Source organism: Phyllobates terribilis, unplaced genomic scaffold (assembly GCF_046119375.1).
Source record: "Phyllobates terribilis strain yellow unplaced genomic scaffold, ASM4611937v1 Scaffold_8__6_contigs__length_399053987, whole genome shotgun sequence".
Taxonomy (NCBI): Eukaryota; Metazoa; Chordata; class Amphibia; order Anura; family Dendrobatidae; genus Phyllobates; species Phyllobates terribilis.
In genome coordinates, this window is record NW_027362768.1 from 209,358,337 (window position 1) to 209,502,158 (window position 143,822).

Genomic DNA, 143,822 nt, shown 5'->3' on the forward strand with positions numbered 1-143,822 from the left:
ACCCTAGTTGTCTTGACGCTAACCCTACTTGTCCTGACGCTAACCCTAGTTGTCCTGACGCAAACCCTAGTTGTCCTGACGCTAACCCTAGTTGTCCTGATGCTAACCCTACATGTCCTGATGCTAACCCTAGTTGTCCTGACGCTAACCCTAGTTGTCCTGACGCTAACCCTACTTGTCCTGACGCTAACCCTACTTGTCCTGACGCTAACCCTAGTTGTCCTGACGCTAACCCTACTTGTCCTGACGCTAACCCTAGTTGTAATGACGCTAACCCTACTTGTCCTGACGCTAACCCTAGTTGTCCTGACGCTAACCCTACTTGTCCTGACGCTAACCCTAGTTGTCCTGACGCTAACCCTAGTTGTCCTGACGCTAACCCTAGTTGTCCTGACGCTAACCCTAGTTGTCCTGACGCCAACCCTAGTTGTCCTGACGCTAACCTCACTTGTCCTGACGCTAACCCTAGTTGTCCTGACGCTAACCCTAGATGTCCTGACGCTAACCCTACTTGTCCTGACGCTAACCCTAGTTGTCCTGATGCTAACCCTAGTTGTCCTGACGCTAACCTTACTTGTCCTGACGCTAACCCTACTTGTCCTGACGCTAACCCTACTTGTCCTGACGCTAACCCTAGTTGTCCTGACGCTAACCCTACTTGTCCTGACGCTAACCCTAGTTGTCCTGACGCTAACCCTAGTTGTCCTGACGCTAACCCTACTTGTCCTGACGCTAACCCTAGTTGTCCTGACGCTACCCCTACTTGTCCTGACGCTAACCCTAGTTGTCCTGACGCTAACCCTAGTTGTCCTGATGCTAACCCTACTTGTCCTGACGCTAACCCTACTTGTCCTGACGCTAACCCTAGTTGTCCTGACGCTAACCCTAGTTGTCCTGACGCTAACCCTAGTTGTCCTGATGCTAACCCTAGTTGTCCTGACGCTAACCCTAGATGTCCTGACGCTAACCCTACTTGTCCTGACGCTAACCCTGGTTGTCCTGACGCTAACCCTAGTTGTCCTGACGCTAACCCTAGTTGTCCTGACTTTAACCCTAGTTGTCCTGACGCTAACCCTAGTTGTCCTGACGCTAACCCTAGTTGTCCTGACGCTAACCCTAGTTGTCCTGACGCTAACCCTACTTGTCCTGACGCTAACCCTAGTTGTCCTGACGCTAACCCTACTTGTCCTGACGCTAACCCTAGTTGTCCTGACGCTAACCCTAGTTGTCCTAATGCTAACCCTAGTTGTCCTGACGCTAACCCTAGTTGTCCTGACGCTAACCCTACTTGTCCTGACGCTAACCCTACTTGTCCTGACGCTAACCCTACTTGTCCTGACGCTAACCCTAGTTGTCCTGACGCTAACCCTAGTTGTTCTGACGCTAACCCTAGTCGTCCTGACGCTAACACTAGTCGTCCTGACGCTAACCCTGGTCGTCCTGACGCTAACCCTAGTTGTCCTGACGCTAACCCTAGTTGTCCTGACGCTAACCCTAGTTGTCCTGACGCTAACACTAGTTGTCCTGACGCTAACCCTAGTTGTCCTGACGCTAACCCTAGTTGTTCTGACGCTAACCCTAGTCGTCCTGACGCTAACCCTAGTCGTCCTGATGCTAACCCTGGTCGTCCTGACGCTAACCCTAGTTGTCCTGACGCTAACCCTAGTTGTCCTGACGCTAACCCTAGTTGTCCTGACGCTAACCCTACTTGTCCTGACGCTAACCCTACTTGTCCTGACGCTAACCCTAGTTGTCCTGACGCTAACTCTAGTTGTCCTGACGCTAACCCTAGTCGTCCTGACGCTAACCCTAGTCATCCTGACGCTAACCCTAATTGTCCTGACGCTAACCCTAGTTGTCCTGACGCTAACCCTAGTTGTCTTGACGCTAAGCCTACTTGTCCTGACGCTAACCCTAGTTGTCCTGACGCAAACCCTAGTTGTCCTGACGCTAACCCTAGTTGTCCTGATGCTAACCCTACATGTCCTGATGCTAACCCTAGTTGTCCTGACGCTAACCCTAGTTGTCCTGACGCTAAAACCTACTTGTCCTGACGCTAACCCTAGTTGTCCTGACGCTAACCCTACTTGTCCTGACGCTAACCCTAGTTGTCCTGACGCTAACCCTAGTTGTCCTGACGCTAACCCTACTTGTCCTGACGCTAACCCTAGTTGTCCTGACGCTAACCCTACTTGTCCTGACGCTAACCCTAGTTGTCCTGACACTAACCCTAGTTGTCCTGACGCTAACCCTAGTTGTCCTGACGCTAACCCTACTTGTCCTGACGCTAACCCTAGTTGCCCTGATGCTAACCCTAGTTGTCCTGACGCTAACCCTAGTTGTCCTGACGCTAACCTCACTTGTCCTGACGCTAACCCTAGATGTCCTGACGCTAACCCTAGTTGTCCTGACGCTAACCCTACTTGTCCTGACGCTAACCCTAGTTGTCCTGACGTTAACCCTAGTTGTCCTGACGCTAACCCTAGTTGTCCTGACGCTAACCCTAGTTGTCCTGACGCTAACCCTACTTGTCCTGACGCTAACCCTACTTGTCCTGACGCTAACCCTACTTGTCCTGACGCTAACCCTAGTTGTCCTGACGCTAACCCTAGTTGTCCTGACGCTAACCCTAGTTGTCCTGACGCTAACCCTACTTGTCCTGACGCTAACCCTAGTTGTCCTGACGCTAACCCTAGTTGTCTTGACGCTAACCCTACTTGTCCTGACGCTAACCCTAGTTGTCCTGACGCAAACCCTAGTTGTCCTGACGCTAACCCTAGTTGTCCTGACGATAACCCTACTTGTCCTGACGCTAACCCTAGTTGTCCTGACGTTAACCCTAGTTGTCCTGACGCTAACCCTAGTTGTCCTGACGCTAACCCTAGTTGTCCTGACGCTAACCCTAGTTGTCCTGACGCTAACCCTACTTGTCCAGACGTTAACCCTAGTTGCCCTGACGCTAACCCTAGTTGTCCTGACGCTAACCTCACTTGTCCTGACGCTAACCCTAGTTGTCCTGACGCTAACCCTAGTTGTCCTGACGCTAACCCTACTTGTCCTGACGCTAACCCTAGTTGTCCTGACGCTAACCCTAGTTGTCCTGACGCTAACCCTACTTGTCCTGACGCTAACCCTACTTGTCCTGACGCTAACCCTACTTGTCCTGACGCTAACCCTAGTTGTCCTGACGCTAACCCTACTTGTCCTGACGCTAACCCTAGTTGTCCTGACGCTAACCCTAGTTGTCCTGACGCTAACCCTACTTGTCCTGACGCTAACCCTAGTTGTCCTGACGCTAACCCTACTTGTCCTGACGCTAACCCTAGTTGTCCTGACGCTAACCCTAGTTGTCCTGACGCTAACCCTACTTGTCCTGACGCTAACCCTACTTGTCCTGACGCTAACCCTAGTTGTCCTGACGCTAACCCTAGTTGTCCTGACGCTAACCCTAGTTGTCCTGACGCTAACCCTAGTTGTCCTGATGCTAACCCTAGTTGTCCTGACGCTATCCCTAGATGTCCTGATGCTAACCCTACTTGTCCTGACGCTAACCCTGGTTGTCCTGACGCTAACCCTACTTGTCCTGACGCTAACCCTAGTTGTCCTGACTTTAACCCTAGTTGTCCTGACGCTAACCCTAGTTGTCCTGACGCTAACCCTAGTTGTCCTGACGCTAACCCTAGTTGTCCTGACGCTAACCCTACTTGTCCTGACGCTAACCCTAGTTGTCCTGACGCTAACCCTACTTGTCCTGACGCTAACCCTAGTTGTCCTGACGCTAACCCTAGTTGTCCTGATGCTAACCCTAGTTGTCCTGACGCTAACCCTAGTTGTCCTGACGCTAACCCTACTTGTCCTGACGCTAACCCTACTTGTCCTGACGCTAACCCTACTTGTCCTGACGCTAACCCTAGTTGTCCTAACGCTAACCCTAGTTGTCCTGACGCTAACCCTAGTTGTCCTGATGCTAACCCTAGTTTTCCTGACGCTAACCCTAGTTGTCCTGACGCTAACCCTAGTTGTCCTGACGCTAACCCTAGTTGTCTTGACGCTAACCCTACTTGTCCTGACGCTAACCCTAGTTGTCCTGACGCTAACCCTAGTTGTCCTGATGCTAACCCTACATGTCCTGATGCTAACCCTAGTTGTCCTGACGCTAACCCTAGTTGTCCTGATGCTAACCCTACATGTCCTGATGCTAACCCTAGTTGTCCTGACGCTAACCCTAGTTGTCCTGACGCTAACCCTACTTGTCCTGACGCTAACCCTACTTGTCCTGACGCTAACCCTACTTGTCCTGACGCTAACCCTAGTTGTCCTGACGCTAACCCTACTTGTCCTGACGCTAACCCTAGTTGTCCTGACGCTAACCCTACTTGTCCTGACGCTAACCCTAGTTGTCCTGACGCTAACCCTAGTTGTCCTGACGCTAACCCTAGTTGTCCTGACGCTAACCCTAGTTGTCCTGACGCTAACCCTACTTGTCCTGACGTTAACGCTAGTTGCCCTGACGCCAACCCTAGTTGTCCTGACGCTAACCTCACTTGTCCTGACGCTAACCCTAGTTGTCCTGACGCTAACCCTAGATGTCCTGACGCTAACCCTACTTGTCCTGACGCTAACCCTAGTTGTCCTGACGCTAACCCTAGTTGTCCTGACGCTAACCCTACTTGTCCTGACGCTAACCCTACTTGTCCTGACGCTAACCCTACTTGTCCTGACGCTAACCCTAGTTGTCCTGACGCTAACCCTACTTGTCCTGACGCTAACCCTAGTTGTCCTGACGCTAACCCTAGTTGTCCTGACGCTAACCCTACTTGTCCTGACGCTAACCCTAGTTGTCCTGACGCTAACCCTACTTGTCCTGACGCTAACCCTAGTTGTCCTGACGCTAACCCTAGTTGTCCTGATGCTAACCCTACTTGTCCTGACGCTAACCCTACTTGTCCTGACGCTAACCCTAGTTGTCCTGACGCTAATCCTAGTTGTCCTGACGCTAACCCTAGTTGTCCTGATGCTAACCCTAGTTGTCCTGACGCTAACCCTAGATGTCCTGACGCTAACCCTACTTGTCCTGACGCTAACCCTGGTTGTCCTGACGCTAACCCTAGTTGTCCTGACGCTAACCCTAGTTGTCCTGACTTTAACCCTAGTTGTCCTGACGCTAACCCTAGTTGTCCTGACGCTAACCCTAGTTGTCCTGACGCTAACCCTACTTGTCCTGACGCTAACCCTAGTTGTCCTGACGCTAACCCTACTTGTCCTGACGCTAACCCTAGTTGTCCTGACGCTAACCCTAGTTGTCCTAATGCTAACCCTAGTTGTCCTGACGCTAACCCTAGTTGTCCTGACGCTAACCCTACTTGTCCTGACGCTAACCCTACTTGTCCTGACGCTAACCCTACTTGTCCTGACGCTAACCCTAGTTTTCCTAACGCTAACCCTAGTTGTCCTGACGCTAACCCTAGTTGTCCTGACGCTAACCCTAGTTTTCCTGACGCTAACACTAATTGTCCTGACGCTAACCCTAGTTGTCCTGACGCTAACCCTAGTTGTCCTGATGCTAACCCTACTTGTCCTGAAGCTAACCCTAGTTGTCCTGACGCTAACCCTAGTTGTCCTGACGCTAACCCTAGTTGTCCTGACGCTAACCCTAGTCGTCCTGACGCTAACCCTAGCCGTCCTGACGCTAACCCTAGTCGTCCTGACGCTAACCCTAGTTGTCCTGATGCTAACCCTAGTCGTCCTGACGCTAACCCTAGTCGTCCTGAAGCTAACCCTAGTTGTCCTGACGCTAACCCTACTTGTCCTGACGCTAACCCTACTTGTCCTGACGCTAACCCTACTTGTCCTGACGCTAACCCTACTTGTCCTGACGCTAACCCTAGTTGTCCTGATGCTAACCCTAGTTGTCCTGACGCTAACTCTAGTTGTCCTGACGCTAACCCTAGTTGTCCTGACGCTATCCCTAGTTGTCCTGACGCTAACCCTAGTTGTCCTGACGCTAACCCTAGTTGTCCTGACGCTAACCCTAGTTGAAATGACGCTAACCCTAGTTGTTCTGACGCTAACCCTAGTTGTCCTGACGCTAACCCTAGTTGTCCTGAAGCTAACACTAGTTGTCCTGACGCTAACCCTAGTTGTCCTGCCGCTAACCCTAGTTGTCCTGACGCTAACCCTAGTCGTCCTGACGCTAACCCTAGTCGTTCTGACGCTAACCCTAGTCGTCCTGACGCTAACCCTAGTTGTCCTGACGCTAACCCTAGTTGTCCTGACGCTAACCCTAGTTGTCCTGACGCTAAACCTACTTGTCCTGACGCTAACCCTACTTGTCCTGACACTAACCCTAGTTGTCCTGACGCTAAGCCTAGTTGTCCTGACGCTAACTCTAGTTGTCCTGACGCTAACCCTAGTTGTCCTGACGCTCACCCTAGTTGTCCTGACACTAACCTAGTTGTCCTGACGCTAACTCTAGTTGAAATGATGCTAACCCTAGTTGTACTGACGCTAACCCTAGTTGTCCTGACGCTAACCCTAGTTGTCCTGACGCTAACCATAGTTGTCCTGACGCTAACCCTAGTTGTCCTAACGCTAACCCTAATTGTCCTGATGCTAACCCTAGTTGTCCTGACGCTAACCCTAGTTGTCCTGACGCTAACCCTAGTTGTCATGACGCTAACCCTACTTGTCCTGACGCTAACCCTAGTTGTCCTGACGCTAACCCTAGTTGTCCTGATGCTAACCCTACATGTCCTGACGCTAACCCTAGTTGTCCTGACGCTAACCCTAGTTGTCCTGACGCTAACCCTAGTTGTCCTGACGCTAACCCTAGTTGTCCTGACGCTTACCCTAGTTGTCCTGACGCTAACCCTAGTTGTGCTGACGCTAACCCTAGTTGTCCTGAAGCTAACCCTAGTTGTCCTGACGCTAACCCTACTTGTCCTGACGCTAACCCTAGTTGTCCTGACGCTAACCCTAGTTGTCCTGACGCTAACCATAGTTGTCCTGACGCTAACCCTAGTTGTCCTGACGCTAACCCTACTTGTCCTGACGCTAACCCTAGTTGTCCTGACGCTAACCCTAGTTGTCCTGACGCTAACCCTACTTGTCCTGACGCTAACCCTAGTTGTCCTGACGCTAACCCTAGTTGTCCTGACGCTAACCCTAGTTGTCCTGACGCTAACCCTAGTTGTCCTGACGCTAACCCTACTTGTCCTGACGCTAACCCTACTTGTCCTGACGCTAACCCTACTTGTCCTGACGCTAACCCTAGTTGTCCTGACGCTAACCCTAGTCGTCCTGACGCTAACCCTAGTTGTCCTGACGCTAACCCTAGTTGTCCTGACGCTAACCCTACTTGTCCTGACGCTAACCCTACTTGTCCTGACGCTAACCCTAGTTGTCCTGACGCTAACCCTACTTGTCCTGACGCTAACCCTACTTGTCCTGACGCTAACCCTAGTTGTCCTGACGCTAACCCTACTTGTCCTGACGCTAACCCTAGTTGTCCTGACGCTAACCCTACTTGTCCTGACGCTAACCCTAGGTGTCCTGACGCTAACCCTAGTTGTCCTGATGCTAACCCTACTTGTCCTGACGCTAACCCTACTTGTCCTGACGCTAACCCTAGTTGTCCTGACGCTAATCCTAGTTGTCCTGACGCTAACCCTAGTTGTCCTGATGCTAACCCTAGTTGTCCTGACGCTAACCCTAGATGTCCTGACGCTAACCCTACTTGTCCTGACGCTAACCCTGGTTGTCCTGACGCTAACCCTAGTTGTCCTGACGCTAACCCTAGTTGTCCTGACTTTAACCCTAGTTGTCCTGACGCTAACCTTAGTTGTCCTGACGCTAACCCTAGTTGTCCTGACGCTAACCCTACTTGTCCTGACGCTAACCCTAGTTGTCCTGACGCTAACCCTACTTGTCCTGACGCTAACCCTAGTTGTCCTGACGCTAACCCTAGTTGTCCTAATGCTAACCCTAGTTGTCCTGACGCTAACCCTAGTTGTCCTGACGCTAACCCTACTTGTCCTGACGCTAACCCTACTTGTCCTGACGCTAACCCTACTTGTCCTGACGCTAACCCTAGTTGTCCTAACGCTAACCCTAGTTGTCCTGACGCTAACCCTAGTTGTCCTGACGCTAACCCTAGTTTTCCTGACGCTAACACTAATTGTCCTGACGCTAACCCTAGTTGTCCTGACGCTAACCCTAGTTGTCCTGATGCTAACCCTACTTGTCCTGAAGCTAACCCTAGTTGTCCTGACGCTAACCCTAGTTGTCCTGACGCTAACCCTAGTTGTCCTGACGCTAACCCTAGTTGTCCTGACGCTAACCCTAGTCGTCCTGACGCTAACCCTAGCCGTCCTGACGCTAACCCTAGTCGTCCTGACGCTAACCCTAGTTGTCCTGATGCTAACCCTAGTCGTCCTGACGCTAACCCTAGTCGTCCTGAAGCTAACCCTAGTTGTCCTGACGCTAACCCTACTTGTCCTGACGCTAACCCTACTTGTCCTGACGCTAACCCTACTTGTCCTGACGCTAACCCTAGTTGTCCTGACGCTAACCCTAGTTGTCCTGATGCTAACCCTAGTTGTCCTGACGCTAACTCTAGTTGTCCTGACGCTAACCCTAGTTGTCCTGACGCTATCCCTAGTTGTCCTGACGCTAACCCTAGTTGTCCTGACGCTAACCCTAGTTGTCCTGACGCTAACCCTAGTTGAAATGACGCTAACCCTAGTTGTTCTGACGCTAACCCTAGTTGTCCTGACGCTAACCCTAGTTGTCCTGAAGCTAACACTAGTTGTCCTGACGCTAACCCTAGTTGTCCTGCCGCTAACCCTAGTTGTCCTGACGCTAACCCTAGTCGTCCTGACGCTAACCCTAGTCGTTCTGACGCTAACCCTAGTCGTCCTGACGCTAACCCTAGTTGTCCTGACGCTAACCCTAGTTGTCCTGACGCTAACCCTAGTTGTCCTGACGCTAAACCTACTTGTCCTGACGCTAACCCTACTTGTCCTGACACTAACCCTAGTTGTCCTGACGCTAAGCCTAGTTGTCCTGACGCTAACTCTAGTTGTCCTGACGCTAACCCTAGTTGTCCTGACGCTCACCCTAGTTGTACTGACACTAACCTAGTTGTCCTGACGCTAACTCTAGTTGAAATGATGCTAACCCTAGTTGTACTGACGCTAACCCTAGTTGTCCTGACGCTAACCCTAGTTGTCCTGACGCTAACCATAGTTGTCCTGACGCTAACCCTAGTTGTCCTAACGCTAACCCTAATTGTCCTGATGCTAACCCTAGTTGTCCTGACGCTAACCCTCGTTGTCCTGACGCTAACCCTAGTTGTCATGACGCTAACCCTACTTGTCCTGACGCTAACCCTAGTTGTCCTGACGCTAACCCTAGTTGTCCTGATGCTAACCCTACATGTCCTGACGCTAACCCTAGTTGTCCTGACGCTAACCCTAGTTGTCCTGACGCTAACCCTACTTGTCCTGACGCTAACCCTAGTTGTCCTGATGCTAACCCTACTTGTCCTGACGCTAACCCTAGTTGTCCTGACGCTAACCCTAGTTGTCCTGACGCTTACCCTAGTTGTCCTGACGCTAACCCTAGTTGTGCTGACGCTAACCCTAGTTGTCCTGACGCTAACCCTAGTTGTCCTGACGCTAACCCTACTTGTCCTGACGCTAACCCTAGTTGTCCTGACGCTAACCCTAGTTGTCCTGACGCTAACCCTAGTTGTCCTGACGCTAACCCTAGTTGTCCTGACGCTAACCCTACTTGTCCTGACGCTAACCCTAGTTGTCCTGACGCTAACCCTAGTTGTCCTGACGCTAACCCTACTTGTCCTGACGCTAACCCTAGTTGTCCTGACGCTAACCCTAGTTGTCCTGACGCTAACCCTAGTTGTCCTGACGCTAACCCTAGTTGTCCTGACGCTAACCCTACTTGTCCTGACGCTAACCCTACTTGTCCTGACGCTAACCCTACTTGTCCTGACGCTAACCCTAGTTGTCCTGACGCTAACCCTAGTCGTCCTGACGCTAACCCTAGTCGTCCTGACGCTAACCCTAGTCGTCCTGACGCTATCCCTAGTCGTCCTGACGCTAACCCTAGTCGTCCTGACGCTAACCCTAGTTGTCCTGCCGCTAACCCTACTTGTCCTGACGCTAACCCTACTTGTCCTGACGCTAACCCTACTTGTCCTGACGCTAACCCTAGTTGTCCTGACGCTAACCCTATTTGTCCTGATGCTAACCCTAGTTGTCCTGACGCTAACTCTAGTTGTCCTGACGCTAACCCTAGTTGTCCTGACGCTATCCCTAGTAGTCCTGACGCTAACCCTAGTTGTCCTGACGCTAACCCTAGTTGTCCTGACGCTAACCCTAGTTGAAATGACGCTAACCCTAGTTGTACTGACGCTAACCCTCGTTGTCCTGACGCTAACCCTAGTTGTCCTGAAGCTAACAGTAGTTGTCCTGACGCTAACCCTAGTTGTCCTGACGCTAACCCTAGTTGTCCTGACGCTAACCCTAGTCGTCCTGACGCTAACCCTAGTCGTCCTGACGCTAACCCTAGTCGTCCTGACGCTAACCCTAGTCGTCCTGACGCTAACCCTAGTTGTCCTGACGCTAACCCTAGTTGTCCTGACGCTAAACCTACTTGTCCTGACGCTAACCCTACTTGTCCTGACGCTAACCCTAGTTGTCCTGACGCTAACCCTAGTTGTCCTGACGCTAAGCCTAGTTGTCCTGACGCTAACTCTAGTTGTCCTGACGCTAACCCTAGTTGTCCTGACGCTCACCCTAGTTGTCCTGACGCTAACCCTAGTTGTCCTGACGCTAACCCTAGTTGTACTGACGCTAACCCTAGTTGTCCTGACGCTAACCCTAGTTGTCTTGACGCTAACCCTAGTTGTCCTGACGCTAACCATAGTTGTCCTGACGCTAACCCTAGTTGTCCTAACGCTAACCCTAGTTGTCCTGATGCTAACCCTAGTTGTCCTGACGCTAACTCTAGTTGTCCTGACGCTAACCCTAGTTGTCCTGACGCTATCCCTAGTTGTCCTGACGCTAACCCTAGTTGTCCTGACGCTAACCCTAGTTGTCCTGACGCTAACCCTAGTTGAAATGACGCTAACCCTAGTTGTTCTGACGCTAACCCTAGTTGTCCTGACGCTAACCCTAGTTGTCCTGAAGCTAATACTAGTTGTCCTGACGCTAACCCTAGTTGTCCTGCCGCTAACCCTAGTTGTCCTGACGCTAACCCTAGTCGTCCTGACGCTAACCCTAGTCGTCCTGACGCTAACCCTAGTCGTCCTGACGCTAACCCTAGTTGTCCTGACGCTAACCCTAGTTGTCCTGACGCTAACCCTAGTTGTCCTGACGCTAAACCTACTTGTCCTGATGCTAACCCTACTTGTCCTGACACTAACCCTAGTTGTCCTGACGCTAAGCCTAGTTGTCCTGACGCTAACTCTAGTTGTCCTGACGCTAACCCTAGTTGTCCTGACGCTCACCCTAGTTGTCCTGACACTAACCTAGTTGTCCTGACGCTAACTCTAGTTGAAATGACGCTAACCCTAGTTGTACTGACGCTAACCCTAGTTGTCCTGACGCTAACCCTAGTTGTCCTGATGCTAACCCTAGTTGTCCTGACGCTAACCCTAGTTGTCCTAACGCTAACCCTAATTGTCCTGATGCTAACCCTAGTTGTCCTGACGCTAACCCTAGTTGTCCTGACGCTAACCCTAGTTGTCATGACGTTAACCCTACTTGTCCTGACGCTAACCCTAGTTGTCCTGACGCTAACCCTAGTTGTCCTGATGCTAACCCTACATGTCCTGACGCTAACCCTAGTTGTCCTGACGCTAACCCTAGTTGTCCTGACGCTAACCCTAGTTGTCCTGACGCTAACCCTACTTGTCCTGACGCTAACCCTAGTTGTCCTGATGCTAACCCTACTTGTCCTGACGCTAACCCTAGTTGTCCTGACGCTAACCCTAGTTGTCCTGACGCTAACCCTACTTGTCCTGACGCTAACCCTAGTTGTCCTGACGCTAACCCTAGTTGTCCTCACGCTAACCCTACTTTTCCTGACGCTAACCCTAGTTGTCCTGACGCTAACCCTACTTGTCCTGACGCTAACCCTAGTTGTCCTGGCGCTAACCCTAGTTGTCCTGATGCTAACCCTAGTTGTCCTGACGCTAACCCTAGTTGTGCTGACGCTAACCCTAGTTGTCCTGACGCTAACCCTAGTTGTACTGACGCTTACCCTAGTTGTCCTGACGCTAACCCTAGTTGTGCTGACGCTAACCCTAGTTGTCCTGACGCTAACCCTAGTTGTCCTGACGCTAACCCTACTTGTCCTGACGCTAACCCTAGTTGTCCTGACGCTAACCCTAGTTGTCCTGACGCTAACCCTACTTGTCCTGACGCTAACCCTAGTTGTCCTGACGCTAACCCTACTTGTCCTGACGCTAACCCTAGTTGTCCTGACGCTAACCCTACTTGTCCTGACGCTAACCCTAGTTGTCCTGACGCTAACCCTAGTTGTCCTGACGCTAACCCTAGTTGTCCTGACGCTAACCCTAGTTGTCCTGACGCTAACCCTACTTGTCCTGACGCTAACCCTACTTGTCCTGACGCTAACCCTACTTGTCCTGACGCTAACCCTAGTTGTCCTGACGCTAACCCTAGTCGTCCTGACGCTAACCCTAGTCGTCCTGACGCTAACCCTAGTCGTCCTGACGCTATCCCTAGTCGTCCTGACGCTAACCCTAGTCGTCCTGACGCTAACCCTAGTTGTCCTGCCGCTAACCCTACTTGTCCTGACGCTAACCCTACTTGTCCTGACGCTAACCCTACTTGTCCTGACGCTAACCCTAGTTGTCCTGACGCTAACCCTATTTGTCCTGATGCTAACCCTAGTTGTCCTGACGCTAACTCTAGTTGTCCTGACGCTAACCCTAGTTGTCCTGACGCTATCCCTAGTTGTCCTGACGCTAACCCTAGTTGTCCTGACGCTAACCCTAGTTGTCCTGACGCTAACCCTAGTTGAAATGACGCTAACCCTAGTTGTACTGACGCTAACCCTCGTTGTCCTGACGCTAACCCTAGTTGTCCTGAAGCTAACAGTAGTTGTCCTGACGCTAACCCTAGTTGTCCTGACGCTAACCCTAGTTGTCCTGACGCTAACCCTAGTCGTCCTGACGCTAACCCTAGTCGTCCTGACGCTAACCCTAGTCGTCCTGACGCTAACCCTAGTTGTCCTGACGCTAACCCTAGTTGTCCTGACGCTAACCCTAGTTGTCCTGACGCTAAACCTACTTGTCCTGACGCTAACCCTACTTGTCCTGACGCTAACCCTAGTTGTCCTGACGCTAACCCTAGTTGTCCTGACGCTAAGCCTAGTTGTCCTGACGCTAACTCTAGTTGTCCTGACGCTAACCCTAGTTGTCCTGACGCTCACCCTAGTTGTCCTGACGCTAACCCTAGTTGTCCTGACGCTAACCCTAGTTGTACTGACGCTAACCCTAGTTGTCCTGACGCTAACCCTAGTTGTCTTGACGCTAACCCTAGTTGTCCTGACGCTAACCATAGTTGTCCTGACGCTAACCCTAGTTGTCCTGACGCTATCCCTAGTTGTCCTCACGCTAACCCTAGTTGTCCTGACGCTAACCCTAGTTGTCCTGACGCTAACCCTAGTTGAAATGACGCTAACCCTAGTTGTTCTGACGCTAACCCTAGTTGTCCTGACGCTAACCCTAGTTGTCCTGAAGCAAACACTAGTTGTCCTGACGCTAACCCTAGTTGTCCTGCCGCTAACCCTAGTTGTCCTGACGCTAACCCTAGTCGTCCTGACGCTAACCCTAGTCGTCCTGACGCTAACCCTAGTCGTCCTGACGCTAACCCTAGTTGTCCTGACGCTAACCCTAGTTGTCCTGACGCTAACCCTAGTTGTCCTGACGCTAAACCTACTTGTCCTGACGCTAACCCTACTTGTCCTGACACTAACCCTAGTTGTCCTGACGCTAAGCCTAGTTGTCCTGACGCTAACTCTAGTTTTCCTGACGCTAACCCTAGTTGTCCTGACGCTCACCCTAGTTGTCCTGACACTAACCTAGTTGTCCTGACGCTAACTCTAGTTGAAATGACGCTAACCCTAGTTGTACTGACGCTAACTCTAGTTGTCCTGACGCTAACCCTAGTTGTCCTGACGCTAACCATAGTTGTCCTGACGCTAACCCTAGTTGTCCTAACGCTAACCCTAATTGTCCTGATGCTAACCCTAGTTGTCCTGACGCTAACCCTAGTTGTCCTGACGCTAACCCTACTTGTCCTGACGCTAACCCTACTTGTCCTGACGCTAACCCTACTTGTCCTGACGCTAACCCTAGTTGTCCTGACGCTAACCCTAGTCGTCCTGACGCTAACCCTAGTCGTCCTGACGCTAACCCTAGTCGTCCTGACGCTATCCCTAGTCGTCCTGACGCTAACCCTAGTCGTCCTGACGCTAACCCTAGTTGTCCTGCCGCTAACCCTAGTTGTCCTGCCGCTAACCCTACTTGTCCTGACGCTAACCCTACTTGTCCTGACGCTAACCCTACTTGTCCTGACGCTAACCCTAGTTGTCCTGACGCTAACCCTATTTGTCCTGATGCTAACCCTAGTTGTCCTGACGCTAACTCTAGTTGTCCTGACGCTAACCCTAGTTGTCCTGACGCTATCCCTAGTTGTCCTGACGCTAACCCTAGTTGTCCTGACGCTAACCCTAGTTGTCCTGACGCTAACCCTAGTTGAAATGACGCTAACCCTAGTTGTACTGACGCTAACCCTCGTTGTCCTGACGCTAACCCTAGTTGTCCTGAAGCTAACAGTAGTTGTCCTGACGCTAACCCTAGTTGTCCTGACGCTAACCCTAGTTGTCCTGACGCTAACCCTAGTTGAAATGACGCTAACCCTAGTTGTACTGACGCTAACCCTCGTTGTCCTGACGCTAACCCTAGTTGTCCTGAAGCTAACAGTAGTTGTCCTGACGCTAACCCTAGTTGTCCTGACGCTAACCCTAGTTGTCCTGACGCTAACCCTAGTCGTCCTGACGCTAACCCTAGTCGTCCTGACGCTAACCCTAGTCGTCCTGACGCTAACCCTAGTTGTCCTGACGCTAACCCTAGTTGTCCTGACGCTAACCCTAGTTGTCCTGACGCTAAACCTACTTGTCCTGACGCTAACCCTACTTGTCCTGACGCTAACCCTAGTTGTCCTGACGCTAACCCTAGTTGTCCTGACGCTAAGCCTAGTTGTCCTGACGCTAACTCTAGTTGTCCTGACGCTAACCCTAGTTGTCCTGACGCTCACCCTAGTTGTCCTGACGCTAACCCTAGTTGTCCTGACGCTAACCCTAGTTGTCCTGACGCTAACCCTAGTTGTACTGACGCTAACCCTAGTTGTCCTGACGCTAACCCTAGTTGTCTTGACGCTAACCCTAGTTGTCCTGACGCTAACCATAGTTGTCCTGACGCTAACCCTAGTTGTCCTGACGCTATCCCTAGTTGTCCTGACGCTAACCCTAGTTGTCCTGACGCTAACCCTAGTTGTCCTGACGCTAACCCTAGTTGAAATGACGCTAACCCTAGTTGTTCTGACGCTAACCCTAGTTGTCCTGACGCTAACCCTAGTTGTCCTGAAGCAAACACTAGTTGTCCTGACGCTAACCCTAGTTGTCCTGCCGCTAACCCTAGTTGTCCTGACGCTAACCCTAGTCGTCCTGACGCTAACCCTAGTCGTCCTGACGCTAACCCTAGTTGTCCTGACGCTAACCCTAGTTGTCCTGACGCTAAACCTACTTGTCCTGACGCTAACCCTACTTGTCCTGACACTAACCCTAGTTGTCCTGACGCTAAGCCTAGTTGTCCTGACGCTAACTCTAGTTGTCCTGACGCTAACCCTAGTTGTCCTGACGCTCACCCTAGTTGTCCTGACACTAACCTAGTTGTCCTGACGCCTACTCTAGTTGAAATGACGCTAACCCTAGTTGTACTGACGCTAACCCTAGTTGTCCTGACGCTAACCCTAGTTGTCCTGACGCTAACCATAGTTGTCCTGACGCTAACCCTAGTTGTACTAACGCTAACCCTAATTGTCCTGATGCTAACCCTAGTTGTCCTGACGCTAACCCTAGTTGTCCTGACGCTAACCCTAGTTGTCATGACGCTAACCCTACTTGTCCTGACGCTAACCCTAGTTGTCCTGACGCTAACCCTAGTTGTCCTGATGCTAACCCTACATGTCCTGACGCTAACCCTAGTTGTCCTGACGCTAACCCTAGTTGTCCTGACGCTAACCCTACTTGTCCTGACGCTAACCCTAGTTGTCCTGACGCTAACCCTAGTTGTCCTGACGCTAACCCTAGTTGTCCTGACGCTAACCCTACTTGTCCTGACGCTAACCCTACTTGTCCTGACGCTAACCCTACTTGTCCTGACGCTAACCCTAGTTGTCCTGACGCTAACCCTAGTCGTCCTGACGCTAACCCTAGTCGTCCTGACGCTAACCCTAGTCGTCCTGACGCTATCCCTAGTCGTCCTGACGCTAACCCTAGTCGTCCTGACGCTAACCCTAGTTGTCCTGCCGCTAAGCCTACTTGTCCTGACGCTAACCCTACTTGTCCTGACGCTAACCCTACTTGTCCTGACGCTAACCCTAGTTGTCCTGACGCTAACCCTATTTGTCCTGATGCTAACCCTAGTTGTCCTGACGCTAACTCTAGTTGTCCTGACGCTAACCCTAGTTGTCCTGACGCTATCCCTAGTTGTCCTGACGCTAACCCTAGTTGTCCTGACGCTAACCCTAGTTGTCCTGACGCTAACCCTAGTTGAAATGACGCTAACCCTAGTTGTACTGACGCTAACCCTCGTTGTCCTGACGCTAACCCTAGTTGTCCTGAAGCTAACAGTAGTTGTCCTGACGCTAACCCTAGTTGTCCTGACGCTAACCCTAGTTGTCCTGACGCTAACCCTAGTTGAAATGACGCTAACCCTAGTTGTTCTGACGCTAACCCTAGTTGTCCTGACGCTAACCCTAGTTGTCCTGAAGCTAACACTAGTTGTCCTGACGCTAACCCTAGTTGTCCTGCCGCTAACCCTAGTTGTCCTGACGCTAACCCTAGTCGTCCTGACGCTAACCCTAGTCGTCCTGACGCTAACCCTAGTCGTCCTGACGCTAACCCTAGTTGTCCTGACGCTAACCCTAGTTGTCCTGACGCTAACCCTAGTTGTCCTGACGCTAAACCTACTTGTCCTGACGCTAACCCTACTTGTCCTGACACTAACCCTAGTTGTCCTGACGCTAAGCCTAGTTGTCCTGACGCTAACTCTAGTTGTCCTGACGCTAACCCTAGTTGTCCTGACGCTCACCCTAGTTGTCCTGACACTAACCTAGTTGTCCTGACGCTAACTCTAGTTGAAATGACGCTAACCCTAGTTGTACTGACGCTAACCCTAGTTGTCCTGACGCTAACCCTAGTTGTCCTGACGCTAACCATAGTTGTCCTGACGCTAACCCTAGTTGTCCTAACGCTAACCCTAATTGTCCTGATGCTAACCCTAGTTGTCCTGACGCTAACCCTAGTTGTCCTGACGCTAACCCTAGTTGTCATGACGCTAACCCTACTTGTCCTGACGCTAACCCTAGTTGTCCTGACGCTAACCCTAGTTGTCCTGATGCTAACCCTACATGTCCTGACGCTAACCCTAGTTGTCCTGACGCTAACCCTAGTTGTCCTGACGCTAACCCTAGTTGTCCTGACGCTAACCCTACTTGTCCTGACGCTAACCCTAGTTGTCCTGATGCTAACCCTACTTGTCCTGACGCTAACCCTAGTTGTCCTGACGCTAACCCTAGTTGTCCTGACGCTAACCCTACTTGTCCTGACGCTAACCCTAGTTGTCCTGACGCTAACCCTAGTTGTCCTCACGCTAACCCTACTTTTCCTGACGCTAACCCTAGTTGTCCTGACGCTAACCCTACTTGTCCTGACGCTAACCCTAGTTGTCCTGACGCTAACCCTAGTTGTCCTGATGCTAACCCTAGTTGTCCTGACGCTAACCCTAGTTGTGCTGACGCTAACCCTAGTTGTCCTGATGCTAACCCTAGTTGTCCTGACGCTAACCCTAGTTGTGCTGACGCTAACCCTAGTTGTCCTGACGCTAACCCTAGTTGTGCTGACGCTAACCCTAGTTGTCCTGACGCTAACCCTAGTTGTCCTGACGCTAACCCTACTTGTCCTGACGCTAACCCTAGTTGTACTGACGCTAACCCTAGTTGTCCTGACGCTAACCCTAGTTGTCCTGACGCTAACCCTAGTCGTCCTGACGCTAACCCTAGTTGTCCTGACGCTAACCCTAGTTGTCCTGACGCTAACCCTACTTGTCCTGACGCTAACCCTAGTTGTCCTGACGCTAACCCTAGTTGTCCTCACGCTAACCCTACTTTTCCTGACGCTAACCCTAGTTGTCCTGACGCTAACCCTACTTGTCCTGACGCTAACCCTAGTTGTCCTGACGCTAACCCTAGTTGTCCTGATGCTAACCCTAGTTGTCCTGACGCTAACCCTAGTTGTGCTGACGCTAACCCTAGTTGTCCTGACGCTAACCCTAGTTGTACTGACGCTAACCCTAGTTGTCCTGACGCTAACCCTAGTTGTCCTGACGCTAACCCTAGTTGTCCTGACGCTAACCCTAGTTGTGCTGACGCTAACCCTAGTTGTCCTGACGCTAACCCTAGTTGTCCTGACGCTAACCCTACTTGTCCTGACGCTAACCATAGTTGTCCTGACGCTAACCCTAGTTGTCCTAACGCTAACCCTAATTGTCCTGATGCTAACCCTAGTTGTCCTGACGCTAACCCTAGTTGTCCTGACGCTAACCCTAGTTGTCATGACGCTAACCCTACTTGTCCTGACGCTAACCCTAGTTGTCCTGACGCTAACCCTAGTTGTCCTGATGCTAACCCTACATGTCCTGACGCTAACCCTAGTTGTCCTGACGCTAACCCTAGTTGTCCTGACGCTAACCCTAGTTGTCCTGACGCTAACCCTACTTGTCCTGACGCTAACCCTAGTTGTCCTGATGCTAACCCTACTTGTCCTGACGCTAACCCTAGTTGTCCTGACGCTAACCCTAGTTGTCCTGACGCTAACCCTACTTGTCCTGACGCTAACCCTAGTTGTCCTGACGCTAACCCTAGTTGTCCTCACGCTAACCCTACTTTTCCTGACGCTAACCCTAGTTGTCCTGACGCTAACCCTACTTGTCCTGACGCTAACCCTAGTTGTCCTGACGCTAACCCTAGTTGTCCTGATGCTAACCCTAGTTGTCCTGACGCTAACCCTAGTTGTGCTGACGCTAACCCTAGTTGTCCTGACGCTAACCCTAGTTGTACTGACGCTAACCCTAGTTGTCCTGACGCTAACCCTAGTTGTCCTGACGCTAACCCTAGTTGTCCTGACGCTTACCCTAGTTGTCCTGACGCTAACCCTAGTTGTGCTGACGCTAACCCTAGTTGTCCTGACGCTAACCCTAGTTGTCCTGACGCTAACCCTACTTGTCCTGACGCTAACCCTAGTTGTACTGACGCTAACCCTAGTTGTCCTGACGCTAACCCTAGTTGTCCTGACGCTAACCCTAGTCGTCCTGACGCTAACCCTAGTTGTCCTGACGCTAACCCTAGTTGTCCTGACGCTAACCCTACTTGTCCTGACGCTAACCCTAGTTGTCCTGACGCTAACCCTAGTTGTCCTCACGCTAACCCTACTTTTCCTGACGCTAACCCTAGTTGTCCTGACGCTAACCCTACTTGTCCTGACGCTAACCCTAGTTGTCCTGACGCTAACCCTAGTTGTCCTGATGCTAACCCTAGTTGTCCTGACGCTAACCCTAGTTGTGCTGACGCTAACCCTAGTTGTCCTGACGCTAACCCTAGTTGTACTGACGCTAACCCTAGTTGTCCTGACGCTAACCCTAGTTGTCCTGACGCTAACCCTAGTTGTCCTGACGCTAACCCTAGTTGTGCTGACGCTAACCCTAGTTGTCCTGACGCTAACCCTAGTTGTCCTGACGCTAACCCTACTTGTCCTGACGCTAACCCTAGTTGTCCTGACGCTAACCCTAGTTGTCCTGACGCTAACCCTAGTTGTCCTGACGCTAACCCTAGTTGTCCTGACGCTAACCCTAGTTGTTCTGACGCTAACCCTACTTGTCCTGACGCTAACCCTACTTGTCCTGACGCTAACCCTACTTGTCCTGACGCTAACCCTAGTTGTCCTGACGCTAACCCTAGTCGTCCTGACGCTAACCCTAGTCGTCCTGACGCTATCCCTAGTCGTCCTGACGCTAACCCTAGTCGTCCTGACGCTAACCCTAGTTGTCCTGCCGCTAACCCTACTTGTCCTGACGCTAACCCTACTTGTCCTGACGCTAACCCTACTTGTCCTGACGCTAACCCTAGTTGTCCTGACGCTAACCCTATTTGTCCTGATGCTAACCCTAGTTGTCCTGACGCTAACTCTAGTTGTCCTGACGCTAACCCTAGTTGTCCTGACGCTATCCCTAGTTGTCCTGACGCTAACCCTAGTTGTCCTGACGCTAACCCTAGTTGTCCTGACGCTAACCCTAGTTGAAATGACGCTAACCCTAGTTGTACTGACGCTAACCCTCGTTGTCCTGACGCTAACCCTAGTTGTCCTGAAGCTAACAGTAGTTGTCCTGATGCTAACCCTAGTTGTCCTGACGCTAACCCTAGTTGTCCTGACGCTAACCCTAGTCGTCCTGACGCTAACCCTAGTCGTCCTGACGCTAACCCTAGTCGTCCTGACGCTAACCCTAGTTGTCCTGACGCTAACCCTAGTTGTCCTGACGCTAACCCTAGTTGTCCTGACGCTAAACCTACTTGTCCTGACGCTAACCCTACTTGTCCTGACGCTAACCCTAGTTGTCCTGACGCTAACCCTAGTTGTCCTGACGCTAAGCCTAGTTGTCCTGACGCTAACTCTAGTTGTCCTGACGCTAACCCTAGTTGTCCTGACGCTCACCCTAGTTGTCCTGACGCTAACCCTAGTTGTCCTGACGCTAACCCTAGTTGTCCTGACGCTAACCCTAGTTGTACTGACGCTAACCCTAGTTGTCCTGACGCTAACCCTAGTTGTCTAGACGCTAACCCTAGTTGTCCTGACGCTAACCATAGTTGTCCTGACGCTAACCCTAGTTGTCCTAACGCTAACCCTAGTTGTCCTGATGCTAACCCTAGTTGTCCTGACGCTAACCCTAGTTGTCCTGACGCTAACCCTACTTGTCCTGACGCTAACCCTAGTTGTCCTGACGCTAACCCTAGTTGTCGTGATGCTAACCCTACATGTCCTGACGCTAACCCTAGTTGTCCTGACGCTAACCCTAGTTGTCCTGACGCTAACCCTACTTGTCCTGATGCTAACCCTAGTTGTCCTGACGCTAACCCTAGTTGTCCTGACGCTAACCCTAGTTGTCCTGACGCTAACCCTAGTCGTCCTGACGCTAACCCTAGTCGTCCTGACGCTAACCCTAGTTGTCCTGACGCTAACCCTAGTTGTCCTGACGCTAACCCTAGTCGTCCTGACGCTAACCCTAGTCGTCCTGACGCTAACCCTAGTCGTCCTGAAGATAACCCTAGTTGTCCTGACGCTAACCCTACTTGTCCTGACGCTAACCCTACTTGTCCTGACGCTAACCCTAGTTATCCTGACGCTAACCCTAGTTGTCCTGATGCTAACCCTAGTTGTCCTGACTCTAACTCTAGTTGTCCTGACGCTAACCCTAGTTGTCCTGACGCTATCCCTAGTTGTCCTGACGCTAAGCCTAGTTGTCCTGACGCTAACCCTAGTTGTCCTGACGCTAACCCTAGTTGAAATGACGCTAACCCTAGTTGTACTGACGCTAACCCTAGTTGTCCTGACGCTAACCCTAGTTGTCCTGAAGCTAACACTAGTTGTCCTGACGCTAACCCTAGTTGTCCTGACGCTAACCCTAGTTGTCCTGACGCTAACCCTAGTCGTCCTGACGCTAACCCTAGTCGTCCTGACGCTAACCCTAGTCGTCCTGACGCTAACCCTAGTTGTCCTGACGCTAACCCTAGTTGTCCTGACGCTAACCCTAGTTGTCCTGACGCTAAACCTACTTGTCCTGACGCTAACCCTAGTTGTCCTGACGCTAACCATAATTGTCCTGACGCTAACCCTAGTTGTCCTGACGCTAACCCTAGTTGTCCTGATGCTAACCCTAGTTGTCCTGACGCTAACCCTAGTTGTCCTGACGCTAACCCTAGTTGTCCTGACGCTAACCCTACTTGTCCTGACGCTAACCCTAGTTGTCCTGACGCTAACCCTAGTTGTCCTGACGCTAACCCTACATGTCCTGACGCTAACCCTAGTTGTCCTGACGCTAACCCTAGTTGTCCTGACGCTAACCCTAGTTGTACTGACGCTAACCCTAGTTGTCCTGACGCTAACCCTAGTTGTCCTGACGCTAACCCTAGTTGTCCTGACGCTTACCCTAGTTGTCCTGACGCTAACCCTAGTTGTGCTGACGCTAACCCTAGTTGTCCTGACGCTAACCCTAGTTGTCCTGACGCTAACCCTACTTGTCCTGACGCTAACCCTAGTTGTACTGACGCTAACCCTAGTTGTCCTGACGCTAACCCTAGTTGTCCTGACGCTAACCCTAGTTGTCCTGACGCTAACCCTAGTTGTCCTGACGCTAACCCTAGTTGTCCTGACGCTAACCCTACTTGTCCTGACGCTAACCCTAGTTGTCCTGACGCTAACCCTAGTTGTCCTCACGCTAACCCTACTTTTCCTGACGCTAACCCTAGTTGTCCTGACGCTAACCCTACTTGTCCTGACGCTAACCCTAGTTGTCCTGACGCTAACCCTAGTTGTCCTGATGCTAACCCTAGTTGTCCTGACGCTAACCCTAGTTGTGCTGACGCTAACCCTAGTTGTCCTGACGCTAACCCTAGTTGTACTGACGCTAACCCTAGTTGTCCTGACGCTAACCCTAGTTGTCCTGACGCTAACCCTAGTTGTCCTGACGCTAACCCTAGTTGTGCTGACGCTAACCCTAGTTGTCCTGACGCTAACCCTAGTTGTCCTGACGCTAACCCTACTTGTCCTGACGCTAACCCTAGTTGTCCTGACGCTAACCCTAGTTGTCCTGACGCTAACCCTACTTGTCCTGACGCTAACCCTAGTTGTCCTGACGCTAACCCTACTTGTCCTGACGCTAACCCTAGTTGTCCTGACGCTAACCCTAGTTGTCCTGACGCTAACCCTACTTGTCCTGACGCTAACCCTAGTTGTCCTGACGCTAACCCTAGTTGTCCTGACGCTAACCCTAGTTGTCCTGACGCTAACCCTAGTTGTCCTGACGCTAACCCTAGTTGTTCTGACGCTAACCCTACTTGTCCTGACGCTAACCCTACTTGTCCTGACGCTAACCCTACTTGTCCTGACGCTAACCCTAGTTGTCCTGACGCTAACCCTAGTCGTCCTGACGCTAACCCTAGTCGTCCTGACGCTATCCCTAGTCGTCCTGACGCTAACCCTAGTCGTCCTGACGCTAACCCTAGTTGTCCTGCCGCTAACCCTACTTGTCCTGACGCTAACCCTACTTGTCCTGACGCTAACCCTACTTGTCCTGACGCTAACCCTAGTTGTCCTGACGCTAACCCTATTTGTCCTGATGCTAACCCTAGTTGTCCTGACGCTAACTCTAGTTGTCCTGACGCTAACCCTAGTTGTCCTGACGCTATCCCTAGTTGTCCTGACGCTAACCCTAGTTGTCCTGACGCTAACCCTAGTTGTCCTGACGCTAACCCTAGTTGAAATGACGCTAACCCTAGTTGTACTGACGCTAACCCTCGTTGTCCTGACGCTAACCCTAGTTGTCCTGAAGCTAACAGTAGTTGTCCTGATGCTAACCCTAGTTGTCCTGACGCTAACCCTAGTTGTCCTGACGCTAACCCTAGTCGTCCTGACGCTAACCCTAGTCGTCCTGACGCTAACCCTAGTCGTCCTGACGCTAACCCTAGTTGTCCTGACGCTAACCCTAGTTGTCCTGACGCTAACCCTAGTTGTCCTGACGCTAAACCTACTTGTCCTGACGCTAACCCTACTTGTCCTGACGCTAACCCTAGTTGTCCTGACGCTAACCCTAGTTGTCCTGACGCTAAGCCTAGTTGTCCTGACGCTAACTCTAGTTGTCCTGACGCTAACCCTAGTTGTCCTGACGCTCACCCTAGTTGTCCTGACGCTAACCCTAGTTGTCCTGACGCTAACCCTAGTTGTCCTGACGCTAACCCTAGTTGTACTGACGCTAACCCTAGTTGTCCTGACGCTAACCCTAGTTGTCTAGACGCTAACCCTAGTTGTCCTGACGCTAACCATAGTTGTCCTGACGCTAACCCTAGTTGTCCTAACGCTAACCCTAGTTGTCCTGATGCTAACCCTAGTTGTCCTGACGCTAACCCTAGTTGTCCTGACGCTAACCCTACTTGTCCTGACGCTAACCCTAGTTGTCCTGACGCTAACCCTAGTTGTCGTGATGCTAACCCTACATGTCCTGACGCTAACCCTAGTTGTCCTGACGCTAACCCTAGTTGTCCTGACGCTAACCCTACTTGTCCTGATGCTAACCCTAGTTGTCCTGACGCTAACCCTAGTTGTCCTGACGCTAACCCTAGTTGTCCTGACGCTAACCCTAGTCGTCCTGACGCTAACCCTAGTCGTCCTGACGCTAACCCTAGTTGTCCTGACGCTAACCCTAGTTGTCCTGACGCTAACCCTAGTCGTCCTGACGCTAACCCTAGTCGTCCTGACGCTAACCCTAGTCGTCCTGAAGATAACCCTAGTTGTCCTGACGCTAACCCTACTTGTCCTGACGCTAACCCTACTTGTCCTGACGCTAACCCTAGTTATCCTGACGCTAACCCTAGTTGTCCTGATGCTAACCCTAGTTGTCCTGACTCTAACTCTAGTTGTCCTGACGCTAACCCTAGTTGTCCTGACGCTATCCCTAGTTGTCCTGACGCTAAGCCTAGTTGTCCTGACGCTAACCCTAGTTGTCCTGACGCTAACCCTAGTTGAAATGACGCTAACCCTAGTTGTACTGACGCTAACCCTAGTTGTCCTGACGCTAACCCTAGTTGTCCTGAAGCTAACACTAGTTGTCCTGACGCTAACCCTAGTTGTCCTGACGCTAACCCTAGTTGTCCTGACGCTAACCCTAGTCGTCCTGACGCTAACCCTAGTCGTCCTGACGCTAACCCTAGTCGTCCTGACGCTAACCCTAGTTGTCCTGACGCTAACCCTAGTTGTCCTGACGCTAACCCTAGTTGTCCTGACGCTAAACCTACTTGTCCTGACGCTAACCCTAGTTGTCCTGACGCTAACCATAGTTGTCCTGACGCTAACCCTAGTTGTCCTGACGCTAACCCTAGTTGTCCTGATGCTAACCCTAGTTGTCCTGACGCTAACCCTAGTTGTCCTGACGCTAACCCTAGTTGTCCTGACGCTAACCCTACTTGTCCTGACGCTAACCCTAGTTGTCCTGACGCTAACCCTAGTTGTCCTGACGCTAACCCTACATGTCCTGACGCTAACCCTAGTTGTCCTGACGCTAACCCTAGTTGTCCTGACGCTAACCCTACTTGTCCTGACGCTAACCCTAGTTGTCCTGACGCTAACCCTAGTTGTCCTGACGCTAACCCTACTTGTCCTGACGCTAACCCTAGTTGTCCTCACGCTAACCCTACTTTTCCTGACGCTAACCCTAGTTGTCCTGACGCTAACCCTACTTGTCCTGACGCTAACCCTAGTTGTCCTGACGCTAACCCTAGTTGTCCTGACGATAACCCTAGTTGTCCTGACGCTAACGATAGCTGTCCTGACGCTAACCCTAGTTGTCCTGATGCTAACCCTAGTTGTCCTGACACTAACCCTAGTTGTCCTGACGCTAACCCTAGTTGTCCTGACGCTTACCCTAGTTGTCCTGACGCTAACCCTAGTTGTGCTGACGCTAACCCTAGTTGTCCTGACGCTAACCCTAGTTGTCCTGACGCTAACCCTAGTTGTCCTGAAGCTAACCCTAGTTGTCCTGACGCTAACCCTAGTTGTCCTGACGCTAACCCTAGTTGTCCTGACGCTAACCCTACTTGTCCTGACGTTAACCCTAGTTGTCCAGACGCTAACCCTACTTGTCCTGACGCTAACCCTACTTGTCCTGACGCTAACCCTAGTTGTCCTGACGCTAACCCTACTTGTCCTGATGCTAACCCTAGTTGTCCTGACGCTAACCCGAGTTGTCCTGACGCTAACCCGAGTTGTACTGACGCTAACCCTAGTTGTCCTGACGCTAACCCTAGTTGTCCTGACGATAACCCGAGTTGTCCTGACGCTAACCCTAGTTGTCCTGACGCTAACCCGAGTTGTCCTGACGCTAACCCGAGTTGTCCTGACGCTAACCCGAGTTGTCCTGACGCTAACCCGAGTTGTCCTGATGCTAACCCGAGTTGTCCTGACGCTAACCCGAGTTGTCCTGACGCTAACCCTAATTGTCCTGACGCTAACCCGAGTTGTCCTGACGCTAACCATAGTTGACCTGACGCTAACCCTAGTTGTCCTGACGCTAACCCTAGTTGTCCTGACCCTAACCCTACTTGTCCTGACGCTAACCCTAGTTGTCCTGACGCTAACCCTAGTTGTCCTGACGCTCACCCTAGTTGTCCTGAAGCTAACCCTAGTTGTCCTGACGCTAACCCTACTTGTCCTGACGCTAACCCTAGTTGACCTGACGCTAACCCTAGTTGTCCTGACGCTAACCCTAGTTGTCCTGACGCTAACCCTACATGTCCTGACGCTAACCCTAGTTGTCCTGACGCTAACCCTAGTTGTCCTGACGCTAACCCTAGTTGTCCTGACGCTAACCCTACTTGTCCTGACGCTAACCCTAGTTGTCCTGACGCTAACTCTACTTGTCCTGACGCTAACCCTAGTTGTCCTGACGCTAACCCTAGTTGTCCTGACGCTAACCCTAGTTGTCCTGACGCTAACTCTAGTTGTCCTGACGCTAACCCTAGTTGTCCTGACGCTAACCCTAGTTGTCCTGACGCTAACCCTAGTCGTCCTGACGCTAACCCTACTTGTCCTGACGCTAACCCTAGTTGTCCTGACGCTAACCCTAGTTGTCCTGACGCTAACCCTACTTGTCCTGACGCTAACCCTACTTGTCCTGACGCTAACCCTACTTGTCCTGACGCTAACCCTAGTTGTCCTGACGCTAACCTTAGTTGTCCTGACGCTAACCCTAGTTGTCCTGACGCTAAATCTAGTTGTCCTGACGCTAACCCTAGTTGTCCTGACGCTAACCCTAGTTGTCCTGACGCTAACCCTAGTTGAAATGACGCTAACCCTAGTTGTACTGACGCTAACCCTAGTTGTCTTGACGCTAACCCTAGTCGTCCTGACGCTAACCCTAGTCGTCCTGACGCTAACCCTAGTCGTCCTGACGCTAACCGTAGTTGTCCTGACGCTAACCCTAGTTGTCCTGACGCTAACCCTACTTGTCCTGACGCTAACCCTACTTGTCCTGACGCTAACCCTACTTGTCCTGACGCTAACCCTAGTTGTCCTGATGCTAACTCTAGTTGTCCTGACGCTAACCCTTGTTGTCCTGACGCTAACCCTAGTTGTCCTGACGCTAACCCTAGTTGTCCTGACGCTAACCCTAGTTGAAATGACGCTAACACCAGTTGTCCTGACGCTAACCCTAGTTGTCCTGACGCTAACCCTAGTTGTCCTGACGCTAACCCTAGTTGTCCTGACGCTAACCCTAGTTGTCCTGACGCTAACCCTACTTGTCCTGACGCTAACCCTAGTTGTCCTGACGCTAACCCTAGTTTCCTGATGCTAACCCTACATGTCCTGACGTTAACCCCAGTTGTCCTGATGCTAACCCTAGTTGTCCTGACGCTAACCCTACTTGTCCTGACGCTAACCCTAGTTGAAATGACGCTAACCCTAGTTGTACTGACGCTAACCCTAGTTGTCCTGACACTAACCCTAGTTGTCCTGACGCTAACCCTAGTTGTCCTGACGCTAACCCTAGTTGTCCTAACGCTAACCCTAGTTGTCCTGACGCTAACCCTAGTTGTCCTGACGCTAACCCTAGTTGTCCTGACGCTAACCCTACTTGTCCTGACGCTAACCCTAGTTGTCCTGACGCTAACCCTAGTTGTCCTGATGCTAACTCTACATGTCCTGACGTTAACCCTAGTTGTCCTGACGCTAACCCTAGTTGTCCTGACGCTAACCCTAGTTGTCCTGACGCTAACCCTACTTGTCCTGACGCTAACCATAGTTGTCCTGACGCTAACCCTAGTTGTCCTGACGCTAACCCTACTTGTCCTGACGCTAACCCTAGTTGTCCTGACGCTAACCCTAGTTGTCCTGACGCTAACCCTACTTGTCCTGACGCTAACCCTAGTTGTCCTGACGCTAACCCTACTTGTCCTGACGCTAACCCTAGTTGTCCTGACGCTAACCCTAGTTGTCCTCACGCTAACTCTACTTTTCCTGACGCTAACCCTAGTTGTCCTGACGCTAACCCTACTTGTCCTGACGCTAACCCTAGTTGTCCTGACGCTAACCCTAGTTGTCCTGACGCTAACCCTAGTTGTCCTGACGCTAAACCTAGTTGTCCTGACGCTAACCCTAGCTGTCCTGACGCTAACCCTAGTTGTCCTGATGCTAACCCTAGTTGTCCTGACGCTAACCCTAGTTGTCCTGACGCTAACCCTAGTTGTCCTGATGCTAACCCTAGTTGTCCTGACGCTTACCCTAGTTGTCCTGACGCTAACCCTAGTTGTCCTGACGCTAACCCTAGTTGTCCTGACGCTAACCCTAGTTGTCCTGACGCTAACCCTACTTGTCCTGACGCTAACCCTAGTTGTCCTGACGCTAACCCTAGTTGTCCTGACGCTAACCCTACTTGTCCTGACGCTAACCATAGTTGTCCTGACGCTAACCCTAGTTGTCCTGACGCTAACCCTACTTGTCCTGACGCTAACCCTAGTTGTCCTGACGCTAACCCTAGTTGTCCTGACGCTAACCCTACTTGTTCTGACGCTAACCCTAGTTGTCCTGACGCTAACCCTAGTTGTCCTGACGCTAACCCTACTTGTCCTGACGCTAACCCTAGTTGTCCTGACGCTAACCCTAGTTGTCCTGACGCTAACCCTACTTGTCCTGACGCTAACCCTAGTTGTCCTGACGCTAACCCTAGTTGTCCTCACGCTAACTCTACTTTTCCTGACGCTAACCCTAGTTGTCCTGACGCTAACCCTACTTGTCCTGACGCTAACCCTAGTTGTCCTGACGCTAACCCTAGTTGTCCTGACGCTAACCCTAGTTGTCCTGACGCTAAACCTAGTTGTCCTGACGCTAACCCTAGCTGTCCTGACGCTAACCCTAGTTGTCCTGATGCTAACCCTAGTTGTCCTGACGCTAACCCTAGTTGTCCTGACGCTAACCCTAGTTGTCCTGACGCTAACCCTAGTTGTCCTGACGCTTACCCTAGTTGTCCTGACGCTAACCCTAGTTGTCCTGACGCTAACCCTAGTTGTCCTGACGCTAACCCTAGTTGTCCTGACGCTAACCCTAGTTGTCCTGACGCTAACCCTACTTGTCCTGACGCTAACCCTAGTTGTCCTGACGCTAACCCTAGTTGTCCTGACGCTAACTCTAGTCGTCCTGACGCTAACCCTAGTTGTCCTGACGTTAACCCTAGTTGTCCTGACGCTAACCCTACTTGTCCTGACGCTAACCCTACTTGTCCTGACGCTAACCCTAGTTGAAATGACGCTAACCCTAGTTGTACTGACGCTAACCCTAGTTGTCCTGACACTAACCCTAGTTGTCCTGACGCTAACCCTAGTTGTCCTGACGCTAACCCTAGTTGTCCTAACGCTAACCCTAGTTGTCCTGACGCTAACCCTAGTTGTCCTGACGCTAACCCTAGTTGTCCTGACGCTAACCCTACTTGTCCTGACGCTAACCCTAGTTGTCCTGACGCTAACCCTAGTTGTCCTGATGCTAACCCTACATGTCCTGACGTTAACCCTAGTTGTCCTGACGCTAACCCTAGTTGTCTTGACGCTAACCCTAGTTGTCCTGACGCTAACCCTACTTGTCCTGACGCTAACCATAGTTGTCCTGACGCTAACCCTAGTTGTCCTGACGCTAACCCTACTTGTCCTGACGCTAACCCTAGTTGTCCTGACGCTAACCCTAGTTGTCCTGACGCTAACCCTACTTGTCCTGACGCTAACCCTAGTTGTCCTGACGCTAACCCTACTTGTCCTGACGCTAACCCTAGTTGTCCTGACGCTAACCCTAGTTGTCCTCACGCTAACTCTACTTTTCCTGACGCTAACCCTAGTTGTCCTGACGCTAACCCTACTTGTCCTGACGCTAACCCTAGTTGTCCTGACGCTAACCCTAGTTGTCCTGACGCTAACCCTAGTTGTCCTGACGCTAAACCTAGTTGTCCTGACGCTAACCCTAGCTGTCCTGACGCTAACCCTAGTTGTCCTGATGCTAACCCTAGTTGTCCTGACGCTAACCCTAGTTGTCCTGACGCTAACCCTAGTTGTCCTGACGCTAACCCTAGTTGTCCTGACGCTTACCCTAGTTGTCCTGACGCTAACCCTAGTTGTCCTGACGCTAACCCTAGTTGTCCTGACGCTAACCCTAGTTGTCCTGACGCTAACCCTACTTGTCCTGACGCTAACCCTAGTTGTCCTGACGCTAACCCTAGTTGTCCTGACGCTAACCCTACTTGTCCTGACGCTAACCATAGTTGTCCTGACGCTAACCCTAGTTGTCCTGACGCTAACCCTACTTGTCCTGACGCTAACCCTAGTTGTCCTGACGCTAACCCTAGTTGTCCTGACGCTAACCCTACTTGTCCTGACGCTAACCCTAGTTGTCCTGACGCTAACCCTAGTTGTCCTGACGCTAACCCTACTTGTCCTGACGCTAACCCTAGTTGTCCTGACGCTAACCCTAGTTGTCCTGACGCTAACCCTACTTGTCCTGACGCTAACCCTAGTTGTCCTGACGCTAACCCTAGTTGTCCTCACGCTAACTCTACTTTTCCTGACGCTAACCCTAGTTGTCCTGACGCTAACCCTACTTGTCCTGACGCTAACCCTAGTTGTCCTGACGCTAACCCTAGTTGTCCTGACGCTAACCCTAGTTGTCCTGACGCTAAACCTAGTTGTCCTGACGCTAACCCTAGCTGTCCTGACGCTAACCCTAGTTGTCCTGATGCTAACCCTAGTTGTCCTGACGCTAACCCTAGTTGTCCTGACGCTAACCCTAGTTGTCCTGACGCTAACCCTAGTTGTCCTGACGCTTACCCTAGTTGTCCTGACGCTAACCCTAGTTGTCCTGACGCTAACCCTAGTTGTCCTGACGCTAACCCTAGTTGTCCTGACGCTAACCCTAGTTGTCCTGACGCTAACCCTACTTGTCCTGACGCTAACCCTAGTTGTCCTGACGCTAACCCTAGTTGTCCTGACGCTAACTCTAGTCGTCCTGACGCTAACCCTAGTTGTCCTGTCGTTAACCCTAGTTGTCCTGACGCTAACCCTACTTGTCCTGACGCTAACCCTACTTGTCCTGACGCTAACCCTAGTTGTCCTGACGCTAACCCGAGTTGTCCTGACGCTAACCCGAGTTGTACTGACGCTAACCCTAGTTGTCCTGACGCTAACCCTAGTTGTCCTGACGCTAACCCGAGTTGTCCTGACGCTAACCCTAGTTGTCCTGACGCTAACCCGAGTTGTCCTGACGCTAACCCGAGTTGTCCTGACGCTAACCCGAGTTGTCCTGACGCTAACCCTAGTTGACCTGACGCTAACCCTAGTTGTCCTGACGCTAACCCTAGTTGTCCTGACGCTAACCCTACATGTCCTGACGCTAACCCTAGTTGCCCTGACGCTAACCCTAGTTGTCCTGACGTTAACCCTAGTTGTCCTGACGCTAACCCTAGTTGTCCTGACGATAACCCTACTTGTCCTGACGCTAACCCTAGTTGTCCTGACGCTAACCCTAGTTGTCCTGACGCTAACCCTAGTTGTCCTGACGCTAACTCTAGTCGTCCTGACGCTAACCCTAGTTGTCCTGACGCTAACCCTGGTTGTCCTGACGCTAACCCTAGTCGTCCTGACGCTAAACCTACTTGTCCTGACGCTAAGCCTAGTTGTCCTGACGCTAACCCTACTTGTCCTGACGCTAACCCTACTTGTCCTGACGCTAACCCTACTTGTCCTGACGCTAATCCTACTTGTCCTGACGCTAACCCTAGTTGTCCTAACGCTAACCATAGTTGTCCTGACGCTAACCCTAGTTGTCCTGACGCTAACCCTAGTTGTCCTGACGCTAACCCTACTTGTCCTGACGCTAACCCTACTTGTCCTGATGCTAACCCTAGTTGTCCTGACGCTAACCCTAGTTGTCCTGACGCTAACCCTAGTCGTCCTGACGCTAACCCTAGTCGTCCTGATGCTAACCCTAGTTGTCCTGACGCTAAGCCTAGTCGTCCTGACGCTAACCCTAGTCGTCCTGACGCTAACCCTAGTCATCCTGACGCTAACCCTAGTCGTCCTGAAGCTAACCCTAGTTGTCCTGACGCTAACCCTACTTGTCCTGACGCTAACCCTACTTGTCCTGACGCTAACCCTACTTGTCGTGACGCTAACCCTAGTTGTCCTGACGCTAACCCTAGTTGTCCTGATGCTAACCCTAGTTGTCCTGACGCTAACTCTAGTTGTCCTGACGCTAACCCTAGTTGTCCTGACGCTATCCCTAGTTGTCCTGACGCTAACCCTAGTTGTCCTGACGCTAACCCTAGTTGTCCTGACGCTAACCCTCGTTGAAATGACGCTAACCCTAGTTGTTCTGACGCTAACCCTAGTTGTCCTGACGCTAACCCTAGTTGTCCTGAAGCTAACACTAGTTGTCCTGACGCTAACCCTAGTTGTCCTGACGCTAAACCTAGTTGTCCTGACGCTAACCCTAGTCGTCCTGACGCTAACCCTAGTCGTCCTGACGCTAACCCTAGTTGTCCTGACGCTAACCCTAGTTGTCCTGACGCTAACCCTAGTTGTCCTGACGCTAAACCTACTTGTCCTGACGCTAACCCTACTTGTCCTGACACTAACCCTAGTTGTCCTGACGCTAAGCCTAGTTGTCCTGACGCTAACTCTAGTTGTCCTGACGCTAACCCTAGTTGTCCTGACGCTCACCCTAGTTGTCCTGACACTAACCCTAGTTGTCCTGACGCTAACCCTAGTTGAAATGACGCTAACCCTAGTTGTACTGACGCTAACCCTAGTTGTCCTGACGCTAACCATAGTTGTCCTGACGCTAACCCTAGTTGTCCTAACGCTAACCCTAGTTGTCCTGATGCTAACCCTAGTTGTCCTAATGCTAACCCTAGTTGTCCTGACGCTAACCCTAGTTGTCATGACGCTAACCCTACTTGTCCTGACGCTAACCCTAGTTGTCCTGACGCTAACCCTAGTTGTCCTGATGCTAACCCTACATGTCCTGACGCTAACCCTAGTTGTCCTGACGCTAACCCTAGTTGTCCTGACGCTAACCCTAGTTGTCCTGACGCTAACCCTACTTGTCCTGACGCTAACCCTAGTTGTCCTGACGCTAACCCTACTTGTCCTGACGCTAACCCTAGTTGTCCTGACGCTAACCCTACTTGTCCTGACGCTAACCCTAGTTGTCCTGACGCTAACCCTAGTTGTCCTCACGCTAACCCTACTTTTCCTGACGCTAACCCTAGTTGTCCTGACGCTAACCCTACTTGTCCTGACGCTAACCCTAGTTGTCCTGACGCTAACCCTAGTTGTCCTGATGCTAACCCTAGTTGTCCTGACGCTAACCCTAGTTGTGCTGACGCTAACCCTAGTTGTCCTGACGCTTACCCTAGTTGTCCTGACGCTAACCCTAGTTGTCCTGAAGCTAACACTAGTTGTCCTGACGCTAACCCTAGTTGTCCTGACGCTAAACCTAGTTGTCCTGACGCTAACCCTAGTCGTCCTGACGCTAACCCTAGTTGTCCTGACGCTAACCCTAGTTGTCCTGACGCTAACCCTAGTTGTCCTGACGCTAAACCTACTTGTCCTGACGCTAACCCTACTTGTCCTGACACTAACCGTAGTTGTCCTGACGCTAAGCCTAGTTGTCCTGACGCTAACTCTAGTTGTCCTGACGCTAACCCTAGTTGTCCTGACGCTCACCCTAGTTGTCCTGACACTAACCCTAGTTGTCCTGACGCTAACCCTAGTTGAAATGACGCTAACCCTAGTTGTACTGACGCTAACCCTAGTTGTCCTGACGCTAACCATAGTTGTCCTGACGCTAACCCTAGTTGTCCTAACGCTAACCCTAGTTGTCCTGATGCTAACCCTAGTTGTCCTGACGCTAACCCTAGTTGTCCTGACGCTAACCCTAGTTGTCATGACGCTAACCCTACTTGTCCTCACGCTAACCCTAGTTGTCCTGACGCTAACCCTAGTTGTCCTGATGCTAACCCTACATGTCCTGACGCTAACCCTAGTTGTCCTGACGCTAACCCTAGTTGTCCTGACGCTAACCCTACTTGTCCTGACGCTAACCCTAGTTGTCCTGACGCTAACCCTACTTGTCCTGACGCTAACCCTAGTTGTCCTGACGCTAACCCTACTTGTCCTGACGCTAACCCTAGTTGTCCTGACGCTAACCCTAGTTGTCCTCACGCTAACCCTACTTTTCCTGACGCTAACCCTAGTTGTCCTGACGCTAACCCTACTTGTCCTGACGCTAACCCTAGTTGTCCTGACGCTAACCCTAGTTGTCCTGATGCTAACCCTAGTTGTCCTGACGCTAACCCTAGTTGTGCTGACGCTAACCCTAGTTGTCCTGACGCTTACCCTAGTTGTCCTGACGCTAACCCTAGTTGTGCTGACGCTAACCCTAGTTGTCCTGACGCTAACCCTAGTTGTACTGACGCTAACCCTAGTTGTCCTGACGCTAACCCTAGTTGTCCTGACGCTAACCCTAGCTGTCCTGACGCTTACCCTAGTTGTCCTGACGCTAACCCTAGTTGTGCTGACGCTAACCCTAGTTGTCCTGACGCTAACCCTAGTTGTCCTGACGCTAACCCTACTTGTCCTGACGCTAACCCTAGTTGTCCTGACGCTAACCCTACTTGTCCTGACGCTAACCCTACTTGTCCTGACGCTAACCCTAGTTGTCCTGACGCTAACCCTAGTTGTCCTGACGCTAACCCTACTTGTCCTGACGCTAACCCTAATTGTCCTGACGCTAACCCTACTTGTCCTGACGCTAACCCTAGTTGTCCTGACGCTAACCCTAGTTGTCCTGACGCTAACCCTAGTTGTCCTGACGCTAACCCTACTTGTCCTGACGCTAACCCTACTTGTCCTGACGCTAACCCTACTTGTCCTGACGCTAACCCTAGTCGTCCTGACGCTAACCCTAGTCGTCCTGACGCTAACCCTAGTCGTCCTGACGCTATCCCTAGTCGTCCTGACGCTAACCCTAGTCGTCCTGACGCTAACCCTACTTGTCCTGACGCTAACCCTAGTTGTCCTGACGCTAACCCTATTTGTCCTGATGCTAACCCTAGTTGTCCTGACGCTAACTTTAGTTGTCCTGACGCTAACCCTAGTTGTCCTGACGCTATCCCTAGTTGTCCTGACGCTAACCCTAGTTGTCCTGACGCTAACCCTAGTTGTCCTGACGCTAACCCTAGTTGAAATGACGCTAACCCTAGTTGTACTGAAGCTAACAGTAGTTGTCCTGACGCTAACCCTAGTTGTCCTGACGCTAACCCTCGTTGTCCTGACGCTAACCCTAGTTGTCCTGAAGCTAACAGTAGTTGTCCTGACGCTAACCCTAGTTGTCCTGACGCTAACCCTAGTTGTCCTGACGCTAACCCTAGTCGTCCTGACGCTAACCCTAGTCGTCCTGACGCTAACCCTAGTTGTCCTGACGCTAACCCTAGTTGTCCTGACGCTAACCCTAGTTGTCCTGACGCTAAATCTACTTGTCCTGACGCTAACCCTACTTGTCCTGACGCTAACCCTAGTTGTCCTGACGCTAACCCTAGTTGTCCTGATGCTAACCCTACATGTCCTGACGCTAACCCTAGTTGTCCTGACGCTAACCCTAGTTGTCCTGACGCTAACCCTACTTGTCCTGATGCTAACCCTAGTTGTCCTGACGCTATCCCTAGTTGTCCTGACGCTAACCCTAGTTGTCCTGACGCTAACCCTAGTTGTCCTGACGCTAACCCTAGTTGAAATGACGCTAACCCTAGTTGTACTGAAGCTAACAGTAGTTGTCCTGACGCTAACCCTAGTTGTCCTGACGCTAACCCTCGTTGTCCTGACGCTAACCCTAGTTGTCCTGAAGCTAACAGTAGTTGTCCTGACGCTAACCCTAGTTGTTCTGACGCTAACCCTAGTTGTCCTGACGCTAACCCTAGTCGTCCTGACGCTAACCCTAGTCGTCCTGACGCTAACCCTAGTTGTCCTGACGCTAACCCTAGTTGTCCTGACGCTAACCCTAGTTGTCCTGACGCTAAACCTACTTGTCCTGACGCTAACCCTACTTGTCCTGACGCTAACCCTAGTTGTCCTGACGCTAACCCTAGTTGTCCTGATGCTAACCCTACATGTCCTGACGCTAACCCTAGTTGTCCTGACGCTAACCCTAGTTGTCCTGACGCTAACCCTACTTGTCCTGATGCTAACCCTAGTTGTCCTGACGCTAACCCTAGTCGTCCTGACGCTAACCCTAGTCGTCCTGACGCTAACCCTAGTTGTCCTGACGCTAACCCTAGTTGTCCTGACGCTAACCCTAGTCGTCCTGACGCTAACCCTAGTCGTCCTGAAGCTAACCCTAGTTGTCCTGACGCTAACCCTACTTGTCCTGACGCTAACCCTACTTGTCCTGACGCTAACCCTACTTGTCCTGACGCTAACCCTAGTTATCCTGACGCTAACCCTAGTTGTCCTGATGCTAACTCTAGTTGTCCTGACGCTAACCCTAGTTGTCCTGACGCTATCCCTAGTTGTCCTGACGCTAACCCTAGTTTTCCTGACGCTAACCCTAGTTGAAATAACGCTTACCCTAGTTGTACTGACGCTAACCCTAGTTGTCCTGACGCTAACCCTAGTTGTCCTGAAGCTAACACTAGTTGTCCTGACGCTATCCCTAGTTGTCCTGACGCTAACCCTAGTTGTCCTGACGCTAACCCTAGTCGTCCTGACGCTAACCCTAGTCGTCCTGACGCTAACCCTAGTCGTCCTGACGCTAACCCTAGTTGTCCTGACGCTAACCCTAGTTGTCCTGACGCTAACCCTACTTGTCCTGACGCTAACCCTACTTGTCCTGACACTATCCCTAGTTGTCCTGACGCTAACCCTAGTTGTCCTGACGCTAAGCCTAGTTGTCCTGACGCTAACTCTAGTTGTCCTGACGCTAACCCTAGTTGTCCTGACGCTCACCCTAGTTGTCCTGACGCTAACCCTAGTTGTCCTGACGCTAACCCTAGTTGTACTGACGCTAACCCTAGTTGTCCTGACGCTAACCCTAGTTGTCCTGACGCTAACCCTAGTTGTCCTGACGCTAACCATAGTTGTCCTGACGCTAACCCTAGTTGTCCTAACGCTAACCCTAGTTGTCCTGATGCTAACCCTAGTTGTCCTGACGCTAACCCTAGTTGTCCTGACGCTAACCCTAGTTGTCCTGACGCTAACCCTACTTGTCCTGACGCTAACCCTAGTTGTCCTGACGCTAACCCTAGTTGTCCTGATGCTAACCCTACATGTCCTGACGCTAACCCTAGTTGTCCTGACGCTAACCCTAGTTGTCCTGACGCTAACCCTACTTGTCCTGACGCTAACCCTAGTTGTCCTGACGCTAACCCTAGTCGTCCTGACGCTAACCCTAGTCGTCCTGAAGCTAACCCTAGTTGACCTGACGCTAACCCTACTTGTCCTGACGCTAACCCTACTTGTCCTGACGCTAACCCTACTTGTCCTGACGCTAACCCTAGTTATCCTGACGCTAACCCTACTTGTCCTGACGCTAACTCTAGTTGTCCTGACGCTAACCCTAGTTGTCCTGACGCTATCCCTAGTTGTCCTGACGCTAACCCTAGTTGTCCTGACGCTAACCCTAGTTGTCCTGACGCTAACCCTAGTTGAAATAACGCTAACCCTAGTTGTACTGACGCTAACCCTAGTCGTCCTGACGCTAACCCTAGTTGTCCTGAAGCTAACACTAGTTGTCCTGACGCTATCCCTAGTTGTCCTGACGCTAACCCTAGTTGTCCTGACGCTAACCCTAGTCGTCCTGACGCTAACCCTAGTTGTCCTGACGCTTACCCTAGTTGTCCTGACGCTAACCCTAGTTGTCCTGAAGCTAACACTAGTTGTCCTGACGCTAACCCTAGTTGTCCTGACGCTAAACCTAGTTGTCCTGACGCTAACCCTAGTCGTCCTGACGCTAACCCTAGTTGTCCTGATGCTAACCCTAGTTGTCCTGACGCTAACCCTAGTTGTCCTGACGCTAAACCTACTTGTCCTGACGCTAACCCTACTTGTCCTGACACTAACCCTAGTTGTCCTGACGCTAAGCCTAGTTGTCCTGACGCTAACTCTAGTTGTCCTGACGCTAACCCTAGTTGTCCTGACGCTCACCCTAGTTGTCCTGACACTATCCCTACTTGTCCTGACGCTAACCCTAGTTGAAATGACGCTAACCCTAGTTGTACTGACGCTAACCCTAGTTGTCCTGACGCTAACCATAGTTGTCCTGACGCTAACCCTAGTTGTCCTAACGCTAACCCTAGTTGTCCTGATGCTAACCCTAGTTGTCCTGACGCTAACCCTAGTTGTCCTGACGCTAACCCTAGTTGTCATGACGCTAACCCTACCTGTCCTGACGCTAACCCTAGTTGTCCTGACGCTAACCCTAGTTGTCCTGATGCTAACCCTACATGTCCTGACGCTAACCCTAGTTGTCCTGACGCTAACCCTACTTGTCCTGACGCTAACCCTAGTTGTCCTGACGCTAACCCTACTTGTCCTGACGCTAACCCTAGTTGTCCTGACGCTAACCCTAGTTGTCCTCACGCTAACCCTACTTTTCCTGACGCTAACCCTAGTTGTCCTGACGCTAACCCTACTTGTCCTGACGCTAACCCTAGTTGTCCTGACGCTAACCCTAGTTGTCCTGATGCTAACCCTAGTTGTCCTGACGCTAACCCTAGTTGTGCTGACGCTAACCCTAGTTGTCCTGACGCTTACCCTAGTTGTCCTGACGCTAACCCTAGTTGTGCTGACGCTAACCCTAGTTGTCCTGACGCTAACCCTAGTTGTACTGACGCTAACCCTAGTTGTCCTGACGCTAACCCTAGTTGTCCTGACGCTAACCCTAGCTGTCCTGACGCTTACCCTAGTTGTCCTGACGCTAACCCTAGTTGTGCTGACGCTAACCCTAGTTGTCCTGACGCTAACCCTAGTTGTCCTGACGCTAACCCTACTTGTCCTGACGCTAACCCTAGTTGTCCTGACGCTAACCCTAGTTGTCCTGACGCTAACCCTACTTGTCCTGACGCTAACCCTAGTTGTCCTGACGCTAACCCTAGTTGTCCTGACGCTAACCCTAGTTGTCCTGACGCTAACCCTACTTGTCCTGACGCTAACCCTAATTGTCCTGACGCTAACCCTACTTGTCCTGACGCTAACCCTAGTTGTCCTGACGCTAACCCTAGTTGTCCTGACGCTAACCCTAGTTGTCCTGACGCTAACCCTACTTGTCCTGACGCTAACCCTACTTGTCCTGACGCTAACCCTACTTGTCCTGACGCTAACCCTAGTCGTCCTGACGCTAACCCTAGTCGTCCTGACGCTAACCCTAGTCGTCCTGACGCTATCCCTAGTCGTCCTGACGCTAACCCTAGTCGTCCTGACGCTAACCCTACTTGTCCTGATGCTAACCCTAGTTGTCCTGACGCTAACTTTAGTTGTCCTGACGCTAACCCTAGTTGTCCTGACGCTATCCCTAGTTGTCCTGACGCTAACCCTAGTTGTCCTGACGCTAACCCTAGTTGTCCTGACGCTAACCCTAGTTGAAATGACGCTAACCCTAGTTGTACTGACGCTAACCCTCGTTGTCCTGACGCTAACCCTAGTTGTCCTGAAGCTAACAGTAGTTGTCCTGACGCTAACCCTAGTTGTCCTGACGCTAACCCTAGTTGTCCTGACGCTAACCCTAGTTGTCCTGACGCTAACCCTAGTTGTCCTGACGCTAACCCTAGTTGTCCTGACGCTAAACCTACTTGTCCTGACGCTAACCCTACTTGTCCTGACGCTAACCCTACTTGTCCTGACGCTAACCCTAGTTGTCCTGACGCTAAGCCTAGTTGTCCTGACGCTAACTCTAGTTGTCCTGACGCTAACCCTAGTTGTCCTGACGCTCACCCTAGTTGTCCTGACGCTAACCCTAGTTGTCCTGACGCTAACCCTAGTTGTCCTGACGCTAACCCTAGTTGTACTGACGCTAACCCTAGTTGTCCTGACGCTAACCCTAGTTGTCCTGACGCTAACCCTAGTTGTCTTGACGCTAACCCTAGTTGTCCTGACGCTAACCATAGTTGTCCTGACGCTAACCCTAGTTGTCCTAACGCTAACCCTAGTTGACCTGATGCTAACCCTAGTTGTCCTGACGCTAACCCTAGTTGTCCTGACGCTAACCCTACTTGTCCTGACGCTAACCCTAGTTGTCCTGACGCTAACCCTAGTTGTCCTGATGCTAACCCTACATGTCCTGACGCTAACCCTAGTTGTCCTGACGCTAACCCTAGTTGTCCTGACGCTAACCCTACTTGTCCTGATGCTAAACCTAGTTGTCCTGACGCTAACCCTAGTTGTCCTGACGCTAACCCTACTTGTCCTGACGCTAACCCTAGTCGTCCTGACTCTAACCCTAGTTGTCCTGACGCTAACCCTAGTTGTCCTGACGCTAACCCTAGTCGTCCTGACGCTAACCCTAGTCGTCCTGAAGCTAACCCTAGTTGTCCTGACGCTAACCCTACTTGTCCTGACGCTAACCCTACTTGTCCTGACGCTAACCCTACTTGTCCTGACGCTAACCCTACTTGTCCTGACGCTAACCCTAGTTATCCTGACGCTAACCCTAGTTGTCCTGATGCTAACTCTAGTTGTCCTGACGCTAACCCTAGTTGTCCTGACGCTATCCCTAGTTGTCCTGACGCTAACCCTAGTTGTCCTGACGCTAACCCTAGTTGAAATAACGCTTACCCTAGTTGTACTGACGCTAACCCTAGTTGTCCTGACGCTAACCCTAGTTGTCCTGAAGCTAACACTAGTTGTCCTGACGCTATCCCTAGTTGTCCTGACGCTAACCCTAGTTGTCCTGACGCTAACCCTAGTCGTCCTGACGCTAACCCTAGTCGTCCTGACGCTAACCCTAGTCGTCCTGACGCTAACCCTAGTTGTCCTGACGCTAACCCTAGTTGTCCTGACGCTAAACCTACTTGTCCTGACGCTAACCCTACTTGTCCTGACACTATCCCTAGTTGTCCTGACGCTAACCCTAGTTGTCCTGACGCTAAGCCTAGTTGTCCTGACGCTAACTCTAGTTGTCCTGACGCTAACCCTAGTTGTCCTGACGCTCACCCTAGTTGTCCTGACGCTAACCCTAGTTGTCCTGACGCTAACCCTAGTTGTACTGACGCTAACCCTAGTTGTCCTGACGCTAACCCTAGTTGTCCTGACGCTAACCATAGTTGTCCTGACGCTAACCCTAGTTGTCCTAACGCTAACCCTAGTTGTCCTGATGCTAACCCTAGTTGTCCTGACGCTAACCCTAGTTGTCCTGACGCTAACCCTAGTTGTCCTGACGCTAACCCTACTTGTCCTGACGCTAACCCTAGTTGTCCTGACGCTAACCCTAGTTGTCCTGATGCTAACCCTACATGTCCTGACGCTAACCCTAGTTGTCCTGACGCTAACCCTAGTTGTCCTGACGCTAACCCTACTTGTCCTGACGCTAACCCTAGTTGTCCTGACGCTAACCCTAGTCATCCTGACGCTAACCCTAGTCGTCCTGAAGCTAACCCTAGTTGTCCTGACGCTAACCCTACTTGTCCTGACGCTAACCCTACTTGTCCTGACGCTAACCCTACTTGTCCTGACGCTAACCCTAGTTATCCTGACGCTAACCCTAGTTGTCCTGAAGCTAACAGTAGTTGTCCTGACGCTAACCCTAGTTGTCCTGACGCTAACCCTAGTTGTCCTGACGCTAACCCTAGTCGTCCTGACGCTAACCCTAGTCGTCCTGACGCTAACCCTAGTTGTCCTGACGCTAACCCTAGTTGTCCTGACGCTAACCCTAGTTGTCCTGACGCTAAACCTACTTGTCCTGACGCTAACCCTACTTGTCCTGACGCTAACCCTACTTGTCCTGACGCTAACCCTAGTTGTCCTGACGCTAAGCCTAGTTGTCCTGACGCTAACTCTAGTTGTCCTGACGCTAACCCTAGTTGTCCTGACGCTCACCCTAGTTGTCCTGACGCTAACCCTAGTTGTCCTGACGCTAACCCTAGTTGTCCTGACGCTAACCCTAGTTGTACTGACGCTAACCCTAGTTGTCCTGACGCTAACCCTAGTTGTCCTGACGCTAACCCTAGTTGTCTTGACGCTAACCCTAGTTGTCCTGACGCTAACCATAGTTGTCCTGACGCTAACCCTAGTTGTCCTAACGCTAACCCTAGTTGACCTGATGCTAACCCTAGTTGTCCTGACGCTAACCCTAGTTGTCCTGACGCTAACCCTACTTGTCCTGACGCTAACCCTAGTTGTCCTGACGCTAACCCTAGTTGTCCTGATGCTAACCCTACATGTCCTGACGCTAACCCTAGTTGTCCTGACGCTAACCCTAGTTGTCCTGACGCTAACCCTACTTGTCCTGATGCTAACCCTAGTTGTCCTGACGCTAACCCTAGTTGTCCTGACGCTAACCCTACTTGTCCTGACGCTAACCCTAGTCGTCCTGACGCTAACCCTAGTTGTCCTGACGCTAACCCTAGTTGTCCTGACGCTAACCCTAGTCGTCCTGACGCTAACCCTAGTCGTCCTGAAGCTAACCCTAGTTGTCCTGACGCTAACCCTACTTGTCCTGACGCTAACCCTACTTGTCCTGACGCTAACCCTACTTGTCCTGACGCTAACCCTACTTGTCCTGACGCTAACCCTAGTTATCCTGACGCTAACCCTAGTTGTCCTGATGCTAACTCTAGTTGTCCTGACGCTAACCCTAGTTGTCCTGACGCTATCCCTAGTTGTCCTGACGCTAACCCTAGTTGTCCTGACGCTAACCCTAGTTGAAATAACGCTTACCCTAGTTGTACTGACGCTAACCCTAGTTGTCCTGACGCTAACCCTAGTTGTCCTGAAGCTAACACTAGTTGTCCTGACGCTATCCCTAGTTGTCCTGACGCTAACCCTAGTTGTCCTGACGCTAACCCTAGTCGTCCTGACGCTAACCCTAGTCGTCCTGACGCTAACCCTAGTTGTCCTGACGCTAACCCTAGTTGTCCTGACGCTAAACCTACTTGTCCTGACGCTAACCCTACTTGTCCTGACACTATCCCTAGTTGTCCTGACGCTAACCCTAGTTGTCCTGACGCTAAGCCTAGTTGTCCTGACGCTAACTCTAGTTGTCCTGACGCTAACCCTAGTTGTCCTGACGCTCACCCTAGTTGTCCTGACGCTAACCCTAGTTGTCCTGATGCTAACCCTAGTAGTCCTGACGCTAACCCTAGTTGTCCTGACGCTAACCCTAGTTGTCCTGACGCTAACCCTAGTTGTCCTGACGCTAACCATAGTTGTCCTGACGCTAACCCTAGTTGTCCTAACGCTAACCCTAGTTGTCCTGATGCTAACCCTAGTTGTCCTGACGCTAACCCTAGTTGTCCTGACGCTAACCCTAGTTGTCCTGACGCTAACCCTACTTGTCCTGACGCTAACCCTAGTTGTCCTGACGCTAACCCTAGTTGTCCTGATGCTAACCCTACATGTCCTGACGCTAACCCTAGTTGTCCTGACGCTAACCCTAGTTGTCCTGACGCTAACCCTACTTGTCCTGACGCTAACCCTAGTTGTCCTGACGCTAACCCTACTTGTCCTGACGCTAACCCTAGTTATCCTGACGCTAACCCTACTTGTCCTGATGCTAACTCTAGTTGTCCTGACGCTAACCCTAGTTGTCCTGACGCTATCCCTAGTTGTCCTGACGCTAACCCTAGTTGTCCTGACGCTAACCCTAGTTGTCCTGACGCTAACCCTAGTTGAAATAACGCTAACCCTAGTTGTACTGACGCTAACCCTAGTTGTCCTGACGCTAACCCTAGTTGTCCTGAAGCTAACACTAGTTGTCCTGACGCTATCCCTAGTTGTCCTGACGCTAACCCTAGTTGTCCTGACGCTAACCCTAGTCGTCCTGACGCTAACCCTAGTCGTCCTGACGCTAACCCTAGTTGTCCTGACGCTAACCCTAGTTGTCCTGACGCTAACCCTAGTTGTCCTGACGCTAAACCTACTTGTCCTGACGCTAACCCTACTTGTCCTGACACTAACCCTAGTTGTCCTGACGCTAACCCTAGTTTTCCTGACGCTAACCCTAGTTGTCCTGACGCTAACCCTAGTTGTCCTGACGCTAACCCTACTTGTCCTGATGCTAACCCTACATGTCCTGACGCTAACCCTAGTTGTCCTGACGCTAACCCTAGTTGTCCTGACGCTAACCCTACTTGTCCTGACGCTAACCCTAGTTGTCCTGACGCTAACCCTACTTGTCCTGATGCTAACCCTAGTTGTCCTGACGCTAACCCTAGTTGTCCTGACGCTAACCCTACTTGTCCTGACGCTAACCCTAGTTGTCCTCACGCTAACCCTACTTTTCCTGACGCTAACCCTAGTTGTCCTGACGCTAACCCTACTTGTCCTGACGCTAACCCTACTTGTCCTGACGCTAACCCTAGTTGTCCTGACGCTAACCCTAGTTGTCCTGACGCTAACCCTAGTTGTCCTGACGCTAACCCTAGTCGTCCTGACGCTAACCCTAGTCGTCCTGACGCTAACCCTAGTTGTCCTGACGCTAACCCTAGTTGTCCTGACGCTAACCCTAGTCGTCCTCACGCTAACCCTAGTCGTCCTGAAGCTAACCCTAGTTGTCCTGATGCTAACCCTACTTGTCCTGACACTAACCCTACTTGTCCTGACGCTAACCCTACTTGTCCTGACGCTAACCCTACTTGTCCTGACGCTAACCCTAGTTATCCTGACGCTAACCCTAGTTGTCCTGATGCTAACTCTAGTTGTCCTGACGCTAACCCTAGTTGTCCTGACGCTATCCCTAGTTGTCCTGACGCTAACCCTAGTTGTCCTGACGCTAACCCTAGTTGAAATAACGCTTACCCTAGTCGTACTGACGCTAACCCTAGTTGTCCTGACGCTAACCCTAGTTGTCCTGAAGCTAACACTAGTTGTCCTGACGCTATCCCTAGTTGTCCTGACGCTAACCCTAGTTGTCCTGACGCTAACCCCAGTCGTCCTGACGCTAACCCTAGTCGTCCTGACGCTAACCCTAGTCGTCCTGACGCTAACCCTAGTTGTCCTGACGCTAACCCTAGTTGTCCTGACGCTAAACCTACTTGTCCTGACGCTAACCCTACTTGTCCTGACACTATCCCTAGTTGTCCTGACGCTAACCCTAGTTGTCCTGACGCTAAGCCTAGTTGTCCTGACGCTAACTCTAGTTGTCCTGACGCTAACCCTAGTTGTCCTGACGCTATCCCTAGTTGTCCTGACGCTAACCCTAGTTGTCCTGACGCTAACCCTAGTTGAAATAACGCTTACCCTAGTCGTACTGATGCTAACCCTAGTTGTCCTGACGCTAACCCTAGTTGTCCTGAAGCTAACACTAGTTGTCCTGACGCTATCCCTAGTTGTCCTGACGCTAACCCTAGTTGTCCTGACGCTAACCCTAGTCGTCCTGACGCTAACCCTAGTCGTCCTGACGCTAACCCTAGTCGTCCTGACGCTAACCCTAGTTGTCCTGACGCTAACCCTAGTTGTCCTGACGCTAAACCTACTTGTCCTGACGCTAACCCTACTTGTCCTGACACTATCCCTAGTTGTCCTGACGCTAACCCTAGTTGTCCTGACGCTAAGCCTAGTTGTCCTGACGCTAACTCTAGTTGTCCTGACGCTAACCCTAGTTGTCCTGACGCTCACCCTAGTTGTCCTGACGCTAACCCTAGTTGTCCTGACGCTAACCCTAGTTGTACTGACGCTAACCCTAGTTGTCCTGACGCTAACCCTAGTTGTCCTGACGCTAACCCTAGTTGTCCTGACGCTAACCATAGTTGTCCTGACGCTAACCCTAGTTGTCCTAACGCTAACCCTAGTTGTCCTGATGCTAACCCTAGTTGTCCTGACGCTAACCCTAGTTGTCCTGACGCTAACCCTAGTTGTCCTGACGCTAACCCTACTTGTCCTGACGCTAACCCTAGTTGTCCTGACGCTAACCCTAGTTGTCCTGATGCTAACCCTACATGTCCTGACGCTAACCCTAGTTGTCCTGACGCTAACCCTAGTTGTCCTGACGCTAACCCTACTTGTCCTGACGCTAACCCTAGTTGTCCTGACGCTAACCCTAGTCATCCTGACGCTAACCCTAGTCGTCCTGAAGCTAACCCTAGTTGTCCTGACGCTAACCCTACTTGTCCTGACGCTAACCCTACTTGTCCTGACGCTAACCCTACTTGTCCTGACGCTAACCCTAGTTATCCTGACGCTAACCCTACTTGTCCTGATGCTAACTCTAGTTGTCCTGACGCTAACCCTAGTTGTCCTGACGCTATCCCTAGTTGTCCTGACGCTAACCCTAGTTGTCCTGACGCTAACCCTAGTTGTCCTGACGCTAACCCTAGTTGAAATAACGCTAACCCTAGTTGTACTGACGCTAACCCTAGTTGTCCTGACGCTAACCCTAGTTGTCCTGAAGCTAACACTAGTTGTCCTGACGCTATCCCTAGTTGTCCTGACGCTAACCCTAGTTGTCCTGACGCTAACCTTAGTCGTCCTGACGCTAACCCTAGTCGTCCTGACGCTAACCCTAGTTGTCCTGACGCTAACCCTAGTTGTCCTGACGCTAACCCTAGTTGTCCTGACGCTAAACCTACTTGTCCTGATGCTAACCCTACTTGTCCTGACACTAACCCTAGTTGTCCTGACGCTAACCCTAGTTGTCCTGACGCTAACCCTAGTTGTCCTGACGCTAACCCTAGTTGTCCTGACGCTAACCCTACTTGTCCTGATGCTAACCCTACATGTCCTGACGCTAACCCTAGTTGTCCTGACGCTAACCCTAGTTGTCCTGACGCTAACCCTACTTGTCCTGACGCTAACCCTAGTTGTCCTGACGCTAACCCTACTTGTCCTGATGCTAACCCTAGTTGTCCTGACGCTAACCCTAGTTGTCCTGACGCTAACCCTACTTGTCCTGACGCTAACCCTAGTTGTCCTCACGCTAACCCTACTTTTCCTGACGCTAACCCTAGTTGTCCTGACGCTAACCCTACTTGTCCTGACGCTAACCCTACTTGTCCTGACGCTAACCCTAGTTGTCCTGACGCTAACCCTAGTTGTCCTGACGCTAACCCTAGTTGTCCTGACGCTAACCCTAGTCGTCCTGACGCTAACCCTAGTCGTCCTGACGCTAACCCTAGTTGTCCTGACGCTAACCCTAGTTGTCCTGACGCTAACCCTAGTCGTCCTGACGCTAACCCTAGTCGTCCTGAAGCTAACCCTAGTTGTCCTGACGCTAACCCTACTTGTCCTGACGCTAACCCTACTTGTCCTGACGCTAACCCTACTTGTCCTGACGCTAACCCTACTTGTCCTGACGCTAACCCTAGTTATCCTGACGCTAACCCTAGTTGTCCTGATGCTAACTCTAGTTGTCCTGACGCTAACCCTAGTTGTCCTGACGCTATCCCTAGTTGTCCTGACGCTAACCCTAGTTGTCCTGACGCTAACCCTAGTTGAAATAACGCTTACCCTAGTCGTACTGACGCTAACCCTAGTTGTCCTGACGCTAACCCTAGTTGTCCTGAAGCTAACACTAGTTGTCCTGACGCTATCCCTAGTTGTCCTGACGCTAACCCTAGTTGTCCTGACGCTAACCCTAGTCGTCCTGACGCTAACCCTAGTCGTCCTGACGCTAACCCTAGTCGTCCTGACGCTAACCCTAGTTGTCCTGACGCTAACCCTAGTTGTCCTGACGCTAAACCTACTTGTCCTGACGCTAACCCTACTTGTCCTGACACTATCCCTAGTTGTCCTGACGCTAACCCTAGTTGTCCTGACGCTAAGCCTAGTTGTCCTGACGCTAACTCTAGTTGTCCTGACGCTAACCCTAGTTGTCCTGACGCTCACCCTAGTTGTCCTGACGCTAACCCTAGTTGTCCTGACGCTAACCCTAGTTGTACTGACGCTAACCCTAGTTGTCCTGACGCTAACCCTAGTTGTCCTGACGCTAACCCTAGTTGTCCTGACGCTAACCATAGTTGTCCTGACGCTAACCCTAGTTGTCCTAACGCTAACCCTAGTTGTCCTGATGCTAACCCTAGTTGTCCTGACGCTAACCCTAGTTGTCCTGACGCTAACCCTAGTTGTCCTGACGCTAACCCTACTTGTCCTGACGCTAACCCTAGTTGTCCTGACGCTAACCCTAGTTGTCCTGATGCTAACCCTACATGTCCTGACGCTAACCCTAGTTGTCCTGACGCTAACCCTAGTTGTCCTGACGCTAACCCTACTTGTCCTGACGCTAACCCTAGTTGTCCTGACGCTAACCCTAGTCGTCCTGACGCTAACCCTAGTCGTCCTGAAGCTAACCCTAGTTGTCCTGACGCTAACCCTACTTGTCCTGACGCTAACCCTACTTGTCCTGACGCTAACCCTAGTTATCCTGACGCTAACCCTACTTGTCCTGATGCTAACTCTAGTTGTCCTGACGCTAACCCTAGTTGTCCTGACGCTATCCCTAGTTGTCCTGACGCTAACCCTAGTTGTCCTGACGCTAACCCTAGTTGTCCTGACGCTAACCCTAGTTGAAATAACGCTAACCCTAGTTGTACTGACGCTAACCCTAGTTGTCCTGACGCTAACCCTAGTTGTCCTGAAGCTAACACTAGTTGTCCTGACGCTATCCCTAGTTGTCCTGACGCTAACCCTAGTTGTCCTGACGCTAACCCTAGTCGTCCTGACGCTAACCCTAGTCGTCCTGACGCTAACCCTAGTTGTCCTGACGCTAACCCTAGTTGTCCTGACGCTAACCCTAGTTGTCCTGACGCTAAACCTACTTGTCCTGACGCTAACCCTACTTGTCCTGACACTAACCCTAGTTGTCCTGACGCTAACCCTAGTTGTCCTGACGCTAACCCTACTTGTCCTGACGCTAACCCTAGTTGTCCTGACGCTAACCCTAGTCATCCTGACGCTAACCCTAGTCGTCCTGAAGCTAACCCTAGTTGTCCTGACGCTAACCCTACTTGTCCTGACGCTAACCCTACTTGTCCTGACGCTAACCCTACTTGTCCTGACGCTAACCCTAGTTATCCTGACGCTAACCCTACTTGTCCTGATGCTAACTCTAGTTGTCCTGACGCTAACCCTAGTTGTCCTGACGCTATCCCTAGTTGTCCTGACGCTAACCCTAGTTGTCCTGACGCTAACCCTAGTTGTCCTGACGCTAACCCTAGTTGAAATAACGCTAACCCTAGTTGTACTGACGCTAACCCTAGTTGTCCTGACGCTAACCCTAGTTGTCCTGAAGCTAACACTAGTTGTCCTGACGCTATCCCTAGTTGTCCTGACGCTAACCCTAGTTGTCCTGACGCTAACCCTAGTCGTCCTGACGCTAACCCTAGTCGTCCTGACGCTAACCCTAGTTGTCCTGACGCTAACCCTAGTTGTCCTGACGCTAACCCTAGTTGTCCTGACGCTAAACCTACTTGTCCTGATGCTAACCCTACTTGTCCTGACACTAACCCTAGTTGTCCTGACGCTAACCCTAGTTGTCCTGACGCTAACCCTAGTTGTCCTGACGCTAACCCTAGTTGTCCTGACGCTAACCCTACTTGTCCTGATGCTAACCCTACATGTCCTGACGCTAACCCTAGTTGTCCTGACGCTAACCCTAGTTGTCCTGACGCTAACCCTACTTGTCCTGACGCTAACCCTAGTTGTCCTGACGCTAACCCTACTTGTCCTGATGCTAACCCTAGTTGTCCTGACGCTAACCCTAGTTGTCCTGACGCTAACCCTACTTGTCCTGACGCTAACCCTAGTTGTCCTCACGCTAACCCTACTTTTCCTGACGCTAACCCTAGTTGTCCTGACGCTAACCCTACTTGTCCTGACGCTAACCCTACTTGTCCTGACGCTAACCCTAGTTGTCCTGACGCTAACCCTAGTTGTCCTGACGCTAACCCTAGTTGTCCTGACGCTAACCCTAGTCGTCCTGACGCTAACCCTAGTCGTCCTGACGCTAACCCTAGTTGTCCTGACGCTAACCCTAGTTGTCCTGACGCTAACCCTAGTCGTCCTGACGCTAACCCTAGTCGTCCTGAAGCTAACCCTAGTTGTCCTGACGCTAACCCTACTTGTCCTGACGCTAACCCTACTTGTCCTGACGCTAACCCTACTTGTCCTGACGCTAACCCTACTTGTCCTGACGCTAACCCTAGTTATCCTGACGCTAACCCTAGTTGTCCTGATGCTAACTCTAGTTGTCCTGACGCTAACCCTAGTTGTCCTGACGCTATCCCTAGTTGTCCTGACGCTAACCCTAGTTGTCCTGACGCTAACCCTAGTTGAAATAACGCTTACCCTAGTCGTACTGACGCTAACCCTAGTTGTCCTGACGCTAACCCTAGTTGTCCTGAAGCTAACACTAGTTGTCCTGACGCTATCCCTAGTTGTCCTGACGCTAACCCTAGTTGTCCTGACGCTAACCCTAGTCGTCCTGACGCTAACCCTAGTCGTCCTGACGCTAACCCTAGTCGTCCTGACGCTAACCCTAGTTGTCCTGACGCTAACCCTAGTTGTCCTGACGCTAAACCTACTTGTCCTGACGCTAACCCTACTTGTCCTGACACTATCCCTAGTTGTCCTGACGCTAACCCTAGTTGTCCTGACGCTAAGCCTAGTTGTCCTGACGCTAACTCTAGTTGTCCTGACGCTAACCCTAGTTGTCCTGACGCTCACCCTAGTTGTCCTGACGCTAACCCTAGTTGTCCTGACGCTAACCCTAGTTGTACTGACGCTAACCCTAGTTGTCCTGACGCTAACCCTAGTTGTCCTGACGCTAACCCTAGTTGTCCTGACGCTAACCATAGTTGTCCTGACGCTAACCCTAGTTGTCCTAACGCTAACCCTAGTTGTCCTGATGCTAACCCTAGTTGTCCTGACGCTAACCCTAGTTGTCCTGACGCTAACCCTAGTTGTCCTGACGCTAACCCTACTTGTCCTGACGCTAACCCTAGTTGTCCTGACGCTAACCCTAGTTGTCCTGATGCTAACCCTACATGTCCTGACGCTAACCCTAGTTGTCCTGACGCTAACCCTAGTTGTCCTGACGCTAACCCTACTTGTCCTGACGCTAACCCTAGTTGTCCTGACGCTAACCCTAGTCGTCCTGACGCTAACCCTAGTCGTCCTGAAGCTAACCCTAGTTGTCCTGACGCTAACCCTACTTGTCCTGACGCTAACCCTACTTGTCCTGACGCTAACCCTACTTGTCCTGACGCTAACCCTAGTTATCCTGACGCTAACCCTACTTGTCCTGATGCTAACTCTAGTTGTCCTGACGCTAACCCTAGTTGTCCTGACGCTATCCCTAGTTGTCCTGACGCTAACCCTAGTTGTCCTGACGCTAACCCTAGTTGTCCTGACGCTAACCCTAGTTGAAATAACGCTAACCCTAGTTGTACTGACGCTAACCCTAGTTGTCCTGACGCTAACCCTAGTTGTCCTGAAGCTAACACTAGTTGTCCTGACGCTATCCCTAGTTGTCCTGACGCTAACCCTAGTTGTCCTGACGCTAACCCTAGTCGTCCTGACGCTAACCCTAGTCGTCCTGACGCTAACCCTAGTTGTCCTGACGCTAACCCTAGTTGTCCTGACGCTAACCCTAGTTGTCCTGACGCTAAACCTACTTGTCCTGACGCTAACCCTACTTGTCCTGACACTAACCCTAGTTGTCCTGACGCTAACCCTAGTTGTCCGGACGCTAACCCTAGTTGTCCTGACGCTAACCCTAGTTGTCCTGACGCTAACCCTACTTGTCCTGATGCTAACCCTACATGTCCTGACGCTAACCCTAGTTGTCCTGACGCTAACCCTAGTTGTCCTGACGCTAAACCTACTTGTCCTGACGCTAACCCTAGTTGTCCTCACGCTAACCCTACTTTTCCTGACGCTAACCCTAGTTGTCCTGACGCTAACCCTACTTGTCCTGACGCTAACCCTAGTTGTCCTGACGCTAACCCTAGTTGTCCTGACGATAACCCTAGTTGTCCTGACGCTAACGATAGCTGTCCTGACGCTAACCCTAGTTGTCCTGATGCTAACCCTAGTTGTCCTGACACTAACCCTAGTTGTCCTGACGCTAACCCTAGTTGTCCTGACGCTTACCCTAGTTGTCCTGACGCTAACCCTAGTTGTGCTGACGCTAACCCTAGTTGTCCTGACGCTAACCCTAGTTGTCCTGACGCTAACCCTAGTTGTACTGAAGCTAACCCTAGTTGTCCTGACGCTAACCCTAGTTGTCCTGACGCTAACCCTAGTTGTCCTGACGCTAACCCTACTTGTCCTGACACTAACCCTAGTTGTCCTGATGCTAACCCTAGTTGTCCTGACGCTAACCCTAGTTGTCCTGACGTTAACCCTAGTTGTCCTGACGCTAACCCTACTTGTCCTGACGCTAACCCTACTTGTCCTGACGCTAACCCTAGTTGTCCTGACGCTAACCCTACTTGTCCTGATGCTAACCCTAGTTGTCCTGACGCTAACCCGAGTTGTCCTGACGCTAACCCGAGTTGTACTGACGCTAACCCTAGTTGTCCTGACGCTAACCCTAGTTGTCCTGACGATAACCCGAGTTGTCCTGACGCTAACCCTAGTTGTCCTGACGCTAACCCGAGTTGTCCTGACGCTAACCCGAGTTGTCCTGACGCTAACCCGAGTTGTCCTGATGCTAACCCGAGTTGTCCTGACGCTAACCCGAGTTGTCCTGACGCTAACCCTAATTGTCCTGACGCTAACCCGAGTTGTCCTGACGCTAACCCTAGTTGTCCTGACACTAACCCTAGTTGTCCTGACGCTAACCCTACTTGTCCTGACGCTAACCCTAGTTGTCCTGACGCTAACCCTAGTTGTCCTGATGCTAACCCTAGTTGTCCTGACGCTAACTCTAGTTGTCCTGACGCTAACCCTAGTTGTCCTGACGCTAACCCTAGTTGTCCTGACGCTAACCCTAGTCGTCCTGACGCTAACCCTACTTGTCCTGACGCTAACCCTAGTTGTCCTGACGCTAACCCTAGTTGTCCTGACGCTAACCCTACTTGTCCTGACGCTAACCCTACTTGTCCTGACGCTAACCCTACTTGTCCTGACGCTAACCCTAGTTGTCCTGACGCTAACCTTAGTTGTCCTGACGCTAACCCTTGTTGTCCTGACGCTAAATCTAGTTGTCCTGACGCTATCCCTAGTTGTCCTGACGCTAACCCTAGTTGTCCTGACGCTAACCCTAGTTGAAATGACGCTAACCCTAGTTGTACTGACGCTAACCCCAGTTGTCCTGACGCTAAACCTAGTTGTCCTGACGCTAACCCTAGTTGTCCTGAAGCTAACACTAGTTGTCCTGACGCTAACCCTAGTTGTCCTGACGCTAACCCTAGTTGTCCTGACGCTAACCCTAGTCGTCCTGACGCTAACCCTAGTCGTCCTGACGCTAACCCTAGTCGTCCTGACGCTAACCCTAGTTGAAATGACGCTAACACCAGTTGTCCTGACGCTAACCCTAGTTGTCCTGACGCTAACCCTAGTTGTCCTGACGCTAACCCTAGTTGTCCTGACGCTAACCCTACTTGTCCTGACGCTAACCCTAGTTGTCCTGACGCTAACCCTACTTGTCCTGATGCTAACCCTACATGTCCTGACGCTAACCCTAGTTGTCCTGACGCTAACCCTAGTTGTCCTGACGCTAACCCTACTTGTCCTGATGCTAACCCTAGTTGTCCTGACGCTAACCCTAGTTGTCCTGACGCTAACCCTACTTGTCCTGACGCTAACCCTAGTTGTCCTCACGCTAACCCTACTTTTCCTGACGCTAACCCTAGTTGTCCTGACGCTAACCCTACTTGTCCTGACGCTAACCCTAGTTGTCCTGACGCTAACCCTAGTTGTCCTGACGATAACCCTAGTTGTCCTGACGCTAACGATAGCTGTCCTGACGCTAACCCTAGTTGTCCTGATGCTAACCCTAGTTGTCCTGACACTAACCCTAGTTGTCCTGACGCTAACCCTAGTTGTCCTGACGCTTACACTAGTTGTCCTGATGCTAACCCTAGTTGTGCTGACGCTAACCCTAGTTGTCCTGACGCTAACCCTAGTTGTCCTGACGCTAACCCTAGTTGTACTGAAGCTAACCCTAGTTGTCCTGACGCTAACCCTAGTTGTCCTGACGCTAACCCTAGTTGTCCTGACGCTAACCCTAGTTGTCCTGACGTTAACCCTAGTTGTCCTGACGCTAACCCTACTTGTCCTGACGCTAACCCTACTTGTCCTGACGCTAACCCTAGTTGTCCTGACGCTAACCCTACTTGTCCTGATGCTAACCCTAGTTGTCCTGACGCTAACCCGAGTTGTCCTGACGCTAACCCGAGTTGTACTGACGCTAACCCTAGTTGTCCTGACGCTAACCCTAGTTGTCCTGACGATAACCCGAGTTGTCCTGACGCTAACCCTAGTTGTCCTGACGCTAACCCGAGTTGTCCTGACGCTAACCCGAGTTGTCCTGACGCTAACCCGAGTTGTCCTGATGCTAACCCGAGTTGTCCTGACGCTAACCCGAGTTGTCCTGACGCTAACCCTAATTGTCCTGACGCTAACCCGAGTTGTCCTGACGCTAACCCTAGTTGTCCTGACGCTAACCCTAGTTGTCCTGACGCTAACCCTACTTGTCCTGACGCTAACCCTAGTTGTCCTGACGCTAACCCTAGTTGTCCTGATGCTAACCCTAGTTGTCCTGACGCTAACTCTAGTTGTCCTGACGCTAACCCTAGTTGTCCTGACGCTAACCCTAGTTGTCCTGACGCTAACCCTAGTCGTCCTGACGCTAACCCTACTTGTCCTGACGCTAACCCTAGTTGTCCTGACGCTAACCCTAGTTGTCCTGACGCTAACCCTACTTGTCCTGACGCTAACCCTACTTGTCCTGACGCTAACCCTAGTTGTCCTGACGCTAACCTTAGTTGTCCTGACGCTAACCCTTGTTGTCCTGACGCTAAATCTAGTTGTCCTGACGCTATCCCTAGTTGTCCTGACGCTAACCCTAGTTGTCCTGACGCTAACCCTAGTTGAAATGACGCTAACCCTAGTTGTACTGACGCTAACCCCAGTTGTCCTGACGCTAACCCTAGTTGTCCTGACGCTAACCCTAGTTGTCCTGAAGCTAACACTAGTTGTCCTGACGCTAACCCTAGTTGTCCTGACGCTAACCCTAGTTGTCCTGACGCTAACCCTAGTCGTCCTGACGCTAACCCTAGTCGTCCTGACGCTAACCCTAGTCGTCCTGACGCTAACCCTAGTTGAAATGACGCTAACACCAGTTGTCCTGACGCTAACCCTAGTTGTCCTGACGCTAACCCTAGTTGTCCTGACGCTAACCCTAGTTGTCCTGACGCTAACCCTAGTTGTCCTGACGCTAACCCTACTTGTCCTGACGCTAACCCTAGTTGTCCTGACGCTAACCCTAGTTGTCCTGATGCTAACCCTACATGTCCTGACGTTAACCCCAGTTGTCCTGACGCTAACCCTAGTTGTCCTGACGCTAACCCTACTTGTCCTGACGCTAACCCTAGTTGTCCTGACGCTAACCCTAGTTGAAATGACGCTAACCCTAGTTCTACTGACGCTAACCCTAGTTGTCCTGACGCTAACCCTAGTTGTCCTGACGCTAACCCTAGTTGTCCTGACGCTAACCCTACTTGTCCTGACGCTAACCCTAGTTTTCCTGACGCTAACCCTAGTTGTCCTCACGCTAACTCTACTTTTCTTGACGCTAACCCTAGTTGTCCTGACGCTAACCCTACTTGTCCTGACGCTAACCCTAGTTGTCCTGACGCTAACCCTAGTTGTCCTGACGCTAAACCTAGTTGTCCTGACGCTAACCATAGCTGTCCTGACGCTAACCCTAGTTGTCCTGATGCTAACCCTAGTTGTCCTGACGCTAACCCTAGTTGTCCTGACGCTAACCCTAGTTGTCCTGACGCTAACCCTAGTTGTCCTGACGCTTACCCTAGTTGTCCTGACGCTAACCCTAGTTGTCCTGACACTAACCCTAGTTGTCCTGACGCTAACCCTAGTTGTCCTGACGCTAACCCTAGTTGTCCTGACGCTAACCCTACTTGTCCTGACGCTAACCCTAGTTGTCCTGACGCTAACCCTAGTTGTCCTGACGCTAACTCTAGTTGTCCTGACGCTAACTCTAGTTGTCCTGACGCTAACCCTAGTTGTACTGACGTTAACCCTAGTTGTCCTGACGCTAACCCTACTTGTCCTGACGCTAACCCTACTTGTCATGACGCTAACCCTAGTTGTCCTGACGCTAACCCGAGTTGTCCTGACGCTAACCCGAGTTGTACTGACGCTAACCCGAGTTGTCCTGACGCTAACCCGAGTTGTCCTGACGCTAACCCGAGTTGTCCTGACGCTAACCCGAGTTGTCCTGATGCTAACCCGAGTTGTCCTGACGCTAACCCGAGTTGTCCTGACGCTAACCCTAATTGTCCTGACGCTAACCCGAGTTGTCCTGACGCTAACCCTAGTTGTCCTGACGCTAACCCTAGTTGTCCTGACGCTAACCCTACTTGTCCTGACGCTAACCCTAGTTGTCCTGACGCTAACCCTAGTTGTCCTGATGCTAACCCTAGTTGTCCTGACGCTAACTCTAGTTGTCCTGACGCTAACCCTAGTTGTCCTGACGCTAACCCTAGTTGTCCTGACGCTAACCCTAGTCGTCCTGACGCTAACCCTACTTGTCCTGACGCTAACCCTAGTTGTCCTGACGCTAACCCTAGTTGTCCTGACGCTAACCCTACTTGTCCTGACGCTAACCCTACTTGTCCTGACGCTAACCCTAGTTGTCCTGACGCTAACCTTAGTTGTCCTGACGCTAACCCTTGTTGTCCTGACGCTAAATCTAGTTGTCCTGACGCTATCCCTAGTTGTCCTGACGCTAACCCTAGTTGTCCTGACGCTAACCCTAGTTGAAATGACGCTAACCCTAGTTGTACTGACACTAACCCCAGTTGTCCTGACGCTAACCCTAGTTGTCCTGACGCTAACCCTAGTTGTCCTGAAGCTAACACTAGTTGTCCTGACGCTAACCCTAGTTGTCCTGACGCTAACCCTAGTTGTCCTGACGCTAACCCTAGTCGTCCTGACGCTAACCCTAGTCGTCCTGACGCTAACCCTAGTCGTCCTGACGCTAACCCTAGTTGAAATGACGCTAACACCAGTTGTCCTGACGCTAACCCTAGTTGTCCTGACGCTAACCCTAGTTGTCCTGACGCTAACCCTAGTTGTCCTGACGCTAACCCTAGTTGTCCTGACGCTAACCCTACTTGTCCTGACGCTAACCCTAGTTGTCCTGACGCTAACCCTAGTTGTCCTGATGCTAACCCTACATGTCCTGACGTTAACCCCAGTTGTCCTGACGCTAACCCTAGTTGTCCTGACGCTAACCCTACTTGTCCTGACGCTAACCCTAGTTGTCCTGACGCTAACCCTAGTTGAAATGACGCTAACCCTAGTTCTACTGACGCTAACCCTAGTTGTCCTGACGCTAACCCTAGTTGTCCTGACGCTAACCCTACTTGTCCTGACGCTAACCCTAGTTTTCCTGACGCTAACCCTAGTTGTCCTCACGCTAACTCTACTTTTCTTGACGCTAACCCTAGTTGTCCTGACGCTAACCCTACTTGTCCTGACGCTAACCCTAGTTGTCCTGACGCTAACCCTAGTTGTCCTGACGCTAAACCTAGTTGTCCTGACGCTAACCATAGCTGTCCTGACGCTAACCCTAGTTGTCCTGATGCTAACCCTAGTTGTCCTGACGCTAACCCTAGTTGTCCTGACGCTAACCCTAGTTGTCCTGACGCTAACCCTAGTTGTCCTGACGCTTACCCTAGTTGTCCTGACGCTAACCCTAGTTGTCCTGACACTAACCCTAGTTGTCCTGACGCTAACCCTAGTTGTCCTGACGCTAACCCTAGTTGTCCTGACGCTAACCCTACTTGTCCTGACGCTAACCCTAGTTGTCCTGACGCTAACCCTAGTTGTCCTGACGCTAACTCTAGTTGTCCTGACGCTAACTCTAGTTGTCCTGACGCTAACCCTAGTTGTACTGACGTTAACCCTAGTTGTCCTGACGCTAACCCTACTTGTCCTGACGCTAACCCTACTTGTCATGACGCTAACCCTAGTTGTCCTGACGCTAACCCGAGTTGTCCTGACGCTAACCCGAGTTGTACTGACGCTAACCCTAGTTGTCCTGACGCTAACCCTAGTTGTCCTGACGCTAACCCGAGTTGTCCTGACGCTAACCCTAGTTGTCCTGACGCTAACCCGAGTTGTCCTGACGCTAACCCGAGTTGTCCTGACGCTAACCCGACTTGTCCTGACGCTAACCCTAATTGTCCTGACGCTAACTCGAGTTGTCCTGACGCTAACCCTAGTTGTCCTGACGCTAACCCTACTTGTCCTGACGCTAACCCTAGTTGACCTGACGCTAACCCTAGTTGTCCTGACGCTAACCCTAGTTGTCCTGACGCTAACCCTACATGTCCTGACGCTAACCCTAGTTGCCCTGACGCTAACCCTAGTTGTCCTGATGTTAACCCTAGTTGTCCTGACGCAAACCCTACTTGTCCTGACGCTAACCCTAGTTGTCCTGACGCTAACCCTAGTTGTCCTGACGATAACCCTACTTGTCCTGACGCTAACCCTAGTTGTCCTGACGCTAACCCTAGTTGTCCTGACGCTAACCCTAGTTGTCCTGACGCTAACCCTAGTTGTCCTGACGCTAACCCTACTTGTCCTGACGCTAACCCTAGTTGTCCTGACGCTAACCCTAGTTGTCCTGACGCTAACTCTAGTTGTCCTGACGCTAACCCTAGTTGTCCTGACGTTAACCCTAGTTGTCCTGACGCTAACCCTACTTGTCCTGACGCTAACCCTACTTGTCATGACGCTAACCCTAGTTGTCCTGACGCTAACCCTACTTGTCCTGATGCTAACCCTAGTTGTCCTGACGCTAACCCGAGTTGTCCTGACGCTAACCCGAGTTGTCCTGACGCTAACCCGAGTTGTACTGACGCTAACCCTAGTTGTCCTGACGCTAACCCTAGTTGTCCTGACGCTAACCCGAGTTGTCATGACGCTAACCCTAGTTGTCCTGACGCTAACCCGAGTTGTCCTGACGCTAACCCGAGTTGTCCTGACGCTAACCCGAGTTGTCCTGACGCTAACCCTAATTGTCCTGACGCTAACTCGAGTTGTCCTGACGCTAACCCTAGTTGTCCTGACGCTAACCCTACTTGTCCTGACGCTAACCCTAGTTGACCTGACGCTAACCCTAGTTGTCCTGACGCTAACCCTAGTTGTCCTGACGCTAACCCTACATGTCCTGACGCTAACCCTAGTTGCCCTGACGCTAACCCTAGTTGTCCTGACGTTAACCCTAGTTGTCCTGACGCAAACCCTACTTGTCCTGACGCTAACCCTAGTTGTCCTGACGCTAACCCTAGTTGTCCTGACGATAACCCTACTTGTCCTGACGCTAACCCTAGTTGTCCTGACGCTAACCCTAGTTGTCCTGACGCTAACTCTAGTCGTCCTGACGCTAACCCTAGTTGTCCTGACGCTAACCCTAGTTGTCCTGACGCTAACCCTAGTCGTCCTGACGCTAAACCTACTTGTCCTGACGCTAAGCCTAGTTGTCCTGACGCTAACCCTAGTTGTCCTGACGCTAAACCTACTTGTCCTGACGCTAACCCTACTTGTCCTGACGCTAACCCTAGTTGTCCTGACGCTAACCCTAGTTGTCCTGACGCTAACCCTAGTTGTCCTGACGCTAAATCTAGTTGTCCTGACGCTAACCCTAGTTGTCCTGACGCTAACCCTAGTTGTCCTGACGCTAACCCTAGTTGAAATGACGCTAACCCTAGTTTTACTGACGCTAACCCTAGTTGTCCTGACGCTAACCCTAGTTGTCCTGACGCTAACCCTAGTTGTCCTGAAGCTAACACTAGTTGTCCTGACGCTAACCCTAGTTGTCCTGACGCTAACCCTAGTCGTCCTGATGCTAACCCTAGTCGTCCTGACGCTAACCCTAGTTGTCCTGACGCTAACCCTAGTTGTCCTGACGCTAACCCTACTTGTCCTGACGCTAACCCTACTTGTCCTGACGCTAACCCTACTTGTCCTGACGCTAACCCTAGTTGTCCTGACGCTAACCCTAGTTGTCCTGACGCTAACTCTAGTTGTCCTGACGCTAACCCTAGTTGTCCTGACGCTAACCCTAGTTGAAATGACGCTAACCCTAGTTGAATTGATGCTAACCCTAGTTGTCCTGACGCTAACCCTAGTTGTCCTGACGCTAACCCTAGTTGTCCTGACGCTAACCCTAGTTGTCCTGACGCTAACCCTACTTGTCCTGACGCTAACCCTAGTTGTCCTGACGCTAACCCTAGTTGTCCTGATGCTAACCCTACATGTCCTGACGTTAACCCTAGTTGTCCTGACGCTAACCCTACTTGTCCTGACGCTAACCCTAGTTGTCCTGACGCTAACCCTAGTTGTCCTGACGCTAACCCTAGTTGAAATGACGCTAACCCTAGTTGTACTGACGCTAACCCTAGTTGTCCTGACGCTAACCCTAGTTGTCCTGACGCTAACCCTAGTTGTCCTGACGCTAACCCTAGTTGTCCTAACGCTAACCCTAGTTGTCCTGACGCTAACAATAGTTGTCCTGACGCTAACCCTAGTTGTCCTGACGCTAACCCTAGTTGTCCTGACGCTAACCCTAGTTGTCCTGACACTAACCCTACTTGTCCTGACGCTAACCCTAGTTGTCCTGACGCTAACCCTAGTTGTCCTGACGCTAACTCTAGTTGTCCTGACGCTAACCCTAGTTGTCCTGACGTTAACCCTAGTTGTCCTGACGCTAACCCTACTTGTCCTGACGCTAACCCTACTTGTCATGACGCTAACCCTAGTTGTCCTGACGCTAACCCTACTTGTCCTGACGCTAACCCTAGTTGTCCTGACGCTAACCCGAGTTGTCCTGACGATAACCCGAGTTGTACTGACGCTAACCCTAGTTGTCCTGACGCTAACCCTAGTTGTCCTGACGCTAACCCGAGTTGTCCTGACGCTAACCCTAGTTGTCCTGACGCTAACCCGAGTTGTCCTGACGGTAACCCGAGTTGTCCTGACGCTAACCCGAGTTGTCCTGACGCTAACCCTAATTGTCCTGACGCTAACTCGAGTTGTCCTGACGCTAACCCTAGTTGTCCTGACGCTAACCCTACTTGTCCTGACGCTAACCCTAGTTGACCTGACGCTAACCCTAGTTGTCCTGACGCTAACCCTAGTTGTCCTGACGCTAACCCTACATGTCCTGACGCTAACCCTAGTTGCCCTGACGCTAACCCTAGTTGTCCTGACGTTAACCCTAGTTGTCCTGACGCAAACTCTACTTGTCCTGACGCTAACCCTAGTTGTCCTGACGCTAACCCTAGTTGTCCTGACGATAACCTTACTTGTCCTGACGCTAACCCTAGTTGTCCTGACGCTAACCCTAGTTGTCCTGACGCTAACTCTAGTCGTCCTGACGCTAACCCTAGTTGTCCTGACGCTAACCCTAGTTGTCCTGACGCTAACCCTAGTCGTCCTGACGCTAAACCTACTTGTCCTGACGCTAAGCCTAGTTGTCCTGACGCTAACCCTAGTTGTCCTGACGCTAACCCTACTTGTCCTGACGCTAACCCTAGTTGTCCTGACGCTAACCCTAGTTGTCCTGACGCTAACCCTAGTTGTCCTGACGCTAAATCTAGTTGTCCTGACGCTAACCCTAGTTGTCCTGACGCTAACCCTAGTTGTCCTGACGCTAACCCTAGTTGAAATGACGATAACCCTAGTTTTACTGACGCTAACCCTAGTTGTCCTGACGCTAACCCTAGTTGTCCTGACGCTAACCCTAGTTGTCCTGAAGCTAACACTAGTTGTCCTGACGCTAACCCTAGTTGTCCTGACGCTAACCCTAGTCGTCCTGATGCTAACCCTAGTCGTCCTGACGCTAACCCTAGTTGTCCTGACGCTAACCCTAGTTGTCCTGACGCTAACCCTACTTGTCCTGACGCTAACCCTACTTGTCCTGACGCTAACCCTAGTTGTCCTGACGCTAACCCTAGTTGTCCTGACGCTAACTCTAGTTGTCCTGACGCTAACCCTAGTTGTCCTGACGCTAACCCTAGTTGAAATGACGCTAACCCTAGTTGAATTGACGCTAACCCTAGTTGTCCTGACGCTAACCCTAGTTGTCCTGACGCTAACCCTAGTTGTCCTGACGCTAACCCTAGTTGTCCTGACGCTAACCCGAGTTGTCCTGACGCTAACCCGAGTTGTCCTGACGCTAACCCGAGTTGTACTGACGCTAACCCTAGTTGTCCTGACGCTAACCCTAGTTGTCCTGACGCTAACCCGAGTTGTCATGACGCTAACCCTAGTTGTCCTGACGCTAACGCGAGTTGTCCTGACGCTAACCCGAGTTGTCCTGACGCTAACCCGAGTTGTCCTGACGCTAACCCTAATTGTCCTGACGCTAACTCGAGTTGTCCTGACGCTAACCCTAGTTGTCCTGACGCTAACCCTACTTGTCCTGACGCTAACCCTAGTTGACCTGACGCTAACCCTAGTTGTCCTGACGCTAACCCTAGTTGTCCTGACGCTAACCCTACATGTCCTGACGCTAACCCTAGTTGCCCTGACGCTAACCCTAGTTGTCCTGACGTTAACCCTAGTTGTCCTGACGCAAACCCTACTTGTCCTGACGCTAACCCTAGTTGTCCTGACGCTAACCCTAGTTGTCCTGACGATAACCCTACTTGTCCTGACGCTAACCCTAGTTGTCCTGACGCTAACCCTAGTTGTCCTGACGCTAACTCTAGTCGTCCTGACGCTAACCCTAGTTGTCCTGACGCTAACCCTAGTTGTCCTGACGCTAACCCTAGTCGTCCTGACGCTAAACCTACTTGTCCTGACGCTAAGCCTAGTTGTCCTGACGCTAACCCTAGTTGTCCTGACGCTAAACCTACTTGTCCTGACGCTAACCCTACTTGTCCTGACGCTAACCCTAGTTGTCCTGACGCTAACCCTAGTTGTCCTGACGCTAACCCTAGTTGTCCTGACGCTAAATCTAGTTGTCCTGACGCTAACCCTAGTTGTCCTGACGCTAACCCTAGTTGTCCTGACGCTAACCCTAGTTGAAATGACGCTAACCCTAGTTTTACTGACGCTAACCCTAGTTGTCCTGACGCTAACCCTAGTTGTCCTGACGCTAACCCTAGTTGTCCTGAAGCTAACACTAGTTGTCCTGACGCTAACCCTAGTTGTCCTGACGCTAACCCTAGTCGTCCTGATGCTAACCCTAGTCGTCCTGACGCTAACCCTAGTTGTCCTGACGCTAACCCTAGTTGTCCTGACGCTAACCCTACATGTCCTGACGCTAACCCTAGTTGCCCTGACGCTAACCCTAGTTGTCCTGACGTTAACCCTAGTTGTCCTGACGCAAACTCTACTTGTCCTGACGCTAACCCTAGTTGTCCTGACGCTAACCCTAGTTGTCCTGACGATAACCTTACTTGTCCTGACGCTAACCCTAGTTGTCCTGACGCTAACCCTAGTTGTCCTGACGCTAACTCTAGTCGTCCTGACGCTAACCCTAGTTGTCCTGACGCTAACCCTAGTTGTCCTGACGCTAACCCTAGTCGTCCTGACGCTAAACCTACTTGTCCTGACGCTAAGCCTAGTTGTCCTGACGCTAACCCTAGTTGTCCTGACGCTAACCCTACTTGTCCTGACGCTAACCCTAGTTGTCCTGACGCTAACCCTAGTTGTCCTGACGCTAACCCTAGTTGTCCTGACGCTAAATCTAGTTGTCCTGACGCTAACCCTAGTTGTCCTGACGCTAACCCTAGTTGTCCTGACGCTAACCCTAGTTGAAATGACGCTAACCCTAGTTTTACTGACGCTAACCCTAGTTGTCCTGACGCTAACCCTAGTTGTCCTGACGCTAACCCTAGTTGTCCTGAAGCTAACACTAGTTGTCCTGACGCTAACCCTAGTTGTCCTGACGCTAACCCTAGTCGTCCTGATGCTAACCCTAGTCGTCCTGACGCTAACCCTAGTTGTCCTGACGCTAACCCTAGTTGTCCTGACGCTAACCCTACTTGTCCTGACGCTAACCCTACTTGTCCTGACGCTAACCCTAGTTGTCCTGACGCTAACCCTAGTTGTCCTGACGCTAACTCTAGTTGTCCTGACGCTAACCCTAGTTGTCCTGACGCTAACCCTAGTTGAAATGACGCTAACCCTAGTTGAATTGACGCTAACCCTAGTTGTCCTGACGCTAACCCTAGTTGTCCTGACGCTAACCCTAGTTGTCCTGACGCTAACCCTAGTTGTCCTGACGCTAACCCTAGTTGTCCTGACGCTAACCCGAGTTGTCCTGACGCTAACCCGAGTTGTCCTGACGCTAACCCGAGTTGTACTGACGCTAACCCTAGTTGTCCTGACGCTAACCCTAGTTGTCCTGACGCTAACCCGAGTTGTCATGACGCTAACCCTAGTTGTCCTGACGCTAACGCGAGTTGTCCTGACGCTAACCCGAGTTGTCCTGACGCTAACCCGAGTTGTCCTGACGCTAACCCTAATTGTCCTGACGCTAACTCGAGTTGTCCTGACGCTAACCCTAGTTGTCCTGACGCTAACCCTACTTGTCCTGACGCTAACCCTAGTTGACCTGACGCTAACCCTAGTTGTCCTGACGCTAACCCTAGTTGTCCTGACGCTAACCCTACATGTCCTGACGCTAACCCTAGTTGCCCTGACGCTAACCCTAGTTGTCCTGACGTTAACCCTAGTTGTCCTGACGCAAACCCTACTTGTCCTGACGCTAACCCTAGTTGTCCTGACGCTAACCCTAGTTGTCCTGACGATAACCCTACTTGTCCTGACGCTAACCCTAGTTGTCCTGACGCTAACCCTAGTTGTCCTGACGCTAACTCTAGTCGTCCTGACGCTAACCCTAGTTGTCCTGACGCTAACCCTAGTTGTCCTGACGCTAACCCTAGTCGTCCTGACGCTAAACCTACTTGTCCTGACGCTAAGCCTAGTTGTCCTGACGCTAACCCTAGTTGTCCTGACGCTAAACCTACTTGTCCTGACGCTAACCCTACTTGTCCTGACGCTAACCCTAGTTGTCCTGACGCTAACCCTAGTTGTCCTGACGCTAACCCTAGTTGTCCTGACGCTAAATCTAGTTGTCCTGACGCTAACCCTAGTTGTCCTGACGCTAACCCTAGTTGTCCTGACGCTAACCCTAGTTGAAATGACGCTAACCCTAGTTTTACTGACGCTAACCCTAGTTGTCCTGACGCTAACCCTAGTTGTCCTGACGCTAACCCTAGTTGTCCTGAAGCTAACACTAGTTGTCCTGACGCTAACCCTAGTTGTCCTGACGCTAACCCTAGTCGTCCTGATGCTAACCCTAGTCGTCCTGACGCTAACCCTAGTTGTCCTGACGCTAACCCTAGTTGTCCTGACGCTTACCCTACTTGTCCTGACGCTAACCCTACTTGTCCTGACGCTAACCCTACTTGTCCTGACGCTAACCCTAGTTGTCCTGACGCTAACCCTAGTTGTCCTGACGCTAACTCTAGTTGTCCTGACGCTAACCCTAGTTGTCCTGACGCTAACCCTAGTTGAAATGACGCTAACCCTAGTTGAATTGATGCTAACCCTAGTTGTCCTGACGCTAACCCTAGTTGTCCTGACGCTAACCCTAGTTGTCCTGACGCTAACCCTAGTTGTCCTGACGCTAACCCTACTTGTCCTGACGCTAACCCTAGTTGTCCTGACGCTAACCCTAGTTGTCCTGATGCTAACCCTACATGTCCTGACGTTAACCCTAGTTGTCCTGACGCTAACCCTACTTGTCCTGACGCTAACCCTAGTTGTCCTGACGCTAACCCTAGTTGTCCTGACGCTAACCCTAGTTGAAATGACGCTAACCCTAGTTGTACTGACGCTAACCCTAGTTGTCCTGACGCTAACCCTAGTTGTCCTGACGCTAACCCTAGTTGTCCTGACGCTAACCCTAGTTGTCCTAACGCTAACCCTAGTTGTCCTGACGCTAACAATAGTTGTCCTGACGCTAACCCTAGTTGTCCTGACGCTAACCCTAGTTGTCCTGACGCTAACCCTAGTTGTCCTGACACTAACCCTACTTGTCCTGACGCTAACCCTAGTTGTCCTGACGCTAACCCTAGTTGTCCTGACGCTAACTCTAGTTGTCCTGACGCTAACCCTAGTTGTCCTGACGTTAACCCTAGTTGTCCTGACGCTAACCCTACTTGTCCTGACGCTAACCCTACTTGTCATGACGCTAACCCTAGTTGTCCTGACGCTAACCCTACTTGTCCTGACGCTAACCCTAGTTGTCCTGACGCTAACCCGAGTTGTCCTGACGCTAACCCGAGTTGTACTGACGCTAACCCTAGTTGTCCTGACGCTAACCCTAGTTGTCCTGACGCTAACCCGAGTTGTCCTGACGCTAACCCTAGTTGTCCTGACGCTAACCCGAGTTGTCCTGACGGTAACCCGAGTTGTCCTGACGCTAACCCGAGTTGTCCTGACGCTAACCCTAATTGTCCTGACGCTAACTCGAGTTGTCCTGACGCTAACCCTAGTTGTCCTGACGCTAACCCTACTTGTCCTGACGCTAACCCTAGTTGACCTGACGCTAACCCTAGTTGTCCTGACGCTAACCCTAGTTGTCCTGACGCTAACCCTACATGTCCTGACGCTAACCCTAGTTGCCCTGACGCTAACCCTAGTTGTCCTGACGTTAACCCTAGTTGTCCTGACGCAAACTCTACTTGTCCTGACGCTAACCCTAGTTGTCCTGACGCTAACCCTAGTTGTCCTGACGATAACCTTACTTGTCCTGACGCTAACCCTAGTTGTCCTGACGCTAACCCTAGTTGTCCTGACGCTAACTCTAGTCGTCCTGACGCTAACCCTAGTTGTCCTGACGCTAACCCTAGTTGTCCTGACGCTAACCCTAGTCGTCCTGACGCTAAACCTACTTGTCCTGACGCTAAGCCTAGTTGTCCTGACGCTAACCCTAGTTGTCCTGACGCTAACCCTACTTGTCCTGACGCTAACCCTACTTGTCCTGACGCTAACCCTAGTTGTCCTGACGCTAACCCTAGTTGTCCTGACGCTAACCCTAGTTGTCCTGACGCTAAATCTAGTTGTCCTGACGCTAACCCTAGTTGTCCTGACGCTAACCCTAGTTGTCCTGACGCTAACCCTAGTTGAAATGACGCTAACCCTAGTTTTACTGACGCTAACCCTAGTTGTCCTGACGCTAACCCTAGTTGTCCTGACGCTAACCCTAGTTGTCCTGAAGCTAACACTAGTTGTCCTGACGCTAACCCTAGTTGTCCTGACGCTAACCCTAGTCGTCCTGATGCTAACCCTAGTCGTCCTGACGCTAACCCTAGTTGTCCTGACGCTAACCATAGTTGTCCTGACGCTAACCCTACTTGTCCTGACGCTAACCCTACTTGTCCTGACGCTAACCCTAGTTGTCCTGACGCTAACCCTAGTTGTCCTGACGCTAACTCTAGTTGTCCTGACGCTAACCCTAGTTGTCCTGACGCTAACCCTAGTTGAAATGACGCTAACCCTAGTTGAATTGACGCTAACCCTAGTTGTCCTGACGCTAACCCTAGTTGTCCTGACGCTAACCCTAGTTGTCCTGACGCTAACCCTAGTTGTCCTGACGCTAACCCTACTTGTCCTGACGCTAACCCTAGTTGTCCTGACGCTAACCCTAGTTGTCCTGATGCTAACCCTACATGTCCTGACGTTAACCCTAGTTGTCCTGACGCTAACCCTACTTGTCCTGACGCTAACCCTAGTTGTCCTGACGCTAACCCTAGTTGTCCTGACGCTAACCCTAGTCGTCCTGACGCTAAACCTACTTGTCCTGACGCTAAGCCTAGTTGTCCTGACGCTAACCCTAGTTGTCCTGACGCTAACCCTGCTTGTCCTGACGCTAACCCTACTTGTCCTGACGCTAACCCTAGTTGTCCTGACGCTAACCCTAGTTGTCCTGACGCTAACCCTAGTTGTCCTGACGCTAAATCTAGTTGTCCTGACGCTAACCCTAGTTGTCCTGACGCTAACCCTAGTTGTCCTGACGCTAACCCTAGTTGAAATGACGCTAACCCTAGATTTACTGACGCTAACCCTAGTTGTCCTGACGCTAACCCTAGTTGTCCTGACGCTAACCCTAGTTGTCCTGAAGCTAACACTAGTTGTCCTGACGCTAACCCTAGTTGTCCTGACGCTAACCCTAGTCGTCCTGATGCTAACCCTAGTCGTCCTGACGCTAGCCCTAGTTGTCCTGACGCTAACCCTAGTTGTCCTGACGCTAACCCTACTTGTCCTGACGCTAACCCTACTTGTCCTGACGCTAACCCTAGTTGTCCTGACGCTAACCCTAGTTGTCCTGACGCTAACTCTAGTTGTCCTGACGCTAACCCTAGTTGTCCTGACGCTAACCCTAGTTGAAATGACGCTAACCCTAGTTGAATTGACGCTAACCCTAGTTGTCCTGACGCTAACCCTAGTTGTCCTGACGCTAACCCTAGTTGTCCTGACGCTAACCCTAGTTGTCCTGACGCTAACCCTACTTGTCCTGACGCTAACCCTAGTTGTCCTGACGCTAACCCTAGTTGTCCTGATGCTAACCCTACATGTCCTGACGTTAACCCTAGTTGTCCTGACGCTAACCCTACTTGTCCTGACGCTAACCCTAGTTGTCCTGACGCTAACCCTAGTTGTCCTGACGCTAACCCTAGTTGAAATGACGCTAACCCTAGTTGTACTGACGCTAACCCTAGTTGTCCTGACGCTAACCCTAGTTGTCCTGACGCTAACCCTAGTTGTCCTAACGCTAACCCTAGTTGTCCTGACGCTAACAATAGTTGTCCTGACGCTAACCCTAGTTGTCCTGACGCTAACCCTAGTTGTCCTGACGCTAACCCTAGTTGTCCTGACGCTAACCCTACTTGTCCTGACGCTAACCCTAGTTGTCCTGATGCTAACCCTAGTTGTCCTGATGCTAACCCTACATGTCCTGACGTTAACCCTAGTTGTCCTGACGCTAACCCTAGTTGTCCTGACGCTAACCCTAGTTGTCCTGACGCTAACCCTAGTTGTCCTGACGCTAACCCTAGTTGAAATGACGCTAACCCTAGTTGTACTGACGCTAACCCTAGTTGTCCTGACGCTAACCCTAGTTGTCCTGACGCTAACCCTAGTTGTCCTGACGCTAACCCTAGTTGTCCTAACGCTAACCCTAGTTGTCCTGACGCTAACAATAGTTGTCCTGACGCTAACCCTAGTTGTCCTGACGCTAACCCTACTTGTCCTGACGCTAACCCTAGTTGTCCTGATGCTAACCCTAGTTGTCCTGATGCTAACCCTACATGTCCTGACGTTAACCCTAGTTGTCCTGACGCTAACCCTAGTTGTCCTGACGCTAACCCTAGTTGTCCTGACGCTAACCCTAGTTGTCCTAACGCTAACACTAGTTGTCCTGACGCTAACAATAGTTGTCCTGACGCTAACCCTAGTTGTCCTGACGCTAACCCTAGTTGTCCTGACGCTAACCCTACTTGTCCTGACGCTAACCCTAGTTGTCCTGATGCTAACCCTAGTTGTCCTGATGCTAACCCTACATGTCCTCACGCTAAACCTAGTTGTCCTGACGCTAACCCTAGTTGTCCTGATGCTAACCCTAGTTGTCCTGACGCTAACCCTAGTTGTCCTGACGCTAACCCTAGCTGTCCTGACGCTAACCCTAGTTGTCCTGACGCTAACCCTAGTTGTCCTGACGCTAACCCTAGTTGTCCTGACGCTTACCCTAGTTGTCCTGACGCTAACCCTAGTTGTCCTGACGCTAACCCTAGTTGTCCTGACGCTAACCCTACTTGTCCTGATGCTAACCCTAGTTGTCCTGACGCTAACCCTAGTTGTCCTGACGCTAACCCTAGTTGTCCTGACGCTAAACTTACTTGTCCTGACGCTAACCCTAGTTGTCCTGACGCTAACCCTAGTTGTCCTGACGCTCACCCTAGTTGTCCTGACGCTAACCCTAGTTGTCCTGACGCTAACCCTACTTGTCCTGACGCTAACCCTAGTTGACCTGACGCTAACCCTAGTTGTCCTGACGCTAACCCTAGTTGTCCTGACGCTAACCCTACATGTCCTGACCCTAACCCTAGTTGTCCTGACGCTAACCCTAGTTGTCCTGACGCTAACCCTAGTTGTCCTGATGCTAACCCTACTTGTCCTGACGCTAACCCTACATGTCCTGACCCTATCCCTAGTTGTCCTGACGCTAACCCTAGTTGTCCTGACGCTAACCCTAGTTGTCCTGATGCTAACCCTACTTGTCCTGACGCTAACCCTAGTTGTCCTGATGCTAACCCTAGTTGTCCTGACGCTAACCCTACTTGTCCTGACGCTAACCCTAGTTGTCCTGACGCTAACCCTAGTTGTCCTGACGCTAACTCTAGTTGTCCTGACGCTAACCCTACTTGTCCTGACGCTAACCCTACTTGTCCTGACGCTAACCCTAGTTGTCCTGACGCTAACCCTAGTTGTCCTGACGCTAAATCTAGTTGTCCTGACGCTAACCCTAGTTGTCCTGACGCTAACCCTAGTTGTCCTGACGCTAACCCTAGTTGAAATGACGCTAACCCTAGTTGTCCTGACGCTAACCCTAGTTGTCCTGACGCTAACCCTAGTTGTCCTGACGCTAACCCTACTTGTCCTGACGCTAACCCTAGTTGTCCTGATGCTAACCCTAGTTGTCCTGATGCTAACCCTACATGTCCTGACGTTAACCCTAGTTGTCCTGACGCTAACCCTAGTTGTCCTGACGCTAACCCTAGTTGTCCTGACGCTAACCCTACTTGTCCTGACGCTAACCCTAGTTGTCCTGACGCTAACCCTAGTTGAAATGACGCTAACCCTAGTTGAACTGACGCTAACCCTAGTTGTCCTGACGCTAACCCTAGTTGTCCTAACGCTAACCCTAGTTGTCCTGACGCTAACAATAGTTGTCCTGACGCTAACCCTAGTTGTCCTGACGCTAACCCTAGTTGTCCTGACGCTAACCCTACTTGTCCTGACGCTAACCCTAGTTGTCCTGATGCTAACCCTAGTTGTCCTGATGCTAACCCTACATGTCCTGACGTTAACCCTAGTTGTCCTGACTCTAACCCTAGTTCTCCTGACGCTAACCCTAGTTGTCCTGACGCTAACCCTAGTTGTCCTAACGCTAACCCTAGTTGTCCTGACGCTAACAATAGTTGTCCTGACGCTAACCCTAGTTGTCCTGACGCTAACCCTAGTTGTCCTGACGCTAACCCTACTTGTCCTGACGCTAACCCTAGTTGTCCTGATGCTAACCCTAGTTGTCCTGATGCTAACCCTACATGTCCTGACGTTAACCCTAGTTGTCCTGACGCAAACCCTAGTTGTCCTGACGCTAACCCTACTTGTCCTGACGCTAACCCTAGTTGTCCTGACGCTAACCCTAGTTGTCCTGACGCTAACCCTACTTGTCCTGACGCTAACCCTAGTTGTCCTGACGCTAACCCTACTTGTCCTGACGCTAAACCTAGTTGTCCTGACGCTAACCCTAGTTGTCCTGACGCTAACCCTAGTTGTCCTGACGCTAACCCTAGTTGTCCTGACGCTAACCCTAGCTGTCCTGACGCTAACCCTAGTTGTCCTGACGCTAACCCTAGTTGTCCTGACGCTAACCCTAGTTGTCCTGACGCTTACCCTAGTTGTCCTGACGCTAACCCTAGTTGTCCTGACGCTAACCCTAGTTGTCCTGACGCTAACCCTACTTGTCCTGATGCTAACCCTAGTTGTCCTGACGCTAACCCTAGTTGTCCTGACGCTAACCCTAGTTGTCCTGACGCTAAACCTACTTGTCCTGACGCTAACCCTAGTTGTCCTGACGCTAACCCTAGTTGTCCTGACGCTCACCCTAGTTGTCCTGACGCTAACCCTAGTTGTCCTGACGCTAACCCTACTTGTCCTGACGCTAACCCTAGTTGACCTGACGCTAACCCTAGTTGTCCTGACGCTAACCCTAGTTGTCCTGACGCTAACCCTACATGTCCTGACCCTAACCCTAGTTGTCCTGACGCTAACCCTAGTTGTCCTGATGCTAACCCTAGTTGTCCTGATGCTAACCCTACTTGTCCTGACGCTAACCCTAGTTGTCCTGATGCTAACCCTAGTTGTCCTGACGCTAACCCTACTTGTCCTGACGCTAACCCTAGTTGTCCTGACGCTAACCCTAGTTGTCCTGACGCTAACTCTAGTTGTCCTGACGCTAACCCTAGTTGTCCTGACGCTAACCCTAGTTGTCCTGACGCTAACCCTACATGTCCTGACCCTAACCCTAGTTGTCCTGACGCTAACCCTAGTTGTCCTGACGCTAACCCTAGTTGTCCTGATGCTAACCCTACTTGTCCTGACGCTAACCCTAGTTGTCCTGATGCTAACCCTAGTTGTCCTGACGCTAACCCTACTTGTCCTGACGCTAACCCTAGTTGTCCTGACGCTAACCCTAGTTGTCCTGACGCTAACTCTAGTTGTCCTGACGCTAACCCTACTTGTCCTGACGCTAACCCTACTTGTCCTGACGCTAACCCTAGTTGTCCTGACGCTAACCCTAGTTGTCCTGACGCTAAATCTAGTTGTCCTGACGCTAACCCTAGTTGTCCTGACGCTAACCCTAGTTGTCCTGACGCTAACCCTAGTTGAAATGACGCTAACCCTAGTTGTACTGACGCTAACCCTAGTTGTCCTGACGCTAACCCTAGTTGTCCTGACGCTAACCTTAGTTGTCCTGAAGCTAACACTAGTTGTCCTGTCGCTAACCCTAGTTGTCCTGACGCTAACCCTAGTCGTCCTGACGCTAACCCTAGTCGTCCTGACGCTAACCCTAGTTGTCCTGACGCTAACCCGAGTTGTCCTGACGCTAACCCTAGTTGTCCTGACGCTAACTCTAGTTGTCCTGACGCTAACCCTAGTTGTCCTGACGCTAACCCGAGTTGTCCTGACGCTAACCCTAGTTGTCCTGACGCTAACCCTACTTGTCCTGACGCTAACCCTACTTGTCCTGACGCTAACTCTAGTTGTCCTGACGCTAACCCTAGTTGTCCTGACGCTAACCCTAGTTGTCCTGATGCTAACTCTAGTTGTCCTGACGCTAACCCTAGTTGTCCTGACGCTAACCCTAGTTGAAATGACGCTAACCCTAGTTGTACTGACGCTAACCCTAGTTGTCCTGACGCTAACCCTAGTTGTCCTGACGCTAACCCTAGTTGTCCTAACGCTAACCCTAGTTGTCCTGACGCTAACCCTAGTTGTCCTGACGCTAACCCTACTTGTCCTGACGCTAACCTTAGTTGTCCTGACCCTAACCCTAGTTGTCCTGACGCTAACCCTAGTTGTCCTGATGCTAACCCTACATGTCCTGACGTTAACCCTAGTTGTCCTGACGCTAACCCTAGTTGTCCTGACGCTAACCGTAGTTGTCCTGACGCTAACCCTACTTCTCCTGACGCTAACTCTAGTTGTCCTGACGCTAACCCTAGTTGTCCTGACGCTAACCCTACTTGTCCTGACGCTAACCCTAGTTGTCCTGACGCTAACCCTACTTGTCCTGACGCTAACCCTACTTGTCCTGACGCTAAACCTAGTTGTCCTGACGCTAACCCTAGTTGTCCTGACGCTAACCCTAGTTGTCCTGACGCTAACCCTACTTGTCCTGACGCTAACCCTACTTGTCCTGACGCTAACCCTAGTTGTCCTGACGCTAACCCTACTTGTCCTGACGCTAAACCTAGTTGTCCTGACGCTAACCCTACTTGTCCTGACGCTAACCCTAGTTGTCCTGACGCTAACCCTACTTGTCCTGACGCTAAACCTAGTTGTCCTGACGCTAACCCTAGTTGTCCTGACGCTAACCCTAGTTGTCCTGACGCTAACCCTAGCTGTCCTGACGCTAACCCTAGTTGTCCTGATGCTAACCCTAGTTGTCCTGACGCTTACCCTAGTTGTCCTGACGCTAACCCTAGTTGTCCTGAGGCTAACCCTAGTTGTCCTGACGCTAACCCTAGTTGTCCTGACGCTAACCCTACTTGTCCTGACGCTAACCCTAGTTGTCCTGACGCTAACCCTAGTTGTCCTGACGCTAAACCTACTTGTCCTGACGCTAACCCTAGTTGTCCTGATGCTAACCCTAGTTGTCCTGACGCTCACCCTAGTTGTCTTGACGTTAACCCTAGTTGTCCTGACGCTAACCCTACATGTCCTGACCCTAACCCTAGTTGTCCTGACGCTAACCCTAGTTGTCCTGACGCTAACCCTAGTTGTCCTGATGCTAACCCTACTTGTCCTGACGCTAACCCTAGTTGTCCTGACGCTAACCCTAGTTGTCCTGACGCTAACCCTACTTGTCCTGACGCTAACCCTAGTTGTCCTGACGCTAACCCTAGTTGTCCTGACGCTAACTCTAGTTGTCCTGACGCTAACCCTGGTTGTCCTGACGCTAACGCTAGTTGTCCTGATGCTAACCCTAGTTGTCCTGACGCTAACCCCAGTTGTCCTGACGCTAACCCTAGTTGTCCTGACGCTAACCCTACTTGTCCTGACGCTAACCCTAGTTGTCCTGACGCTAACCCTAGTTGTCCTGACACTAACCCTAGTTGTCCTGACGCTAACCCTAGTTGTCCTGACGCTAAACCTACTTGTCCTGACGGTAACCCTAGTTGTCCTGACGCTAACCCTAGTTGTCCTGACGCTCACCCTAGTTGTCCTGACGCTAACCCTAGTTGTCCTTACGCTAACCCTACTTGTCCTGACGCTAACCCTAGTTGACCTGACGCTAACCCTAGTTGTCCTGACGCTAACCCTAGTTGTCCTGACCCTAACCCTAGTTGTCCTGACGCTAACCCTAGTTGTCCTGACGCTAACCCTAGTTGTCCTGATGCTAACCCTACTTGTCCTGATGCTAACCCTAGTTGTCCTGATGCTAACCCTAGTTGTACTGACGCTAACCCTACTTGTCCTGACGCTAACCCTAGTTGTCCTGACGCTAACCCTAGTTGTCCTGACGCTAACTCTAGTTGTCCTGACGCTAACCCTAGTTGTCCTGACGCTAACCCTAGTTGTCCTGACGCTAACCCTAGTCATCCTGACGCTAACCCTACTTGTCCTGACGCTAACCCTAGTTGTCCTGACGCTAACCCTACTTGTCCTGACGCTAACAATAGTTGTCCTGACGCTAACCCTACTTGTCCTGACGCTAACCCTACTTGTCCTGACGCTAACCCTAGTTGTCCTGACGCTAACCCTAGTTGTCCTGACGCTAACCCTAGTTGTCCTGACGCTAAATCTAGTTGTCCTGACGCTAACCCTAGTTGTCCTGACGCTAACCCTAGTTGTCCTGACGCTAACCCTAGTTGTCCTGACGCTAACCCTAGTTGAAATGACGCTAACCCTAGTTGTACTGACGCTAACCCTAGTTGTCCTGACGCTAACCCTAGTTGTCCTGACGCTAACCCTAGTTGTCCTGAAGCTAACACTAGTTGTCCTGTCGCTGACCCTAGTTGTCCTGACGCTAACCCTAGTTGTCCTGATGCTAACCCTAGTCGTCCTGACGCTAACCCTAGTCGTCCTGACGCTAACCCTAGTCGTCCTGACGCTAACCCTAGTTGTCCTGACGCTAACCCGAGTTGTCCTGACGCTAACCCTAGTTGTCCTGACGCTAACCCTACTTGTCCTGACGCTAACCCTACTTGTCCTGACGCTAACTCTAGTTGTCCTGACGCTAACCCTAGTTGTCCTGATGCTAACCCTAGTTGTCCTGACGCTAACTCTAGTTGTCCTGACGCTAACCCTAGTTGTCCTGACGCTAACCCTAGTTGAAATGACGCTAACCCTAGTTGTACTGACGCTAACCCTAGTTGTCCTGACGCTAACCCTAGTTGTCCTGACGCTAACCCTAGTTGTCCTAACGCTAACCCTAGTTGTCCTGACGCTAATCCTAGTTGTCCTGACGCTAACCCTAGTTGTCCTGACGCTAACCCTACTTGTCCTGACGCTAACCTTAGTTGTCCTGACCCTAACCCTAGTTGTCCTGACGCTAACCCTAGTTGTCCTGATGCTAACCCTACATGTCCTGACGTTAACCCTAGTTGTCCTGACGCTAACCCTAGTTGTCCTGACGCTAACCCTAGTTGTCCTGACGCTAACCCTACTTGTCCTGACGCTAACCCTAGTTGTCCTGACGCTAACCCTAGTTGTCCTGACGCTATCCCTACTTGTCCTGACGTTAACCCTAGTTGTCCTGACGCTAACCCTACTTGTCCTGACGCTAACCCTACTTGTCCTGACGCTAAACCTAGTTGTACTGACGCTAACCCTAGTTGTCCTGACGCTAACCCTAGTTGTCCTGACGCTAACCCTAGTTGTCCTGACGCTAAACCTAGTTGTCCTGACGCTAACCCTAGTTGTCCTGACGCTAACCCTAGTTGTCCTGACGCTAACCCTAGTTGTCCTGATGCTAAACCTAGTTGTCCTGACGCTAACCCTAGTTGTCCTGACGCTAACCCTAGTTGTCCTGACGCTTACCCTAGTTGTCCTGACGCTAACCCTAGTTGTCCTGACGCTAACCCTAGTTGTCCTGACGCTAACCCTAGTTGTCCTGACGCTAACCCTAGTTGTCCTGATGCTAACCCTAGTTGTCCTGACGCTAACCCTAGTTGTCCTGACGCTAACCCTAGTTGTCCTGACGCTAACCCTAGTAGTCCTGACGCTAACCCTACTTGTCCTGACGCTAACCCTAGTTGTCCTGATGCTAACCCTAGTTGTCCTGACGCTAACCCTAGTTGTCCTGATGTTAACCCTAGTTGTCCTGACGCTAACCCTACTTGTCCTGACGCTAACCCTAGTTGTCCTGACGCTAACCCTACTTGTCCTGACGCTAACCCTAGTTGTCCTGACGCTAACCCGAGTTGTCCTGACGCTAAACCGAGTTGTACTGACGCTAACCCTAGTTGTCCTGACGCTAACCCTAGTTGTCCTGACGCTAACCCGAGTTGTCCTGATGCTAACCCTAGTTGTCCTGATGCTAACCCGAGTTGTCCTGATGCTAACCCGAGTTGTCCTGACGCTAACCCTAGTTGTCCTGAAGCTAACCCTAGTTGTCCTGACTCTAACCCTAGTTGTCCTGACGCTAACCCTAGTTGTCCTGACGCTAACCCAAGTTGTCCCAACGCTAACCCTAGTTGTCCTGACGCTAACCCTAGTTGTACTGACGCTAACCCTAGTTGTCCTGACGCTAACCCAATTGTCCTGACGCTAACCCGAGTTGTCCTGACGCTAACCCTAGTTGTCCTGACGCTAACCCTAGTTGTCCTGACGCTAACCCTAGTTGTCCTGACGCTAACCCTAGTTGTCCTGACGCTAACCCGAGTTGTCCTGACGCTAACCCGAGTTGTCCTGACGCTAACCCTAGTTGTCCTGACGCTAACCCGAGTTGTCCTGACGCTAACCCGAGTTGTCCTGACGCTAACCCGAGTTGTCATGACGCTAACCCGATTTGTCCTGACGCTAACCCAAGTAGTCCTGACGCTAACCCGAGTTGTCCTGACGCTAACCCGAGTTGTCCTGACGCTAACCCGAGTTGTCCTGACGCTAACCCTAGTTGTCCTGACGCTAACCCGAGTTGTCCTGACGCTAACCCTAGTTGTCCTGATGCTAACCTAGTTGTCCTGACGCTAACCCTACTTGTCCTGACGCTAACCCTACTTGTCCTGACGCTAAACCTAGTTGTCCTGACGCTAACCCTAGTTGTCCTGACGCTAACCCTAGTTGTCCTGACGCTAACCCTACTTGTCCTGACGCTAACCCTACTTGTCCTGACGCTAACCCTAGTTGTCCTGACGCTAACCCTACTTGTCCTGACGCTAACCCTAGTTGTCCTGACGCTAACCCTACTCGTCCTGACGCTAACCCTACTCGTCCTGACGCTAACCCTAGTTGTCCTGACGCTAACCCTACTTGTCCTGACGCTAAACCTAGTTGTCCTGACGCTAACCCTAGTTGTCCTGACGCTAACCCGAGTTGTCCTGACGCTAACCCTAGCTGTCCTGACGCTAACCCTAGTTGTCCTGATGCTAACCCTAGTTGTCCTGACGCTTACCCTAGTTGTCCTGACGCTAACCCTAGTTGTCCTGACGCTAACCCTAGTTGTCCTGACGCTAACCCTACTTGTCCTGACGCTAACCCTACTTGTCCTGACGCTAACCCTAGTTGTCCTGACGCTAACCCTAGTTGTCCTGACGCTAACTCTAGTTGTCCTGACGCTAACCCTAGTTGTCCTGACGCTAACCCTAGTTGTCCTGACGCTAACCCTAGTCATCCTGACGCTAACCCTACTTGTCCTGACGCTAACCCTAGTTGTCCTGACGCTAACCCTACTTGTCCTGACGCTAACAATAGTTGTCCTGACGCTAACCCTACTTGTCCTGACGCTAACCCTACTTGTCCTGACGCTAACCCTAGTTGTCCTGACGCTAACCCTAGTTGTCCTGACGCTAACCCTAGTTGTCCTGACGCTAAATCTAGTTGTCCTGACGCTAACCCTAGTTGTCCTGACGCTAACCCTAGTTGTCCTGACGCTAACCCTAGTTGTCCTGACGCTAACCCTAGTTGAAATGACGCTAACCCTAGTTGTACTGACGCTAACCCTAGTTGTCCTGACGCTAACCCTAGTTGTCCTGACGCTAACCCTAGTTGTCCTGAAGCTAACACTAGTTGTCCTGTCGCTAACCCTAGTTGTCCTGACGCTAACCCTAGTTGTCCTGATGCTAACCCTAGTCGTCCTGACGCTAACCCTAGTCGTCCTGACGCTAACCCTAGTCGTCCTGACGCTAACCCTAGTTGTCCTGACGCTAACCCGAGTTGTCCTGACGCTAACCCTAGTTGTCCTGACGCTAACGCTACTTGTCCTGACGCTAACCCTACTTGTCCTGACGCTAACCCTACTTGTCCTGACGCTAACTCTAGTTGTCCTGACGCTAACCCTAGTTGTCCTGACGCTAACTCTAGTTGTCCTGACGCTAACCCTAGTTGTCCTGACGCTAACCCTAGTTGAAATGACGCTAACCCTAGTTGTACTGACGCTAACCCTAGTTGTCCTGACGCTAACCCTAGTTGTCCTGACGCTAACCCTAGTTGTCCTAACGCTAACCCTAGTTGTCCTGACGCTAATCCTAGTTGTCCTGACGCTAACCCTAGTTGTCCTGACGCTAACCCTACTTGTCCTGACGCTAACCTTAGTTGTCCTGACCCTAACCCTAGTTGTCCTGACGCTAACCCTAGTTGTCCTGATGCTAACCCTACATGTCCTGACGTTAACCCTAGTTGTCCTGACGCTAACCCTAGTTGTCCTGACGCTAACCCTAGTTGTCCTGACGCTAACCCTACTTGTCCTGACGCTAACCCTAGTTGTCCTGACGCTAACCCTAGTTGTCCTGACGCTAACCCTACTTGTCCTGACGCTAACCCTAGTTGTCCTGACGCTAACCCTACTTGTCCTGACGCTAACCCTACTTGTCCTGACGCTAAACCTAGTTGTCCTGACGCTAACCCTAGTTGTCCTGACGCTAACCCTAGTTGTCCTGACGCTAACCCTAGTTGTCCTGACGCTAAACCTAGTTGTCCTGACGCTAACCCTAGTTGTCCTGACGCTAACCCTAGTTGTCCTGACGCTAACCCTAGTTGTCCTGACGCTAAACCTAGTTGTCCTGACGCTAACCCTAGTTGTCCTGACGCTAACCCTAGTTGTCCTGACGCTTACCCTAGTTGTCCTGACGCTAACCCTAGTTGTCCTGACGCTAACCCTAGTTGTCCTGACGCTAACCCTAGTTGTCCTGACGCTAACCCTAGTTGTCCTGATGCTAACCCTAGTTGTCCTGACGCTAACCCTAGTTGTCCTGACGCTAACCCTAGTTGTCCTGACGCTAACCCTAGTAGTCCTGACGCTAACCCTACTTGTCCTGACGCTAACCCTAGTTGTCCTGACGCTAACCCTAGTTGTCCTGACGCTAACCCTAGTTGTCCTGATGTTAACCCTAGTTGTCCTGACGCAAACCCTACTTGTCCTGACGCTAACCCTAGTTGTCCTGACGCTAACCCTACTTGTCCTGACGCTAACCCTAGTTGTCCTGACGCTAACCCGAGTTGTCCTGACGCTAAACCGAGTTGTACTGACGCTAACCCTAGTTGTCCTGACGCTAACCCTAGTTGTCCTGACGCTAACCCGAGTTGTCCTGATGCTAACCCAATTTTCCTGATGCTAACCCGAGTTGTCCTGATGCTAACCCGAGTTGTCCTGACGCTAACCCTAGTTGTCCTGAAGCTAACCCTAGTTGTCCTGACTCTAACCCTAGTTGTCCTGACGCTAACCCTAGTTGTCCTGACGCTAACCCTAGTTGTCCTGACGCTAACCCAAGTTGTCCTGACGCTAACCCTAGTTGTCCTGACGCTAACCCTAGTTGTACTGACGCTAACCCTAGTTGTCCTGACGCTAACCCAATTGTCCTGACGCTAACCCGAGTTGTCCTGACGCTAACCCTAGTTGTCCTGACGCTAACCCTAGTTGTCCTGACGCTAACCCTAGTTGTCCTGACGCTAACCCTAGTTGTCCTGACGCTAACCCGAGTTGTCCTGACGCTAACCCGAGTTGTCCTGACGCTAACCCTAGTTGTCCTGACGCTAACCCGAGTTGTCCTGACGCTAACCCGAGTTGTCCTGACGCTAACCCGAGTTGTCATGACGCTAACCCGATTTGTCCTGACGCTAACCCAAGTAGTCCTGACGCTAACCCGAGTTGTCCTGACGCTAACCCGAGTTGTCCTGACGCTAACCCGAGTTGTCCTGACGCTAACCCTAGTTGTCCTGACGCTAACCCGAGTTGTCCTGACGCTAACCCTAGTTGTCCTGACGCTAACCCTAGTTGTCCTGACGCTAACCCTAGTTGTCCTGACGCTAACCCTAGTTGTCCTGATGTTAACCCTAGTTGTCCTGACGCAAACCCTACTTGTCCTGACGCTAACCCTAGTTGTCCTGACGCTAACCCTACTTGTCCTGACGCTAACCCTAGTTGTCCTGACGCTAACCCGAGTTGTCCTGACGCTAAACCGAGTTGTACTGACGCTAACCCTAGTTGTCCTGACGCTAACCCTAGTTGTCCTGACGCTAACCCGAGTTGTCCTGATGCTAACCCTAGTTGTCCTGATGCTAACCCGAGTTGTCCTGATGCTAACCCGAGTTGTCCTGACGCTAACCCTAGTTGTCCTGAAGCTAACCCTAGTTGTCCTGACTCTAACCCTAGTTGTCCTGACGCTAACCCTAGTTGTCCTGACGCTAACCCTAGTTGTCCTGACGCTAACCCAAGTTGTCCTGACGCTAACCCTAGTTGTCCTGACGCTAACCCTAGTTGTACTGACGCTAACCCTAGTTGTCCTGACGCTAACCCAATTGTCCTGACGCTAACCCGAGTTGTCCTGACGCTAACCCTAGTTGTCCTGACGCTAACCCTAGTTGTCCTGACGCTAACCCTAGTTGTCCTGACGCTAACCCTAGTTGTCCTGACGCTAACCCGAGTTGTCCTGACGCTAACCCGAGTTGTCCTGACGCTAACCCTAGTTGTCCTGACGCTAACCCGAGTTGTCCTGACGCTAACCCGAGTTGTCCTGACGCTAACCCGAGTTGTCATGACGCTAACCCGATTTGTCCTGACGCTAACCCAAGTAGTCCTGACGCTAACCCGAGTTGTCCTGACGCTAACCCGAGTTGTCCTGACGCTAACCCGAGTTGTCCTGACGCTAACCCTAGTTGTCCTGACGCTAACCCGAGTTGTCCTGACGCTAACCCTAGTTGTCCTGATGCTAACCTAGTTGTCCTGACGCTAACCCTACTTGTCCTGACGCTAACCCTACTTGTCCTGACGCTAAACCTAGTTGTCCTGACGCTAACCCTAGTTGTCCTGACGCTAACCCTAGTTGTCCTGACGCTAACCCTACTTGTCCTGACGCTAACCCTACTTGTCCTGACGCTAACCCTAGTTGTCCTGACGCTAACCCTACTTGTCCTGATGCTAACCCTAGTTGTCCTGACGCTAACCCTACTTGTCCTGATGCTAACCCTAGTTGTCCTGACGCTAACCCTACTTGTCCTGACGCTAAACCTAGTTGTCCTGACGCTAACCCTAGTTGTCCTGACGCTAACCCGAGTTGTCCTGACGCTAACCCTAGCTGTCCTGACGCTAACCCTAGTTGTCCTGATGCTAACCCTAGTTGTCCTGACGCTTACCCTAGTTGTCCTGACGCTAACCCTAGTTGTCCTGACGCTAACCCTAGTTGTCCTGACGCTAACCCTAGTTGTCCTGACGCTAACCCTACTTGTCCTGACGCTAACCCTACTTGTCCTGACGCTAACCCTAGTTGTCCTGACGCTAACCCTAGTTGTCCTGACGCTAAACCTACTTGTCCTGACGCTAACCCTAGTTGTCCTGATGCTAACCCTAGTTGTCCTGACGCTCACCCTAGTTGTCTTGACGTTAACCCTAGTTGTCCTGACGCTAACCCTACATGTCCTGACCCTAACCCTAGTTGTCCTGACGCTAACCCTAGTTGTCCTGACGCTAACCCTAGTTGTCCTGATGCTAACCCTACTTGTCCTGACGCTAACCCTAGTTGTCCTGACGCTAACCCTAGTTGTCCTGACGCTAACCCTACTTGTCCTGACGCTAACCCTAGTTGTCCTGACGCTAACCCTAGTTGTCCTGACGCTAACTCTAGTTGTCCTGACGCTAACCCTGGTTGTCCTGACGCTAACGCTAGTTGTCCTGATGCTAACCCTAGTTGTCCTGACGCTAACCCCAGTTGTCCTGACGCTAACCCTAGTTGTCCTGACGCTAACCCTACTTGTCCTGACGCTAACCCTAGTTGTCCTGACGCTAACCCTAGTTGTCATGACGCTAACCCTAGTTGTCCTGACGCTAACCCTAGTTGTCCTGACGCTAAACCTACTTGTCCTAACGGTAACCCTAGTTGTCCTGACGCTAACCCTAGTTGTCCTGACGCTCACCCTAGTTGTCCTGACGCTAACCCTAGTTGTCCTGACGCTAACCCTACTTGTCCTGACGCTAACCCTAGTTGACCTGACGCTAACCCTAGTTGTCCTGACGCTAACCCTAGTTGTCCTGACGCTAACCCTACATGTCCTGACCCTAACCCTAGTTGTCCTGACGCTAACCCTAGTTGTCCTGACGCTAACCCTAGTTGTCCTGATGCTAACCCTACTTGTCCTGACGCTAACCCTAGTTGTCCTGATGCTAACCCTAGTTGTCCTGACGCTAACCCTACTTGTCCTGACGCTAACCCTAGTTGTCCTGACGCTAACCCTAGTTGTCCTGACGCTAACTCTAGTTGTCCTGACGCTAACCCTAGTTGTCCTGACGCTAACCCTAGTTGTCCTGACGCTAACCCTAGTCATCCTGACGCTAACCCTACTTGTCCTGACGCTAACCCTAGTTGTCCTGACGCTAACCCTACTTGTCCTGACGCTAACAATAGTTGTCCTGACGCTAACCCTACTTGTCCTGACGCTAACCCTACTTGTCCTGACGCTAACCCTAGTTGTCCTGACGCTAACCCTAGTTGTCCTGACGCTAACCCTAGTTGTCCTGACGCTAAATCTAGTTGTCCTGACGCTAACCCTAGTTGTCCTGACGCTAACCCTAGTTGTCCTGACGCTAACCCTAGTTGTCCTGACGCTAACCCTAGTTGAAATGACGCTAACCCTAGTTGTACTGACGCTAACCCTAGTTGTCCTGACGCTAACCCTAGTTGTCCTGACGCTAACCCTAGTTGTCCTGAAGCTAACACTAGTTGTCCTGTCGCTAACCCTAGTTGTCCTGACGCTAACCCTAGTTGTCCTGATGCTAACCCTAGTCGTCCTGACGCTAACCCTAGTCGTCCTGACGCTAACCCTAGTCGTCCTGACGCTAACCCGAGTTGTCCTGACGCTAACCCTAGTTGTCCTGACGCTAACCCTACTTGTCCTGACGCTAACCCTACTTGTCCTGACGCTAACCCTACTTGTCCTGACGCTAACTCTAGTTGTCCTGACGCTAACCCTAGTTGTCCTGACGCTAACCCTAGTTGTCCTGACGCTAACTCTAGTTGTCCTGACGCTAACCCTAGTTGTCCTGACGCTAACCCTAGTTGAAATGACGCTAACCCTAGTTGTACTGACGCTAACCCTAGTTGTCCTGACGCTAACCCTAGTTGTCCTGACGCTAACCCTAGTTGTCCTAACGCTAACCCTAGTTGTCCTGACGCTAATCCTAGTTGTCCTGACGCTAACCCTAGTTGTCCTGACGCTAACCCTACTTGTCCTGAAGCTAACCTTAGTTGTCCTGACCCTAACCCTAGTTGTCCTGACGCTAACCCTAGTTGTCCTGATGCTAACCCTACATGTCCTGACGTTAACCCTAGTTGTCCTGACGCTAACCCTAGTTGTCCTGACGCTAACCCTAGTTGTCCTGACGCTAACCCTACTTGTCCTGACGCTAACCCTAGTTGTCCTGACGCTAACCCTAGTTGTCCTGACGCTAACCCTACTTGTCCTGACGCTAACCCTAGTTGTCCTGACGCTAACCCTACTTGTCCTGACGCTAACCCTACTTGTCCTGACGCTAAACCTAGTTGTCCTGACGCTAACCCTAGTTGTCCTGACGCTAACCCTAGTTGTCCTGACGCTAACCCTAGTTGTCCTGACGCTAAACCTAGTTGTCCTGACGCTAACCCTAGTTGTCCTGACGCTAACCCTAGTTGTCCTGACGCTAACCCTAGTTGTCCTGATGCTAAACCTAGTTGTCCTGACGCTAACCCTAGTTGTCCTGACGCTAACCCTAGTTGTCCTGACGCTTACCCTAGTTGTCCTGACGCTAACCCTAGTTGTCCTGACGCTAACCCTAGTTGTCCTGACGCTAACCCTAGTTGTCCTGACGCTAACCCTAGTTGTCCTGATGCTAACCCTAGTTGTCCTGACGCTAACCCTAGTTGTCCTGACGCTAACCCTAGTTGTCCTGACGCTAACCCTAGTAGTCCTGACGCTAACCCTACTTGTCCTGACGCTAACCCTAGTTGTCCTGACGCTAACCCTAGTTGTCCAGACGCTAACCCTAGTTGTCCTGATGTTAACCCTAGTTGTCCTGACGCTAACCCTACTTGTCCTGACGCTAACCCTAGTTGTCCTGACGCTAACCCTACTTGTCCTGACGCTAACCCTAGTTGTCCTGACGCTAACCCGAGTTGTCCTGACGCTAAACCGAGTTGTACTGACGCTAACCCTAGTTGTCCTGACGCTAACCCTAGTTGTCCTGACGCTAACCCGAGTTGTCCTGATGCTAACCCTAGTTGTCCTGATGCTAACCCGAGTTGTCCTGATGCTAACCCGAGTTGTCCTGACGCTAACCCTAGTTGTCCTGAAGCTAACCCTAGTTGTCCTGACTCTAACCCTAGTTGTCCTGACGCTAACCCTAGTTGTCCTGACGCTAACCCTAGTTGTCCTGACGCTAACCCAAGTTGTCCTGACGCTAACCCTAGTTGTCCTGACGCTAACCCTAGTTGTACTGACGCTAACCCTAGTTGTCCTGACGCTAACCCAATTGTCCTGACGCTAACCCGAGTTGTCCTGACGCTAACCCTAGTTGTCCTGACGCTAACCCTAGTTGTCCTGACGCTAACCCTAGTTGTCCTGACGCTAACCCGAGTTGTCCTGACGCTAACCCGAGTTGTCCTGACGCTAACCCTAGTTGTCCTGACGCTAACCCGAGTTGTCCTGACGCTAACCCTAGTTGTCCTGACGCTAACCCGAGTTGTCCTGACGCTAACCCGAGTTGTCCTGACGCTAACCCTAGTTGTCCTGACGCTAACCCGAGTTGTCCTGACGCTAACCCGAGTTGTCCTGACGCTAACCCGAGTTGTCCTGACGCTAACCCGATTTGTCCTGACGCTAACCCAAGTAGTCCTGACGCTAACCCGAGTTGTCCTGACGCTAACCCGAGTTGTCCTGACGCTAACCCAAGTAGTCCTGACGCTAACCCGAGTTGTCCTGACGCTAACCCGAGTTGTCCTGACGCTAACCCTAGTTGTCCTGACGCTAACCCGAGTTGTCCTGACGCTAACCCGAGTTGTCCTGACGCTAACCCGATTTGTCCTGACGCTAACCCAAGTAGTCCTGACGCTAACCCGAGTTGTCCTGACGCTAACCCGAGTTGTCCTGACGCTAACCCGAGTTGTCCTGACGCTAACCCTAGTTGTCCTGACGCTAACCCGAGTTGTCCTGACGCTAACCCTAGTTGTCCTGATGCTAACCTAGTTGTCGTGACGCTAACCCTAGTTGTCCTGACGCTAACCCTAGTTGTCGTGACGCTAACCCTAGTTGTCCTGACGCTAACCCTAGTTGTCGTGACGCTAACCCTAGTTGTCCTGACGCTAACCCTAGTTGTCCTGACGCTAACCCTAGTTGTCGTGACGCTAACCCTAGTCATCCTGACGCTAACCCTACTTGTCCTGACGCTAACCCTAGTTGTCCTGACGCTAACCCTACTTGTCCTGACGCTAACAATAGTTGTCCTGACGCTAACCCTACTTGTCCTGACGCTAACCCTACTTGTCCTGACGCTAACCCTAGTTGTCCTGACACTAACCCTAGCTGTCCTGACGCTAACCCTAGTTGTCCTGACGCTAAATCTAGTTGTCCTGACGCTAACCCTAGTTGTCCTGACGCTAACCCTAGTTGTCCTGACGCTAACCCTAGTTGTCCTGACGCTAACCCTAGTTGAAATGACGCTAACCCTAGTTGTACTGACGCTAACCCTAGTTGTCCTGACGCTAACCCTAGTTGTCCTGACGCTAACCCTAGTTGTCCTGAAGCTAACACTAGTTGTCCTGTCGCTAACCCTAGTTGTCCTGACGCTAACCCTAGTTGTCCTGATGCTAACCCTAGTCGTCCTGACGCTAACCCTAGTCGTCCTGACGCTAACCCTAGTCGTCCTGACGCTAACCCTAGTTGTCCTGACGCTAACCCGAGTTGTCCTGACGCTAACCCTAGTTGTCCTGACGCTAACCCTACTTGTCCTGACGCTAACCCTACTTGTCCTGACTCTAACCCTACTTGTCCTGACGCTAACTCTAGTTGTCCTGACGCTAACCCTAGTTGTCCTGACGCTAACCCTAGTTGTCCTGACGCTAACTCTAGTTGTCCTGACGCTAACCCTAGTTGTCCTGACGCTAACCCTAGTTGAAATGACGCTAACCCTAGTTGTACTGACGCTAACCCTAGTTGTCCTGACGCTAACCCTAGTTGTCCTGACGCTAACCCTAGTTGTCCTAACGCTAACCCTAGTTGTCCTGACGCTAATCCTAGTTGTCCTGACGCTAACCCTAGTTGTCCTGACGCTAACCCTACTTGTCCTGACGCTAACCTTAGTTGTCCTGACCCTAACCCTAGTTGTCCTGACGCTAACCCTAGTTGTCCTGATGCTAACCCTACATGTCCTGACGTTAACCCTAGTTGTCCTGACGCTAACCCTAGTTGTCCTGACGCTAACCCTACTTGTCCTGACGCTAACCCTACTTGTCCTCACGCTAACCCTAGTTGTCCTGACGCTAACCCTAGTTGTCCTGATGCTAACCCTACTTGTCCTGACGCTAACCCTAGTTGTCCTGACGCTAACCCTACTTGTCCTGACGCTAACCCTACTTGTCCTGACGCTAACCTAGTTGTCCTGACGCTAACCCTAGTTGTCCTGACGCTAACCCTAGTTGTCCTGACGCTAACCCTAGTTGTCCTGACGCTAAACCTAGTTGTCCTGACGCTAACCCTAGTTGTCCTGACGCTAACCCTAGTTGTCCTGACGCTAACCCTAGTTGTCCTGATGCTAAACCTAGTTGTCCTGACGCTAACCCTAGTTGTCCTGACGCTAACCCTAGTTGTCCTGACGCTTACCCTAGTTGTCCTGACGCTAACCCTAGTTGTCCTGACGCTAACCCTAGTTGTCCTGACGCTAACCCTAGTTGTCCTGACGCTAACCCTAGTTGTCCTGATGCTAACCCTAGTTGTCCTGACGCTAACCCTAGTTGTCCTGACGCTAACCCTAGTTGTCCTGACGCTAACCCTAGTAGTCCTGACGCTAACCCTACTTGTCCTGACGCTAACCCTAGTTGTCCTGACGCTAACCCTAGTTGTCCTGACGCTAACCCTAGTTGTCCTGATGTTAACCCTAGTTGTCCTGACGCTAACCCTACTTGTCCTGACGCTAACCCTAGTTGTCCTGACGCTAACCCTACTTGTCCTGACGCTAACCCTAGTTGTCCTGACGCTAACCCGAGTTGTCCTGACGCTAAACCGAGTTGTACTGACGCTAACCCTAGTTGTCCTGACGCTAACCCTAGTTGTCCTGACGCTAACCCTAGTTGTCCTGACGCTAACCCTAGTTGTCCTGACGCTAACCCTAGTAGTCCTGACGCTAACCCTACTTGTCCTGACGCTAACCCTAGTTGTCCTGACGCTAACCCTAGTTGTCCAGACGCTAACCCTAGTTGTCCTGATGTTAACCCTAGTTGTCCTGACGCTAACCCTACTTGTCCTGACGTTAACCCTAGTTGTCCTGACGCTAAAGCTACTTGTCCTGACGCTAACCCTAGTTGTCCTGACGCTAACCCGAGTTGTCCTGACGCTAAACCGAGTTGTACTGACGCTAACCCTAGTTGTCCTGACGCTAACCCTAGTTGTCCTGACGCTAACCCGAGTTGTCCTGATGCTAACCCTAGTTGTCCTGATGCTAACCCGAGTTGTCCTGATGCTAACCCGAGTTGTCCTGACGCTAACCCTAGTTGTCCTGAAGCTAACCCTAGTTGTCCTGACTCTAACCCTAGTTGTCCTGACGCTAACCCTAGTTGTCCTGACGCTAACCCTAGTTGTCCTGATGCTAACCCAAGTTGTCCTGACGCTAACCCTAGTTGTCCTGACGCTAACCCTAGTTGTACTGACGCTAACCCTAGTTGTCCTGACGCTAACCCAATTGTCCTGACGCTAACCCGAGTTGTCCTGACGCTAACCCTAGTTGTCCTGACGCTAACCCTAGTTGTCCTGACGCTAACCCTAGTTGTCCTGACGCTAACCCTAGTTGTCCTGACGCTAACCCGAGTTGTCCTGACGCTAACCCGAGTTGTCCTGACGCTAACCCTAGTTGTCCTGACGCTAACCCGAGTTGTCCTGACGCTAACCCGAGTTGTCCTGACGCTAACCCGAGTTGTCCTGACGCTAACCCGATTTGTCCTGACGCTAACCCAAGTAGTCCTGACGCTAACCCGAGTTGTCCTGACGCTAACCCGAGTTGTCCTGACGCTAACCCGAGTTGTCCTGACGCTAACCCTAGTTGTCCTGACGCTAACCCGAGTTGTCCTGACGCTAACCCTAGTTGTCCTGATGCTAACCTAGTTGTCGTGACGCTAACCCTAGTTGTCCTGACGCTAACCCTAGTTGTCGTGACGCTAACCCTAGTTGTCCTGACGCTAACCCTAGTTGTCGTGACGCTAACCCTAGTTGTCCTGACGCTAACCCTAGTTGTCCTGACGCTAACCCTAGTTGTCGTGACGCTAACCCTAGTCATCCTGACGCTAACCCTACTTGTCCTGACGCTAACCCTAGTTGTCCTGACGCTAACCCTACTTGTCCTGACGCTAACAATAGTTGTCCTGACGCTAACCCTACTTGTCCTGACGCTAACCCTACTTGTCCTGACGCTAACCCTAGTTGTCCTGACGCTAACCCTAGTTGTCCTGACGCTAACCCTAGTTGTCCTGACGCTAAATCTAGTTGTCCTGACGCTAACCCTAGTTGTCCTGACGCTAACCCTAGTTGTCCTGACGCTAACCCTAGTTGTCCTGACGCTAACCCTAGTTGAAATGACGCTAACCCTAGTTGTACTGACGCTAACCCTAGTTGTCCTGACGCTAACCCTAGTTGTCCTGACGCTAACCCTAGTTGTCCTGAAGCTAACACTAGTTGTCCTGTCGCTAACCCTAGTTGTCCTGACGCTAACCCTAGTTGTCCTGATGCTAACCCGAGTTTTCCTGATGCTAACCCGAGTTGTCCTGACGCTAACCCTAGTTGTCCTGAAGCTAAACCTAGTTGTCCTGACTCTAACCCTAGTTGTCCTGACGCTAACCCTAGTTGTCCTGACGCTAACCCTAGTTGTCCTGACGCTAACCCAAGTTGTCCTGACGCTAACCCTAGTTGTCCGGACGCTAACCCTAGTTGTACTGACGCTAACCCTAGTTGTCCTGACGCTAACCCAATTGTCCTGACGCTAACCCGAGTTGTCCTGACGCTAACCCTAGTTGTCCTGACGATAACCCTAGTTGTCCTGACGCTAACCCTAGTTGTCCTGACGCTAACCCTAGTTGTCCTGACGCTAACCCGAGTTGTCCTGACGCTAACCCGAGTTGTCCTGACGCTAACCCTAGTTGTCCTGACGCTAACCCGAGTTGTCCTGACGCTAACCCGAGTTGTCCTGACGCTAACCCGAGTTGTCCTGACGCTAACCCGATTTGTCCTGACGCTAACCCAAGTAGTCCTGACGCTAACCCGAGTTGTCCTGACGCTAACCCGAGTTGTCCTGACGCTAACCCGAGTTGTCCTGACGCTAACCGTAGTTGTCCTGACGCTAACCCGAGTTGTCCTGACGCTATCCCTAGTTGTCCTGACGCTAACCCTAGTTGTCCTGACGCTAACCCTAGTTGTCCTGATGCTAACCTAGTTGTCGTGACGCTAACCCTAGTTGTCCTGACGCTAACCCTAGTTGTCGTGACGCTAACCCTAGTTGTCCTGACGCTAACCCTAGTTGTCCTGACGCTAACCCTAGTTGTCGTGACGCTAACCCTAGTTGTCCTGACGCTAACCCTAGTTGTCATGACGCTAACCCTAGTTGTCCTGACGCTAACCCTAGTTGTCCTGAAGCTAACCCTAGTTGTCCTGACGCTAACCCTAGTTGTCCGGACGCTAACCCTAGTTGTCCTGACGCTATCCCTAGTTGTCCTGACGCTAACCCTAGTTGTCCTGACGCTAACCCTAGTTGTCCTGACGCTAACCCTAGTTGTCATGACGCTAACCCTAGTTGTCCTGACGCTAACCCTAGTTGTCCTGAAGCTAACGCTAGTTGTCCTGACGCTAACCCTAGTTGTCCGGACGCTAACCCTAGTTGTCCTGACGCTAACCCGAGTTGTCCTGACGCTAACCCTAGTTGTCCTGACGCTAACCCGAGTTGTCCTGACGCTAACCCGAGTTGTCCTGACGCTAACCCTAGTTGTCCTGACGCTAACCCGAGTTGTCCTGACGCTAACCCGAGTTGTCCTGACGCTAACCCGAGTTGTCCTGACGGTAACCCGAGTTGTCCTGACGCTAACCCGAGTTGTCCTGACGCTAACCCGAGTTGTCCTGACGCTAACCCGAGTTGTCCTGACGCTAGCCCGAGTTGTCCTGACGCTAACCCGAGTTGTCCTGACGCTAACCCAAGTTGTCCTGACGCTAACCCGAGTTGTCCTGACGCTAACCCTAGTTGTCCTGACGCTAACCTGAGTTGTCCTGACGCTAACCCTAGTTGTCCTGACGCTAACCCTAGTTGTCCTGACGCTAACCCTAGTTGTCCTGGTGCTAACCCTAGTTGTCCTGACGCTAACCCTAGTTGTCCTGACGCTAACCCTAGTTGTCCTGACGCTAACCCTAGTTGTCCTGACGCTAACCCTAGTTGTCCTGGTGCTAACCCTAGTTGTCCTGGCGCTAACCCTAGTTGTCCTGGCGCTAACCCTAGTTGTCCTGGCGCTAACCCTAGTTGTCCTGGCGCTAACCCTAGTTGTCCTGGCGCTAACCCTAGTTGTCCTGGCGCTAACTCTAGTTGTCCTGGCGCTAACCCTAGTTGTCCTGACGCTAACCCTAGTTGTCCTGACGCTAACCCTAGTTGTCCTGACGCTAACCCTAGTTGTCCTGACGCTAACACAAGTTGTACTGACGCTAACCCTAGTTGTCATGACGCTAACCCTAGTTGTCCTGACGCTAACCCTAGTTGTCCTGACGCTAACCCTATTGTCCTGACGCTAACCCTAGTTGTCCTGACGCTAACCCTAGTTGTCCTGACGCTAACCCTAGTTGTCCTGAAGCTAACCCTAGTTATCCTGACGCTAACCCTAGGTGTCCTGACGCTAACCCTAGTTGTCCTGACGCTAACCCTAGCTGTCCTGACGCTAACCCTAGCTGTCCTGACGCTAACCCTAGTTGTCCTGGCGCTAACCCTAGTTGTCCTGACGCTAACCCTAGTTGTCCTGGCGCTAACCCTAGTTGTCCTGGCGCTAACCCTAGTTGTCCTGACGCTAACCATAGTTGTCCTGACGATAACCCTAGTTGTCCTGACGCTAGCCCTAGTTGTCCTGACGCTGACCCTAGTAGTCCTGACGCTAACCCTACTTGTCCTGACGCTAACCCTAGTTGTCCTGACGCTAACCCTAGTTGTCCAGACGCTAACCCTAGTTGTCCTGATGTTAACCCTAGTTGTCCTGACGCTAACCCTACTTGTCCTGACGTTAACCCTAGTTGTCCTGACGCTAACCCTACTTGTCCTGACGCTAACCCTAGTTGTCCTGACGCTAACCCGAGTTGTCCTGACGCTAAACCGAGTTGTACTGACGCTAACCCTAGTTGTCCTGACGCTAACCCTAGTTGTCCTGACGCTAACCCGAGTTGTCCTGATGCTAACCCTAGTTGTCCTGATGCTAACCCGAGTTGTCCTGATGCTAACCCGAGTTGTCCTGACGCTAACCCTAGTTGTCCTGAAGCTAACCCTAGTTGTCCTGACTCTAACCCTAGTTGTCCTGACGCTAACCCTAGTTGTCCTGACGCTAACCCTAGTTGTCCTGATGCTAACCCAAGTTGTCCTGACGCTAACCCTAGTTGTCCTGACGCTAACCCTAGTTGTACTGACGCTAACCCTAGTTGTCCTGACGCTAACCCAATTGTCCTGACGCTAACCCGAGTTGTCCTGACGCTAACCCTAGTTGTCCTGACGCTAACCCTAGTTGTCCTGACGCTAACCCTAGTTGTCCTGACGCTAACCCTAGTTGTCCTGACGCTAACCCGAGTTGTCCTGACGCTAACCCGAGTTGTCCTGACGCTAACCCTAGTTGTCCTGACGCTAACCCTAGTTGTCCTGACGCTAACCCGAGTTGTCCTGACGCTAACCCGAGTTGTCCTGACGCTAACCCGAGTTGTCCTGACGCTAACCCGATTTGTCCTGACGCTAACCCAAGTAGTCCTGACGCTAACCCGAGTTGTCCTGACGCTAACCCGAGTTGTCCTGACGCTAACCCGAGTTGTCCTGACGCTAACCCTAGTTGTCCTGACGCTAACCCGAGTTGTCCTGACGCTAACCCTAGTTGTCCTGATGCTAACCTAGTTGTCGTGACGCTAACCCTAGTTGTCCTGACGCTAACCCTAGTTGTCGTGACGCTAACCCTAGTTGTCCTGACGCTAACCCTAGTTGTCGTGACGCTAACCCTAGTTGTCCTGACGCTAACCCTAGTTGTCCTGACGCTAACCCTAGTTGTCGTGACGCTAACCCTAGTCATCCTGACGCTAACCCTACTTGTCCTGACGCTAACCCTAGTTGTCCTGACGCTAACCCTACTTGTCCTGACGCTAACAATAGTTGTCCTGACGCTAACCCTACTTGTCCTGACGCTAACCCTACTTGTCCTGACGCTAACCCTAGTTGTCCTGACGCTAACCCTAGTTGTCCTGACGCTAACCCTAGTTGTCCTGACGCTAAATCTAGTTGTCCTGACGCTAACCCTAGTTGTCCTGACGCTAACCCTAGTTGTCCTGACGCTAACCCTAGTTGTCCTGACGCTAACCCTAGTTGAAATGACGCTAACCCTAGTTGTACTGACGCTAACCCTAGTTGTCCTGACGCTAACCCTAGTTGTCCTGACGCTAACCCTAGTTGTCCTGAAGCTAACACTAGTTGTCCTGTCGCTAACCCTAGTTGTCCTGACGCTAACCCTAGTTGTCCTGATGCTAACCCGAGTTTTCCTGATGCTAACCCGAGTTGTCCTGACGCTAACCCTAGTTGTCCTGAAGCTAAACCTAGTTGTCCTGACTCTAACCCTAGTTGTCCTGACGCTAACCCTAGTTGTCCTGACGCTAACCCTAGTTGTCCTGACGCTAACCCAAGTTGTCCTGACGCTAACCCTAGTTGTCCGGACGCTAACCCTAGTTGTACTGACGCTAACCCTAGTTGTCCTGACGCTAACCCAATTGTCCTGACGCTAACCCGAGTTGTCCTGACGCTAACCCTAGTTGTCCTGACGATAACCCTAGTTGTCCTGACGCTAACCCTAGTTGTCCTGACGCTAACCCTAGTTGTCCTGACGCTAACCCGAGTTGTCCTGACGCTAACCCGAGTTGTCCTGACGCTAACCCTAGTTGTCCTGACGCTAACCCGAGTTGTCCTGACGCTAACCCGAGTTGTCCTGACGCTAACCCGAGTTGTCCTGACGCTAACCCGATTTGTCCTGACGCTAACCCAAGTAGTCCTGACGCTAACCCGAGTTGTCCTGACGCTAACCCGAGTTGTCCTGACGCTAACCCGAGTTGTCCTGACGCTAACCGTAGTTGTCCTGACGCTAACCCGAGTTGTCCTGACGCTATCCCTAGTTGTCCTGACGCTAACCCTAGTTGTCCTGACGCTAACCCTAGTTGTCCTGATGCTAACCTAGTTGTCGTGACGCTAACCCTAGTTGTCCTGACGCTAACCCTAGTTGTCGTGACGCTAACCCTAGTTGTCCTGACGCTAACCCTAGTTGTCCTGACGCTAACCCTAGTTGTCGTGACGCTAACCCTAGTTGTCCTGACGCTAACCCTAGTTGTCATGACGCTAACCCTAGTTGTCCTGACGCTAACCCTAGTTGTCCTGAAGCTAACCCTAGTTGTCCTGACGCTAACCCTAGTTGTCCGGACGCTAACCCTAGTTGTCCTGACGCTATCCCTAGTTGTCCTGACGCTAACCCTAGTTGTCCTGACGCTAACCCTAGTTGTCCTGACGCTAACCCTAGTTGTCATGACGCTAACCCTAGTTGTCCTGACGCTAACCCTAGTTGTCCTGAAGCTAACGCTAGTTGTCCTGACGCTAACCCTAGTTGTCCGGACGCTAACCCTAGTTGTCCTGACGCTAACCCGAGTTGTCCTGACGCTAACCCTAGTTGTCCTGACGCTAACCCGAGTTGTCCTGACGCTAACCCGAGTTGTCCTGACGCTAACCCTAGTTGTCCTGACGCTAACCCGAGTTGTCCTGACGCTAACCCGAGTTGTCCTGACGCTAACCCGAGTTGTCCTGACGGTAACCCGAGTTGTCCTGACGCTAACCCGAGTTGTCCTGACGCTAACCCGAGTTGTCCTGACGCTAACCCGAGTTGTCCTGACGCTAGCCCGAGTTGTCCTGACGCTAACCCGAGTTGTCCTGACGCTAACCCAAGTTGTCCTGACGCTAACCCGAGTTGTCCTGACGCTAACCCTAGTTGTCCTGACGCTAACCTGAGTTGTCCTGACGCTAACCCTAGTTGTCCTGACGCTAACCCTAGTTGTCCTGACGCTAACCCTAGTTGTCCTGGTGCTAACCCTAGTTGTCCTGACGCTAACCCTAGTTGTCCTGACGCTAACCCTAGTTGTCCTGACGCTAACCCTAGTTGTCCTGACGCTAACCCTAGTTGTCCTGGTGCTAACCCTAGTTGTCCTGGCGCTAACCCTAGTTGTCCTGGCGCTAACCCTAGTTGTCCTGGCGCTAACCCTAGTTGTCCTGGCGCTAACCCTAGTTGTCCTGGCGCTAACCCTAGTTGTCCTGGCGCTAACCCTAGTTGTCCTGGCGCTAACCCTAGTTGTCCTGACGCTAACCCTAGTTGTCCTGACGCTAACCCTAGTTGTCCTGACGCTAACACAAGTTGTACTGACGCTAACCCTAGTTGTCATGACGCTAACCCTAGTTGTCCTGACGCTAACCCTAGTTGTCCTGACGCTAACCCTATTGTCCTGACGCTAACCCTAGTTGTCCTGACGCTAACCCTAGTTGTCCTGACGCTAACCCTAGTTGTCCTGAAGCTAACCCTAGTTATCCTGACGCTAACCCTAGGTGTCCTGACGCTAACCCTAGTTGTCCTGACGCTAACCCTAGCTGTCCTGACGCTAACCCTAGCTGTCCTGACGCTAACCCTAGTTGTCCTGGCGCTAACCCTAGTTGTCCTGACGCTAACCCTAGTTGTCCTGGCGCTAACCCTAGTTGTCCTGGCGCTAACCCTAGTTGTCCTGACGCTAACCATAGTTGTCCTGACGATAACCCTAGTTGTCCTGACGCTAGCCCTAGTTGTCCTGACGCTGACCCTAGTTGTCCTGACGCTAACCCTAGTTGTCCTGACGCTAACCCTAGTTGTCCTGACGCTAACCCGAGTTGTCCTGACGCTAACCCGAGTTGTCCTGACGCTAACCCGAGTTGTGCTGACGGTAACCCGAGTTGTCCAGACGCTAACCCGAGATGTCCTGACGCTAACCCGAGTTGTCCTGACGCTAACCCGAGTTGTCCTGACGCTAACCCGAGTTGTCCTGACGCTAGCCCGAGTTGTCCTGACGCAAACCCGAGTTGTCCTGACGCTAACCCGAGTTGTCATGGCGCTAACCCGAGTTGTCCTGACGCTAACCCGAGTTGTCCTGACGCTAACCCTAGTTGTCCTGACGCTAACCCGAGTTGTCCTGACGCTAACCCTAGTTGTCCTGACGCTAACCCTAGTTGTCCTGATGCTAACCATAGTTGTCCTGACGCTAACCCTAGTTGTCCTGACGCTAACCCTAGTTGTCGTGACGCTAACCCTAGTTGTCCTGACGCTAACCCTAGTTGTCCTGACGCTAACCCGAGTTGTCCTGACGCTAACCCGAGTTGTCCTGACGCTAACCCTAGTTGTCCTGACGATAACCCCAGTTGTCCTGCCGCTAACCCTAGTTGTCCTGACGCTGACCCTAGTTGTCCTGACGCTAACCCTAGTTGTCCTGACGCTAACCCTAGTTGTCCTGACGCTAACCCGAGTTGTCCTGACGCTAACCCGAGTTGTCCTGACGCTAACCCGAGTTGTGCTGACGGTAACCCGAGTTGTCCTGACGCTAACCCGAGATGTCCTGACGCTAACCCGAGTTGTCCTGACGCTAACCCGAGTTGTCTTGACGCTAACCCGAGTTGTCCTGACGCTAACCCGAGTTGTCCTGACGCTAGCCCGAGTTGTCCTGACGCAAACCCGAGTTGTCCTGACGCTAACCCGAGTTGTCCTGGCGCTAACCCGAGTTGTCCTGACGCTAATCCGAGTTGTCCTGACGCTAACCCTAGTTGTCCTGACGCTAACCCGAGTTGTCCTGACGCTAACCCTAGTTGTAATGACGCTAACCCTAGTTGTCCTGACGCTAACCATAGTTGTCCTGACGCTAACCCTAGTTGTCCTGATGCTAACCCTAGTTGTCGTGACGCTAACCCTAGTTGTCCTGACGCTAACCCTAGTTGTCCTGACGCTAACCCGAGTTGTCCTGACGCTAACCCGAGTTGTCCTGACGCTAACCCGAGTTGTCCTGACGCTAACCCGAGTTGTCCTGACGCTAACCCGAGTTGTCCTGATGCTAACCCGATTTGTCCTGACGCTAACCCAAGTAGTCCTGACGCTAACCCGAGTTGTCCTGACGCTAACCCGAGTTGTCCTGATGCTAACCCGAGTTGTCCTGACGCTAACCCTAGTTGTCCTGACGCTAACCCGAGTTGTCCTGACGCTATCCCTAGTTGTCCTGACGCTAACCCTAGTTGTCCTGACGCTAACCCTAGTTGTCCTGACGCTAACCCTAGTTGTCCTGATGCTAACCCTAGTTGTCGTTACGCTAACCCTAGTTGTCCTGAGGCTAACCCTAGTTGTCGTGACGCTAACCCTAGTTGTCCTGACGCTAACTCTAGTTGTCCTGACATTAACCCTAGTTGTCGTGACGCTAACCCTAGTTGTCCTGATGCTAACCCTAGTTGTCATGACGCTAACCCTAGTTGTCCTGACGCTAACCCTAGTTGTCCTGAAGCTAACCCCAGTTGTCCTGACGCTAACCCTAGTTGTCCGGACGCTAACCCTAGTTGTCCTGACGCTATCCCTAGTTGTCCTGACGCTAACCCTAGTTGTCCTGATGCTAACCCTAGTTGTCCTGACGCTAACCCTAGTTGTCCTGACGCTAACCCTAGTTGTCCTGGCTCTAACCCTAGTTGTCCTGGCGCTAACCCTAGTTGTCCTGGAGCTAACCCTAGTTGTCCTGGTGCTAACCCTAGTTGTCCTGGCGCTAACCCTAGTTGTCCTGGCGCTAATCCTAGTTGTCCTGGCGCTAACCCTAGTTGTCCTGGCGCTAACCCTAGTTGTCCTGACGCTAACCCTAGTTGTCCTGACGATAACCCTAGTTGTCCTGACGCTAACCCTAGTTGTCCTGACGCTAACCCTAGTTGTCCTGATGCTAACCTTAGTTGTCCTGACGCTAACCCTATTGTCCTGACGCTAACCCTAGTTGTCCTGACGCTAACCCTAGTTGTCCTGACGCTAACCCAAGTTGTCCTGACGCTAACCCTAGTTGTCCTGACGCTAACCCTAGTTGTCCTGACGCTAATCCTAGTTGTCCTGACGCTAACCCTAGTTGTCCTGACGCTAACCCTAGTTGTCCTGACTCTAACCCTAGTTGTCGTGACGCTAACCCTAGTTGTCCTGACGCTAACCCTAGTTGTCCTGATGCTAACCCTAGTTGTCCTGACGCTAACCCGAGTTGTCCTGACGCTAACCCTAGTTGTCCTGACGCTAACCCGAGTTGTCCTGACGCTAACCCTAGTTGTCCTGACGCTAACCCGAGTTGTCCTGACGCTAACCCGAGTTGTCCTGACGCTAACCCGAGTTGTCATGACGCTAACCCGAGTTGTCCTGACGCTAACCCGAGTTGTCCTGACGCTAACCCGAGTTGTCCTGACGCTAGCCCGAGTTGTCCTGACGCTAACCCGAGTTGTCCTGACGCTAACCCGAGTTGTCCTGACGCTAACCCGAGTTGTCCTGACGCTAACCCTAGTTGTCCTGACGCTAACCCTAGTTGTCCTGACGCTAACGGTAGTTGTCCTGACGCTAACCATAGTTGTCCTGGCGCTAACCCTAGTTGTCCTGACGCTAACCCTGTTGTCCTGACGCTAACCCTAGTTGTCCTGACGCTAACCCTAGTTCTCCTGGCGCTAACCCTAGTTGTCCTGACGCTAACCCTAGTTGTCCTGACGCTAACCCTAGTTGTCCTGGCGCTAACCCTAGTTGTCCTGGCCCTAACCCTAGTTGTCCTGGCGCTAACCCTAGTTGTCCTGGCGCTAACCCTAGTTGTCCTGGCGCTAACCCTAGTTGTCCTGGCGCTAAACCTAGTTGTCCTGGCGCTAACCCTAGTTGTCCTGGCTCCAACCCTAGTTGTCCTGGCGCTAACCCTAGTTGTCCTGGCGCTAACCCTAGTTGTCCTGGCGCTAACCCTAGTTGTCCTGACGCTAACCCTAGTCGTCCTGACGTTAACCCTAGTTGTCCTGACGCAAACCCTAGTTGTCCTGACGTTAACCCTTGTTGTCCTGACGCTAACCCTAGTTGTCCTGACGCTAACCCTAGTTGTCCTGACGCTAACCCTAGTTGTCCTGACGCTAACCCTAGTTGTCCTGACGCTAACCCGAGTTGTCCTGACGCTAACCCTAGTTGTCCTGACGCTAACCCGAGTTGTCATGACGCTAACCCGAGTTGTCCTGACGCTAACCCGAGTTGTCCTGACGCTAACCCGAGTTGTCCTGACGCTAGCCCGAGTTGTCCTGACGCTAACCCGAGTTGTCCTGACGCTAACCCTAGTTGTCCTGGCGCTAAACCTAGTTGTCCTGGCGCTAACCCTAGTTGTCCTGGCTCCAACCCTAGTTGTCCTGGCGCTAACCCTAGTTGTCCTGGCGCTAACCCTAGTTGTCCTGGCGCTAACCCTAGTTGTCCTGACGCTAACCCTAGTTGTCCTGACGTTAACCCTAGTTGTCCTGACGCAAACCCTAGTTGTCCTGACGTTAACCCTTGTTGTCCTGACGCTAACCCTAGTTGTCCTGACGATAACCCTAGTTGTCCTGACGCTAACCCTAGTTGTCCTGACGCTAACCCTAGTTGTCCTGACGCTAACCCGAGTTGTCCTGACGCTAACCCGAGTTGTCCTGACGCTAACCCGAGTTGTCCTGACGCTAGCCCGAGTTGTCCTGACGCTAACCCGAGTTGTCCTGACGCTAACCCTAGTTGTCCTGACGCTAACCCTAGTTGTCCTGACGCTAACCCTAGTTGTCCTGACGCTAACCATAGTTGTCCTGGCGCTAACCCTAGTTGTCCTCACGCTAACCCTGTTGTCCTGACGCTAACCATAGTTGTCCTGGCGCTAACCCTAGTTGTCCTGACGCTAACCCTGTTGTCCTGACGCTAACCCTAGTTGTCCTGACGCTAACCCTAGTTGTCCTGGCGCTAACCCTAGTTGTCCTGACGCTAACCCTAGTTGTCCTGACGCTAACCCTAGTTGTCCTGGCGCTAACCCTAGTTGTCCTGGCCCTAACCCTAGTTGTCCTGGCGCTAACCCTAGTTGTCCTGGCGCTAACCCTAGTTCTCCTGGCGCTAAACCTAGTTGTCCTGGCGCTAACCCTAGTTGTCCTGGCTCTAACCCTAGTTGTCCTGGCGCTAACCCTAGTTGTCCTGGCGCTAACCCTAGTTGTCCTGGCGCTAACCCTAGTTGTCCTGACGCTAACCCTAGTTGTCCTGACGTTAACCCTAGTTGTCCTGACGCTAACCCTAGTTGTCCTGACGCTAACTATAGTTGTCCTGATGCTAACCTTAGTTGTCCTGACGCTAACCCTATTGTCCTGACGCTAACCCTAGTTGTCCTGACGCTAACCCTAGTTGTCCTGACGCTAACCCTAGTTGTCCTGACGCTAACCCTAGTTGTCCTGACGCTAACCCAAGTTGTCCTGACGCTAACCCTAGTTGTCCTGACGCTAACCCTAGTTGTCCTGACTCTAACCCTAGTTGTCCTGACGCTAACCCTAGTTGTCCTGACGCTAACCCTAGTTGTCCTGACGCTAACCCTAGTTGTCCTGACGCTAACCCGAGTTGTACTGACGCTAACCCTAGTTGTCCTGACGCTAACCCGAGTTGTCCTGACGCTAACCCGAGTTGTCCTGACGCTAACCCTAGTTGTCCTGACGCTAACCCTAGTTGTCCTGACGCTAACCCGAGTTGTACTGACGCTAACCCTAGTTGTCCTGACGCTAACCCGAGTTGTCCTGACGCTAACCCGAGTTGTCCTGACGCTAACCCTAGTTGTCCTGACGCTAATCCGAGTTGTCCTGACGCTAACCCGAGTTGTCCTGACGGTAACCCGAGTTGTCCTGACGCTAACCCGAGTTGTCCTGACGCTAACCCGAGTTGTCATGACGCTAACCCGAGTTGTCCTGACGCTAACCCGAGTTGTCCTGACGCTAACCCGAGTTGTCCTGACGCTAGCCCGAGTTGTCCTGACGCTAATCCGAGATGTCCTGACGCTAACCCGAGTTGTCCTGGCGCTAACCCGAGTTGTCCTGACGCTAACCCGAGTTGTCCTGACGCTAACCCGAGTTGTCCTGACGCTAACCCTAGTTGTCCTGACGCTAACCCGAGTTGTCCTGACGCTAACCCTAGTTGTCCTGACGCTAACCCTAGTTGTCCTGATGCTAACCCTATTTGTCGTTACGCTAACCCTAGTTGTCCTGACGCTAACCCTAGTTGTCGTGACGCTAACCCTAGTTGTCCTGACGCTAACCCTAGTTGTCCTGACGTTAACCCTAGTTGTCGTGACGCTAACCCTAGTTGTCCTGATGCTAACCCTAGTTGTCATGACGCTAACCCTAGTTGTCCTGACGCTAACCCTAGTTGTCCTGAAGCTAACCCCAGTTGTCCTGACGCTAACCCTAGTTGTCCGGACGCTAACCCTAGTTGTCCTGACGCTATCCCTAGTTGTCCTGACGCTAACCCTAGTTGTCCTGACGCTAACCCTAGTTGTCCTGACGCTAACCCTAGTTGTCCTGACGCTAACCCTAGTTGTCCTGGCGCTAACCCTAGTTGTCCTGGCGCTAACCCTAGTTGTCCTGGCGCTAACCCTAGTTGTCCTGGTGCTAACCCTAGTTGTCCTGGCGCTAACCCTAGTTGTCCTGGCGCTAATCCTAGTTGTCCTGGCGCTAACCCTAGTTGTCCTGGCGCTAACCCTAGTTGTCCTGACGCTAACCCTAGTTGTCCTGACGTTAACCCTAGTTGTCCTGACGCTAACCCTAGTTGTCCTGACGCTAACCCTAGTTGTCCTGATGCTAACCTTAGTTGTCCTGACGCTAACCCTATTGTCCTGACGCTAACCCTAGTTGTCCTGACGCTAACCCTAGTTGTCCTGATGCTAACCCAAGTTGTCCTGACGCTAACCCTAGTTGTCCTGACGCTAATCCTAGTTGTCCTGACGCTAACCCTAGTTGTCCTGACGCTAACCCTAGTTGTCCTGACTCTAACCCTAGTTGTCGTGACGCTAACCCTAGTTGTCCTGACGCTAACCCTAGTTGTCCTGATGCTAACCCTAGTTGTCCTGACGCTAACCCGAGTTGTCCTGACGCTAACCCTAGTTGTCCTGACGCTAACCCGAGTTGTCCTGACGCTAACCCTAGTTGTCCTGACGCTAACCCGAGTTGTCCTGACGCTAACCCGAGTTGTCCTGACGCTAACCCGAGTTGTCATGACGCTAACCCGAGTTGTCCTGACGCTAACCCGAGTTGTCCTGACGCTAACCCGAGTTGTCCTGACGCTAGCCCGAGTTGTCCTGACGCTAACCCGAGTTGTCCTGACGCTAACCCGAGTTGTCCTGACGCTAACCCGAGTTGTCCTGACGCTAACCCTAGTTGTCCTGACGCTAACCCTAGTTGTCCTGACGCTAACGCTAGTTGTCCTGACGCTAACCATAGTTGTCCTGGCGCTAACCCTAGTTGTCCTGACGCTAACCCTGTTGTCCTGACGCTAACCCTAGTTGTCCTGACGCTAACCCTAGTTGTCCTGGCGCTAACCCTAGTTGTCCTGACGCTAACCCTAGTTGTCCTGACTCTAACCCTAGTTGTCCTGGCGCTAACCCTAGTTGTCCTGGCCCTAACCCTAGTTGTTCTGGCGCTAACCCTAGTTGTCCTGGCGCTAACCCTAGTTGTCCTGGCGCTAACCCTAGTTGTCCTGGCGCTAAACCTAGTTGTCCTGGCGCTAACCCTAGTTGTCCTGGCTCTAACCCTAGTTGTCCTGGTGCTAACCCTAGTTGTCCTGGCGCTAACCCTAGTTGTCCTGGCGCTAACCCTAGTTGTCCTGACGCTAACCCTAGTTGTCCTGACGTTAACCCTAGTTGTCCTGACGCTAACCCTAGTTGTCCTGACGTTAACCCTAGTTGTCCTGACTCTAACCCTAGTTGTCCTGACGCTAACCCTAGTTGTCCTGACGCTAACCCGAGTTGTCCTGACGCTAACCCTAGTTGTCCTGACGCTAACCCGAGTTGTCCTGATGCTAACCCGAGTTGTACTGACGCTAACCCTAGTTGTCCTGACGCTAACCTGAGTTGTCCTGACGCTAACCCGAGTTGTCCTGACGCTAACCCGAGTTGTCCTGACGCTAACCCGAGTTGTCCTGACGCTAACCCGAGTTGTCATGACGCTAACCCGAGTTGTCCTGACGCTAACCCGAGTTGTCCTGACTCTAACCCGAGTTGTCCTGATGCTAGCCCGAGTTGTCCTGACGCTAACCCGAGTTGTCCTGACGCTAACCCGAGTTGTCCTGACGCTAACCCTAGTTGTCCTGACGCTAACCCTAGTTGTCCTGACGCTAACCCTAGTTGTCCTGACGCTAACCATAGTTGTCCTGGCGCTAACCCTAGTTGTCCTGACGCTAACCCTGTTGTCCTGACGCTAACCCTAGTTGTCCTGACGCTAACCCTAGTTGTCCTGGCGCTAACCCTAGTTGTCCTGACGCTAACCCTAGTTGTCCTGACGCTAACCCTAGTTGTCCTGGCGCTAACCCTAGTTGTCCTGGCCCTAACCCTAGTTGTCCTGGCGCTAACCCTAGTTGTCCTGGCGCTAACCCTAGTTGTCCTGGCGCTAACCCTAGTTGTCCTGGCGCTAAACCTAGTTGTCCTGGCGCTAACCCTAGTTGTCCTGGCTCTAACCCTAGTTGTCCTGGCGCTAACCCTAGTTGTCCTGGCGCTAACCCTAGTTGTCCTGGCGCTAACCCTAGTTGTCCTGACGCTAACCCTAGTTGTCCTGACGTTAACCCTAGTTGTCCTGACGCTAACCCTAGTTGTCCTGACGCTAACCATAGTTGTCCTGATGCTAACCTTAGTTGTCCTGACGCTAACCCTATTGTCCTGACGCTAACCCTAGTTGTCCTGACGCTAACCCTAGTTGTCCTGACGCTAACCCTAGTTGTCCTGACGCTAACCCTAGTTGTCCTGACGCTAACCCAAGTTGTCCTGACGCTAACCCTAGTTGTCCTGACGCTAACCCTAGTTGTCCTGACGCTAACCCTAGTTGTCCTGACTCTAACCCTAGTTGTCCTGACGCTAACCCTAGTTGTCCTGGCGCTAACCCTAGTTGTCCTGGCGCTAACCCTAGTTGTCCTGGCGCTAACCCTAGTTGTCGTGGCGCTAACCCTAGTTGTCCTGGCGCTAACCCTAGTTGTCCTGGCTCTAACCCTAGTTGTCCTGGCGCTAACCCTAGTTGTCCTGGCGCTAACCCTAGTTGTCCTGACGCTAACCCTAGTTGTCCTGGCGCTAACCCTAGTTGTCCTGGCGCTAACCCTAGTTGTCCTGGCGCTAACCCTAGTTGTCCTGGCGCTAACCCTAGTTGTCCTGGCTCTAACCCTAGTTGTCCTGGCGCTAACCCTAGTTGTCCTGGCGCTAACCCTAGTTGTCCTGGCGCTAACCCTAGTTGTCCTGACGCTAACCCTAGTTGTCCTGACGCTAACCCTAGTTGTCCTGACGCTAACCTAGTTGTCCTGACGCTAACCCTAGTTGTCCTGACGCTAACCTTAGTTGTCCTGACGCTAACCCTAGTTGTCCTGACGCTAACCCTAGTTGTCCTGACGCTAACCCTAGTTGTCCTGACGCTAACCCGAGTTGTCCTGACGCTAACCCTAGTTGTCCTGACGCTAACCCGAGTTGTCCTGATGCTAACCCGAGTTGTACTGACGCTAACCCTAGTTGTCCTGACGCTAACCTGAGTTGTCCTGACGCTAACCCGAGTTGTCCTGACGCTAACCCGAGTTGTCCTGACGCTAACCCGAGTTGTCCTGACGCTAACCCGAGTTGTCCTGACGCTAACCCGAGTTGTCCTGACGCTAGCCCGAGTTGTCCTGACGCTAACCCGAGTTGTCCTGACGCTAACCCGAGTTGTCCTGACGCTAACCCTAGTTGTCCTGACGCTAACCCTAGTTGTCCTGACGCTAACCCTAGTTGTCCTGACGCTAACCATAGTTGTCCTGGCGCTAACCCTAGTTGTCCTGACGCTAACCCTGTTGTCCTGACGCTAACCATTGTTGTCCTGGCGCTAACCCTAGTTGTCCTGACGCTAACCCTGTTGTCCTGACGCTAACCCTAGTTGTCCTGACGCTAACCCTAGTTGTCCTGGCGCTAACCCTAGTTGTCCTGACGCTAACCCTAGTTGTCCTGACGCTAACCCTAGTTGTCCTGGCGCTAACCCTAGTTGTCCTGGCCCTAACCCTAGTTGTCCTGGCGCTAACCCTAGTTGTCCTGGCGCTAACCCTAGTTGTCCTGGCGCTAACCCTAGTTGTCCTGGCGCTAAACCTAGTTGTCCTGGCGCTAACCCTAGTTGTCCTGGCTCTAACCCTAGTTGTCCTGGCGCTAACCCTAGTTGTCCTGGCGCTAACCCTAGTTGTCCTGACGCTAACCCTAGTTGTCCTGACGTTAACCCTAGTTGTCCTGACGCTAACCCTAGTTGTCCTGAAGCTAACCATAGTTGTCCTGATGCTAACCTTAGTTGTCCTGACGCTAACCCTATTGTCCTGACGCTAACCCTAGTTGTCCTGACGCTAACCCTAGTTGTCCTGACGCTAACCCTAGTTGTCCTGGCGCTAACCCTAGTTGTCCTGACGCTAACCCTAGTTGTCCTGGCGCTAACCCTAGTTGTCCTGGCGCTAACCCTAGTTGTCCTGACGCTAACCATAGTTGTCCTGACGCTAACCCTAGTTGTCCTGACGCTAACCCTAGTTGTCCTGACGCTAACCCGAGTTGTCCTGACGCTAACCCGAGTTGTCCTGGCGCTAACCCGAGTTGTCCTGACGCTAACCCGAGTTGTCCTGACGCTAACCCTAGTTGTCCTGACGCTAACCCGAGTTGTCCTGACGCTAACCCTAGTTGTCCTGACGCTAACCCTAGTTGTCCTGACGCTAACCCTAGTTGTCCTGACGCTAACCCTAGTTGTCCTGACGCTAACCATAGTTGTCCTGACGCTAACCCTAGTTGTCCTGACGCTAACCCTAGTTGTCATGACGCTAACCCTAGTTGTCCTGACGCTAACCCGAGTTGTCCTGACGCTAACCCGAGTTGTCCTGACGCTAACCCTAGTTGTCCTGACGCTAACCCTAGTTGTCCTGACGCTAACCCTAGCTGTCGTGACGCTAACCCTAGCTGTCCTGACGCTAACCCTAGCTGTCCTGACGCTAACCCTAGTTGTCCTGGCGCTAACCCTAGTTGTCCTGACGCTAACCCTAGTTGTCCTGGCGCTAACCCTAGTTGTCCTGGCGCTAACCCTAGTTGTCCTGACGCTAACCATAGTTGTCCTGACGCTAACCCTAGTTGTCCTGACGCTAATCCTAGATGTCCTGACGCTAACCCGAGTTGTCCTGACGCTAACCCGAGTTGTCCTGACGCTAACCCGAGTTGTCCTGACGCTAGCCCGAGTTGTCCTGACGCAAACCCGAGTTGTCCTGACGCTAACCCGAGTTGTCCTGGCGCTAACCCGAGTTGTCCTGACGCTAACCCGAGTTGTCCTGACGCTAACCCTAGTTGTCCTGACGCTAACCCGAGTTGTCCTGACGCTAACCCTAGTTGTCCTGACGCTAACCCTAGTTGTCCTGACGCTAACCCTAGTTGTCCTGACGCTAACCCTAGTTGTCCTGACGCTAACCATAGTTGTCCTGACGCTAACCCTAGTTGTCCTGACGCTAACCCTAGTTGTCATGACGCTAACCCTAGTTGTCCTGACGCTAACCCGAGTTGTCCTGACGCTAACCCGAGTTGTCCTGACGCTAACCCTAGTTGTCCTGACGCTAACCCGAGTTGTCCTGACGCTAACCCGAGTTGTCCTGACGCTAACCCGAGTTGTCCTGATGCTAACCCGATTTGTCCTGACGCTAACCCAAGTAGTCCTGACGCTAACCCGAGTTGTCCTGACGCTAACCCGAGTTGTCCTGACGCTAACCCGAGTTGTCCTGACGCTAACCCTAATTGTCCTGACGCTAACCCGAGTTGTCCTGACGCTAACCCGAGTTGTCCTGACGCTATCCCTAGTTGTCCTGACGCTAACCCTAGTTGTCCTGACGCTAACCCTAGTTGTCCTGATGCTAACCCTAGTTGTCGTTACGCTAACCCTAGTTGTCCTGACGCTAACCCTAGTTGTCGTGACGCTAACCCTAGTTGTCCTGACGCTAACCCTAGTTGTCCTGACACTAACCCTAGTTGTCGTGACGCTAACCCTAGTTGTCCTGACGCTAACCCTAGTTGTCATGACGCTAACCCTAGTTGTCCTGACGCTAACCCTAGTTGTCCTGAAGCTAACCCTAGTTGTCCGGACGCTAACCCTAGTTGTCCTGACGCTAACCCTAGTTGTCCTGACGCTAACCCTAGTTGTCCTGACGCTAACCCTAGTTGTCCTGGCGCTAACCCTAGTTGTCCTGGCGCTAACCCTAGTTGTCCTGGTGCTAACCCTAGTTGTCCTGGCGCTAACCCTAGTTGTCCTGGCGCTAACCCTAGTTGTCCTGGCGCTAACCCTAGTTGTCCTGGCGCTAACCCTAGTTGTCCTGATGCTAACCCTAGTTGTCCTGACGTTAACCCTAGTTGTCCTGACGCTAACCCTAGTTGTCCTGACGCTAACCCTAGTTGTCCTGATGCTAACCTTAGTTGTCCTGACGCTAACCCTATTGTCCTGACGCTAACCCTAGTTGTCCTGACGCTAACCCTAGTTGTCCTGACGCTAACCCTAGTTGTCCTGACGCTAACCCAAGTTGTCCTGACGCTAACCCTAGTTGTCCTGACGCTAACCCTAGTTGTCCTGACTCTAACCCTAGTTGTCCTGATGCTAACCCTAGTTGTCCTGACGCTAACCCTAGTTGTCCTGACGCTAACCCTAGTTGTCCTGACGCTAACCCGAGTTGTCCTGACGCTAACCCTAGTTGTCCTGACGCTAACCCGAGTTGTCCTGACGCTAACCCGAGTTGTCCTGACGCTAACCCGAGTTGTCCTGACGCTAACCCTAGTTGTCCTGACGCTAACCCGAGTTGTCCTGACGCTAACCCGAGTTGTCCTGACGGTAACCCGAGTTGTCCTGACGCTAACCCGAGTTGTCCTGACGCTAACCCGAGTTGTCCTGACGCTAACCCGAGTTGTCCTGACGCTAGCCCGAGTTGTCCTGACGCTAACCCGAGTTGTCCTGACGCTAACCCGAGTTGTCCTGGCGCTAACCCGAGTTGTCCTGACGCTAACCCGAGTTGTCCTGACGCTAACCCTAGTTGTCCTGACGCTAACCCTAGCTGTCGTGACGCTAACCCTAGCTGTCCTGACGCTAACCCTAGCTGTCCTGACGCTAACCCTAGTTGTCCTGGCGCTAACCCTAGTTGTCCTGACGCTAACCCTAGTTGTCCTGGCGCTAACCCTAGTTGTCCTGGCGCTAACCCTAGTTGTCCTGACGCTAACCATAGTTGTCCTGACGCTAACCCTAGTTGTCCTGACGCTAACCCTAGATGTCCTGACGCTAACCCGAGTTGTCCTGACGCTAACCCGAGTTGTCCTGACGCTAACCCGAGTTGTCCTGACGCTAGCCCGAGTTGTCCTGACGCAAACCCGAGTTGTCCTGACGCTAACCCGAGTTGTCCTGGCGCTAACCCGAGTTGTCCTGACGCTAACCCGAGTTGTCCTGACGCTAACCCTAGTTGTCCTGACGCTAACCCGAGTTGTCCTGACGCTAACCCTAGTTGTCCTGACGCTAACCCTAGTTGTCCTGACGCTAACCCTAGTTGTCCTGACGCTAACCCTAGTTGTCCTGACGCTAACCATAGTTGTCCTGACGCTAACCCTAGTTGTCCTGACGCTAACCCTAGTTGTCATGACGCTAACCCTAGTTGTCCTGACGCTAACCCGAGTTGTCCTGACGCTAACCCGAGTTGTCCTGACGCTAACCCTAGTTGTCCTGACGCTAACCCGAGTTGTCCTGACGCTAACCCGAGTTGTCCTGACGCTAACCCGAGTTGTCCTGATGCTAACCCGATTTGTCCTGACGCTAACCCAAGTAGTCCTGACGCTAACCCGAGTTGTCCTGACGCTAACCCGAGTTGTCCTGACGCTAACCCGAGTTGTCCTGACGCTAACCCTAATTGTCCTGACGCTAACCCGAGTTGTCCTGACGCTAACCCGAGTTGTCCTGACGCTATCCCTAGTTGTCCTGACGCTAACCCTAGTTGTCCTGATGCTAACCCTAGTTGTCCTGATGCTAACCCTAGTTGTCGTTACGCTAACCCTAGTTGTCCTGAAGCTAACCCTAGTTGTCGTGACGCTAACCCTAGTTGTCCTGACGCTAACCCTAGTTGTCCTGACACTAACCCTAGTTGTCGTGACGCTAACCCTAGTTGTCCTGACGCTAACCCTAGTTGTCATGACGCTAACCCTAGTTGTCCTGACGCTAACCCTAGTTGTCCTGAAGCTAACCCTAGTTGTCCGGACGCTAACCCTAGTTGTCCTGACGCTAACCCTAGTTGTCCTGACGCTAACCCTAGTTGTCCTGACGCTAACCCTAGTTGTCCTGGCGCTAACCCTAGTTGTCCTGGCGCTAACCCTAGCTGTCCTGGTGCTAACCCTAGTTGTCCTGGCGCTAACCCTAGTTGTCCTGGCGCTAACCCTAGTTGTCCTGGCGCTAACCCTAGTTGTCCTGATGCTAACCCTAGTTGTCCTGACGTTAACCCTAGTTGTCCTGACGCTAACCCTAGTTGTCCTGACGCTAACCCTAGTTGTCCTGATGCTAACCTTAGTTGTCCTGACGCTAACCCTATTGTCCTGACGCTAACCCTAGTTGTCCTGACGCTAACCCTAGTTGTCCTGACGCTAACCCTAGTTGTCCTGACGCTAACCCAAGTTGTCCTGACGCTAACCCTAGTTGTCCTGACGCTAACCCTAGTTGTCCTGACTCTAACCCTAGTTGTCCTGATGCTAACCCTAGTTGTCCTGACGCTAACCCTAGTTGTCCTGACGCTAACCCTAGTTGTCCTGACGCTAACCCGAGTTGTCCTGACGCTAACCCTAGTTGTCCTGACGCTAACCCGAGTTGTCCTGACGCTAACCCGAGTTGTCCTGACGCTAACCCGAGTTGTCCTGACGCTAACCCTAGTTGTCCTGACGCTAACCCGAGTTGTCCTGACGCTAACCCGAGTTGTCCTGACGGTAACCCGAGTTGTCCTGACGCTAACCCGAGTTGTCCTGACGCTAACCCGAGTTGTCCTGACGCTAACCCGAGTTGTCCTGACGCTAGCCCGAGTTGTCCTGACGCTAACCCGAGTTGTCCTGACGCTAACCCGAGTTGTCCTGGCGCTAACCCGAGTTGTCCTGACGCTAACCCGAGTTGTCCTGACGCTAACCCGAGTTGTCCTGACGCTAACCCGAGTTGTCCTGACGCTAACCCGAGTTGTCCTGACGCTAACCCTAGTTGTCCTGACGCTAACCATAGTTGTCCTGGCGCTAACCCTAGTTGTCCTGACGCTAACCCTAGTTGTCCTGACGCTAACCCTAGTTGTCCTGGCGCTAACCCTAGTTGTCCTGACGCTAACCCTAGTTGTCCTGACGCTAACCCTAGTTGTCCTGGCGCTAACCCTAGTTGTCCTGGCGCTAACCCTAGTTGTCCTGGCGCTAAAACTAGTTGTCCTGGCTCTAACCCTAGTTGTCCTGGCGCTAACCCTAGTTGTCCTGGCACTAACCCTAGTTGTCCTGGCGCTAACCCTAGTTGTCCTGACGCTAACCCTAGTTGTCCTGACGCTAACCCTAGTTGTCCTGGCGCTAACCCTAGTTGTCCTGGCGCTAACCCTAGTTGTCCTGGCGCTAACCCTAGTTGTCCTGGCGCTAACCCTAGTTGTCCTGGCGCTAACCCTAGTTGTCCTGACGCTAACCCTAATTGTCCTGACGCTAACCCGAGTTGTCCTGACGCTATCCCTAGTTGTCCTGACGCTAACCCTAGTTGTCCTGACGCTAACCCTAGTTGTCCTGATGCTAACCCTAGTTGTCGTTACGCTAACCCTAGTTGTCCTGACGCTAACCCTATTTGTCGTGACGCTAACCCTATTTGTCCTGACGCTAACCCTAGTTGTCCTGACGCTAACCCTAGTTGTCGTGACGCTAACCCTAGTTGTCCTGACGCTAACCCTAGTTGTCATGACGCTAACCCTAGTTGTCCTGACGCTAACCCTAGTTGTCCTGAAGCTAACCCTAGTTGTCCGGACGCTAACCCTAGTTGTCCTGACGCTAACCCTAGTTGTCCTGACGCTAACCCTAGTTGTCCTGACGCTAACCCTAGTTGTCCTGGCGCTAACCCTAGTTGTCCTGGTGCTAACCCTAGTTGTCCTGGTGCTAACCCTAGTTGTCCTGGCACTAACCCTAGTTGTCCTGGCGCTAACCCTAGTTGTCCTGGCGCTAACCCTAGTTGTCCTGGCGCTAACCCTAGTTGTCCTGATGCTAACCCTAGTTGTCCTGACGTTAACCCTAGTTGTCCTGACGCTAACCCTAGTTGTCCTGACGCTAACCCTAGTTGTCCTGATGCTAACCTTAGTTGTCCTGACGCTAACCTATTGTCCTGACGCTAACCCTAGTTGTCCTGACGCTAACCCTAGTTGTCCTGACGCTAACCCTAGTTGTCCTGACGCTAACCCAAGTTGTCCTGACGCTAACCCTAGTTGTCCTGACGCTAACCCTAGTTGTCCTGACTCTAACCCTAGTTGTCCTGACGCTAACCCTAGTTGTCCTGACGCTAACCCTAGTTGTCCTGACGCTAACCCGAGTTGTCCTGATGCTAACCCTAGTTGTCCTGACGCTAACCCGAGTTGTCCTGACGCTAACCCGAGTTGTCCTGACGCTAACCCGAGTTGTCCTGACGCTAACCCTAGTTGTCCTGACGCTAACCCTAGTTGTCCTGACGCTAAACATAGTTGTCCTGGCGCTAACCCTAGTTGTCCTGACGCTAACCCTAGTTGTCCTGACGCTAACCCTAGTTGTCCTGGCGCTAACCCTAGTTGTCCTGACGCTAACCCTAGTTGTCCTGACGCTAACCCTAGTTGTCCTGGCGCTAACCCTAGTTGTCCTGGCGCTAACCCTAGTTGTCCTGGCGCTAACCCTAGTTGTCCTGGCTCTAACCCTAGTTGTCCTGGCGCTAACCCTAGTTGTCCTGGCGCTAACCCTAGTTGTCCTGGCGCTAACCCTAGTTGTCCTGACGCTAACCCTAGTTGTCCTGACGCTAACCCTAGTTGTCCTGGCGCTAACCCTAGTTGTCCTGGCGCTAACCCTAGTTGTCCTGGCGCTAACCCTAGTTGTCCTGACGCTAACCCTAGTTGTCCTGACGTTAACCCTAGTTGTCCTGACGCTAACCCTAGTTGTCCTGATGCTAACCCTAGTTGTCCTGATGCTAACCTTAGTTGTCCTGACGCTAACCCTATTGTCCTGACGCTAACCCTAGTTGTCCTGACGCTAACCCGAGTTGTCCTGACGCTAACCCGAGTTGTCCTGACGCTAACCCTAGTTGTCCTGACGCTAAACATAGTTGTCCTGGCGCTAACCCTAGTTGTCCTGACGCTAACCCTAGTTGTCCTGACGCTAACCCTAGTTGTCCTGGCGCTAACCCTAGTTGTCCTGACGCTAACCCTAGTTGTCCTGACGCTAACCCTAGTTGTCCTGGCGCTAACCCTAGTTGTCCTGGCGCTAACCCTAGTTGTCCTGGCGCTAACCCTAGTTGTCCTGGCTCTAACCCTAGTTGTCCTGGCGCTAACCCTAGTTGTCCTGGCGCTAACCCTAGTTGTCCTGGCGCTAACCCTAGTTGTCCTGACGCTAACCCTAGTTGTCCTGACGCTAACCCTAGTTGTCCTGGCGCTAACCCTAGTTGTCCTGGCGCTAACCCTAGTTGTCCTGGCGCTAACCCTAGTTGTCCTGGCGCTAACCCTAGTTGTCCTGACGCTAACCCTAGTTGTCCTGACGTTAACCCTAGTTGTCCTGACGCTAACCCTAGTTGTCCTGATGCTAACCCTAGTTGTCCTGATGCTAACCTTAGTTGTCCTGACGCTAACCCTATTGTCCTGACGCTAACCCTAGTTGTCCTGACGCTAACCCTAGTTGTCCTGACGCTAACCCAAGTTGTCCTGACGCTAACCCTAGTTGTCCTGACGCTAACCCTAGTTGTCCTGACGCTAACCCTAGTTGTCCTGACTCTAACCCTAGTTGTCCTGACGCTAACCCTAGTTGTCCTGACGCTAACCCTAGTTGTCCTGATGCTAACCCTAGTTGTCCTGACGCTAACCCGAGTTGTCCTGACGCTAACCCTAGTTGTCCTGACGCTAACCCGAGTTGTCCTGACGCTAACCCGAGTTGTCCTGACGCTAACCCTAGTTGTCCTGACGCTAACCCGAGTTGTCCTGACGCTAACCCGAGTTGTCCTGACGGTAACCCGAGTTGTCCTGACGCTAACCCGAGTTGTCCTGACGCTAACCCGAGTTGTCATGACGCTAACCCGAGTTGTCCTGACGTTAACCCGAGTTGTCCTGACGCTAAACCGAGTTGTCCTGACGCTAGCCCGAGTTGTCCTGACGCTAACCCGAGTTGTCCTGACGCTAACCCGAGTTGTCCTGACGCTAACCCGAGTTGTCCTGACGCTAACACGAGTTGTCCTGACGCTAACCCTAGTTGTCCTGACGCTAACCCGAGTTGTCCTGACGCTAACCCTAGTTGTCCTGACGCTAACCCTAGTTGTACTGACGCTAACCCTAGTTGTCCTGACGCTAACCCTAGTTGTCCTGACGCTAACCATAGTTGTCCTGGCGCTAACCCTAGTTGTCCTGGCGCTAACCCTAGCTGTCCTGACGCTAACCCTAGCTGTCCTGACGCTAACCCTAGTTGTCCTGGCGCTAACCCTAGTTGTCCTGACGCTAACCCTAGTTGTCCTGGCGCTAACCCTAGTTGTCCTGGCACTAACCCTAGTTGTCCTGACGCTAACCATAGTTGTCCTGACGCTAACCCTAGTTGTCCTGACGCTAACCCTAGTTGTCCTGACGCTGACCCTAGTTGTCCTGACGCTAACCCGAGTTGTCCTGACGCTAACCCTAGTTGTCCTGGCGCTAACCCTAGTTGTCCTGAAGCTAACCCTAGTTGTCGTGACGCTAACCCTAGTTGTCCTGACGCTAACCCTAGTTGTCCTGACGCTAACCCTAGTTGTCCTGAAGCTAACCCTAGTTGTCGTGACGCTAACCCTAGTTGTCCTGACGCTAACCCTAGTTGTCGTGACGCTAACAATAGTTGTCCTGACGCTAACCCTAGTTGTCCTGACGCTAACCCTAGTTGTCCTGACACTAACCCTAGTTGTCCTGACGCTAACCCTAGTTGTCCTGACACTAACCCTTGTTGTCCTGAAGCTAACCCTAGTTGTCCTGACACTAACCCGAGTTGTCCTGACGCTAACCCTAGTTGTCCTGACGCTAACCCTAGTTGTCCTGACGCTAACCCTAGTTGTCCTGACGCTAACCATAGTTGTCCTGACACTAACCCGAGTTGTCCTGACGCTAACCCTAGTTGTCCTGACGCTAACCCTAGTTGTCCTGATGCTAACCATAGTTGTCCTGACGCTAACCCTAGTTGTCCTGACGCTAACCCTAGTTGTCCTGGCGCTAACCCTAGTTGTCCTGACGCTAACCCTAGTTGTCGTGACGCTGACCCTAGTTGTCCTGACGCTAACCCTAGTTGTCCTGGCGCTAACCCTAGTTGTCCTGACGCTAACCCTAGTTGTCCTGACGCTAACCCTATTGTCCTGACGCTAACCCTAGTTGTCCTGACGCTAACCCTAGTTGTCCTGACGCTAACCCAAGTTGTCCTGACGCTAACCCTAGTTGTCCTGACGCTAACCCTAGTTGTCCTGACGCTAACCCTAGTTGTCCTGACTCTAACCCTAGTTGTCCTGACGCTAACCCTAGTTGTCCTGACGCTAACCCTAGTTGTCCTGATGCTAACCCTAGTTGTCCTGACGCTAACCCTAGTTGTCCTGACGCTAACCCGAGTTGTCCTGACGCTAACCCTAGTTGTCCTGACGCTAACCCGAGTTGTCCTGACGCTAACCCGAGTTGTCCTGACGCTAACCCTAGTTGTCCTGACGCTAACCCGAGTTGTCCTGACGCTAACCCGAGTTGTCCTGACGGTAACCCGAGTTGTCCTGACGCTAACCCGAGTTGTCCTGACGCTAACCCGAGTTGTCATGACGCTAACCCGAGTTGTCCTGACGCTAACCCGAGTTGTCCTGACGCTAACCCGAGTTGTCCTGACGCTAACACGAGTTGTCCTGACGCTAACCCTAGTTGTCCTGACGCTAACCCGAGTTGTCCTGACGCTAACCCTAGTTGTCCTGACGCTAACCCTAGTTGTACTGACGCTAACCCTAGTTGTCCTGACGCTAACCCTAGTTGTCCTGACGCTAACCATAGTTGTCCTGGCGCTAACCCTAGTTGTCCTGGCGCTAACCCAAGCTGTCCTGACGCTAACCCTAGCTGTCCTGACGCTAACCCTAGTTGTCCTGGCGCTAACCCTAGTTGTCCTGACGCTAACCCTAGTTGTCCTGGCGCTAACCCTAGTTGTCCTGGCACTAACCCTAGTTGTCCTGACGCTAACCATAGTTGTCCTGACGCTAACCCTAGTTGTCCTGACGCTAACCCTAGTTGTCCTGACGCTGACCCTAATTGTCCTGACGCTAACCCTATTGTCCTGACGCTAACCCTAGTTGTCCTGGCGCTAACCCTAGTTGTCCTGAAGCTAACCCTAGTTGTCGTGACGCTAACCCTAGTTGTCCTGACGCTGACCCTAGTTGTCCTGACGCTAACCCTAGTTGTCCTGACGCTAACCCTAGTTGTCCTGAAGCTAACCCTAGTTGTCGTGACGCTAACCCTAGTTGTCCTGACGCTAACCCTAGTTGTCGTGACGCTAACCCTAGTTGTCCTGACGCTAACCCTAGTTGTCCTGACGCTAACCCTAGTTGTCCTGACACTAACCCTAGTTGTCCTGACGCTAACCCTAGTTGTCCTGACACTAACCCTAGTTGTCCTGAAGCTAACCCTAGTTGTCCTGACACTAACCCGAGTTGTCCTGACGCTAACCCGAGTTGTCCTGACGCTAACCCTAGTTGTCCTGACGCTAACCCTAGTTGTCCTGACGCTAACCCTAGTTGTCCTGACACTAACCCGAGTTGTCCTGACGCTAACCCTAATTGTCCTGACGCTAACCCTAGTTGTCCTGATGCTAACCATAGTTGTCCTGACGCTAACCCTAGTTGTCCTGACGCTAACCCTAGTTGTCCTGGTGCTAACCCTAGTTGTCCTGACGCTAACCCTAGTTGTCGTGACGCTGACCCTAGTTGTCCTGACGCTAACCCTAGTTGTCGTGACGCTAACCCTAGTTGTCCTGACGCTAACCCTAGTTGTCCTGACGCTAACCCTACTTGTCCTGACGCTAACCCTAGTTGTCCTGACGCTAACCCTAGTTGTCCTGACGCTAACCCTAGTTGTCCTGACGCTAAGCCTAGTTGTCCTGACGCTAACCCTAGTTGTCGTGACGTTAACCCTAATTGTCCTGACGCTAACCCTAGTTGTCCTGACGCTAACCCTAGTTGTCCTGACTCTAACCCTAGTTGTCGTGACGCTAACCCTAGTTGTCCTGACGCTATCCCTAGTTGTCCTGACGCTAACCCTAGTTGTCCTGACGCTAACCCTAGTTCTCCTGACGCTAACCCTAGTTGTCCTGACGCTAACCCTAGTTGTCGTGACGCTAACCCTAGTTGTCCTGACGCTAACCCTAGTTGTCCTGACGCTAACCCTAGTTGTCCTGACGCTAACCCTAGTTGTCGTGACTCTAACCCTAGTTGTCCTGACGCTAACCCTAGTTGTCCTGACGCTAACCCTAGTTGTCCTGACGCTAACCATAGTTGTCCTGACACTAACCCGAGTTGTCCTGACGCTAACCCTAGTTGTCCTGACGCTAACCCTAGTTGTCCTGATGCTAACCATAGTTGTCCTGACGCTAACCCTAGTTGTCCTGACGCTAACCCTAGTTGTCCTGGCGCTAACCCTAGTTGTCCTGACGCTAACCCTAGTTGTCGTGACGCTGACCCTAGTTGTCCTGACGCTAACCCTAGTTGTCGTGACGCTAACCCTAGTTGTCCTGACGCTAACCCTAGTTGTCCTGACGCTAACCCTACTTGTCCTGACGCTAACCCTAGTTGTCCTGACGCTAACCCTAGTTGTCCTGACGCTAACCCTAGTTGTCCTGACGCTAAGCCTAGTTGTCCTGACGCTAACCCTAGTTGTCCTGGCGCTAACCCTAGTTGTCCTGGCGCTAACCCGAGTTGTCCTGACGCTAACCCTAGTTGTCCTGACGCTAACCCTAGTTGTCCTGATGCTAACCATAGTTGTCCTGACGCTAACCCTAGTTGTCCTGACGCTAACCCTAGTTGTCCTGGCGCTAACCCTAGTTGTCCTGACGCTAACCCTAGTTGTCGTGACGCTGACCCTAGTTGTCCTGACGCTAACCCTAGTTGTCGTGACGCTAACCCTAGTTGTCCTGACGCTAACCCTAGTTGTCCTGACGCTAACCCTACTTGTCCTGACGCTAACCCTAGTTGTCCTGACGCTAACCCTAGTTGTCCTGACGCTAACCCTAGTTGTCCTGACGCTAAGCCTAGTTGTCCTGACGCTAACCCTAGTTGTCCTGGCGCTAACCCTAGTTGTCCTGACGCTAACCCTAGTTGTCCTGACGCTAACCCTAGTTGTCCTGGCGCTAACCCTAGTTGTCCTGGCGCTAACCCTAGTTGTCCTGGCGCTAACCCTAGTTGTCCTGGCGCTAACCCTAGTTGTCCTGGCGCTAACCCTAGTTGTCCTGACGCTAACCCTAGTTGTCCTGACGTTAACCCTAGTTGTCCTGACGCTAACCCTAGTTGTCCTGACGCTAACCCTAGTTGTCCTGATGCTAACCTTAGTTGTCCTGACGCTAACCCTATTGTCCTGACGCTAACCCTAGTTGTCCTGACGCTAACCCTAGTTGTCCTGACGCTAACCCAAGTTGTCCTGACGCTAACCCTAGTTGTCCTGACGCTAACCCTAGTTGTCCTGACGCTAACCCTAGTTGTCCTGACTCTAACCCTAGTTGTCCTGACGCTAACCCTAGTTGTCCTGACGCTAACCCTAGTTGTCCTGATGCTAACCCTAGTTGTCCTGACGCTAACCCTAGTTGTCCTGACGCTAACCCGAGTTGTCCTGACGCTAACCCTAGTTGTCCAGACGCTAACCCGAGTTGTCCTGACGCTAACCCGAGTTGTCCTGACGCTAACCCTAGTTGTCCTGACGCTATCCCGAGTTGTCCTGACGCTAACCCGAGTTGTCCTGACGGTAACCCGAGTTGTCCTGACGCTAACCCGAGTTGTCCTGACGCTAACCCGAGTTGTCATGACGCTAACCCGAGTTGTCCTGACGCTAACCCGAGTTGTCCTGACGCTAACCCGAGTTGTCCTGACGCTAGCCCGAGTTGTCCTGACGCTAACCCGAGTTGTCCTGACGCTAACCCGAGTTGTCCTGACGCTAACCCGAGTTGTCCTGACGCTAACACGAGTTGTCCTGACGCTAACCCTAGTTGTCCTGACGCTAACCCGAGTTGTCCTGACGCTAACCCTAGTTGTCCTGACGCTAACCCTAGTTGTACTGACGCTAACCCTAGTTGTCCTGACGCTAACCCTAGTTGTCCTGACGCTAACCATAGTTGTCCTGGCGCTAACCCTAGTTGTCCTGGCGCTAACCCTAGCTGTCCTGACGCTAACCCTAGCTGTCCTGACGCTAACCCTAGTTGTCCTGGCGCTAACCCTAGTTGTCCTGACGCTAACCCTAGTTGTCCTGGCGCTAACCCTAGTTGTCCTGGCACTAACCCTAGTTGTCCTGACGCTAACCTTAGTTGTCCTGACGCTAACCCTAGTTGTCCTGACGCTAACCCTAGTTGTCCTGACGCTGACCCTAGTTGTCCTGACGCTAACCCTATTGTCCTGACGCTAACCCTAGTTGTCCTGGCGCTAACCCTAGTTGTCCTGAAGCTAACCCTAGTTGTCGTGACGCTAACCCTAGTTGTCCTGACGCTGACCCTAGTTGTCCTGACGCTAACCCTAGTTATCCTGACGCTAACCCTAGTTGTCCTGAAGCTAACCCTAGTTGTCGTGACGCTAACCCTAGTTGTCCTGACGCTATCCCTAGTTGTCCTGACGCTAACCCTAGTTGTCCTGACGCTAACCCTAGTTCTCCTGACGCTAACCCTAGTTGTCCTGACGCTAACCCTAGTTGTCGTGACGCTAACCCTAGTTGTCCTGACGCTAACCCTAGTTGTCCTGACGCTAACCCTAGTTGTCCTGACGCTAACCCTAGTTGTCGTGACGCTAACCCTAGTTGTCCTGACGCTAACCCTAGTTGTCCTGACGCTAACCCTAGTTGTTCTGACGCTAACCCTATTGTCCTGACACTAACCCTAGTTGTCCTGACGCTAACCCTAGTTGTCCTGACGCTAACCCTAGTTGTTCTGACGCTAACCCTAGTTGTCCTGACGCAAACCCTAGCTGTCCTGACGCTAACCCTAGCTGTCCTGACGCTAACCCTAGTTGTCCTGGCGCTAACCCTAGTTGTCCTGACGCTAACCCTAGTTGTCCTGGCACTAACCCTAGTTGTCCTGACGCTAACCCTAGTTTTCCTGACGCTAAACCTAGTTGTCCTGACGCTAACCCTAGTTGTCCTGGCACTAACCCTAGTTGTCCTGATGCTAACCCTAGTTGTCCTGGCGCTAACCCTAGTTGTCCTGACGCTAACCCTAGTTGTCCTGACTCTAACCCTAGTTGTCCTGACGCTAACCCTAGCTGTCCTGACGCTAACCCTAGCTGTCCTGACGCTAACCCTAGTTGTCCTGGCGCTAACCCTAGTTGTCCTGACGCTAACCCTAGTTGTCCTGGCGCTAACCCTAGTTGTCCTGGCGCTAACCCTAGTTGTCCTGATGCTAACCCTAGTTGTCCTGGCGATAACCCTAGTTGTCCTGGCGCTAATCCTAGTTGTCCTGGCGCTAACCCTAGTTGTCCTGGCGCTAACCCTAGTTGTCCTGGCGCTATCCCTAGTTGTCCTGGCGCTAACCCTAGTTGTCCTGGCGCTAACCCTAGTTGTCCTGACGCTAACCCTAGTTGTCCTGGCACTAACCCTAGTTGTCCTGACGCTAACCCTAGTTGTCCTGACGCTAACCCTAGTTGTCCTGACGCTAACCCTAGTTGTCCTGGCACTAACCCTAGTTGTCCTGATGCTAACCCTAGTTGTCCTGGCGCAAACCCTAGTTGTCCTGACGCCTTCCCTAGTTGTCCTGACGCTAAACCTAGTTGTCCTGACGCTAACCCTAGTTGTCCTGACTCCAACCCTAGTTGTCCTGACGCTAACCCTAGCTGTCCTGACGCTAACCCTAGCTGTCCTGACGCTAACCCTAGTTGTCCTGGCGCTAACCCTAGTTGTCCTGACGCTAACCCTAGTTGTCCTGGCGCTAACCCTAGTTGTCCTGGCGCTAACCCTAGTTGTCCTGATGCTAACCCTAGTTGTCCTGGCGCTAACCCTAGTTGTCCTGGCGCTAACCCTAGTTGTCCTGGCGCTAACCCTAGTTGTCCTGGCGCTAACCCTAGTTGTCCTGGCGCTAACCCTAGTTGTCCTGGCGCTAACCGTAGTTGTCCTGGCGCTATCCCTAGTTGTCCTGGCGCTAACCCTAGTTGTCCTGACGCTAACCCTAGTTGTCCTGGCACTAACCCTAGTTGTCCTGACGCTAACCCTACTTGTCTTGACGCTAACCCTAGTTGTCCTGACGCTAACCCTAGTTGTCCTGGCACTAACCCTAGTTGTCCTGATGCTAACCCTAGTTGTCCTGGCGCTAACCCTAGTTGTCCTGACGCTAACCCTAGTTGTCCTGACGCTAACCCTAGTTGTCCTGACGCTAACCCTAGTTGTCCTGACTCCAACCCTAGCTGTCCTGACGCTAACCCTAGCTGTCCTGACGCTAACCCTAGCTGTCCTGACGCTAACCCTAGTTGTCCTGGCGCTAACCCTAGTTGTCCTGACGCTAACCCTAGTTGTCCTGGCGCTAACCCTAGTTGTCCTGGCGCTAACCCTAGTTGTCCTGACGCTAACCCTAGTTGTCCTGACGCTAACCCTAGTTGTCCTGACGCTAACCCTAGTTGTCGTGACGTTAACCCTAGTTGTCCTGACGCTAACCCTAGTTGTCCTGACGCTAACCCTAGTTGTCCTGACTCTAACCCTAGTTGTCGTGACGCTAACCCTAGTTGTCCTGACGCTATCCCTAGTTGTCCTGACGCTAACCCTAGTTGTCCTGACTCTAACCCTAGTTGTCCTGACGCTAACCCTAGTTGTTGTGACGCTAACCCTAGTTGTCCTGACGCTAACCCGAGTTGTCCTGACGCTAGCCTGAGTTGTCCTGACGCTAACCCGAGTTGTCCTGACGCTAACCCGAGTTGTCCTGACGCTAGCCCGAGTTGTCCTGACGCTAACCCGAGTTGTCCTGACGCTAACCCGAGTTGTCCTGACGCTAACCCGAGTTGTCCTGACGCTAACCCGAGTTGTCCTGACGCTAACTTGAGTTGTCCTGACGCTAACCCGAGTTGTCCTGACGCTAGCCCGAGTTGTCCTGACGCTAACCCGAGTTGTCCTGACGCTAACCCGAGTTGTCCTGACTCCAACCCTAGTTGTCCTGACGCTAACCCTAGTTGTCCTGACGCTAACCCTAGTTGTCCTGGCACTAACCCTAGTTGTCCTGGCGCTAACCCTAGTTGTCCTGGCGCTAACCCTAGTTGTCCTGGCGCTAACCCTAGTTGTCCTGGCGCTAACCCTAGTTGTCCTGACGCTAACCCTAGTTGTCCTGACGCTAACCATAGTTGTCCTGACGCTAACCCTAGTTGTCCTGACGCTAACCCTAGTTGTCCTGGCGCTAACCCTAGTTGTCCTGACGCTAACCCTAGTTGTCGTGACGCTAACCCTAGTTGTCCTGACGCTAACCCTAGTTGTCGTGACGCTAACCCTAGTTGTCCTGACGCTAACCCTAGTTGTCCTGACGCTAACCCTACTTGTCCTGACGCTAACCCTAGTTGTCCTGACGCTAACCCTAGTTGTCCTGACGCTAACCCTAGTTGTCCTGACGCTAACCCTAGTTGTCGTGACGTTAACCCTAGTTGTCCTGACGCTAACCCTAGTTGTCCTGACGCTAACCCTAGTTGTCCTGACTCTAACCCTAGTTGTCGTGACGCTAACCCTAGTTGTCCTGACGCTATCCCTAGTTGTCCTGACGCTAACCCTAGTTGTCCTGACTCTAACCCTAGTTGTCCTGACGCTAACCCTAGTTGTTGTGACGCTAACCCTAGTTGTCCTGACGCTAACCCGAGTTGTCCTGACGCTAGCCTGAGTTGTCCTGACGCTAACCCGAGTTGTCCTGACGCTAACCCGAGTTGTCCTGACGTTAGCCCGAGTTGTCCTGACGCTAACCCGAGTTGTCCTGACGCTAACCCGAGTTGTCCTGACGCTAACCCGAGTTGTCCTGACGCTAACCCGAGTTGTCCTGACGCTAACTTGAGTTGTCCTGACGCTAACCCGAGTTGTCCTGACGCTAGCCCGAGTTGTCCTGACGCTAACCCGAGTTGTCCTGACGCTAACCCGAGTTGTCCTGACTCCAACCCTAGTTGTCCTGACGCTAACCCTAGTTGTCCTGACGCTAACCCTAGTTGTCCTTGCACTAACCCTAGTTGTCCTGGCGCTAACCCTAGTTGTCCTGGCGCTAACCCTAGTTGTCCTGGCGCTAACCCTAGTTGTCCTGGCGCTATCCCTAGTTGTCCTGGCGCTAACCCTAGTTGTCCTGGCGCTAACCCTAGTTGTCCTGGTGCTAACCCTAGTTGTCCTGGCGCTAACCCTAGTTGTCCTGGCGCTAACCCTAGTTGTCCTGGTGCTAACCCTAGTTGTCCTGGCGCTAACCCTAGTTGTCCTGACGCTAACCCTAGTTGTCCTGACGCTAACCCTAGTTGTCCTGACGCTAACCCTAGTTGTCCTGACTCCAACCCTAGTTGTCCTGACGCTAACCCTAGCTGTCCTGACGCTAACCCTAGCTGTCCTGACGCTAACCCTAGTTGTCCTGGCGCTAACCCTAGTTGTCCTGACGCTATCCCGAGTTGTCCTGACGGTAACCCTAGTTGTCCTGGCGCTAACCCTAGTTGTCCTGACGCTAACCCTAGTTGTCCTGGCGCTAACCCTAGTTGTCCTGGCGCTAACCCTAGTTGTCCTGGCGCTAACCCTAGTTGTCCTGGCGCTAACCCTAGTTGTCCTGGTGCTAACCCTAGTTGTCCTGGCGCAAACCCTAGTTGTCCTGGCGCTAACCCTAGTTGTCCTGGCGCTAACCCTAGTTGTCCTGGCGCTAACCCTAGTTGTCCTGACGCTAACCCTAGTTGTCCTGACGCTAACCCGAGTTGTCCTGACGCTAACCCGAGTTGTCCTGACGCTAACCCGAGTTGTCCTGACGCTAGCCCGAGTTGTCCTGACGCTAACCCGAGTTGTCCTGACGCTAACCCGAGTTGTCCTGACGCTAACCCGAGTTGTCCTGACGCTAACTTGAGTTGTCCTGACGCTAACCCTAGTTGTCCTGACGCTAACCCTAGTTGTCCTGACGCTAACCCGAGTTGTCCTGACGCTAACCCTAGTTGTCCTGACGCTAACCCTAGTTGTCCTGACGCTAACCCTAGTTGTACTGACGCTAACCCTAGTTGTCCTGACGCTAACCATAGTTGTCCTGACGCTAACCCTAGTTGTCCTGACGCTAACCCTAGTTGTCCTGGCGCTAACCCTAGTTGTCCTGACGCTAACCCTAGTTGTCGTGACGCTAACCCTAGTTGTCCTGACGCTAACCCTAGTTGTCGTGACGCTAACCCTAGTTGTCCTGACGCTAACCCTAGTTGTCCTGACGCTAACCCTACTTGTCCTGACGCTAACCCTAGTTGTCCTGACGCTAACCCTAGTTGTCCTGACGCTAACCCTAGTTGTCCTGACGCTAACCCTAGTTGTCGTGACGTTAACCCTAGTTGTCCTGACGCTAACCCTAGTTGTCCTGACGCTAACCCTAGTTGTCCTGACGCTAACCCTAGTTGTCCTGACTCTAACCCTAGTTGTCGTGACGCTAACCCGAGTTGTCCTGACGCTAGCCCGAGTTGTCCTGACGCTAACCCGAGTTGTCCTGACGCTAACCCGAGTTGTCCTGACGCTAGCCCGAGTTGTCCTGACGCTAACCCGAGTTGTCCTGACGCTAACCCGAGTTGTCCTGACGCTAACCCGAGTTGTCCTGACGCTAACCCGAGTTGTCCTGACGCTAACTTGAGTTGTCCTGACGCTAACCCGAGTTGTCCTGACGCTAACCCGAGTTGTCCTGACGCTAGCCCGAGTTGTCCTGACGCTAACCCGAGTTGTCCTGACGCTAACCCGAGTTGTCCTGACGCTAGCCCGAGTTGTCCTGACGCTAACCCGAGTTGTCCTGACGCTAACCCGAGTTGTCCTGACGCTAACCCGAGTTGTCCTGACGCTAACCCGAGTTGTCCTGACGCTAACTTGAGTTGTCCTGACGCTAACCCGAGTTGTCCTGACGCTAGCCCGAGTTGTCCTGACGCTAACCCGAGTTGTCCTGACGCTAACCCGAGTTGTCCTGGCGCTAACCCGAGTTGTCCTGACGCTAACCCGAGTTGTCCTGACGCTAACCCTAGTTGTCTTGACGCTAACCCGAGTTGTCCTGACGCTAACCCTAGTTGTCCTGACGCTAACCCTAGTTGTCCTGACGCTAACCCTAGTTGTCCTGGCACTAACCCTAGTTGTCCTGGCGCTAACCCTAGTTGTCCTGGCGCTAACCCTAGTTGTCCTGGCGCTAACCCTAGTTGTCCTGGCGCTATCCCTAGTTGTCCTGGCGCTAACCCTAGTTGTCCTGGCGCTAACCCTAGTTGTCCTGGTGCTAACCCTAGTTGTCCTGGCGCTAACCCTAGTTGTCCTGGCGCTAACCCTAGTTGTCCTGGTGCTAACCCTAGTTGTCCTGGCGCTAACCCTAGTTGTCCTGACGCTAACCGTAGTTGTCCTGACGCTAACCCTAGTTGTCCTGACGCTAACCCTAGTTGTCCTGACGCTAACCCTAGTTGTCCTGACTCCAACCCTAGTTGTCCTGACGCTAACCCTAGCTGTCCTGACGCTAACCCTAGCTGTCCTGACGCTAACCCTAGTTGTCCTGGCGCTAACCCTAGTTGTCCTGACGCTAACCCGAGTTGTCCTGACGGTAACCCTAGTTGTCCTGGCGCTAACCCTAGTTGTCCTGACGCTAACCCTAGTTGTCCTGGCGCTAACCCTAGTTGTCCTGGCGCTAACCCTAGTTGTCCTGGCGCTAACCCTAGTTGTCCTGGCGCTAACCCTAGTTGTCCTGGCGCTAACCCTAGTTGTCCTGGTGCTAACCCTAGTTGTCCTGGCGCTAACCCTAGTTGTCCTGGCGCTAACCCTAGTTGTCCTGGCGCTAACCCTAGTTGTCCTGACGCTAACCCTAGTTGTCCTGACGCTAACCCGAGTTGTCCTGACGCTAACCCGAGTTGTCCTGACGCTAACCCGAGTTGTCCTGACGCTAGCCCGAGTTGTCCTGACGCTAACCCGAGTTGTCCTGACGCTAACCCGAGTTGTCCTGACGCTAACCCGAGTTGTCCTGACGCTAACTTGAGTTGTCCTGACGCTAACCCTAGTTGTCCTGACGCTAACCCTAGTTGTCCTGACGCTAACCCTAGTTGTCCTGACACTAACCCGAGTTGTCCTGACGCTAACCCTAGTTGTCCTGACGCTAACCCTAGTTGTCCTGACGCTAACCCTAGTTGTCCTGACGCTAACCATAGTTGTCCTGACGCTAACCCTAGTTGTCCTGACGCTAACCCTAGTTGTCCTGACGCTAACCCTAGTTGTCCTGGCGCTAACCCTAGTTGTCCTGACGCTAACCCTAGTTGTCGTGACGCTAACCCTAGTTGTCCTGACGCTAACCCTAGTTGTCGTGACGCTAACCCTAGTTGTCCTGACGCTAACCCTAGTTGTCCTGACGCTAACCCTACTTGTCCTGACGCTAACCCTACTTGTCCTGACGCTAACCCTAGTTGTCCTGACGCTAACCCTAGTTGTCCTGACGCTAACCCTAGTTGTCGTGACGTTAACCCTAGTTGTCCTGACGCTAACCCTAGTTGTCCTGACGCTAACCCTAGTTGTCCTGACGCTAACCCTAGTTGTCCTGACTCTAACCCTAGTTGTCGTGACGCTAACCCTAGTTGTCCTGACGCTATCCCTAGTTGTCCTGACGCTAACCCTAGTTGTCCTGACGCTAACCCTAGTTGTCCTGACGCTAACCCTAGTTGTCGTGACGCTAACCCTAGTTGTCCTGACGCTAACCCGAGTTGTCCTGACGCTAGCCCGAGTTGTCCTGACGCTAACCCGAGTTGTCCTGACGCTAACCCGAGTTGTCCTGACGCTAGCCCGAGTTGTCCTGACGCTAACCCGAGTTGTCCTGACGCTAACCCGAGTTGTCCTGACGCTAACCCGAGTTGTCCTGACGCTAACTTGAGTTGTCCTGACGCTAACCCGAGTTGTCCTGACGCTAGCCCGAGTTGTCCTGACGCTAACCCGAGTTGTCCTGACGCTAACCCGAGTTGTCCTGGCGCTAACCCGAGTTGTCCTGACGCTAACCCGAGTTGTCCTGACGCTAACCCTAGTTGTCTTGACGCTAACCCGAGTTGTCCTGACGCTAACCCGAGTTGTCCTGACGCTAACCCTAGTTGTCCTGACGCTAACCCTAGTTGTCCTGGCACTAACCCTAGTTGTCCTGGCGCTAACCCTAGTTGTCCTGGCGCTAACCCTAGTTGTCCTGGCGCTATCCCTAGTTGTCCTGGCGCTAACCCTAGTTGTCCTGGCGCTAACCCTAGTTGTCCTGGTGCTAACCCTAGTTGTCCTGGCGCTAACCCTAGTTGTCCTGGCGCTAACCCTAGTTGTCCTGGTGCTAACCCTAGTTGTCCTGGCGCTAACCCTAGTTGTCCTGACGCTAACCCTAGTTGTCCTGACGCTAACCCTAGTTGTCCTGACGCTAACCCTAGTTGTCCTGACGCTAACCCTAGTTGTCTTGACTCCAACCCTAGTTGTCCTGACGCTAACCCTAGCTGTCCTGACGCTAACCCTAGCTGTCCTGACGCTAACCCTAGTTGTCCTGGCGCTAACCCTAGTTGTCCTGACGCTAACCCTAGTTGTCCTGGCGCTAACCCTAGTTGTCCTTGCGCTAACCCTAGTTGTCCTGATGCTAACCCTAGTTGTCCTGGCGCTAACCCTAGTTGTCCTGGCGCTAACCCTAGTTGTCCTGGCGCTAACCCTAGTTGTCCTGGCGCTAACCCTAGTTGTCCTGGCGCTAACCCTAGTTGTCCTGGCGCTAACCCTAGTTGTCCTGACGCTAACCCTAGTTGTCCTGACGCTAACCCTAGTTGTCCTGACGCTAACCCTAGTTGTCCTGACGCTAACCCGAGTTGTCCTGACGCTAACCCTAGTTGTCCTGGCGCTAACCCTAGTTGTCCTGATGCTAACCCTAGTTGTCCTGGAGCTAACCCTAGTTGTCCTGGCGCTAACCCTAGTTGTCCTGGCGCTAACCCTAGTTGTCCTGGCGCTAACCCTAGTTGTCCTGGCGCTAACCCTAGTTGTCCTTGCGCTAACCCTAGTTGTCCTGGCGCTAACCCTAGTTGTCCTGGCGCTAACCCTAGTTGTCCTGGCGCTAACCCTAGTTGTCCTGGCGCTAACCCTAGTTGTCCTGGTGCTAACCCTAGTTGTCCTGGCGCTAACCCTAGTTGTCCTGGCGCTAACCCTAGTTGTCCTGACGCTAACCCTAGTTGTCCTGACGCTAACCCAAGTTGTCCTGACGCTAACCCGAGTTGTCCTGACGCTAACCCGAGTTGTACTGACGCTAGCCCGAGTTGTCCTGACGCTAACCCGAGTTGTCCTGACGCTAACCCGAGTTGTCCTGACGCTAACCCGAGTTGTCCTGACGCTAACTTGAGTTGTCCTGACGCTAACCCTAGTTGTCCTGACGCTAACCCTAGTTGTCCTGACGCTAACCCTAGTTGTCCTGACGCTAACCCGAGTTGTCCTGACGCTAACCCTAGTTGTCCTGACGCTAACCCTAGTTGTCCTGACGCTAACCCTAGTTGTCCTGACGCTAACCCTAGTTGTCCTGACGCTAACCCTAGTTGTCCTGACGCTAACCCTAGTTGTCCTGACGCTAACCCTAGTTGTCCTGGCGCTAACCCTAGTTGTCCTGACGCTAACCCTAGTTGTCGTGACGCTAACCCTAGTTGTCCTGACGCTAACCCTAGTTGTCGTGACGCTAACCCTAGTTGTCCTGACGCTAACCCTAGTTGTCCTGACGCTAACCCTAGTTGTCCTGACGCTAACCCTAGTTGTCCTGACGCTAACCCTAGTTGTCCTGACGCTAACCCTAGTTGTCCTGACGCTAACCCTAGTTGTCGTGACGCTAACCCTAGTTGTCCTGACGCTAACCCGAGTTGTCCTGACGCTAGCCCGAGTTGTCCTGACGCTAACCCGAGTTGTCCTGACGCTAACCCGAGTTGTCCTGACGCTAACCCTAGTTGTCCTGACGCTAACCCTAGTTGTCCTGACGCTAACCCTAGTTGTCCTGACGCTAACCATAGTTGTCCTGACGCTAACCCTAGTTGTCCTGACGCTAACCCTAGTTGTCCTGACGCTAACCCTAGTTGTCCTGGCGCTAACCTTAGTTGTCCTGACGCTAACCCTAGTTGTCGTGACGCTAACCCTAGTTGTCCTGACGCTAACCCTAGTTGTCGTGACGCTAACCCTAGTTGTCCTGACGCTAACCCTTGTTGTCCTGACGCTAACCCTACTTGTCCTGACGCTAACCCTAGTTGTCCTGACGCTAACCCTAGTTGTCTTGACGCTAACCCTAGTTGTCCTGACGCTAACCCTAGTTGTCGTGACGTTAACCCTAGTTGTCCTGACGCTAACCCTAGTTGTCCTGACGCTAACCCTAGTTGTCCTGACGCTAACCCTAGTTGTCCTGACTCTAACCCTAGTTGTCGTGACGCTAACCCTAGTTGTCCTGACGCTATCCCTAGTTGTCCTGACGCTAACCCTAGTTGTCCTGACGCTAACCCTAGTTGTCCTGACGCTAACCCTAGTTGTCGTGACGCTAACCCTAGTTGTCCTGACGCTAACCCGAGTTGTCCTGACGCTAGCCCGAGTTGTCCTGACGCTAACCCGAGTTGTCCTGACGCTAACCCGAGTTGTCCTGACGCTAGCCCGAGTTGTCCTGACGCTAACCCGAGTTGTCCTGACGCTAACCCGAGTTGTCCTGACGCTAACCCGAGTTGTCCTGACGCTAACTTGAGTTGTCCTGACGCTAACCCGAGTTGTCCTGACGCTAGCCCGAGTTGTCCTGACGCTAACCCGAGTTGTCCTGACGCTAACCCGAGTTGTCCTGACGCTACCCCTAGTTGTCCTGACGCTAACTTGAGTTGTCGTGACGCTAACCCTAGTTGTCCTGACGCTAACCCTAGTTGTCCTGACGCTAACCCTAGTTGTCCTGACACTAACCCGAGTTGTCCTGATGCTAACCCTAGTTGTCCTGACGCTAACCCTAGTTGTCCTGACGCTAACCCTAGTTGTCCTGACGCTAACCCTAGTTGTCCTGGCGCTAACCCTAGTTGTCCTGACGCTAACCCTAGTTGTCCTGACGCTAACCCTAGTTGTCCTGACGCTAACCCTAGTTGTCCTGACTCCAACCCTAGTTGTCCTGACGCTAACCCTAGCTGTCCTGACGCTAACCCTAGCTGTCCTGACGCTAACCCTAGTTGTCCTGGCGCTAACCCTAGTTGTCCTGACGCTAACCCGAGTTGTCCTGACGGTAACCCTAGTTGTCCTGGCGCTAACCCTAGTTGTCCTGACGCTAACCCTAGTTGTCCTGGCGCTAACCCTAGTTGTCCTGGCGCTAACCCTAGTTGTCCTGACGCTAACCCTAGTTGTCCTGACGCTAACCCTAGTTGTCCTGACGCTAACCCTAGTTGTCCTGGCGCTAACCCTAGTTGTCCTGGTGCTAACCCTAGTTGTCCTGGCGCTAACTCTAGTTGTCCTGGCGCTAACCCTAGTTGTCCTGGCGCTAACCCTAGTTGTCCTGACGCTAACCCTAGTTGTCCTGACGCTAACCCGAGTTGTCCTGATGCTAACCCGAGTTGTCCTGACGCTAACCCGAGTTGTCCTGACGCTAGCCCGAGTTGTCCTGACGCTAACCCGAGTTGTCCTGACGCTAACCCGAGTTGTCCTGACGCTAACCCGAGTTGTCCTGACGCTAACTTGAGTTGTCCTGACGCTAACCCTAGTTGTCCTGACGCTAACCCTAGTTGTCCTGACGCTAACCCTAGTTGTCCTGACACTAACCCGAGTTGTCCTGACGCTAACCCTAGTTGTCCTGACGCTAACCCTAGTTGTCCTGACGCTAACCCTAGTTGTCCTGACGCTAACCATAGTTGTCCTGACGCTAACCCTAGTTGTCCTGACGCTAACCCTAGTTGTCCTGACGCTAACCCTAGTTGTCCTGGCGCTAACCCTAGTTGTCCTGACGCTAACCCTAGTTGTCGTGACGCTAACCCTAGTTGTCCTGACGCTAACCCTAGTTGTCGTGACGCTAACCCTAGTTGTCCTGACGCTAACCCTAGTTGTCCTGACACTAACCCTACTTGTCCTGACGCTAACCCTACTTGTCCTGACGCTAACCCTAGTTGTCCTGACGCTAACCCTAGTTGTCCTGACGCTAACCCTAGTTGTCGTGACGTTAACCCTAGTTGTCCTGACGCTAACCCTAGTTGTCCTGACGCTAACCCTAGTTGTCCTGACGCTAACCCTAGTTGTCCTGACTCTAACCCTAGTTGTCGTGACGCTAACCCTAGTTGTCCTGACGCTATCCCTAGTTGTCCTGACGCTAACCCTAGTTGTCCTGACGCTAACCCTAGTTGTCCTGACGCTAACCCTAGTTGTCGTGACGCTAACCCTAGTTGTCCTGACGCTAACCCGAGTTGTCCTGACGCTAGCCCGAGTTGTCCTGACGCTAACCCGAGTTGTCCTGACGCTAACCCGAGTTGTCCTGACGCTAACCCGAGATGTCCTGACTCTAACCCTAGTTGTCGTGACGCTAACCCTAGTTGTCCTGACGCTATCCCTAGTTGTCCTGACGCTAACCCTAGTTGTCCTGACGCTAACCCTAGTTGTCCTGACGCTAACCCTAGTTGTCGTGACGCTAACCCTAGTTGTCCTGACGCTAACCCGAGTTGTCCTGACGCTAGCCCGAGTTGTCCTGACGCTAACCCGAGTTGTCCTGACGCTAACCCGAGTTGTCCTGACGCTAACCCGAGATGTCCTGACGCTAACCCGAGTTGTCCTGACGCTAACTTGAGTTGTCCTGACGCTAACCCGAGTTGTCCTGACGCTAGCCTGAGTTGTCCTGACGCTAACCCGAGTTGTCCTGACGCTAACCCGAGTTGTCCTGGCGCTAACCCGAGTTGTCCTGACGCTAACCCGAGTTGTCCTGACGCTAACCCTAGTTGTCTTGACGCTAACCCGAGTTGTCCTGACGCTAACCCGAGTTGTCCTGACGCTAACCCTAGTTGTCCTGACGCTAACCCTAGTTGTCCTGACGCTAACCCTAGTTGTCCTGGCACTAACCCTAGTTGTCCTGGCGCTAACCCTAGTTGTCCTGGCGCTAACCCTAGTTGTCCTGGCGCTAACCCTAGTTGTCCTGGCGCTATCCCTAGTTGTCCTGGCGCTAACCCTAGTTGTCCTGGCGCTAACCCTAGTTGTCCTGGTGCTAACCCTAGTTGTCCTGGCGCTAACCCTAGTTGTCCTGGCGCTAACCCTAGTTGTCCTGGTGCTAACCCTAGTTGTCCTGGCGCTAACCCTAGTTGTCCTGACGCTAACCCTAGTTGTCCTGACGCTAACCCTAGTTGTCCTGACGCTAACCCTAGTTGTCCTGACGCTAACCCTAGTTGTCCTGACGCTAACCCTAGTTGTCCTGGCGCTAACCCTAGTTGTCCTGACGCTAACCCTAGTTGTCGTGACGCTAACCCTAGTTGTCCTGACGCTAACCCTAGTTGTCGTGACGCTAACCCTAGTTGTCCTGACGCTAACCCTAGTTGTCCTGACGCTAACCCTAGTTGTCCTGACGCTAACCCTAGTTGTCCTGACGCTAACCCTAGTTGTCCTGACGCTAACCCTAGTTGTCCTGACGCTAACCCTAGTTGTCGTGACGCTAACCCTAGTTGTCCTGACGCTAACCCGAGTTGTCCTGACGCTAGCCCGAGTTGTCCTGACGCTAACCCGAGTTGTCCTGACGCTAACCCGAGTTGTCCTGACGCTAACCCTAGTTGTCCTGACGCTAACCCTAGTTGTCCTGACGCTAACCCTAGTTGTCCTGACGCTAACCATAGTTGTCCTGACGCTAACCCTAGTTGTCCTGACGCTAACCCTAGTTGTCCTGACGCTAACCCTAGTTGTCCTGGCGCTAACCTTAGTTGTCCTGACGCTAACCCTAGTTGTCGTGACGCTAACCCTAGTTGTCCTGACGCTAACCCTAGTTGTCGTGACGCTAACCCTAGTTGTCCTGACGCTAACCCTTGTTGTCCTGACGCTAACCCTACTTGTCCTGACGCTAACCCTAGTTGTCCTGACGCTAACCCTAGTTGTCTTGACGCTAACCCTAGTTGTCCTGACGCTAACCCTAGTTGTCGTGACGTTAACCCTAGTTGTCCTGACGCTAACCCTAGTTGTCCTGACGCTAACCCTAGTTGTCCTGACGCTAACCCTAGTTGTCCTGACTCTAACCCTAGTTGTCGTGACGCTAACCCTAGTTGTCCTGACGCTATCCCTAGTTGTCCTGACGCTAACCCTAGTTGTCCTGACGCTAACCCTAGTTGTCCTGACGCTAACCCTAGTTGTCGTGACGCTAACCCTAGTTGTCCTGACGCTAACCCGAGTTGTCCTGACGCTAGCCCGAGTTGTCCTGACGCTAACCCGAGTTGTCCTGACGCTAACCCGAGTTGTCCTGACGCTAGCCCGAGTTGTCCTGACGCTAACCCGAGTTGTCCTGACGCTAACCCGAGTTGTCCTGACGCTAACCCGAGTTGTCCTGACGCTAACCCGAGTTGTCCTGACGCTAACTTGAGTTGTCCTGACGCTAACCCGAGTTGTCCTGACGCTAGCCCGAGTTGTCCTGACGCTAACCCGAGTTGTCCTGACGCTAACCCGAGTTGTCCTGACGCTACCCCTAGTTGTCCTGACGCTAACTTGAGTTGTCGTGACGCTAACCCTAGTTGTCCTGACGCTAACCCTAGTTGTCCTGACGCTAACCCTAGTTGTCCTGACACTAACCCGAGTTGTCCTGATGCTAACCCTAGTTGTCCTGACGCTAACCCTAGTTGTCCTGACGCTAACCCTAGTTGTCCTGACGCTAACCCTAGTTGTCCTGGCGCTAACCCTAGTTGTCCTGACGCTAACCCTAGTTGTCCTGACGCTAACCCTAGTTGTCCTGACGCTAACCCTAGTTGTCCTGACTCCAACCCTAGTTGTCCTGACGCTAACCCTAGCTGTCCTGACGCTAACCCTAGCTGTCCTGACGCTAACCCTAGTTGTCCTGGCGCTAACCCTAGTTGTCCTGACGCTAACCCGAGTTGTCCTGACGGTAACCCTAGTTGTCCTGGCGCTAACCCTAGTTGTCCTGACGCTAACCCTAGTTGTCCTGGCGCTAACCCTAGTTGTCCTGGCGCTAACCCTAGTTGTCCTGACGCTAACCCTAGTTGTCCTGACGCTAACCCTAGTTGTCCTGACGCTAACCCTAGTTGTCCTGGCGCTAACCCTAGTTGTCCTGGTGCTAACCCTAGTTGTCCTGGCGCTAACTCTAGTTGTCCTGGCGCTAACCCTAGTTGTCCTGGCGCTAACCCTAGTTGTCCTGACGCTAACCCTAGTTGTCCTGACGCTAACCCGAGTTGTCCTGATGCTAACCCGAGTTGTCCTGACGCTAACCCGAGTTGTCCTGACGCTAGCCCGAGTTGTCCTGACGCTAACCCGAGTTGTCCTGACGCTAACCCGAGTTGTCCTGACGCTAACCCGAGTTGTCCTGACGCTAACTTGAGTTGTCCTGACGCTAACCCTAGTTGTCCTGACGCTAACCCTAGTTGTCCTGACGCTAACCCTAGTTGTCCTGACACTAACCCGAGTTGTCCTGACGCTAACCCTAGTTGTCCTGACGCTAACCCTAGTTGTCCTGACGCTAACCCTAGTTGTCCTGACGCTAACCATAGTTGTCCTGACGCTAACCCTAGTTGTCCTGACGCTAACCCTAGTTGTCCTGACGCTAACCCTAGTTGTCCTGGCGCTAACCCTAGTTGTCCTGACGCTAACCCTAGTTGTCGTGACGCTAACCCTAGTTGTCCTGACGCTAACCCTAGTTGTCGTGACGCTAACCCTAGTTGTCCTGACGCTAACCCTAGTTGTCCTGACGCTAACCCTACTTGTCCTGACGCTAACCCTACTTGTCCTGACGCTAACCCTAGTTGTCCTGACGCTAACCCTAGTTGTCCTGACGCTAACCCTAGTTGTCGTGACGTTAACCCTAGTTGTCCTGACGCTAACCCTAGTTGTCCTGACGCTAACCCTAGTTGTCCTGACGCTAACCCTAGTTGTCCTGACTCTAACCCTAGTTGTCGTGACGCTAACCCTAGTTGTCCTGACGCTATCCCTAGTTGTCCTGACGCTAACCCTAGTTGTCCTGACGCTAACCCTAGTTGTCCTGACGCTAACCCTAGTTGTCGTGACGCTAACCCTAGTTGTCCTGACGCTAACCCGAGTTGTCCTGACGCTAGCCCGAGTTGTCCTGACGCTAACCCGAGTTGTCCTGACGCTAACCCGAGTTGTCCTGACGCTAGCCCGAGTTGTCCTGACGCTAACCCGAGTTGTCCTGACGCTAACCCGAGATGTCCTGACGCTAACCCGAGTTGTCCTGACGCTAACTTGAGTTGTCCTGACGCTAACCCGAGTTGTCCTGACGCTAGCCTGAGTTGTCCTGACGCTAACCCGAGTTGTCCTGACGCTAACCCGAGTTGTCCTGGCGCTAACCCGAGTTGTCCTGACGCTAACCCGAGTTGTCCTGACGCTAACCCTAGTTGTCTTGACGCTAACCCGAGTTGTCCTGACGCTAACCCGAGTTGTCCTGACGCTAACCCTAGTTGTCCTGACGCTAACCCTAGTTGTCCTGACGCTAACCCTAGTTGTCCTGGCACTAACCCTAGTTGTCCTGGCGCTAACCCTAGTTGTCCTGGCGCTAACCCTAGTTGTCCTGGCGCTAACCCTAGTTGTCCTGGCGCTATCCCTAGTTGTCCTGGCGCTAACCCTAGTTGTCCTGGCGCTAACCCTAGTTGTCCTGGTGCTAACCCTAGTTGTCCTGGCGCTAACCCTAGTTGTCCTGGCGCTAACCCTAGTTGTCCTGGTGCTAACCCTAGTTGTCCTGGCGCTAACCCTAGTTGTCCTGACGCTAACCCTAGTTGTCCTGACGCTAACCCTAGTTGTCCTGACGCTAACCCTAGTTGTCCTGACGCTAACCCTAGTTGTCTTGACTCCAACCCTAGTTGTCCTGACGCTAACCCTAGCTGTCCTGACGCTAACCCTAGCTGTCCTGACGCTAACCCTAGTTGTCCTGGCGCTAACCCTAGTTGTCCTGACGCTAACCCTAGTTGTCCTGGCGCTAACCCTAGTTGTCCTGGCGCTAACCCTAGTTGTCCTGATGCTAACCCTAGTTGTCCTGGCGCTAACCCTAGTTGTCCTGGCGCTAACCCTAGTTGTCCTGGCGCTAACACTAGTTGTCCTGGCGCTAACCCTAGTTGTCCTGGCGCTAACCCTAGTTGTCCTGGCGCTAACCCTAGTTGTCCTGACGCTAACCCTAGTTGTCCTGACGCTAACCCTAGTTGTCCTGACGCTAACCCTAGTTGTCCTGACGCTAACCCGAGTTGTCCTGACGCTAACCCTAGTTGTCCTGGCGCTAACCCTAGTTGTCCTCATGCTAACCCTAGTTGTCCTGGCGCTAACCCTAGTTGTCCTGGCGCTAACCCTAGTTGTCCTGGCGCTAACCCTAGTTGTCCTGGCGCTAACCCTAGTTGTCCTTGCGCTAACCCTAGTTGTCCTGGCGCTAACCCTAGTTGTCCTGGCGCTAACCCTAGTTGTCCTGGCGCTAACCCTAGTTGTCCTGGCGCTAACCCTAGTTGTCCTGGCGCTAACCCTAGTTGTCCTGGCGCTAACCCTAGTTGTCCTGGCGCTAACCCTAGTTGTCCTGACGCTAACCCTAGTTGTCCTGACGCTAACCCGAGTTGTCCTGACGCTAACCCGAGTTGTCCTGACGGTAACCCGAGTTGTCCTGACGCTAGCCCGAGTTGTCCTGACGCTAACCCGAGTTGTCCTGACGCTAACCCGAGTTGTCCTGACGCTAACCCGAGTTGTCCTGACGCTAACTTGAGTTGTCCTGACGCTAACCCTAGTTGTCCTGACGCTAACCCTAGTTGTCCTGACGCTAACCCTAGTTGTCCTGACGCTAACCCGAGTTGTCCTGATGCTAACCCTAGTTGTCCTGACGCTAACCCTAGTTGTCCTGACGCTAACCCTAGTTGTCCTGACGCTAACCCTAGTTGTCCTGACGCTAACCATAGTTGTCCTGACGCTAACCCTAGTTGTCCTGACGCTAACCCTAGTTGTCCTGGCGCTAACCCTAGTTGTCCTGACGCTAACCCTAGTTGTCGTGACGCTAACCCTAGTTGTCCTGACGCTAACCCTAGTTGTCGTGACGCTAACCCTAGTTGTCCTGACGCTAACCCTAGTTGTCCTGACGCTAACCCTAGTTGTCCTGACGCTAACCCTAGTTGTCCTGACGCTAACCCTAGTTGTCCTGACGCTAACCCTAGTTGTCGTGACGCTAACCCTAGTTGTCCTGACGCTAACCCTAGTTGTCGTGACGCTAACCCTAGTTGTCCTGACGCTAACCCGAGTTGTCCTGACGCTAGCCCAAGTTGTCCTGACGCTAACCCGAGTTGTCCTGACGCTAACCCGAGTTGTCCTGACGCTAACCCTAGTTGTCCTGACGCTAACCCTAGTTGTCCTGACGCTAACCCTAGTTGTCCTGACGCTAACCATAGTTGTCCTGACGCTAACCCTAGTTGTCCTGACGCTAACCCTAGTTGTCCTGACGCTAACCCTAGTTGTCCTGGCGCTAACCCTAGTTGTCCTGACGCTAACCCTAGTTGTCGTGACGCTAACCCTAGTTGTCCTGACGCTAACCCTAGTTGTCGTGACGCTAACCCTAGTTGTCCTGACGCTAACCCTTGTTGTCCTGACGCTAACCCTACTTGTCCTGACGCTAACCCTAGTTGTCCTGACGCTAACCCTAGTTGTCCTGACGCTAACCCTAGTTGTCCTGACGCTAACCCTAGTTGTCGTGACGTTAACCCTAGTTGTCCTGACGCTAACCCTAGTTGTCCTGACGCTAACCCTAGTTGTCCTGACGCTAACCCTAGTTGTCCTGACTCTAACCCTAGTTGTCGTGACGCTAACCCTAGTTGTCCTGACGCTATCCCTAGTTGTCCTGACGCTAACCCTAGTTGTCCTGACGCTAACCCTAGTTGTCCTGACGCTAACCCTAGTTGTCCTGACGCTAACCCTAGTTGTCGTGACGCTAACCCTAGTTGTCCTGACGCTAACCCGAGTTGTCCTGACGCTAGCCCGAGTTGTCCTGACGCTAACCCGAGTTGTCCTGACGCTAACCCGAGTTGTCCTGACGCTAGCCCGAGTTGTCCTGACGCTAACCCGAGTTGTCCTGACGATAACCCGAGTTGTCCTGACGCTAACCCGAGTTGTCCTGACGCTAACCCGAGTTGTCCTGACGCTAACTTGAGTTGTCCTGACGCTAACCCGAGTTGTCCTGACGCTAGCCCGAGTTGTCCTGACGCTAACCCGAGTTGTCCTGACGCTAACCCGAGTTGTCCTGACGCTAACCCTAGTTGTCCTGACGCTAACTTGAGTTGTCGTGACGCTAACCCTAGTTTTCCTGACGCTAACCCTAGTTGTCCTGACGCTAACCCTAGTTGTCCTGACACTAACCCGAGTTGTCCTGATGCTAACCCTAGTTGTCCTGACGCTAACCCTAGTTGTCCTGACGCTAACCCTAGTTGTCCTGACGCTAACCCTATTTGTCCTGGCGCTAACCCTAGTTGTCCTGACGCTAACCCTAGTTGTCGTGATGCTAACCCTAGTTGTCCTGACGCTAACCCTAGTTGTCGTGACGCTAACCCTAGTTGTCCTGACGCTAACCCGAGTTGTCCTGACGCTAGCCCGAGTTGTCCTGACGCTAACCCGAGTTGTCCTGACGCTAACCCGAGTTGTCCTGACGCTAACCCGAGTTGTCCTGACGCTAACCCTAGTTGTCCTGACGCTAACTTGAGTTGTCGTGACGCTAACCCTAGTTGTCCTGACGCTAACCCTAGTTGTCCTGACGCTAACCCTAGTTGTCCTGACACTAACCCGAGTTGTCCTGATGCTAACCCTAGTTGTCCTGACGCTAACCCTAGTTGTCCTGACGCTAACCCTAGTTGTCCTGACGCTAACCCTAGTTGTCCTGGCGCTAACCCTAGTTGTCCTGACGCTAACCCTAGTTGTCGTGATGCTAACCCTAGTTGTCCTGACGCTAACCCTAGTTGTCGTGACGCTAACCCTAGTTGTCCTGACGCTAACCCGAGTTGTCCTGACGCTAGCCCGAGTTGTCCTGACGCTAACCCGAGTTGTCCTGACGCTAACCCGAGTTGTCCTGACGCTAACCCTAGTTGTCCTGACGCTAACCCTAGTTGTCCTGACGCTAACCCTAGTTGTCCTGACGCTAACCATAGTTGTCCTGACGCTAACCCTAGTTGTCCTGACGCTAACCCTAGTTGTCCTGACGCTAACCCTAGTTGTCCTGGCGCTAACCCTAGTTGTCCTGACGCTAACCCTAGTTGTCGTGACGCTAACCCTAGTTGTCCTGACGCTAACCCTAGTTGTCGTGACGCTAACCCTAGTTGTCCTGACGCTAACCCTAGTTGTCCTGACGCTAACCCTAGTTGTCCTGACGCTAACCCTACTTGTCCTGACGCTAACCCTAGTTGTCCTGACGCTAACCCTAGTTGTCCTGACGCTAACCCTAGTTGTCCTGACGCTAACCCTAGTTGTCCTGACGCTAACCCTAGTTTTCGTGACGTTAACCCTAGTTGTCCTGACGCTAACCCTAGTTGTCCTGACGCTAACCCTAGTTGTCCTGACTCTAACCCTAGTTGTCGTGACGCTAACCCTAGTTGTCCTGACGCTATCCCTAGTTGTCCTGACGCTAACCCTAGTTGTCCTGACGCTAACCCTAGTTGTCCTGACGCTAACCCTAGTTGTCGTGACGCTAACCCTAGTTGTCCTGACGCTAACCCGAGTTGTCCTGACGCTAGCCCGAGTTGTCCTGACGCTAACCCGAGTTGTCCTGACGCTAACCCGAGTTGTCCTGACGCTAGCCCGAGTTGTCCTGACGCTACCCCGAGTTGTCCTGACGCTAACCCGAGTTGTGCTGACGCTAACCCGAGTTGTCCTGACGCTAACCCGAGTTGTCCTGACGCTAACTTGAGTTGTCCTGACGCTAACCCGAGTTGTCCTGACGCTAGCCCGAGTTGTCCTGACGCTAACCCGAGTTGTCCTGACGCTAACCCGAGTTGTCCTGACGCTAACCCTAGTTGTCCTGACGCTAACCCGAGTTGTCCTGACGCTAACCCGAGTTGTCCCGACGCTAACCCTAGTTGTCCTGACGCTAACCCTAGTTGTCCTGACGCTAACCCTAGTTGTCCTGGCACTAACCCTAGTTGTCCTGATGCTAACCCTAGTTGACCTGGCGCTAACCCTAGTTGTCCTGACGCTAACCCTAGTTGTCCTGACGCTAACCCTAGTTGTCCTGACGCTAACCCTAGTTGTCCTGACTCTAACCCTAGTTGTCCTGACGCTAACCCTAGCTGTCCTGACGCTAACCCTAGCTGTCCTGACGCTAACCCTAGTTGTCCTGGCGCTAACCCTAGTTGTCCTGACGCTAACCCTAGTTGTCCTGGCGCTAACCCTAGTTGTCCTGGCGCTAACCCTAGTTGTCCTGGCGCTAACCCTAGTTGTCCTGGCGCTAACCCTACTTGTCCTGACGCTAACCCTAGTTGTCCTGACGCTAACCCTAGTTGTCCTGACGCTAACCCTAGTTGTCCTGACGCTAACCCTAGTTTTCGTGACGTTAACCCTAGTTGTCCTGACGCTAACCCTAGTTGTCCTGACGCTAACCCTAGTTGTCCTGACTCTAACCCTAGTTGTCGTGACGCTAACCCTAGTTGTCCTGACGCTATCCCTAGTTGTCCTGACGCTAACCCTAGTTGTCCTGACGCTAACCCTAGTTGTCCTGACGCTAAAACTAGTTGTCCTGACGCTAACCCTAGTTGTCGTGACGCTAACCCTAGTTGTCCTGACGCTAACCCGAGTTGTCCTGACGCTAGCCCGAGTTGTCCTGACGCTAACCCGAGTTGTCCTGACGCTAACCCGAGTTGTCCTGACGCTAGCCCGAGTTGTCCTGACGCTAACCCGAGTTGTCCTGACGCTAACCCGAGTTGTCCTGACGCTAACCCGAGTTGTCCTGACGCTAACCCGAGTTGTCCTGACGCTAACTTGAGTTGTCCTGACGCTAACCCGAGTTGTCCTGACGCTAGCCCGAGTTGTCCTGACGCTAACCCGAGTTGTCCTGACGCTAACCCGAGTTGTCCTGACGCTAACCCGAGTTGTCCTGACGCTAACCCTAGTTGTCCTGACGCTAACCCGAGTTGTCCTGATGCTAACCCGAGTTGTCCTGACGCTAACCCTAGTTGTCCTGACGCTAACCCTAGTTGTCCTGACGCTAACCCTAGTTGTCCTGGCACTAACCCTAGTTGTCCTGATGCTAACCCTAGTTGTCCTGGCGCTAACCCTAGTTGTCCTGACGCTAACCCTAGTTGTCCTGACGCTAACCCTAGTTGTCCTGACGCTAACCCTAGTTGTCCTGACTCTAACCCTAGTTGTCCTGACGCTAACCCTAGCTGTCCTGACACTAACCCTAGCTGTCCTGACGCTAACCCTAGTTGTCCTGGCGCTAACCCTAGTTGTCCTGACGCTAACCCTAGTTGTCCTGGCGCTAACCCTAGTTGTCCTGGCGCTAACCCTAGTTGTCCTGGCGCTAACCCTAGTTGTCCTGGCGCTAACCCTAGTTGTCCTGGCGCTATCCCTAGTTGTCCTGACGCTAACCCTAGTTGTCCTGACGCTAACCCTAGTTGTCCTGACGCTAACCCGAGTTGTCCTGACGCTAACCCTAGTTGTCCTGGCGCTAACCCTAGTTGTCCTGATGCTAACCCTAGTTGTCCTGGCGCTAACCCTAGTTGTCCTGACGCTAACCCTAGTTGTCCTGGCGCTAACCCTAGTTGTCCTGGCGCTAACCCTAGTTGTCCTGGCGCTAACCCTAGTTGTCCTGGTGCTAACCCTAGTTGTCCTGGCGCTAACCCTAGTTGTCCTGGCGCTAACCCTAGTTGTCCTGGCGCTAACCCTAGTTGTCCTGGCGCTAACCCTAGTTGTCCTGACGCTAACCCTAGTTGTCCTGACGCTAACCCTAGTTGTCCTGACGCTAACCCGAGTTGTCCTGATGCTAACCCGAGTTGTCCTGACGCTAACCCGAGTTGTCCTGACGCTAGCCCGAGTTGTCCTGACGCTAACCCGAGTTGTCCTGACGCTA